Consider the following 108,468-nt stretch of genomic DNA (forward strand, 5'->3'; position numbering starts at 1 on the left):
ATGGGGACACTACATCACCTCACAATAGGCAGGGAGAGCTCGAAATTCAAGCCCCTTGGGTGCTGCCATAGATTTACTTTAGAAGTTCCCATCCAAGAAGGCTTAAGGTCATTTGCCACAGATAAAATTACGTCAAATCACGTTATGTCTACCATAGCTTTGATTGGACTGATCATGTCAACATCATACCTTCAAAATCGTAGCTAGCAAGCTTCATCATCATATGAATCAAGTCGACAATCTACTGGCAAATATTTTTCACGGATTTTCATATGAAGAGAAATAATAGATAAAACATATTGGTGTTCAACGGACATTGGACATAAAACATTACAAAACAAATTGGAAATCACAAATTCAACAATGAGTGGTTTGGAAGGAATCAAAGGCTAACTGCAAGCGTTGCAAAGCAATCATTAGCTTGTAATTCAGTTGAGAGGGTGTGTGGTCTGGGTTTAAGGGTCTCTTTTCCTAGCTTAAAAGGAATATGCAATATCGTGGGCCATAAAAGGTTGAATACACTGGCCATGCTGTCAATCCAGCATGACTTCTGCCGCATTCAAAACAGCCGGAAACTCAGAACTGGAAAATCTCACACTTCAGTGAGTTCAGAACAAGTAGGAATTTTGAGAGAAAAAAAAACAAGCTCCGTTTGGGAAAATACGTGTTGAACAGTCAACTAACTCAGAATTCCAAGTCGGGAACTCAGGCCGAAGTTCACTGACGTCATGAATCAACCTTGTTTTTTGTCCCAGAGTTTCCAGTTGTCTTGAAAGCACCATAAATCCAGAGAATGCCAAATGTTGATGACAACATTTTCCCACAAGGACCATCGCAGCAACTTCTGTTCAAGTTAGCACAGCACAACAAGGGGAGTCCAAAAATGTATTGTATGCTGCTGCATAAGTTATGTAATATGCCAGGGAGAGATGTATACTGTAGCTAAGAAAGTGTAAGTTGTGTTAGTAGACCATGTGCCTCACCCTAATAATTTGGTCCCTTTCCCACTCATAACTTAGCCTACTGTTCTGACTTGGTGGTGCACATGTAGCCTATAGCCTGTTTTAGAGAAGTGTCACCATTGAATACTGTAAGAGCTTTCATTGTCTGCTTATATGCTCCCTTTATTTATCCTACGGTTCTGACTTGGTGTACAGGGAGAACACTAAGAATGGCCCATATTCTGAATTCTGTTGCTGTAAATTTTAAAAGTGAAAAAAGTTGATCATGTCTGTCTTAGGTCTTTCATTAATGTCTTGATTGAAATTACAGATTGCCTCTTATCTGCCCATCATTCCCTTATGCCATAGTTTGTACATCTCAATTGTCAGTAGAAACCACATTTGTTGAAGCAAGTCAGCCATATCAGCTATGTTTTTAAAAAATGAGGCTGAAAGCAATGTTTCGCTCTCAGACAAGGCTCTGCTGATAGCCAGGTGTAGCAGTGGTACGGATTCACTCCATTGTGCTAAAAAGAAAGCTCAACTGTTGGGACAGCTTTATGTCGGCCCTAACAGTTTGTGGGCATCGTTTGTCACAGTTATAGTGCAATTCATGTATTGAATAGTGGCTTTGCTGGCATGTATCTAAAAAAAATGGGGGGTTTGCAAAAATCGCCACTGAGAGGTATATGCTTGTCAGTTGATAATGTAAATCAAGGGTTATGGTTACAACAGTCCCCTTACGAAACTTATTCTCCAATCCATCTCCTCAAATATTCTAAGCCCATTTCATGTCTGGTCCTCAACTTGTGAACTGTCAAAGTGGGCCGAATGAGGACCGATTGGATGAAGCCAAGATCTGCAGATGAAGGATCTGGGGGGGGGGGGGGGGGGGGGGGGGCTCTGTAGGGTTTGGCTTGTTTGGCTCCCGTAGACATTATTGTCAGGCCGGGATAGTTAGATGGCTGTGGTGAAGGCAATCCACAAAAAGAGAACTCCAAGTTAGTCAGACCCTGGAGAGGAAGTTAGAGGTTCTGGACTGTAGTTGCTGAATGGTTGGCAATATAGCTGAGGTAGTACAGGCATACGGACAAGATGTCCACAGTGAACCAACCGTAGATCCCAGGAGAGCTAGCAGAAGCGACGGGGGCAAGGAAAAAAAATACTTCCTTGTAGGAAGAAAACCTGTAACCAGACTCAGCATGTTGTGGGCTGTCCTGATGATGTTGGAGCAGATGTAGGAATGATAGGCTTGCGTGGACAAGTGGCTGAGAAGTTGTACGGTGTAGTCTGGGATGCCGCGTTGGGATGTCAGGGAGACAGCTCTGGTGTGGTTCCGCCAAACTGATCGGTTTTGGTGTGTTTGATGGTGAAATCTATGTCGAGGATGGCGACATTTGACTCGCTAGGATGACAGGAAGGGTTGTAGATAGCACATGAGGATGTAAACTCAGAACATTTCAGGAATATATTTTTTCCTCAAAAAAACCCATTGACTCTACTGTGGAAGAGACTGCAATGGAGATAATCGGACTGCAGCGTCTGGATGCAGGCAGACAGGATGTCGATTGTGATGGGCTGGCAGCAAGGGGCGGAGGGGGGGGGGGTTAGGTGTATTGGAGGACCTTGAGAAGGGAGGCATTCGGGTCAGAGGATGAACATGGAGACCCAGTAAGCAAATTGAGAAAGTTTGGATGGAGGATGTCCGCATGGAGAGGTATGAGCTGGCATGTATAATGAAGGCAGACATAATGACCAAGTCGTTGGAGAAAAAGGCATGTGATAGATGTATAAGGAGGGACTGGGGTTGGTAGGGGTTCTGTATACGGGGTCAAGCACCTGAATCACGATTGAGTTACATTAGCCGGGTAAATGTGCAGCTCTAAGAACGAAGTGATTGGTTAACAGATTGCCAGGCTAAACGTCTTAGGAAACTCATGATACAGAGGGAGTCAGAATGGCCATTGTTAAGGTGTACCACAGAAAGTTGGTCAGAATGGATAAGTATGGTCCATATGCATAGGAGCTTACCCCCCAGAGAGCCCACGGACAGGCAGAACAGCTCTGCCTTATCATTACAATGGAACGGGATCCCTCATTCCCGGAGCTTCTTCTGTAGACTAAAAACAGTCCAGGCTGACAGCACTGGAGGCTCTGATTTGGATGACTCAGAAGTGGATGCGGGAGCAGAGGGGAGGTGTACTGTAGAAGGGCGGGATGGTGGGGGTCGAGCTTTCCCCGCATGAAGAGAAGGGAGGATGGTGAGCTCTGGCGGGCAGGCCGGGGGGGGGGGGGGAAATCAGCCTGGAGGCTGGCCAAAGCATTTTGGTTCTTTGTGAGGCTCGGTGTTGGGGTACTGAGACAACGGACACAGCTGTCTAGTTAGAGGTGGTGTGTCCCCGATAATGGAGAGTCTGGAATTTAGTCTGAAAACATCTCGGAATACAAGGCAGTGAGATCAATCTTCATTGTAATCTAAGTAAGTTATCTAATTTACGATAAAGATCTTTCACACACAGTGTCTTGCATGAGAAGCAAAAAAAGAATGACTGTTTGGTGAGGTTTTAGTAGGATGGTAGTGGTGATTAAGGAGAGTGAGAACAGGTGTTGAGGCTGATTAGCATTTAGTACTTCCGGCACTGACAGAGATGGCCGCCTCGCTTCGCATTCTTAGGAAACTATGCAGTATTTTGTATTTAGTATTTTTTATGTATTATTTCTTACACTGTTACCCCAGGAAATCTTCAATCTTATTACATACAGCTGGGATTAACTATTGGATATAAGAGAAATGTCAATTTACAAACATTATGACCAGGAATACGACTTTCCCGAAGCGGATCCTCTGTTTGGTCCACCACCCAGGACAATGGATCGGATCCCAGCAGGTGACCCAAAACAACGATGCCTCAGAAGGGACAGACAGAGCGATCTTCTGGTCACGCTCCGTAGACGGGCACATCGTCCACCACTCCCGAGTATACTACTCACCAATGTCCAGTCTCTTGACAACAAGGTAGACGAAATCTGAGCAAGGGTTGCCTTCCAGAGAGACATCAGAGATTGTAACATTCTCTGTTTCACGGAAACATGGCTCACTCGGGATACGTTAGAATCGGTACAGCCACCTGGTTTTGTCACGGATAGCGCCGAAAGAAACAAACATCTCTCTGGTAAGAAGAAGGGCGGGGGGTGTATGCCTTATGATTCATGATTTGTGGTGTGATCATAACAACATACAAGAGCTCAAGTCCTTTTGTTCACCTGACCTAGAATACATTACAGTCAAATGCCGACCGCATTGTCTACCAAGAGAATTCTCTTCGATTATAATCACAGTCGTGTAAACAAGGCTCCCTAAGTTTTATCAGCATATCGAATGTGCGACCCGGGCTGGCAAAATTCTGGATCATTGTTACTCTAACTTCCGCGACGCATACAAAGCCCTCCTTTTGGAAAATCTGACCATTTTGTTGCTCCCAGCCTATAGACAAAAACTTAAACAGGAAACGCCCGTGCTCAGGTCTGTTCAACGCTGGTCTGACCAATCTGATTCCACGCTTCAAGATTGCTTCGATCACGTGGACTGGGAAAGGTTCCGGATAGCGTTGAACAACAACATTGATGTATACGCTGATTCGGTGAGCGAGTTTATTAGCAAGTGCATCGGTGATGTTGAACCCACGGCGACTATTAAAGCCTTCTCGAACCAGAAACCGTGGATTGATGGCAGCATTCGTGCAAAACTGAAAGCGCGAACCACTGCTTTTAATCAGGGCAAGGCGGCCAGAAACATGAACGAATACAAACAGTGTAGCTATTCTCTCCGCAAGGCAATCAAACAAGCTAAGCGTCAGTATAGAGGCAAAGTAGAGTTGCAATTCAACGGCTCAGACACGAGAGGTATGTGGCATGGTCTACAGTCAATCACGGACAACAAAAAGAAAACCAACCCAGTCGCAGACCCTGATGTCTTGCTCCCAGAAAAACAAAACAACTTCTTTGTTCGCTTTGAGGACAATACAGTGCCACCGACACGGCCCGCTACCAAAACCTGCGGACTCTCCTTCACCGCAGCCAACTTGAGTAAAACATTTAAACACTCACTGCCGTCATTATGAAGTGCTTCGAGAGACTAGCCAATGATCATATCAACTCCACCCTACCTGACACCCTAGACCCACTACAATTTGCTTACTGCCCCAATAGGTCCACAGACGACGCAATCACAATGACACTGCACACTGCCCTAACCCATCTGGACAAGAGGAATACCTATGTAAGAATGATGTTCATCGACTACAGCTCAGCATTTAACACCATAGTACCCTCCAAACTTGTCATTAAGCTCGAGACCCTGGGTCTCGACACCGCCCTGTGCAACTGGGTCCAGGACTTTCTGACGGGACGCCCCTGGTGGTGAGGGTAGGAAACAACATCTCCACCCCGCGGGACAGTAGTGGAGAAGGTGGAAAGTTCCTCTGCGTACACATCACAGACAAACTGAAATGGTCCACACACACAGACAGCGTTGTGAAGAAGGCGCTACAGTGACTCTTAAACCTCAGGAATGCTGAAGAAATTTGTCTTGTCACCAAAAACACTCACAAACTTTTACAGATGCACAATCGAGAGCATCCTGTCGGGCTGTATCACCACCTGGTACGGCAACTGTTCCGCCCACAACCGTAAGGCTCTCCAGAGGGTAGTGAGGTCTGCACAACCAGTCACCGGGGGCAAACTACCTGCCCTCCAGGACACCTACACCACCCGATGTCACAGGAAGGCCAAAAAGATCATCAAGGACAACAACCACCCGAGCCACTGTCTGTTCACCCCGTTATCATCCAGAAGGAGAGGTCAGTACAGGTGCATCAAAGCTGGGACCGAGAGACTGAAAAACAGCTTCGATCTCAAGGCCATCAGACTGCTGAACAGCCATCACTAACATTGAGTGGCTGCTGCCAACATACTGACTCAAATCTCTAGCAACTTTAATAATAAAAAAATTGGATGTAATAAATGTATCACTAGTCACTTTAAACAATGCCACTTCATATAATGTTTACATACCCTACATTACTCATCTCATATGTATATACTGTATTCTATACCATCTACTGCATCTTGCCTATGCCGTTCGGCCATCGCTCATCCATATATTTACATGTACTTATTCATCCCTTTACACTTATATGTAATAAGGTAGTTGTTGTGAAATTGTTAGATTACTTCTTACATATTACTGCAAGGTCGGAACTAGAAGCACAAGCATTAACATCTGCTAACCATGTGTATGTGACAAATAAAATAACATTTGATTTGATTTAGTAGCAGCTGGAGCTTGTTTGAGGAGCTACGTTCAAGGCAACTAGTTAAGTGTTGCAAATGGCACTGGAGGCTGGTTGGCAATTGCTAGCAGCTGGTGCTTGTTGAGTTGCTAGGGCACTGAGTTGAAGGCAACTAGTTAAGTGTTATACTACATGACCAAAAGTATGTCGACAGCTCCTCAGCTACTCAAACATCTCATTCCAAAATCCTGGACATTAATATGAAGTTGGTCTCTCCTTTTCTGCAATAATAGCCTCCACTCTTCTGGGAAGGCTTCCACTAGATGCTGGAACATTGCTGCGGGGACTTGCTTCCATTCAGCCAGAAGAGCGTTAGTGAGGTAGGGCACTGATATTGGCCAATTAGGCATTGCTCGCAGTCGGCGTTCCAATTCATCCCAAAGGCATTCGATAAGGTTGAGGTAAGGGCTCTGTGCAGGCCAGTCAAATTTTTCCACACTGATCTTGACAAACCATTTCTGTATGGACCTCGCTTTGTGCACGGGACATTGTCATGCTGAAACCAGAAAGGGCCTTCCCCAAACTGTTGCCACAAAGTTGGAAGCACAGAATCGTCTAGAATGTCCTTGTATGCTGTAGCGTTAATATTTCCCTTCACTGGAACTAAGGCGCCTAGCCCGAACCATGAACAACAGTCCCAGATCATTATTCCCCCTTCACCAAACTTTACAGTTGGCACTATGCATTCAGGCAGGTAGCATTCTCCTGGCATCCGCCAAATCCAGGTTCATCCGTCAGACTGCCAGATGGTGAAGTGTGAATCATCACTCCAGAGAACACATTTCTACTGATCCAGTCCAATGGCGGCAAAATTTACATCACTCCAACTGACGCTTGTCCACCTTTACATTTACCGCTAGCCCAGTAATCACTCCTTTCAATGGTACCCTGTTACTAAGAGCAAAGCAAGAAACTGATCTTGCCCCGAGTTGTGTGACACGGAGCGCCCTCTCCCTTTTGGACGGAAGAAACACGCAAATATCGCAAGCCCACTACAGGTTTCCTTCACTGACTCAACTGCACCCACCCTGAAATCACAAATGGACCTGCTAAATGGCAAGGATCCAATTTCTCCCAAAATGTCACTCCTACTGGACCAGATTCTTCTTTATGTCTATCGATGAAAGGCTTAGGCTCCAAGCTCTTCACCACACGTTCCACCTCACATAACTCGGCCTCACTCAATTCCATTTCACCTCCATTACTCAACCTGGTGCACTGCTCACTCTTCTTCGCCCCCCCATCCCTCTTTCTATCACCATCTTCATCAAATTCATCCTCAACCTCTGCATTCCTCATTCTCTTCAATTCCTTCTTCCTCTTTTTCATCTTCCCTTCCTCACAGCTGAAACAGAAGACTGTATCCTGCAGCTTAGGTAGAGGCAGTAAATCCCCAAACTCATAACAGAAGTTCCTGTGGTTCCCGCTTGTCTCTGTAGCCTTTTTCCACACGACCATCCCCACAAAATCTTCTCCCCGTATTGAAACTGTTTTACCAACCCTGCACATCTACTCTGTACTAGTACCCTGTGTACATAGCCAAGTTATCGTTACACATTTTGTATTTATTCCTCATGTTATTATATTTCCATAATTTTTCTCTCTATATTGTTGGGAAGGACTAGTAAATAAGTCTACACCTTTTGTTTACGGAGCATTTGACAAATAAAATGTGATTTGATCTCCCACACACAGAGCTAATTGCAAAAGAGAGAAATAGAAATGGCGTCTTTTTGTAGGCACTAACTCCACCATGGTTTTTTGGACAAAGCCTATGAGGAAAATGAAAAACGTTTTTTTGAGTTTTTGGGATGAACGCCCAAAATAAGGTCTGTGGTAAACACAGGTTTAGGAGATCTTATATGTTTTGTCCTATGAGATAATCTTCATCAGCTAATGTCACTTTTTGTGAATTTTGAAGAATGTATGTAATAATAAAAATACATAAATCATAAGGGCTTCATCATTCATAAAGTTCATGTTAACCAACTGCTATTATCTCGTAGCACAAAATATAAGAGCCTGTGTTAACCTCAGAATTTAGTTGAGGGGTTTATTCCTAAACTCTAATCTTTCCCATTCTTTTTATCCATAGGGATGGCTGGACTAACCAGATGTATTTTTTGAGGAGTTTTAGGACTGCAAAAAGCTCTATAGCCATCTATCTATCTGACCAATACATAAAAAAGAGGCTACTGTCCCTTTAAATCCTCCCCCGTATTATTCCTGGAGTAAGCAGTTTGCCGTTAAAAAAAAAGAGCGAGAAAGAATGAGAAAAACACACTCCCGCTAAAACACACACTGACAAACAAACACAAGTGTAAAAGAAGAGACCGAGTGGATTCGTACAGTCCTCTGGATTTAGTGGTTGGGGGGAAGAAGTTTCTTTCCCCAAAGCCAAACTGTTGTATTAGATTTGCAGACTCACAGAGACGATGCCTTTCTTTTGCCTAGTCTCAAAAACCGCTCAGTGGATTTGATTGCCGCTCAGATTATTTTCTGCAAATTATTCCAACGGAAGGGATTGAGAGATTGAGCCAGAGGATGCTCCCACAGCTCATAAGGATTCTATATGTCTTGTCTTTTTGCTTTTTTCAAGGAGGCTTTATCAGGTAAGAAAGACAGTATTGCATTGCTTGTGGGTTGTCTTTCACTGGGCAACAGAGTGGATTTAAAGCAGTTTTTTTTCTACATTTCATATAATCCCTTACCGAGATTATATCACTATCTATCTGATCATTATGGTTACATTTTACATTGAGTATGCAGAGGAATAAAAGGTTAAGGTAAAATCAATTGATCTTGAGACTAACCGAACATTGATTGCTACCAGACTTTTGTATATTTGGACATTGGCAAACACATTCTAATATATACTATTTGAGCTCTAGATCCTTTGCTTAAAAATGCATTAAAAGTTATCTTGACAGTTTAGTCAAAAATAGAGGCAAGATGTTGACCAGTAACACTCGATTTATAACGGAGGGTAAATAACTAGCAACAAAAGAGACATGCAAACAATGGATTATTCACAGCACTGTCTCCTTATGTGCATGTAACAGGTTTGTGTGATTCTACCTGGCATGTTACCCTTGTATTAACACAATATTATGCAAAATACCTCTATCTCACCCACACCTAAACAGAAGAGAGAGAGAAGATAACCTGTATTGACTTAAACTACCTGTAGAGCATCCATCTGAACTTGTATTATAAATAGTGGATACATGTATATTGTAACCATTATATAACAGTCACCATAACCTGGTAACCTCACCATAAGCTCTACCTTCTAAATATTTAAAATATATATATATATATATATATTATAACAAATGCATTCTTTCGAAAAAATCTGTCCTGATGAGATTTCAGAAATGGAGTGATGAAATGAGTGTGCCTGGCACGTGTACAATGCTGGATTTAATTATCATAGGAAAACAGTGGAATGCTGCTGTCTCATTTCTGTTTAGACAAGGTGTCTGGGTTGACAGACACGAGAGAGACGCTCACTCTATTTCTCTCTCGGTCGCAGTCTCTCTCCCTCTTCCTTTCTGTATATACATTTTTTGCTTCCTATCTTCCTTTCTCACGCTCTCTCGTGGTCAGTCTTTCTCTCTATCTCTATCTCTCCTCTCCTCTATCTCTCTCTCTCTATGTATGTATGTATGTATGTATGTATGTACAGTGCCTTGCGAAAGTATTCGGCCCCCTTGAACTTTGCGACCTTTTGCCACATTTCAGGTTTCAAACATAAAGATATAAAACTGTATTTTTTTGTGAAGAATCAACAACAAGTGGTACACAATCATGAAGTGGAACGACATTTATTGGCTATTTCAAACTTTTTTAACAAATCAAAAACTGGAAAATTGGGCGTGCAAAATTATTCAGCCCCTTTACTTTCAGTGCAGCAAACTCTCTCCAGAAGTTCAGTGAGGATCTCTGAATGATCCAATGTTGACCTAAATGACTAATGATGATAAATACAATCCACCTGTGTGTAATCAAGTCTCCGTATAAATGCACCTGCACTGTGATAGTCTCAGAGGTCCGTTAAAAGCGCAGAGAGCATCATGAAGAACAAGGAACACACCAGGCAGGTCCGAGATACTGTTGTGAAGAAGTTTAAAGCCGGATTTGGATACAAAAAGATTTCCCAAGCTTTAAACATCCCAAGGAGCACTGTGCAAGCGATAATATTGAAATGGAAGGAGTATCAGACCACTGCAAATCTACCAAGACCTGGCCGTCCCTCTAAACTTTCAGCTCATACAAGGAGAAGACTGATCAGAGATACAGCCAAGAGGCCCATGATCACTCTGGATGAACTGCTCCAAAACGGAAATAAAAAAGCCCAACTGCGGTTTGCAACTGCACATGGGGACAAAGATCATACTTTTTTGAGAAATGTCCTTTGGTCTGATGAAACAAAAATATAACTGTTTTGCCATAATGACCATCGTTATGTTTGGATGAAAAAGGGGGAGGCTTGCAGGCCGAAGAACACCATCCCAACCGTGAAGCACGGGGGTGGCAGCCTCATGTTGTGGGTGTGCTTTGCTGCAGGAGGGACTGGTGCACTTCACAAAATAGATGGCATATTGAGGAAGGAAAATTATGTGGATATATTGAAGCAACATCTCAAGACATCAGTCAGGAAGTTAAAGCTTGGTGGCAAATGGGTCTTCCAAATGGACAATGACCCCAAGCATACTTCCAAAGTTGTGGCAAAATGTCTTAAGGACAACAAAGTCAAGGTATTGGAGTGGCCATCATAAAGCCTTGACCTCAATCCTACAGAAAATGTGTGGACAGAACTGAAAACGCATGTGCGAGCAAGGAGGCTAACAAACCTGACTCAGTTACACCAGCTATGTCAAGAGGAATGGTCCAAAATTTACCCAATTTATTGTGGGAAGCTTGTGGAAGGCTACCCAAAACGTTTGACCCAAGTTAAACAATTTAAAGGCAGTGCTTCCAAATACTCATTGAGTGTATGTAAACTTCTGACCGACTCGGAATGTGATGAAAGAAATTAAAGCTGAAATAAGTCATTCTCTCTACTATTATTCTAACTTGTCACATTCTTCAAATACAGTGGTGATCCTAACTGACCTAAGATAGGGAATTTTTTACGAGGATTAAATATCAGGAATTGTGAAAAACTTTAAATGTATGAGTAAATAAATTAGTTTAAGTGTATTTGGCTAAGGTGTATGTAAACTTCTGACATCAACTGTGTGTGTGTGTGTGGATATATATATCTCACTCACTACCAGTCAAATGTTTTAGAACACCTACTAATTCAAGAGTTTCTCTTTATTTTTACTATTTTCTACATTGTAGAATAATAATGAAGACATCAAAATTATGAAATAACACATATGGAATCATGTAGTATCCAAAAAAGTATTAAACAAATCAAAATATATTTTAGATTTGAGTTTCTTCAAATAGCCACCCTTTGCCTTGATGACAGCTTTGCACACTCTTGGCATTCTCTCAACCAGCTTAATGCGGTAGTCAACCGGAATTAATTTCAATTAACAGATGTGCCTTGTTAAAGGTTCATTTGTGGAATTTCTTTCTTAATGCGTTTGAGCCAATCAGTTGTGTTGTGGTAAGGTAGGTGGGGTATACAGAAGACAGCCCTATTTGGTAAAATACCAAGTCCGTACTATGGCAAGAACAGCTCAAAAAAGCAAAGAGAAACGACAGTTCATCATTACTTTAAGATATGAAGGTCAGTCAATTTAAGAAATGTTGAACGTCATCAAGCGCTATGATGAAACTGGCTCCCACAGGAATGGAAGACCCAGAGTTACTTCTGATGCAGAGGATAAGTTCATTAGAGTTATCAGCCTCAGAAAAAGCAGCCCAAATAAATGCTTCACAAAGTTCAAGTAACAGACACACAGATGTATGTTTAATATTTTCAGTTACTCCTTATCCATGCTACATAACCTCTAACCCCTACTGGTAAAATCATTTATAAGGTTTAAGATGCATGTTCATTAATTGTTTATGGTTCATTGAACCATGGGGAACAGTGTTTAAACACTTTACAATGAAGATCTGTGAAGTTATTTGGATTTTTGTGAATTATCTTTGAAAGACAGGGTCCTGAAAAAGGGATGTTTCTTTTTTTGCTGAGTTTACAGGAGTCCATATGTTATTTATTATTTCTGTCACGATCGTCGTAGTGAGGAGACCAAAGCGCAGCGTGATATGAATACATATTTTTAATGAAAGATGAAAAACCACAAAGTACACTAAACAAACAAACTAAATAACAAGACGAACGTGACCGCTATCAAAACTGAGTGCAAACATGCAACATCACATAGACAATAACCCACCAAATACCCAAAGAGGATGGCTGCCTAAATATGGTTCCCAACCAGAGACAACGATAAACAGCTGCCTCTAATTGAGAACCAATCTAGGCAACCATAGACATACATAAACACCTCGATGGTAAACAACCCCAGAAACCTATAAAACCCCTAGACAGTTCAAAAACACATTCATCACCATGTCACACCCTGACCTAACCAACCAAAATATATAAAGAAAACAAAGAATACTCAGGTCAGGGCGTGACAGTACAACCCCCCCCCCCCCCCCCCCCCCCGCCACCCCACAAAGGTGCGGACTCCTGCCGCAAAAACCTAATCTAAAGGGGAGGGTCCGGGTGGGCCTCTTTCACAGCGGTGGCTCGGGTGCGAGACGTGGACCCCGCTCTACCTCAGTCTTGGCCCACTTAGGTGGCGCCTCAGGAGCGGGGACCCTCGCAGCGGGCCCCGGACTGAAGATCATCATAGAGAGCGCCACTGGACGGAAAGGCGCCTCTGGACTGAGGAGCGACGCTGGCAGCTACGGACAGGAGGGAGACTCTGGCGGCTCCGGACAGGAGGGCGACTCCGACATCGCCGGCATGACAGGCGGCTCTGGCAGCTCCTGGCAGGCTGACGGCTCTGGCAGCTCCTGGCTGGCTGACGGCTCTGGCAGCTCCTGGCTGACTGGCGGCTCAGGGCAGACGGGAGACTCTGGCGGCTCAGGGCCGCTCAGGGCCTTTCATTAAAAATATGTATTCATATCACGCTGCGCTTTGGTCTCCTCACTACGACGATCGTGACAGAAATAATAAATAACATATGGACTCATGTAAACTCAGGGCAGACGCGAGACTCTGGCGGCTCAGGGCAGACGGGAGACTCTGGCGGCTCAGGGCAGACGGGAGACTCTGGCGGCTCAGGGCAGACGGGAGAACCTGTAGGGATGAGACGGAGAGACAGCCTGGTGTGGGGGGCTGCCATCGGAGGGATGGTGTGTGGAGGTGGCACCGGATAGTCCGCACCGTGAAGGCGCACAGGAGATCTTGAGCACAGAGCCAGCCCAACCTTCCCTGGTTGAATACTCCCTGTAGCCAGGCCAGTGCGGCGAGGTGGAATAGCCCGCACTGGGCTGTGCTGGCGAACCAGGGACACCATGCGTAAGGCTGGTGCCATGTATGCTGGACCGAGGAGACGCACTGGAGACCAGATGCGTAGAGCCGGCTTCATGGCACCTGGCTCGATGCCCACTCTAGCCCGGCCGATACGAGGAGCTGGAATGTACCGAACCGGGCTATGCACACGCACCGGGGACACAGTGCGCTCCACCGTGTAACACGGTGCCTGCCCGGTTCCTATCTCTCTCCGGTAAGCACAGGAAGTTAGCGCACGTCTCCTACCTGGCTTCGCCACACTCCCTGTGTGCCCCCCCCCAATACATTTTTGGGGCTGCCTCTCGGGCTTCCAGCCACGCCCCCGTGCTGCCTCCTCATACCGGCGCCTCTCTGCTTTCGCTGCCTCCAGCTCTGCTTTGGGGCGGCGATATTCCCCTGGCTGTGCCCAGGGTCCTTCGCCGTCCATAATCTCCTCCCAAGTCCATGAGTCCTGCGTTCTTTGCCGCTGCTGCTGCTAGCCGTTACCACGCTGCTTGGTCCATTGTTGGTGGGTTATTCTGTCACGATCGTCGTAGTGAAGAGACCAAAGCCCAGCATGATGTGAATACATCTTTTTAATGAAAGACGAAAAAACACGAAGTACACTAAACAAACAAAATAACAAGACGAACGTGACCGCTATCAAAACTGAGTGCAAACATGCAACATCACATAGACAATAACCCACCAAATACCCAAAGCAGATGGCTGCCTAAATATGGTTCCCAATCAGAGACAACGATAAATAGCTGCCTCTAATTGAGAACCAATCTAGGCAACCATAGACATACCTAAACACCTAGATGGTAAACAACCCCATAAACATATATAACCCCTAGGCAGTACAAAAACACATTCATCACCCATGTCACACCCTGACCTAACCAACATATATAAAGAAAACAAAGAATACTCAGGTCAGGGCGTGACAATGTCTTTACTATTATTCTACAATTTAGAAAATAGTAAAAAAAATATAAAGAAAAACTCTTGCGCTGTTTCGCTCTCTTTATTTTATTTATTTATTTATATATATATATATATATATATATATATATATATATATATATATATATATATATATATATATATATATATATATATATATATATATCATACCCACCTCTACTCTCCCTCTTCTCTTTTTGCTGTATCTCCCTCCCTGCGTAGCGGAAACTTTTGCAGTGAACGCTTTCCCTATTTCATGCCCTGTCAAACCCAGGTGTGAGCAGGAGAGGGAATTAAGATCTGCATAATCCCACCGCCAGGTTCAACACTCGGTGAACCTTGGGGCTGGAGAGAGCAGCCCTTTAGCCTTGGGGAGCAGTGGAACTGACAACATCACCTCAGAGAAATCAGCCCTCCAACCAGGCAGGGAGAGAGTGAAGGGGAGAGCACAGGGCCTAGAAATGGTTAGACAGAGGACAGAGGGTGTGAAGGTGATGGGAGGAATAGAGAGACGTAGAAAGAGAATGGGGTGTAGAGTAGGATAGAGGTAGACTAGGAAGAGGGGACATCTGGTTTGGTGGACGGGAGGGGGCAAAATATAGCAAGAAATAAGAGGGATGGAGAGGGAATGACACAGTCCCCTGTGGTTATGGGGAAGGAGTGACCTGTGGCTGGGTAACATGTTTGTTTTCTTAGGGACCAACAAGCCAGGACATTGAGCAGGGCTCAGTAAATTACACGCTTTGTAATCAGTCATTGTAGTGGAGACTCTGTGTGTGTAATTTACGTCTGTGTGTGTTCACTACACTGCTAACCCAACGTGTGGATAAAGACAGACACCGGCATCTACAGCCGTAAAATGGCATAGACCCTGCTCCCAGTGCTATTTGGTTAGTGAAGGGACCCAGACTGAGTCAAAGCTGAGCTGGTTGGTGTTCATTATGCATCATAAATGCCTGACCCATCTCATCAAATGCCCCAGGGAGGGACGACAGGGAACACGAACGAGGACTTTCATTTATTAAATATGTACTCAACACTGGATAGTCAACTTCGAGATTGTAGAATTTTCTTCTGAAAATGGGTTAGTGGTCATAAATAAGCAAGGGATTGGATTGAACGTGGTCGAGTGGGTGGAACTAGGGCTGTGGCGGTCATGAAATTTTGTCAGTCAGTGATTGTCATGCAAATAACTTCCGGCCTCACGGTAATTGACCGCCAATTAACATAAGCACTTTTAGCATCTCCGGTTTCCACGTATAGTCTACAAGCCAATGATTCAGGCCTTTGGAACGTCTACATTTTAAAAAGTCGAATAAATCCATTTAATATAGCCTCCTAGGCTTCAGTGGGATCCAGATTGTCATACTGGGATATTCGGTTATACCGGCACTGAACACACGGGTACTATTTTCGAAACCCCGCTAAGCCTTTAATCTGAATGTTAGCAATGCCAACAAGTAACGTAAACTCACTCACTTTTGTACATCGCCTTGGTCCGTACAATTGAACTTATTTTAGCGCCCCAAAAACGTAATACTTCCAGATCAACTGTAATGTCAAATCCATTGTAAAGCACAATTTCTCCCCTTTCCAACAGAATCAATTACATGACCTAAACGCTGCCCGTTTCTGCATGATTCAAGCAGGCAATGAGCCCCGTCGGGTATTTTTAAAAATGGCGGGTGGTGAAGCGGAACTAATGCTTGATAGTGAGAGGGAGACATGTTGTGTGGGAAAATTGCTTTTTTTCACTCGATCTGACCAACTTATCACCTTATCGCCTCTAAAATGTAAATAAAACACTATAAAGAGTTTATATAATGTGTCATTACATACCTATTTGAAGGTTTGTGTCGAATCTGAAACGGGTTTTTAGGGCGGTGCTAAAGTGAAGTAAACAGCGGCTTTGAGAAGGATGATCGCATGTAATGATGACGCAAAAAATGACTAGGTATCCCCCCCTTACTCCCGTCACTGTCCATTTCTTATTTTTAACGATGAGAGAAGTGCTACACCTGGTGGAGAGAGATTGTAAGACAGAAATAGTTGCTTTATGCGTGCTGTACGTTAAGACATGACACGTCAAGATGTAACGGAGGGTCCGTTTTTTCAACTTTTCTCCAATACTATAGTGCCATTACCATGTCGATCAACGCTTGAATAGAAACCTAGTTCACACCCCCGATTTTGAAGTCAACACAGTCTCTACAGTCCCATTTAGTTTTCTTTGTAGCCTCGTTTGAATGTTGCGGTTGCGCACATTTTTACAGAATGGGGTGAGTTTACGTTACATATCAAATGCTATAGAGAATGCTAACGAGCACGAGCAAACATTTTTATACAGTCTCTGACTTAAACTGTTTTCAGGACAGACATGCCAGCTCATAAAGTTATACAAGTCAATAAAAAATGCTACTCACAGTTTGTTGCAAAACAAATATTAGACCGGCAAGTGAAGCTTGATATTGAAGAAGCTAAACACTTAGCTAACTAGCTATTTAATTAGCAAACCAAATTCACAACTGCATAGCATTTTTAGCACCTTTTTAAACAGTTAACTTAAAAGTTATAAGATATCTAGCTGGCAAACATTTAGTTGTGAATTCCATACTGTAACTAGATCACCTGGTGCGTGCTGTACAACAGTGAGTGACTCCCAAGGCTCCGGTCTTTCGTTAGCATCGTATGAACCATCCTGATCTGGCGAGCTCACATTCTGTTTCACTATACGGATACACAATGTGAGCTCACGAGATTGGTTCATAAGAGTCTCTCGTCATTGTGTGCTTGTAAACATAAACCACGTCACTGAGTACTACCGGTAAGCTTCATAATGGAAAAATTATGCGATGGGTGAAATGAAGAACACTATTTTACATATCTCCTAACATGTTGCACAAGTTGACTGCAGGTATTTACTTAAGTACCAACAAATATTCAAATGTATTTAAAAAATATCAAAGAAATTGTTTCTATTGACGGTATTGTAATACCATCCTGTGGCTATTTCCAAATACGGTGCACCACCCAAGCCTAGCTTGTATGACATCAATGGGGTATTTTATTATAATCCCCAACGTCTCAACTTTCAGAACACATTGACTCCTCTTGATTTACAGCATTTCCCTCACTCAGACAAGCGCCAAATCCTATAGTATACACCATCAAAATGAATCCATTATTTATTTTAGGCAGGTCTAAGGAAACATTATGATGAGGAGAAATGGTAGCCTATTTCAGTTGAACAGAATAGCATATTTTGAGTCATCCTGATCTGGCTATGCCATATGTCTGTGGGCTGCATTAGTTCATTTTGCAGGAAGGATGTACTTATTCCTGTGGCATTATTTTATAGTAGGAACAATAGAATTTAACTGAATAAAATAGAAAGGATATTTTCACACAAACGATTTCCAAGGGAGTGTGCACATGTGGCTATTGTGTTGAGCGGTTAGCAAAGAAACAGGTTTTCTGAGTTATTTATGCAACTTTAGTTGTGAGACAAATGTTAGGCTATATGTTTTGATTTCTAATACATTTTAAGGCTGCATGATGCAACTCAAAGTATTATTTGAAAAAAGTTGCAAGAAAGGTAAGCGCTCTACTGTTTCTTGCTCATGCAGAACACATTTCATCAATCTCTCATTCACCATTTGATAAGCACTTGATAATATTCTTACCCATCAGACTATTCTCAAATGAATCTGGTGTTTACATATGGCCTAATAATATGTGTGGAATGGTTACTTTTTATTAAGAATGGCCCACAAAATAGGCTGCACTTGAATAGCAAATGGAGATTGTGTGAGGTTACATTTTCAATATGCCAGGTAGGCTACACCGTTTGTAAAGCAAGTGAATGTGCTTAATTGAATGATTTGAGCAATAAATATAGCAGCACGAGAGAACTGGGATCGTCTTTTTAAAGTGGCCAGTCAAAACTGTTTTCAAACGTGATTGCGGTACTGGGCTAATAAGAACACGTTTCACTAAGCTCTGTAGACTATGGGCTCTCCACCCATGTTCTACGAGTCCTAGGCCTATAGGGTACTGTACTGTGTTATTTGGACACTTAAGTTGTGATACAAACTTTCTCAAAACATATAGGCCTATGGGCTAGAATGCATGATGCATGCGACTGATTTGAAAAAGTAGGCAAAACATTTCTTTAGTAGACTGCACACCCTGGGCATCATTCACAAGTGATACTATTCTCACCCATCAGACTATTGTCAATTTAATTTTGCCTTTACATATACTAAACAATAGATTTGTGAATTTAGTATTGACTTAGAACGGATCAGTGAATTGTAATTAATCGATTGAATAGCTAATGAAGGACACTTTCCCGCAGTTCATTTTCATGACAGCCAGGTAGGCTGCTCCTGTTGTAAAGCGAAGCGATGTGCTTCATATTCGGAAAGTTGCGAAATAGATATAGTAGGCCTAAGCTATAGAAAGCTAATGGGATCCTCTTTTTAATAGTCATCAAAATTCTGTTTTCTCACACGATAGCAAAGCCTATAGAATTGTTGCGCAACATGGGCTTATAGGAACTCTTATTTCATTCTATGCATCAACCAGCTATGAGGCTGGATCTCGGTGTGCAGTATTCCGCTCTCATGAAGTGTTTGATTTGATTTTTGATTTCCTTTGCATTGATGTCAGAGTGATTAGAGGGACAATAGAGCGCTAAGTACTGGCCATTAGCGACTGGTCTTTAGCAAGTTTTGTAGGCTACTAATGATAAAATCACATTTTATTTGTCACATGCGCCGAATACAACAGGACCTTATAGTGAAATTCCCTTAACCAACAATGCAGTTTTAAGAAAAATACAAAAAAATGAAGTAACAAGTTAAAGAGCAGCAGTAAAATAACAATAGCGAGGCTATATACAGGGGCTACCGTTTAGAGTCAATGTGGGGGAGCACCAGTTAATCAAGGTAATATCTACATGTTGGTAGAGTTATTAAAGTGACTATGCATAGATAATAAACAGAGTAGCAGCAGCGTAAAAGAGGGGGGGATGCAAATAGTCTGGGTAACCATTTGATGAAATGTTCAGGAGTCTTATTGCTTGGGGACTCTTGGACCTAGACTTGGCGCTCTGGTACCGCTTGCCGTGCGGTAGCAGAGAGAACAGTCTTTGACTAGGGTGGCTTCCTCTGACACCGCCTGGTATAGAGGTCCTGGATGGCAAGAAGCTTGGCCCCATTGATGTACTGGACCGTACGCACTACCCTTTGTAGTACTTTGTGGTCGGAGGCTGAGCAGTTGTCAAATCAGGCAGTGATGCAACTAGTCAGAATGCTCTCTATGGTGTAGCTGTAGAACCTTTTGAGGATCTGAGGACCCATGCCTAATCTTTTCAGTCTCCTGAGGGGGAATAGGCGTTGTCGTGCCCTCTTCACGACTGTCTTGGTGTGCTTTTACCATGTTAGTTTGTTGGTGATGTGGACACCAAGGAACTTGAAGCTCTCAACCTGCTCCGCTACAGCCCCGTCGATGAGAATGGGGCGTGCTCGGCCCTCCTTTTCCTGTATTCCAAAATCATCTCCTTTGTCTTGATCACTTTGAGGGGGAGGTTGTTGTCCTGCCACCACACGGCCAGGTCTCTGACCTCCTCCCTATAGGCTGTCTCGTCGGTGATCAGGCCTACCACTGTTGTGTCATCGGTCAAACTTGATGATGGCGTTGGAGTCGTGCCTGGCCATGCATTCATGAGTGAACAGGAAGCACAGGAGGGGACTGAGCACTCATCCCTGAGGGGCTCCTGTGTTGAGGATCAGCGTGACGCATGTGTTGTTACCTACCCTTACCACCTGGGGGGGCGGCCTGTCAGCAAGTCTCGGATCCAGTTGCAGGGGGAGGTGTTTAGTCCCTGTGTCCTTTGCTTATTGATGGCTTATTGAGGGCACAATGGTGTTGAACACTGAGCTGTAGTCAATGAATAGCATTCTCACATAGGTGTTCCTTTCTTTTTGTCCAGGTGTGAAAGGGCAGTGTGGAGTGCAATAGAGATTGCATCATCTGTTGGGGTGGTATGCAAATTGGAGTGTGTCTAGGGTTTCTGGGATGATGGTGTTGATATGCCTTTCAAAGCACTTCATGGCTACAGATATGAGTGCTACGGGTCGGTAGACATCAGAGCGCAGTTTTGGAGAAGCCTAGTTACATGGAATTTGACTGTGGTCATGGCTCTTGACTGGCGGTAATACGGTCACTGTAACAGCCCTAGGTGGAATGCATAAGACAACACACAAAGGGATATCTGAGAGAGCCCAGTGATCTTGTTTATGAGGGGAGTCCTGGTTCCAGTTCAGATAATTTGCTCCTATTCTAGGACTTTCCTGTCTTCCCTTAATGGGCCAAGGAGGACTGGGTAGGTTTTAAGATGGAAGATAGCTTGATCATATTGGAATTGGACCAATAGGCAAGTAATAACCCTCATGGGACAGAGATGATTGGTTAGGATTTGGACCAACCATGTAAAATAGTCTGGACATATTGTCAGGACCGCCCAAATGTAAAATGTATGCACACATGACTGTTGGTAGCTTTGGATAAAAGCATCTGCTAAATAGCATCTATTATTCTACGTATCAGTGACATCACATTTTATTTGTCACATACACTTGGTTAGCAGATGTTAATGTGAGTGTAGCGAAATGCTTGTGCTTCTAGTTCCGACAATGCAGTAATAACCAACGAGTAATCTAACCTAACAATTCCACAACAACTACCTTATACACACAAGTGTAAAGGGATAAAGAATATGTACATAAAGATTTATGAATGAGTGATGGTACAGAATGGCATAGGCAAGATGCAGTAGATGGTATTGAGTACAGTATATGAGATGAGTAATGTAGGGTATGTAAACATAAAAGTGGCATTGTTTAAAGTCGCTAGTGATACATGTATTACAAAAAGATGGCAAGATGCATTAGATGGTATTGAGTACAGTATATACATATGAGATGAGTAATGTAGGGTATATAAACATTATATAAAGTGGCATTGTTTAAAGTGGCTAGTGAGACATTTTTTACATCAATTCCCATTATTAAAGTGGCTGGAGTTGAGTCAGTATGTTGGCAGCAGCCACTCAATGTTAGTGGTGGCTGTTTAACAGTCTGATGGCCTTGAGATAGAAGCTGTTTTTCAGTCTCTCGGTCCCTGCTTTTATGCACCTGTACTGACCTCGCCTTCTGGATGATAGCGGGGTGAACAGGCAGTGGCTCGGGTGGTTGTTGTCCTTGATGATCTTTATGGCCTTCCTGTGACATCAGGTGGTGTAGGTGTCCTTGAGGGCAGGTAGTTTTGCCCCCGGTGATGCGTTGTGCAGACCTCCATACCCTCTGGAGAGCCTTACGGTTGTGGGCGGAGCAGTTGCCGTACCAGGTGGTGATACAGCCTGACAGGAGGCTCTCGATTGTGCATCTGTAAAAGTTTGTGAGTGCTTCTGGTGACAAGCTGAATTTCTTCAGCCTCCTGAGGTTGAAGAGGCGCTGCTGCGCCTTCACTACGCTGTCTGTGTGGGTGGACCAATTCAGTTTGTCCGTGATGTGTATGCCGAGGAACTTAAAACTTACTACCCTCTCCATTGCTGTCTCGTCGATGTGGATAGGGGGTTGCTCCCTCTGCTGTTTCCTGAAGTCCACGATCATCTCCTTTGTTTTGTTGACGTTGAGTGTGAGGTTATTTTCCTGACACCACACTCCCGAGGGCCCTCACCCCCTCACCTCCTCCCTGTAAGCCGTCTCGTCGTTGTTGGTAATCAAGCCTACCACTATAGTGTCGTCCGTAAACTTGACATCCACAATGATAGTAGGGAACATGACAACCTGTGTCAAGGAACTGTTCCTTTTCAAATTCACACAACACGCATCAAAACAAACTTGCCTTTGGGGAAGCTTTGGATTCGGGGCATACAACAGACTTTGAAAGAAAGTTAAAAAAGTCCTCCAGAAATGACATGAACTTGCTATTACTGCTTTAATAAAATTCTGACTGCTGTTTTCTCTGGTATGAAAGCATCAACGGAGCAAGACCCGGGGCTAGTCAACAAAAGAGAGAGCCTTGATTTTGAATGAATCACAGTCCTGTTGTTCAAAGAATGTTGGGGTACAGTGGTTCATACAAATGAAGAGAAATATGTCTTAATAATAAAGTGTACGTGGGGACACATTTCTTACATTTGTCTGTTTTTTTGAGACTGAGACGTTGGTATTAGATTCATTGAATCTGAGGAGCATTAATATTTCCAATGTGCTGGAGTATCTTTTCATTATCTTAAATGTATCTGCCGATTTTATGGTAGTTTTTCACAGTCAGAGTAGACTAATGAGATGTTTTGGGGGGTGGGGGGGGCAGATGGGATGCACACGTGGGTTAATGGTAGAAAATGAGGGCGAAGTTAGATGGGATTGTTCTCCTCTGCCCGTCATCTCTGCCTTGAAGGAATGCGCTATCAGGATCCAGTCAAATAATACAAGTAATACTCAAAGAGAATGGATACAAATGAGTGACTGAAAAAGGAGCCAAATCATTTCATATCATTCTTGTTAGAGAACCACCAAAAGCTTTGAATATGGACCCAGCCACATCGAAATGTCACCTCTGTCAACCGTATTGAGACAATGTTTGTCTACGGGACTCATCATACGTGACAGACAATAGGGACGTTGGACAGCATCCGTTCTGTCTTTTTTGGATCAAAATATGCATTGAGTTAAACAAATGCATAACGCATTGTTAATGCATTTCATCCATGGCCAGGCAGCCGGGCACTACCTGGCAGCTTTGGAATAGCAACACCATCAGAATACACTTCTGATTTCAGTCAGACAGAAATGCAAATTTTCCTTTGGATAGACGTACCGTTTTACCATTCATCCTCTGTGCACATAGTTGTCTGAGGCTGTTTACCAGCAGCTTATATGAGCTCAATAGCCCTTGGTCCAGCCACACTCATTTTGTACAGAGCAAACCAACATTTCCCCTACTATCAATATTTGTCTCGTCGCCTGGCAGGCTTTCGGCAGACAGGAAATGAGCACACAAACCCAAGGCATACATTCAAGCATGCATTGCAGCTTCCTCTTTGCCAGAATCCTATCTCAATGGGACTTACCTGATTTACTAAATTTGGAGGTTACAATTTACTGATGGTCTCTCCAGTGTGTTGGTGACAGAGGCTAACACCTTGGGCTGGGAGAGAAGAAACCGATGGTTCTCAGCCCATTTCACCCGGCACCTCGCTTGACCTGAAACATGTCTCTACCATGAGATGGAATGTGCAGAACAACCACCTTTTATACACAACTGAATGATAAGGGATAGGCGTGACGGACAATGGCGAAAGTATGTAGGGTTGAGAGGTACAGTAGCCTGGGATCCACACTGAATCTCACTCTGGCCGTGTTCAAATACCCTTGTGTCCTAAGTAGTAGGCAGTTTTTAAGTATGTGAGGAAAAGATAGTTTTATGTTTTAATAGTATGCAACATTTTGAAAATCGGGGACACTTTAAATGCCCGGATGTCATACTCGTTTTGGCTTTGACAACAGCTGATTAATTCGATATGGGAATGCGCTACTGCAATCAACTATTAGCGAGAAACTACGTAATGACGCATTCTCTCTAAGCAAAAATAGAATTTTAATAGTATGGGACATTTCGAGGATGTTATACTCATTTAAACTTGTCATCTAATAGAATTTGATGCACACTTTTCCACAGTGCATTAGAAGAGGTGGGCTGCGAGGCCCTAGTTCTCTTCAAGTAACCAACCTCAAAACTAGGCTATTTAATTGGGAAAATGGCAGATGCTTCTGCGGTGGTGTTCAAATGTATGCTAAGTAGTTTTTGTTATCCATAAAAAGATCACCAGTATTGCGTCGTAGACCACATCTTTTGAGAAGTTGTTTTTTTTTACACAAAGTGGGTTTCTATTTTCTCACTGAAAAGTGTTTATTGTTATCTTGTCATTCGTCAGAGCTTTTAAACAAAATACTAAACCCTCTTTAGAATTCTGAATGTGTCTGCACCGGGGACATTAATGATGTCATGTTAATCAGGCCTTTTGATCTGATTTTGTTTTAGTTTTGTAGGCTAGGCTACCTATTGAATTATTTAATATATTTTTAGCAGTCATTCTTATCTTGTTCCCAATGATCAGTGCTTTAGTTTATTATGTTGCTATCCAAATAAAATGTTATTTGTCACATACAGGACACATGTTTAGCAGATGTTATTGCGGGTGTAGCGAAATGCTTGTGTTTCTAGTTCCAACAGTGCAGTAATATCTAACTACACACAATCTAAAGTAAAGGAATGGAATTAAGATGTATAAATATTTGAATGAGCAATGTCAGAGCGGCATAGACTAAGATACAGTAGGATAGAATACAGTATATACATATGAGATGAGTAATGCAAAATATGTAAACATTAAAGTGACTAGTGTTCCAATTATTAAAGTGGCCAGTGATTTCAAGTCTATGTATATCGGGCAGCAGCCTCTATTGTGCTAGTGATGGCTATTTAACAGTCTGATGGTCTTGAGATGGAAGCTGTTTTTCAGTCTCTCGGTCTCAGCTTTGATGCACCTGTACTGACCTCGCCTTCTGGATGGTTGCAGGGTGAACAGGCAGTTGCTCAGGTGGTTGTTGTCCTTGATGATCTTTTTGGCTTTGCTGTGACATCTGGTGCTGTAGGTGGCCTGGAAGGCAGGTAGTTTGCCCCCTGTGACGCATTGGGCAGTCCGCACCACCCTCTAAAGAGCCTTGCGGTTGCGGGCGGTGCAGTTGCCATACCAGGCGGTGATGCAGCCTGACAGGATATTCTCAATTGTGTAAAAAATGTAGATTTTCAGGATTTCTTTTTCTCATTTTGTCTGTCATAGTTGAAGTGTACCTATGATGAAAATTGCAGGCCTCTCTCATCTTATTAAGTGGGAGAACTTGCACAATTGGTGGCTGACTAAATACTTTTTTGCCCCACTGTATATTGTAATATATTATTATTATATATTATAATATATTATTCAGTCCATTTGGTTTGCTGGTCAATGTTTTAGGCATTTATGAGCTGCCCTGCCAGCAGTCTTATACTGTGTGGACCATTTCATGGGTGAAGACAACATGAAACCTACCTGGACAACGTCTCAACAGAGGACACTGGTCTCAACAGAGGACCTTCCTACCAGCTGTCATAAACAACAGTGCTATGACATGCCATCCTCTGGAGCAAGTAAGCTATAGAGTACCCAAAAAACAACGCACGAATGGTGTATAGTGTGGGGCATGACTTTGGGCAATGAATAAGGTTTGCATGTTTTTTTATGTCTTATTTTGTTTCTGTTTTTTCTTTGTGACTTTGCATTCGAGCAAGGTGTCAATTTGATGGTTATTAGGCGGGGTTTCTGTACAGCGCTTTGTGACATCTACGGATGTAAAAAGGGCTTTATAAATAAATATGATTGAAATATGATTGATTTGAGTTTCAGGCATGCATAGCCACGCAGTCATGGGTGAACAGGGAGTACAGGAGGAAGCTGAGCACCCAACCTTGTGGGGCCCATGTGTTGAGGATCAGTGAAGTAGAGGTGGTGTTTCCTAGCTTCACCATCTGGGGGTGGCTGTCAGGAAGTACAGGACCCAGTTGTACAGGGCGGGGTTCAGACCCAGGGCCTCGAGCTTAATGATGAACTTGGAGGGTACTATGGTGTTGACTATAGCTCAGCATTCAATGTACAGCATTCTTACATAAGTATTCCTCATGTCCAGATGGGATAGGGCAGTGTACAGTGCAATGGTGATTGCATTGTCTGTGGCTCTATTGGGGCGGTAAGCTAATTGAAGTGGGTCTAGGTTGTCAGGTAAAGTAAGGTGAAATGATCCTTAACTAGCCTCTCAAAGCACTTCATGATGACAGAAGTGAGCTCTATGGGGCAGTAGTGATTTAGTTCAGTTACTTTTGCTTTCTTGGGTACAGGAACAATGGTGGACATCTTGAAGCATGTGGGCACAACAGACTGGGATAGGGAGAGATTGAATATGTCTATAAACATTCCAGCCCAGTCTGTGCATGCTCTGGGGAGTGGCTAGGGATGCCGTCTGGGCCGGCAGCCTTGCGAGGGTTAACACGCTTAAATGTCTTACTCACGTCGGCCATGGAGAAGGAGAGCCCACAGTCCATGGTAGCGGGCCGCATTGGTGGCACTGTGTTATCCTCAAAGCTGACGAATAAGGTGTTTAGCTTGTCCGGAAGCAACATGTCGCTGTCTGCGACGTGGCTGGTTTTCCTTTTGTAGTCCGTAGTTGTCTCGTGTCTGATCCGTTGAATTGCGACTCCACTTTGTCTCTATACTGACGTTTTGCCTGTTTGATTACCTTATGGAGGGTATAACTACACTGTTTGTATTGGTCCATATTCCCAGTCACATTACCATGTTTAAATGCGATGGTTTGAGCTTTCAGTTTTGCGCAAATGCTGCCATCTGTCCACGGTTTCTGGTTAGGGTAAGTTTTAGTAGTCAGTGGGTGCAATATCTCCTATACACTTCCTGATAAAACTCAGTCACCATATCAGTGTACTTGTTTATGTTGTTCTCGGAGGCTGCCCAGAACATATCCCAGTCCGCATGATCAAAACAATCCTGAACCGTGGATTTCGATGGGTCAGACCAGTGTTGAATAGTCCTTACCATGGGTAATTCCTGTTTGAGTTTCTGCCTATAGGAAGGGAGGAACAAAATGGAGTCGTGATCAGATTTGCCGTCGGGAGGGCGGGGGAGGGCCTTTTAAGCATCCTGGAAGTTGGAGTAGCAGTGGTTGTTTGTTTTAGCAGTGCGAGTACTATAGAACACCTTTTCAAATTTGCTTTGTTAAAATCCCAAGCTACAATAAATGCGGCCTCTGTATATATGGTTTCCAGTTTGCATAAAGTCCAGCGTAGTTCTTTGAGGGCCGTTGTTGTATTGGCTTGAGGGGGAATATACACGGCCGTGACTATAACCGAAGAGAATTCTCTTGGGAGGTAATACGGTCGGCATTTGATTGAGGTATTCTAGGTTTGGTGAACAAAAGGACTTGAGTTTCTGAATGTTATCACAATCACATCATGAGTAGTTAATCATGAAACGTACACCCCCGCCCTTCTTCTTCCCGGAGAGATATTTATTCCTGCGATAAACTGAGAACCCAACTGGATGAATGGACTCTGACAGTATATCCCGAGAGAGCCATGTTTCCATGAAACAGAGTATGTTACAATCCCTGATGTCTCTCTGTAAGAGAATCATCGTCAACTTTATTATCCAGACTAAACATTAGCAAGTAATATACTCGGAAGCGGTGGGTGGTGTGCTCGCCTCCTGAGTTGGACTAATAGTCCTCTCCGACTACCTCTTTTCCGCTGGCGGAGTTTTGGAACAGCCTCTGGTAGCTGTTTAATTGCCCTGGGGGGTACGAACAAAGGATCTGGTTCTGGAAAGTTGTATTCCTGGTCGTAATGCTGGTGAGTTACCGCCGCGCTGATATCCAAAAGTTCTTCCGGCTGTATGTAATAACACCAAAAATGTCCTGGGCTAATAATGTAAGAATAACACAAAAAAATGAAATATTGCGAAGTTTCTTAAGAGCTTGAAGCACGGCAGCTCTATCCATCGTTCTACCAGCAGTTCTGAATTCGTGATGCACCCGACTGTCCACGTTGTTCTGTGCAATAGCCTTTTGATTTGAACATTTAAGAAGTTTTGGTGTATGTACTAGGCTATTTTATTTTATTTATATATGTTACAGCACTTTGGTTTCACTAGTAAACATATTGAAATTCAACCAAATTCTCTGTTTCTGTCTTGAGTCTTTTTGAAATAGAATAGATGGGCTACTATGGTAACCAGCCTGAGTTTGTCTATAACTCCACTCCTATTCTATTCAGAGAAATGAATCACATTTGTAAATGAGCTATTATCAGGCTGGTTAAAGCAATGCGTGTCTGTTGAATTTGGAAAAATACATCTGCACTCGGCCCGACCCCACCTACTCAGCCAGTCAAGAGCCGCTACTGCGTTGCAACCATGGCATACTGCATACTTTTTAATAAACTGTCATTTTTAAATAGTGTGCGACAATGAGTAAATAGTATGCAGTACACTAGTATGGGTATTCAGACAAGGCCACAGTCTGTGTCTGGAATGAGGTGTGTTTTGCAGTCACTGTGAAGACTAATCTGACCTGCTATAATTTAGCCAATTCTAAGTGTCCCTCTGTTGAAGCAGGCCCAGACTGACTCAGTGAAGTGAAAATGAGTATTCCGTTTTCAATTTGCAACCCAGGGAAAGGGGCCAATTATGTCATATCTCCTTGTCAAGCATATCACCTCACATGCACTAAATTAGTATTTTTTTCACCCAACTTTTTTCTGGAGAGAGGAAGGCCACTGAATTTTTACCCTATAGTAACCCTTACCCGCTATGTCCCCAGGCTTGTGTGGCAAAGTTGACAAAGTGGAATTTCTCCACTGCCAGCCACCAAACCCAGAGCCACTAAATAAAGCGCCCATCATGGAATGTAACTGATGCGGATGATGGGAGCCCCATGTCTACTTTTAATCTCTCCCTCCTGACAAGTCCCCCTAATGATTAAGTCTGCATCCCAAATGGCATCTATTCCCTATAGCGCACTACTTTAGGTTCTAGTCCAAAGTAGTGCACAGTAAAGGGACTAGGGTGCCATTTCAGACGCAGACTTAGACAGCAGTCGGCTAGAAGTCATCAGTATGCAAAGTCGTCCGCTGGTCTGGGTCGGAGAGAGACGCAGACTTTAAAGTGCATATGTAAGATGACTGGTGTTCCGCTCGCAGTGTTTCCTAAACCCTGCATATGACACAAACTTCAATCAGTACAACCCAATATCAACAGACAGTCACAGCCTCTCCTTGTACTAACATAAGAGTCATTACAACCGTCTCGTATAAACACATACCATTCCATACTGGCCGTGTCCGAATACCAATACTAGCGTACTGCATACTATTTACTCATTGTTGCAAGCTTAGTAAAAGGTATGCAGTATGATACGTCTGCAACACAGTAGTGGCTCCTGATTGGCTGAGTAGGTGGGGCAGGGCCGAGTGCAGTTGGATTTTTCTAAATTCAACATGCTTCACATTAACCAGCCTGATAGTAGCTAATTTATAATTTAAATGAATTACTCTGAGCAGGAATGGAATTATAGGCCTACTCAGGCTGGTTATAGGCAGACTATCACATTTGACCTATATCATAGCCCATCTATCCTATTTAAAAAGGACTTAAGACCGAAACAGATCATTTAGTTCTATTTCAACATATTTATTGATGAAACCAAATACTGCAACATACACTGAGTGCACAAAACATTAGGAACACCTGCTCTTTCCATGACAGCTTTCACCTGGTCAGTCTATCATCCCTTATTTATGGAGAGGAGACAGGTTAAAAATATATTTTTAAGTCTTGAGACAATTGAAACATGGATAGTGTACACTACCGTTCAAAAGTTTGAGGTCACTTAGAAATGTCCTTGTTTTTAAAAGAAAAAAAAACATTTTTGTCCATTAAAATAACATCAAATGGATCAGAAATACAGTGTAAACATCGTTAATGTTGTAAATGACTATTGTAGCTGGAAACGACAGAATTGTATTTTTATGGAATATCTACATAGGCGTACAGAGGCCCATTTATCAGCAACCATCACTCCTGTGTTCCAATGGCACGTTGTGTTAGCTAATCCAACTTTATCATTTTAAAAGGCTAACTGATCATTAGAAAACCCTTTTGCAAATATGTTAGCACAGCTGAAAACTGATTAAAGAAGCAATAAAACTGTCCGCCTTTAGACTAGTTGAGTGTCTGGAGCATCAGCTTTTGTGGGTTCGATTACAGGCTCAAAATGACCAGAAGCAAAGAACTTTCTTCTCAAATTCGTCAGTCTATTCTTGTTCTGAGAAATGAAGGCTATTCCATACAAGAAATTGCCAACGCTGTGTACTACTCCCTTTTTAACAGAACAGCGCAAACTGGCTCTAACCAGAATAGAAAGAGGAGTGGGAGGCCCCCGGTGCACAACTGAGCAAGAGGACAAGTACATTTAGTGAGTCTAGTGTAAGAAACAGACGCCTCACAAGTCCTCAACTGGCAGCTTCATTAAATAGTAGCCGCAACACACCAGTCTCAACATCAACAGTGAAGAGGCAACTCCAGGGTGCTGGCCTTCTAGTCAGTTGCAAAGAAAAATACATATCTCAGACTAGCCAATAAGAAGAAAAGATTAAGATGGGCCAAAGAACACACACTGGACAGAGGAAGATTAGAAAACGTGTTATGGATAGATGAATCTAAGTTGGAGATGTTCGGATCACAAAGAAGAACATTAGTGAGACGCGGAAAAAATGAAAAGATGCAGGAGGAGTGCTTGACGCCATCTGTCAAGCATGGTGTGATGGTCTGGGGATGGTTTGGTGGTGGTAAAGTGGGAGATTTGTTCAGGGTAAAAGGGATCTTGAAGAAGGAAGGCTATCACTCCATTTTGCAACGCGTGCCACACCCTGTGGACGCCGCTTTATTGGAGCCAATTTCCTCCTACATCAGGACAATAACCCAAAGCACAGCTCCAAACTATTGAAGACCTATTTAGGGAAGAAGCAGTCTGCTGGTATTCTGACTATAATAGAGTGGCCAGCACAGTCACCGGATCTCAACCCTATTGAGCTGTTGTGGGAGCAGCTTGACCGTATGGTATGTAAGAAGTGGGAGGTGCTTCAGGAAGCATGGGGTGAAATCTCTTCAGATTACCTCTACAAATTGACAACTAGAATGCCAAAGGTCTGCAAGGCTGTAAATGGAGGATCCTTTGACGAAAGCAAAGTTTGAAGGACACAATTATTATTTCAAACAAAAATCAATATTTATAACCTTGTCTATTTCTTGACTGTTTCCTATTCATTTAGCAACTCATTTCATGTATGTTTTCTTGGAAAACATGGAAACTTCTAAGTGACCCCAAACTTTTGAACGGGAGTGTGTGCGCGCCATTGAGGGTAAATCGGCACGACAAAGGATTTGAGTGGGGTATGGTAGTAGGTGCCAGGCACACTGGTTTGTGTCAAGAACTGCAACATTGCTGTGTTTTTCATGCTCAACAGTTTCCCATGTGTATGAAGAATGGTCCACCACCAAAAGGACATCTAGCCAACTTGACACAACTGTGGTCAACATGGGCCAGCAACCCTATGGAACGCTTTCGACACCTTATAGAGTCCATGTCCTAACAAATTGAGGCTGTTCCGAGGGTGAAAGTAAGGGGTGCAACTCAATATTAGGAAGGTGTTCTTAATGTTTTGTGCACAGTTTATATCAAATAGCCTAGTGCACACACCAAAACCTTTCAAATGTTCAAATCAAAAGGCTATTGCACAGGCTTGATCCATAAATTGTATCATTTAAATAGGTAGCCGAGCCTACAAAACTAAAACAATCAAACAACTAAAACATATGTTAAAATCAAAAGTCCTGATTTAACGTGACATCAATAACACCGCCACCTCCTGAGTCCCTGGTGCTGACACATTCAGAAATAAGCTCTGACGAAGGCCAAGCGGAAAAACAAGAAACACTTCAGTGAGGAAACAGAAATCCACTTCATCTAATAAATCCAAAAATACTTCTGTTTTTCAAAGATAACCTACAATGCAATACTCGTGATCATATTAAGGAGAACAAACTACTTAGCATACATTTGAACACCACCACAGAAGCTTCGGCATCTTCCCAATTAAGCAGCCTAGTTTTCTTGGCTACTTGACGAGAGCTACGGCCAATCACTTGCAGCTTTCCTCTTTCAATGCACTGTAAAAGTGTGCATCGAATTTAATTAGATGAAGAGATGAAAATGTGTGTATCCTGGCATTAAACCATCCTCTATTTTCGAAGTGTCGCACACTATTAAACATCATTTTTTGCCATACTGAGAATGCGCCATGCGTGATTGCGTCGTTTCCCGCTTTTCGTTGATTTCGGTAGGGCATCCCCATGTCTAATTGATAAGCTGTTGTCAAAGCGGAAATGACTGACATCCGGGCATTTAAAATATACATGATTTTTGAAAAGTCGCATACTATTAAACTTCATCTTTACGCACACTCAAACGGCCTACTGTTTCGGACGCAGGTATGAGTATTTACACACGGTCACTGTGTCATATTGAACACAATGGCCAGTCTATAGGCCATACCAGGGGTACTCAAGTACTGTTTGAGAAGGTCAAGTCACAAATGTCCTAGGTGGCAAAGGTCTGGATGGATTTCTGTCATTTTATCAGTGTAGTATTCAAGAATTAACGATATCAAATCAGGCTTTGAAAATCTCTACAAGCATGGTCAAGTTAATAAATATGCTGTGGTTATGTATTAAACCACCCAAAATATCGAAGATACAGTTGTCCTTCTAAACTGAGCTGCAGGACAGAAATGAAACTGCTCAGGGATGTTACCATGAGGCCATTTGGTGATTTTTAAAACCGCTACAGAGTCGTTGTTGTGAAGGGAGAACTGAGGATGAATCAACAACATTTTAGTGACTCCACAATAATGATTTATATGACAGAGTGAAAATAATAATACAAATACACAGAATAAAAATATTTGAAAACATGCACTAAAGTAAAACTGCAAAAACATTTTTGGACCTAAATGCAAAGCCTTATGTTTGGGGCAAATCCAACACAATACATCACTGAGTAACTGTCGGCTTGTTTTCAAGCATGGTGGTGGCTGCATCATTGTATGGGTATGCTTGATATTGGCAAATACTGTGTAGTTTTTCCGGATGAAAATAAACTAGATGGAGCCAAGCACAGGCAAAATCCTAGAGCAAAACCTGCTTTACAACATACACTGGGAGAGGAATTCACCTTTCAGCAGGACAATAACCTGCAAAACAAGGCCAAATCTACAATTGCTTACCAAGAAGCCAGTACATTTTCCTGAGTGGCCAAGTTACAGTTTTGACTTAAATATTCTTGAAAATCTACGGCAAGATTTTGAAAATTGCTGTGTAGCCATGATCCCCAACATCTTGACAGAGCTTGAAGAATTATGAAATAATAGTGCTAATATTGCACAATCCAGGTGTGTAAAGCTGTTAATCCCACTTTGTAACTTGTCGTGGAAATTCTAACCAAAAGGAAGATGGACTGTAGCTTATTCAAACAACTTTATTATAAGATTTGCAAAAATTGAGAAGTTAACAATCATTTCATATCTCAAGAAAATATACTTTAAAAAAAAGTATACTTAAATGTGTACAAAATATATTTTAAGTCTCCTTTCAAGAATGCATGTGCACAAAAATGTGCATATATTACCAGCATCCTTTTCTGCAGTTGAAGTTTTGATTTGTAATATTATATTGTTCCTCATATTTAGCTTATACAGATATTTTGATGTTCATTTTCAAACGGAATAATGTTGTACTTTTTACTTACACAACATATTACACATTTTATTGAAATGTAAATGTAATACAGTAATGCCAATGGGGCACACTTCTCAAGTCTTACTTATAAATAGCATGTTAACACTGGCTGAGAAGATGCCTTGGTCAATCAAGGTAACCTTTACGTAGCTTTAAATGTAGATTTTTGGAAAGCAGACTGAACCAGTCTCAACATCAACAGTGAAGAGGTGACTCCGGGATGCTGGCCTTCTAGGCAGAGTTGCAAAGAAAAAGCCAAATCTCAGACTGGCCAAAAAAAGAAAAGAATAAGATGAGTAAAATAACACAGACACTGGACAGAGGAACTCTGTAAGACTTTGTAGATATTCCATAAAAAAAAACAGCCGTTTCCAACTACAATAGTCATTTACAACATTTACTATGTCTACACTGTATTTCTGATCAAGTTGATGTTATTTTAATGGACAAAAAAAATAGCTTTTCTTTCAAAAACATGGACATTTCTAAGTGACCCCAACTTTTGACCGGGTGTGTTTTTTTTTGGGGGGGGGGGGGGGGGTTGGGACCCGCAGACCGTAATGACCCCATTCTGGATCCGGTCAGCCTTTTGAGTATGGCTGCCCTGCTCTATACCAAACCCTATACTGGTATATTGTCTATGGCTACCTGAGGGAATCCATGGAATCTGTTCTCTCTTGCCCCCAATAATGAAAATAGCCTTTAATTGGCTGAGTAGCACTCCAGCCAATGGCTCCTGAGGCCATTGCTGCAAGTCATTATGTTCACTGCAATTAGGGACATGTAGTGGGCCCATTACAAAGCCCTTCATCATATCATTAAGCCCACACCATATAGCTTGAGAGACTGACTGACTTACCTCTCGACCTCGTCAATGGATTACCAATTTGGCCTCCATTATGTAACGCTTATGCATGTGATTACTCCATAATTACTATCGAAGCTGGTATGTAATGTCCTTTGTTGTATATGGAAACAGCAGGTAAAGCAATGATTCCATTATATATAACTAAACCAAACTCTTACAAATTAGTGCAATTAAGTGAAGTGCAATAACATTGTAGTAATTTATTAGGCAACGGTGTAATGAGTTCTAGCAACAACCAAAATAAAATTCCATATGCTAAGTGTGAGCCTGGTTTGTAATAGTGTGGTTACAGAATTCAATTTGATTTTGAAAGATGTATACTGTAGGTTAGCCGAGGTCTGAAAGCATGGAATTGTGTCAGTGCAGGTAGAATCCTTCCGAGGAGATTTCCTCAGCTAAGATGAAACAGCGTGGGAGCGAATAGGTGGAACGGAGTTGACAGCTAAAGGAATTTGGACCAAATGAGAAGTCATGAGGTCAACATTTCAGTTTAACCTTGCATTGGTCTGTCAAAATAGACGAGAGTATTCTGAATTCAGAAGAACTGTTAAAGGTTGGTCAGGAAATGATTGATGAGACTGCCCTTCTTGCACTGCCTAAATGAACACCTGTCTTGACTAGATGAGCATATTATGCACTTCAGACTTCTACCCGGTACAGCCAGAGGAGGAAAAGAAGGCCTGGTTCCTATCAAGATCTCTTCCTTCAAGGGAGTTTTTCCTTGACACTGCTGCTGTGTCCTCTTAGGTGGTCCGAGCCAGGTTACTGTAAAGCACTTTGTGACAAGTGTTTTTAAACGGGGCTGTATGAATGAGGTTGGATCGCACATAACTACACTTAAATCTAGGTTATTGGCACTGCTTAGTACTGTCTGCTTTTATGTAGGTCTATGACAATGCCTGCCTAAGATCCTTAAGACCATATATTGCAAGTGATTTGCATTATAAAATGCAGTTTAGAGAAAGTGGCAGCAAAGGCAAAGCGGTGTCCATTTAGGAATTCACAGTGTAGCTCGTCTGTATAGGTGATGCTATAAGAGGTAGGATATAGGCTGGTGTTGAGGTCACTCTTATAAGACAGACTTTAAACAAGCACCTCGATAAGACCCCAAATAACAAAACACATCTTTCTGTCCTTCTCTCGCTTACCCCCTCTACCCCACTCACCCATCTCTCTCTCTCTCTTATTAAAAAATACAACAACAACAAAAACATTTTGAAGCCCATGTCACACATGGCTGGCGAAGCAGTCTTGAGAAGGGGGGGGGATTACAACTGTGCTCGTCAGATAACAACACAATGGTAGCGCGTGGCGGACCCCGCTCCTCTCCAAGAGCATGAAATGAGAGCAAGCTGTTGCCGGTGCACATGTGAGACGTTTAATTCCTCACAGCGCCGCATAAATTAGCAGGGCTTCGTGTCAGAGCAGATCTCCGTAACCCTTTGACTTCATCCAGCCTGCTACTGCAAGAGCACATTAAATCCAACAACACTAACCACAACCGTGCCACCGCCGAGTAGCAAAGGCTGACTTGTGCACTGACCTCGCTACTTAAGCTAGCTACTACACAGGAAGTGTGTACTAACTTTATCGACGTTCTGCATCCTCCACTGTACTGGCCGAGACCCTTGGAAGCCTCCTCCAATAATCTGTTGCCATAACAATTGTCATTTATTGATTAGTTCAGTGTCGTTCTCCATTATGCTTTGATACTTGTCCTGTGTTCTGCATTAGTACAGGTTTTAGTAGATGGAGGTGCTTTCTCAAGCATAAAACAGCTGAGTCTATCCGTGGTCATAAGCCCCCTATACTGTGACCTCCGGTCCAGTCCCAGACACCCGACTACACACCATTAATGAGATTGGCTAGCTGTCCTAAAGTGAGGCGCGGTTGGGATTTGTCGTCCAAGTTGTTACAGTATTGGGGGTTCAGGCCTGGGGTTGTCTGCCTCTGGGTCACGTGTAGTATCTTTGTTACACTGCATGGGTTTGAATCTGACCTACTCCTCTCTCTGTCCTTCTTTGTTTTTCTCTATCGCACAACCTTGTCCAATAAATGTAAAAAATACAAAAAGAGTGGGAGTTCACTCCTTTTTTTAAAAGAAGTGATTAGGACGTGTAGCAACATATTCAGTAGACTAACTAACCCAGTGCCGACACACGGGACACAATCTATCAAAATGAAATCGTAATGGGAACACAGTATTTGTGGGTTTGAACATTGAGCGTGTGTCCATACTGTATGTGCACAGAGCAGGGTTGCGTTCATTAGGCCACGCAACAGAAAATGAGTCCTGTTTCAGTCCGTTTTCTTCTGTTTTTGTGCATAATGAACGCAACCCTGCCCAACCTCCCCAGTCTCCTCTCCTGCTAGGTGCTGTGGTACCGGTATACCTGACTGTATTAGGCCCACAGCCTCCTCCACATCGTTATATGACTGGCGCTGTATCTCGTTTATCGGGCAAACATACACCGATTTAAGCTCCTGACTTTCATCCTTGGTTACGTCCCAAATGGCATCCTATTCCCTATATAGTGCACTACTTTTGACCGGAGCTCTATAGGTTGTCCCATAGGGCTCTGGTCAAAAGTAGTGCACTATATAGGGTGCCCTTTCTGACATAACTCTTGTTTTTGCTCTCACCTTGATGCTTGACCACTGGCTCTTCCCATTAATCTGTCTGGCCCCCGTAAAAACCCAGTCACCCACATCATTATGCTGTGGGGACAAGGCCAAATTGCTGACTGCCTATTGGCTGGAGGGTCATTTGCCTTTCAATAAGGGGGAATATCATTGGATCGCTGAATAAACATGTCGTAGACGTTAACTGATGGCACTATGTGGTGAGTACTTTTTTTACTGCAACAATCTCTGGAGATGTCTGTCTACACAAAGTGAATTTGTCTTAAAGATTAAGTTTTTCTTCACATTTTCTTCCGGCAATGTCGGGCACATAACTATTAGTGGTGAAATCTGGAAGAAAGCTGTCTCGGTCATTCCCAACATACAGACTTCTAAAAGTCTCCTGGCCAAACACAAGTTGTAATAGGTCATGAGGAAAACCCACGCACGTACGTACTTACAATGGGGTTAGTTATGTCACTGCCCTGTACTTTACTGCACTTTTCTGTCCTTACTTAAATGGCTAAAATCGAAATGCGTGTCCACATCTCTTTCAGCATGCATCATGCCCAGAGCAACAGAGGAATCAAGTGGACTGTTGCATGGCAATGCTGCAGTGTTTGTGTGTGTCCAACACACTGGAGTTGGTGCCAGGTTGCAAACAGAAGGCACTCCACACAAAAGAGGACTCGTCCTCTGGACTAACATACGAGTGGGCAAGAGCTCTGCTGGAGTTAGACCAGCTAGTGAGTGAGGATTATACTGTTCAGGAGTGGAGCCAAAGTCTTTCCACTCAGTTGGCCGATTCACACTATAGTGCCAACTCGTACCGTACTGGCTCGGATATATAACTTTAATGTAGTCCTTTCCTGCAGTAGCTATGATGTATGTGTAACCAGGAAAGCCAAGTAGAGCTCAATTTGGCCCTTTTGTGTGAATCAGACACACACTGAGTGTACGAAAACTAAGAACACCTTCCTAATATTGAGTTGGCCCATGTTGACTCCAATGCTCCCCACAGTTGTGTCAAGTTGGCTGGATGTCCATTAAGGAATCATAGCTTTCACCTGGTCAGTCTATACTCAGTGCATGAGTCTATTTTGAATTTTGAATTTAACCTTTATTTATTAGGCAAGTCAGGTAAAAACAAATTCTTATTTACAATGACGGCCAAACACTAACCCGTACGACGCTGGGCCAATTGTGCGCCGCCCTACGGGACTCCCAATCACAGCCGGTTGTGATACAGCCTGGAATCAAACCAGGATCTGTGGTGACGCCTCTAACACTGAGATGCTGTTTCTCATTTAGAACTGACTTTTGAATAATGAATAGCTGTTGTTTGTAAAGATTTTTCCTGAAAAAGCAGCTCAATATTTTTTGTGTGAACATGTATTTCTGATAGCCTCAGAGAGTAAAACATGACTTTTGTTCATACTTACAGTGGAGAGGGTTCACATGCCATCTTTTCTGGTGCTGTGCATCTGTCAGGTTTCAGAAGAGGAACCTCCTCCCAGGGTTTGTACACAGTTAAATGCATCATTAACTGCATGGCTGATATGGAAAATCCTTACTTTCTCTTGTGTCTTTCACAAGCATGATTGAAAACCCCAGCCGAGATACACAAACAAACATGGATGCATGCAGGCATGCACGCACGCACGCGCACACACAATCTCTGACAGGCTCAAGTTATTAATTTATTGCCACCGGGGCCCTCTGGTGTAACCTCTAAACTGCTTGCTAACTGTACACTCTATTGCATGATTGTAGCGGGTTTACTAACGCATTAGTTCTACCGTAGTAGCTATGTTGACTTGACTTTAGCTAATATGGTGACAACGACGTAGGCTGTGTGTAGCAGTTAGCGGTTATGATATGGGTTGGCTTGGAAAGTTTTTTTTTGCCTGGTCACAGGCAGCTGATTTATTGTTCACTGAAGTCCACAAGTGAAGAGAAAAGGTGAGAGGAGGAGAGTGCATAGATGCGAGAAGGTATTCTTCAATGATCTGGCTGCTATAGAAGTGAACCGTGTTTGCGTGTGATCAGGGGTGTATTCATTCCTGAAAAAACTTTTCTGAAACTGAAGAAAACGGGGATAAACATACCTGGATTTGTCCAATAGAAACTCGTTTGCAACTGTTGGACTAATGAGTACAACATCGATCAGCTAGATGCAGGTAAGTTTGTGGAAGGCGGTATTGAATGTGTCACTGTCTACCACCTTGATTACTCAAATTTCTCTCTACCTGTAAACTTTAATTCATAGGCTAGGTTGTAGTAACCTCATGATGGGTATAGGGAAAATTTGAGTATCATGTAGTAAGTAGCCTAAACATATCGATGTTACATGGAACTGGGTGAATGTAGTATGAATGACAGTCATCAAATATGCTGTAACAGAAATAAGGCCATGCTCATGAAAACATTTATCCTCCCTCATCTTAAATGGCACCGACCGCCACTGAGTGAGATTAATGAACTGACACCTCCATCCATATTCAAGTGATTACAAGTTCGACTGCTGAGCTGACACCTCCATCCATATTCAAGTGATTACAAGTTCAGCTGCTGAGCTGACACCGCCATCCATATTCAAGTGATTATAAGTTCGACTACTGAGCTGACACCGCCATCCATATTCAAGTGATTATAAGTTCGACTACTGAGCTGACACCGCCATCCATATTCAAGTCATTATAAGTTCGACTACTGAGCTGACACCGCCATCCATATTCAAGTGATTAACGTTTCGACTGCTTAGCTGACACCTCCATCCATATTCAAGTGATTAACGTTTCGACTGCTTAGCTGACACCGCCATCCATATTCAAGTGATTATAAGTTCGACTACTGAGCTGACACCGCCATCCATATTCAAGTGATTATAAGTTCGACTACTGAGCTGACACCGCCATCCATATTCAAGTCATTATAAGTTCGACTACTGAGCTGACACCGCCATCCATATTCAAGTGATTAACGTTTCGACTGCTTAGCTGACACCGCCATCCATATTCAAGTGATTATAAGTTCGACTACTGAGCTGACACCGCCATCCATATTCAAGTCATTAACGTTTCGACTGCTGAGCTGACACCTCCATCCATATTCAAGTGATTAACGTTTCGACTGCTTAGCTGACACCTCCATCCATATTCAAGTGATTAACGTTTCGACTGCTTAGCTGACACCTCCATCCATATTCAAGTGATTATAAGTTCGACTACTGAGCTGACACCTCCATCCATATTCAAGTGATTAACGTTTCGACTGCTTAGCTGACACCTTCATCCATATTCAAGTGATTAACGTTTCGACTGCTGAGCTGACACCTCCATCCATATTCAAGTGATTAACGTTTCAACTGCTTAGCTGACACCTCCATCCATATTCAAGTGATTACAAGTTCAGCTGCTGAGCTGACACCTCCATTCATATTCAAGTGATTAACGTTTCAACTGCTTAGCTGACACCTCCATCCATATTCAAGTGATTACAAGTTCAACTGCTTAGCTGACACCTCCATTCATATTCAAGTGATTACAAGTTCAGCTGCTGAGCTGACACCTCCATCCATATTCAAGTGATTAACGTTTCAACTGCTTAGCTGACACCTCCATCCATATTCAAGTGATTAACGTTTCAACTGCTTAGCTGACACCTCCATCCATATTCAAGTGATTACAAGTTCAGCTGCTGAGCTGACACCTCCATCCATATTCAAGTGATTAACGTTTCAACTGCTTAGCTGACACCTCCATCCATATTCAAGTGATTACAAGTTCAACTGCTTAGCTGACACCTCCATTCATATTCAAGTGATTACAAGTTCAGCTGCTGAGCTGACACCTCCATCCATATTCAAGTGATTAACGTTTCAACTGCTTAGCTGACACCTCCATCCATATTCAAGTGATTAACGTTTCGACTGCTTAGCTGACACCTCCATCCATATTCAAGTGATTACAAGTTCAGCTGCTGAGCTGACACCTCCATCCATATTCAAGTGATTAACGTTTCGACTACTGAGCTGACACCGCCATCCATATTCAAGTGATTAACGTTTCAACTGCTTAGCTGACACCTCCATCCATATTCAAGTGATTAACGTTTCAACTGCTTAGCTGACACCTCCATTCATATTCAAGTGATTACAAGTTTGACTACTGAGCTGACACCTCCATCCATATTCAAGTGATTACAAGTTCAGCTGCTGAGCTGACACCTCCATCCATATTCAAGTGATTAACGTTTCGACTGCTTAGCTGACACCTCCATCCATATTCAAGTGATTATAAGTTCAGCTGCTGAGCTGACACCTCCATCCATATTCAAGTGATTAACGTTTCGACTGCTTAGCTGACACCTCCATTCATATTCAAGTGATTATAAGTTCAGCTGCTGAGCTGACACCTCCATCCATATTCAAGTGATTAACGTTTCGACTGCTTAGCTGACACCTCCATCCATATTCAAGTGATTACAAGTTCAGCTGCTGAGCTGACACCTCCATCCATATTCAAGTGATTAACGTTTCGACTGCTTAGCTGACACCTCCATTCATATTCAAGTGATTATAAGTTCAGCTGCTGAGCTGACACCTCCATCCATATTCAAGTGATTAACGTTTCGACTGCTGAGCTGACACCTCCATCCATATTCAAGTGATTAACGTTTCGACTGCTGAGCTGACACCTCCATCCATATTCAAGTGATTAACGTTTCGACTGCTGAGCTGACACCTCCATCCATATTCAAGTGATTACAAGTTCAGCTGCTGAGCTGACACCTCCATCCATATTCAAGTGATTAACGTTTCGACTGCTTAGCTGACACCTCCATCCATATTTAAGTGATTACAAGTTCAGCTGCTGAGCTGACACCTCCATCCATATTCAAGTGATTAACGTTTCGACTGCTTAGCTGACACCTCCATCCATATTCAAGTGATTAACGTTTCGACTGCTTAGCTGACACCTCCATTCATATTCAAGTGATTATAAGTTCAGCTGCTGAGCTGACACCTCCATCCATATTTAAGTGATTAACGTTTCGACTGCTTAGCTGACACCTCCATCCATATTCAAGTGATTAACGTTTCGACTGCTTAGCTGACACCTCCATCCATATTCAAGTGATTAACGTTTCGACTGCTTAGCTGACACCTCCATCCATATTCAAGTGATTAACGTTTCGACTGCTTAGCTGACACCTCCATTCATATTCAAGTGATTGTAAGTTCAGCTGCTGAGCTGACACCTCCATCCATATTCAAGTGATTACAAGTTTGACTACTGAGCTGACACCTCCATCCATATTCAAGTGATTAACGTTTTGACTGCTGAGCTGACACCTCCATCCATATTCAAGTGATTAACGTTTCGACTGTTGAGCTGACACCTCCATCCATATTCAAGTGATTAACGTTTCGACTGCTTAGCTGACACCTCCATCCATATTCAAGTGATTAACGTTTCGACTGCTTAGCTGACACCTCCATCCATATTCAAGTGATTAACGTTTCGACTGCTTAGCTGACACCTCCATCCATATTCAAGTGATTAACGTTTCGACTGCTTAGCTGACACCTCCATTCATATTCAAGTGATTACAAGTTCGACTGCTGAGCTGACACCTCCATCCATATTCAAGTGATTAACGTTTCAACTGCTTAGCTGACACCTCCATCCATATTCAAGTGATTATAAGTTCAGCTGCTGAGCTGACACCTCCATCCATATTCAAGTGATTGACGTTTCGACTGCTTAGCTGACACCTCCATCCATATTCAAGTGATTACAAGTTCAGCTGCTGAGCTGACACCTCCATCCATATTCAAGTGATTATAAGTTCAGCTGCTGAGCTGACACCTCCATCCATATTCAAGTGATTAACGTTTCGACTGCTTAGCTGACACCTCCATCCATATTCAAGTGATTACAAGTTCAGCTGCTGAGCTGACACCTCCATCCATATTCAAGTTATTAACGTTTCGACTGCTTAGCTGACACCTCCATCCATATTCAAGTGATTACAAGTTCAGCTGCTGAGCTGACACCTCCATCCATATTCAAGTGATTAACGTTTCGACTGCTTAGCTGACACCTCCATCCATATTCAAGTGATTAACGTTTCAACTGCTTAGCTGACACCTCCATTCATATTCAAGTGATTAACGTTTCGACTGCTTAGCTGACACCTCCATCCATATTCAAGTGATTACAAGTTCAGCTGCTGAGCTGACACCTCCATCCATATTCAAGTGATTATAAGTTCAGCTGCTGAGCTGACACCTCCATCCATATTCAAGTGATTAACGTTTCGACTGCTTAGCTGACACCTCCATCCATATTCAAGTGATTACAAGTTCAGCTGCTGAGCTGACACCTCCATCCATATTCAAGTGATTATAAGTTCAGCTGCTGAGCTGACACCTCCATCCATATTCAAGTGATTAACGTTTCGACTGATGAGCTGACACCTCCATTCATATTCATGCTGGCTCAGTGGTAAGTGGAAGACATTTTATCATCTCACTCAAGCAGACTGAATTGTGTCCCATATGGCATCCTATTCCCTATACAATGGAATACTTTTACAAAAGTGTTGCACTAGGGTGCCATTTAAGAAGCACACTGCAGGTTCTGAATATACAGTAAGATACTGTATGTAGACTACTCCCATGAGATTGTGTGTGATTCCGTCTGGTGAGAAATCCCAATGGGATTTGAAACAGAGGTGTCTTGTCAGTGGTGGGAAGGGGGGAAGGGACACACACACACACACCAGCAATTGCGCACACACAACCACTGAGTAACACACACACAGGCACTTCATTATCTAACCCAATTACCAATCCAGTTAGCTCGCATCTAAAATCCAATCGTACTTCTCTCAAATCACTGCATTTCATGGCCTTGACTAGATCAAGAACATGAAGCCCCTGGTTCTCTGATCAGGAAGATTATACTGACTACATTTGAACACACCTTCTTTGCACAAGGCAAGGTTAGTGAAAAGGTTATTGACAGGTGTAAATTACATCAACCCACAGTCAGCAAACATCTGCTGTAAATGTTGTGTGTAAAGAGCAACACACACACAGTGCGCAACCGTAAGCATGTTACCTTAACGAACCAAGATGCGTACATCTCGCCTACTTGCTTAATCAATTATTAAATTATCAGGTCCAATCTAATGCACTGTGTATGAGAAAACAGAATAGTACAGGCGATAATCTAGTAGTATTCTAATTCAAATCCAATTGTATTAGTCACATGCGCCGAATACAACCCTTACACCGATTAAGCTCCTGACTTTCATCCTTGCCTGTGTCCCAAATGGCATCCTATTCCCTATATAGTGCACTACTTTTGACCAGAGTGGTGTGGAGAGTGGGGGAATGCAAATAGTCTGGGTAGCCATTTGACTAGATGTTCAGGAGTCTAATGGCTTGGGGGTATATGCTGTTTAGAAGCCTCTTGGACCTAGACTTGGCGCTCCGGTACCGCTTACCGTGCGGTAGCAGAGAACAGTCTATGACTAGGGTGGCTGGAGTCTATGACAATTTTTAGGGCCTTCCGCCTGATATAGAGGTCCTGGATGGCAGGAAGCTTGACTCCAGTGATGTAGTGGGCTGTTCGTACTACCCTCTGTAGTGCCTTGCAGTCGGAGGCCGAGCAATTGCCATACCAGGCAGTGATGCAACCAGTCAGGATGCTCTCGATAGTGCAGATGTAGAACCTTTTGAGGATCATGCCAAATCTTTTCAGTCTCCTGAGGGGAAATAGGTTTTGTCGTGCCCGCTTCACGACTGTCGACTGGTGTGCTTGGACCATGTTAATTTGTTGGTGATGTGGACACCAAGGAACTTGAAGCTCTCAACCTGCTCCGCTACAGCCCCATCGATGAGAATGGGGGCGTGCTCGGCCCTCCTTTTCCTGTAGTCCACAATAATCTCTGTTGTCTTCATCACGTTAAGGGAGAGGTTGTTGTCCTGGCACCACACGGCCAGGTCTCTGACCTCCTCTCTATAGGCTGTCTCGTTGTTGTCGGGGATCAGGCTGTTGTCATTGGCAAATTTAATGATGATATTGAAGTTGTGCCTGGCCGTACAGTCATGAGTGAACAGGGAGTACAGGAGGGGGCTGAGCACTCACCCCTGAGGGGCCCCTGTGTTGAGGATCAGCGGGGTTGATGTGTTGTTACCTACCCTTACCACCTGGGGGCGGCCCGTCAGGAAGTCCAGGATTCAGTTGCAGAGGGAGGTGTTTAGTCCCAGGGTCCTTAGCTTATTGATGAGCTTTGAGGGCACTATGGTGTTGAACGCTGATGGTAACCCTAATGGTAACCCTAAGCTTTGTCCCAGCCAGAACTGGCCATAGGGCAGGAGCCCATCTCCCATTTCTGTAGTGTGAGGCAGCTTGATGAACAAGTACAGTGCCTTTGGAAACTATTCAGACCCATTGACTTTCTCCATGTTATAGGTTACAGCCTTATTCTAAAATGTATATATTTTTAAATATCATCAATCTACATACAATACCCCATAATGACAAAGCAAAAACTGATTTTTGGAAATGTTTGCTAATTTATAAAAAATCCAAAACTGAAATATCACAATTACATAAGTATTCAGACTCTTTACTCAGTACTTTGCAGCGATTTACAGCCTCGAGTCTTCTTGGGTATGACGCTACAAGCTTGGCACACCTGTATTTTGGGAGTTTCGCCCATTCTTCTCTGCAGATCCCCTAAAGCTGTCAGGTTGGATGGAGACCATCGCTGCACAGCCATTTTCACGTCTCAACAGATGTTCGATTGGGCTCCGGGCTCTGGCTGGGCCCTTGAAGGACAATGAGATATGTCCTGAAGCCACTTGCTGTGGGCTTAGGGTTGTCCTGTTGGAAGGTTAACCTTCGCCCCAGTCTGTGGTCCTGAGCACTCTGGAGCAGGTTTTCATCAAGGCTCTCTCTGTAAATTGCTTCATTCATCTTTGTCTCGATCCTGACTAGTCTCCCAGTTCCTGCCGCTGAAAAACATCCCCACAGCATGATGCTGCCACCATGTTTCAAAGTAGGGATGATGTCAGGTTTCCGCCGGACGTGGCGCTTGGCATTCAGGCCAAAAAGTTAAGTCTTGGTTTCATCAGCCCAGAGAATCTTCTTTCTCATGGTCTGAGAGTCTTTAGGTGCCCTTTGGCAAACTCCAAGCGGGCTGTCATGTGCCTTTTTTTGATGAATGGTTTCCATCTGGCTACTACCATAAACCCTGATTTGGTGGAGTGCTGCAGATATGGTCATCCTTCTGGAAGGTTCTCCCATCTCCACAGAGGAGCTCTGTCAGAGTGACCATCAGGTTCTTGGTCACCTCCCTGACCAAGGCCCTTCTCCCCCGATTGCTCAGTTTGGCCGGGCGGCCAGCTTTTGGTGGTTCCTAACTTCTTCCATTTAAGAACGATGGAAGGCACTGTGTTCTTGGGGACCTTCAATGCTGCAGACATTTTTTGGTACCCTTCCCCAGATCTGTACCTCAATACAATCCTGTCTCTGAGCTCTATGGACAATTCCTTCGACCTCATGGCTTGGTTTTTGCTCTGATACGCACTGTCAACTGTGGGACCTTATATAGACAGGCGTGTGCCTTTCCAAATCATGTCCAATCAATTGAATTTACCATCTAATCAAGTTGTAGACACACCTCAAGGATGATCAATGGAAACAGGATGCACCTGAGCTCAATTTTGAGTCTCATAGCAAAGGGTTTGATTACTTATGTAAATATGGTATTTCTGATTTTAATGCTTAGATTATTATTTTTTTGCTTTGTAATTATGGGGTATTTTGTGTAGATTGCTGTTTATTTATATATATTTTTTCATTTAATCCATTTTATAATAAGGCTGTAACTTAACAAAATGTGTAAAAAGTCAAGGCACTGTACACCCTCTGGACAATCAAAGGGCATTATCCCCAATTAATTTCCTTAATGCTGAGTGCCCATTTTTACAGTCTTTGGTATGACTGGACTGGGGATCGAAACCCCAACCGTACAATCTCAGGGCGGACACTAAGCACAAGATCACTAAGTTAGTATGGAGTATACAGCAGCACCATAAATATACCAGGGTGTGTGTGTGTGTGTGTGTGTGTGTGTGTGTGTGTGATGTCTAGGCTTTGTATTTGACTACTAGTTGACTATAGTGTGTGTCTATTAGGGCTGACCACATTTAGTCGATTGTTTGGTCGATAGGCTGTTGGTCGACCGAGATTTCTTAGTCGAGCAGTAGCAAAAGAAAATACAGTATATCATGATGTACAAGACACCTGTCTGTGTGGCTTGAACCATTGTGGAGTCCGTGGGGATGGCACAGTGTAAGACGTGCTATTGAAATTGTATATGGTTATATTACATAAGAACAATACTAATACTAATACAATGATATGATTTAGTAACATGCGCTTTGTCCCTCTTTGGATTGTGGTTTCTGTCCACGGTTCTGAAACACATCAGTGCACTGTTGAATTTCCGCCTTCTTCCGAGACCATGTTATGTGCATAACAGCAAAGTTAACCAGCATACTGGTGGTAAAAACAATGCCTCAGAGGCAGCAGCAGAAATAGGAGATGGGAAAACAGCCCTTGCCGTATTGTCTAAGAAAAGTGAGAGGGGTAACCCAAACTTAATTAGGTCTATAATCAATTGCCTACCTGTTAAATGTACCTGGCTTTTTAAATCATCAATACAGTTGAAGTGGGAAGTTTACATGCACTTAGCTTGGAGTCATTAAAACTTGTTTTTCAACCACTCCACACATTTTGTTAATACACTATAGTTTTGGCAAGGCGGTTAGGACTTCTAATTTGTGCATGACACAAGTCATTTTTATAACAATTGTTTACTGACAGTGAATTAAGTGAAACAATCTATCACAATTCCTGTGGGTCAGAAGTTGACTGTGCCTTTAAACAGCTTGGAAAATTCCAAAAAATGATGTCATGGCTTTAGAAGCTTCTGATAGGCTAATTGAAATCATTTGAGTCAATTGGAGGTGTACCTGTGGATGTATTTCAAGGCTTACCTTCAAACTCAGTGCCTCTTTGCTTGACATAATGGAAAATCTAAAGAAATCATCCAAGGCCTCAGAAAAACAATTGTAGACCTCCACAAGTCTGGTTCATCCTTGGGAGCAATTTAAAAATGCCTGAAGGTACCACGTTCATCTGTACAAGCAATAGTACACAAGTATAAACACCATGGGACCACTCAACCGTCATAACGCTCAGGAAGGAGACGCGTTCTGTCTCCTAGAGATGAATATACTTTGGTGCGAAAAGTGCAAATCAATCCCAGAACAACAACAAAGGACCTTGTGAAGATGCTGGAGGAAAAGGGTACAAAAGTATCTACAGTGCCTTGCGAAAGTATTCGGCCCCCTTGAACTTTGCGACCTTTTGCCACATTTCAGGCTTCAAACATAAAGATATAAAACTATTTTTTTTTGTGAAGAATCAACAACAAGTGGGACACAATCATGAAGTGGAACGACATTTATTGGATATTTCAAACTTTTTTAACAAATCAAAAACTGAAAAATTGGGCGTGCAAAATTATTCAGCCCCCTTAAGTTAATACTTTGTAGCGCCACCTTTTGCTGCGATTACAGCTGTAAGTCGCTTGGGGTATGTCTCTATCAGTTTTGCACATCGAGAGACTGAAATGTTTTCCCATTCCTCCTTGCAAAACAGCTCGAGCTCAGTGAGGTTGGATGGAGAGCATTTGTGAACAGCAGTTTTCAGTTCTTTCCACAGATTCTCGATTGGATTCAGGTCTGGACTTTGACTTGGCCATTCTAACACCTGGATATGTTTATTTTTGAACCATTCCATTGTAGATTTTGCTTTATGTTTTGGATCATTGTCTTGTTGGAAGACAAATCTCCGTCCCAGTCTCAGGTCTTTTGCAGACTCCATCAGGTTTTCTTCCAGAATGGTCCTGTATTTGGCTCCAACCATCTTCCCTGTCCCTGCTGAAGAAAAGCAGGCCCAAACCATGATGCTGCCACCACCATGTTTGACAGTGGGGATGGTGTGTTCAGGGTGATGAGCTGTGTTGCTTTTACGCCAAACATAACGTTTTGCATTGTTGCCAAAAAGTTCAATTTTGGTTTCATCTGACCAGAGCACCTTCTTCCACATGTTTGGTGTGTCTGCCACAAGCCACCTGGGAAACGTTAAACAACACTTTTTATGGATATCTTTAAGAAATGGCTTTCTTCTTGCTACTCTTCCATAAAGGCCAGATTTGTGCAATATACGACTGATTGTTGTCCTATGGACAGAGTCTCCCACCTAAGCTGTAGATCTCTGCAGTTCATCCAGAGTGATCATGGGCCTCTTGGCTGCATCTCTGATCAGTCTTCTCCTTGTATGAGCTGAAAGTTTAGAGGGACGGCCAGGTCTTGGTAGATTTGCAGTGGTCTGATACTCCTTCCATTTCAATATTATCGCTTGCACAGTGCTCCTTTGGATGTTTAAAGCTTGGGAAATCTTTTTGTATCCAAATCCGGCTTTAAACTTCTTCACAACAGTATCTCGGACCTGCCTGGTGTGTTCCTTGTTCTTCATGATGCTCACTGCGCTTTTAACGGACCTCTGAGACTATCACAGTGCAGGTGCATTTATACGGAGACTTGATTACACACAGGTGGATTGTATTTATCATCATTAGTCATTTAGGTCAACATTGGATCATTCAGAGATCCTCACTGAACTTCTGGAGAGAGTTTGCTGCACTGAAAGTAAAGGGGCTGAATAATTTTGCACGCCCAATTTTTCAGTTTTTGATTTGTTAAAAAAGTTTGAAATATCCAATAAATGTCGTTCCACTTCATGATTGTGTCCCACTTGTTGTTGATTCTTCACAAAAAAATACAGTTTTATATCTTTATGTTTGAAGCCTGAAATGTGGCAAAAGGTCGCAAAGTTCAAGAGGGCCGAATACTTTCGCAAGGCACTGTATATCCACAGTAAAACGAGTCCTATATCAATATAACCTGAAAGGCCGCTAAGCAACAAAGAAGCCACTGCTCCAAAACCGCCATAAAAAAGCCAGACTACGTTTTACAACTGCACATGGGGACAAATATCGTACTTTTTGGAGAAATGTCCTCTCGTTTGATGAAACAAAAATAGAACTGTTTGGCCAAAATGACCATCATTATGTTTGGATGAAAAGGGGGAGGCTTGCAAGCCGAAGAACACCATCCCAACTGTGAAGTACGGGGGTGACAGTATCATGTTGTGGGGGTGCTTTGCTGCAGGAGGGACTGGTGCACTTCACAAAATAGAAGGCATCATGAGGTAGGAAAATGATGTGGATATATTGAAGCAACATCTCAAGACATCAGTCAGGAAGTTAAAGCTTGGTGGCAAATGGGTCTTCCAAATGGACAATGACCCCAAGCATACTTCTAAAGTTGTGGCAAAATGTCTTAAGGACAACAAAGTCAAGGTATTGGTAGAGGCCATTACAAAGCCCTGACCTCAATCCTATAGAAAATTTGTTGGCAGAACTGAAAAAGCGTGTGCGAGCAAGGAGACCTACAAACCTGACTCAGTTACACCAGCTCTGTCAAGAGGAATGGGCCAAAATTCACCCAACTTATTGTGGGAAGCTTGTGGAAGGCTACCCAAAACGTTTGACCCAAGTGAAACAATTTTTAAAGGCAATGCTACCAAATACTCATTGAGTGTATCTAAACTTCTGACCCACTGGGAATGTGATGAAAGAAATTAAATCTGAAATAAATCATTCTCTACTATTATTCTGACATTTCACATTCTTAAAATAAAGTGGTGATCCTAACTGACCTAAGACAGGGAATTTCTGCTAGGATTAAATGTCAGGAATTGTGAAAAACTGAGTTTAAATGTATTTGGCTAAGGTGTATGTAAACTTCTGACTTCAACTGTATATCTACAGAAATAAGACAGAACCTGCTTCTGTTGCCTGTTTGAGTGTTTGTTTAATAGCCTACTGTTTCCGTGAGCTCCAAGCCTCATGCAACAGCATGTCAAGTAAACAATTTCACAAATTCGGACGTTTTGATATTTGCTTTGCTGTAATAAAAGCTTTACACTTATTTTTTTCATTAGAAATGTCTCTCGTATTATTTATGATTAGTGTTTACACTAAATAATATTTATAATAATAGCTCTCCTTTTTCTTGATCTCCTTATTGTTATTAATAAGTAGTGTCATTAGCAGGCTTAGTATAGCAGCCTTGTTTAACCACCATCGAACTGTAGGTCTAAGAGCACATCCTGTTTAGTCTTAATGCTGTAACTTACTTAGGCCTATATTTCAATACATACAAGTCGTTCATGATTGGAAATTCAATTTAGCATTTTATTTTTAAAATAAAGCAAGCCTTGAATAATTAGCTTAAATAATAAATAAACTGCTCCATCTCGGAAACAGTTTTTAATGTTTGCTGTAATAAAGGCTTAGCAAAAAAACTTGACCACAGACTCTAATATTCTTAAACTTGATTTAGTTCCAAACGGTCATAATAATTATATTGTAATCTATATAGCACCTGTTTGGCACACACAATGTGCTTGCACCTTACCTTATTTTGCTTGATCTCCAATATTTTACACAACTAGTCACATTTATTCCACACATCTGACTTTCTCTTTAACTCCTGCGCAACCTGTAAATGTTCCCCCATTTCGAATTTGTCATGACCTCTGCATCCATTTTGCTATTACGTGTTCAGAGTTTGTTATAACCGATTTATTGATGTGATTATGATATGCTATAGGCACTGCCTGTAGGATTAGGCGGCCGTCTATGGCGGCAGATTGACGAGGGTAACATTTTCTAAACAGACCAAGACGCACCTCCAACAACAACAACACATAAAACCTCATATAATTCTGCCCAAAAACAATTACAATTTCTCTCAACCAAAGGCATATGGGCTTTTTGGGTGAGTGCTGATGCCACCCTGTGATAAGCAGTGCCCACTTTGTCAAAGGCGGGGGTGGGGGGGGGGGGGGCAAAATATTCTGCTTGTCCATTCCCAGCGCAGCTCTCCAGGGTGCTGTTGAAGAGACGCACCTCTGCAGCACTCCAACATTCAGTCCCAAATAATATATGGTAGAGTATGTGGCCTAATATATCCCTAACATATATGGTAGAGTATGTGGCCTACAGGCTGGAGATCAAATGTATGATAATGTAACGAGACGGACACCTCAGTAAGCATGGACTGACGCCCTTTCGATGTCTTTTTCTGGTGCTTCCCAGACCGCCCTTGACTTTGTCCAAACATAGGTGTCTAATAAAAAACAAAAATATTTTCAACGGCTGTAAAATACAATGGTTGATCCACTAAAAGTTTTGCAATAATGCTGCAGAACTTAGATGTATTTTGTGGTTTAGTACGGTGCCCTGCGTCACCACTTCATTGCTCCAGACCAGTGCAAGGGGGAGTTGGAGCCCTGATTATGCTTTTGGGTCCTACTGTGTCTCTGATTGGGTGACAAAACTACAAAGCTAAATAGAAACTGATAATTGTGCACAACTTCAGTATTACTTACTAAAACTGTTGTTACACTAAGGTTTTTATTTTATTTTATTTTGTTAGGATTATTTTGCTCTCATTGTAGTACTGTAGGCCACTCCCGACCGGTCACGTTGTACAGCGCCTGAATGACGCAGCAGTCTAAGACACTGCATAGCAGTGCAAGGTGTGTTGCTACAGATGCTGGTTCAATACCCGTGCTGGCCTCGACTGGGAGACCCATGAGATGACTGTAGGTTTTTGGTTTCTCTCCCTCTAAATACAGAAATAAATCATTCTAAATAACAAACTGGCTTCATTTACAAATTAGTAACTGTCTCACCCCATGTTCAAGAATGGCATTTTTCTCACTCATTTTATGTTATTTGAAAACTAAATCTCCAAAATATTGTTGTTTTTTAAACGAAGTGATTTATTATTAATTTAGAATTATATAAAAGCCTGTTGGATATTCTCACAGATTATTAACCCTGTTATTCGCAGGACAATGTATATTTTGGTCATGGCTCCTGAGTGGCGCACAATGGGATTGCCTTGCAGTGCTCAGCTGTATCCACTCAAAGCGTGCGAGGTTCAAGGCACAAGGGCAGGGGGCACGGCATGGGATGCAGAGCCACGCACAGAAGACCAACCTATCCCATAGGGAAGGAAGGAGGGTGGATCTTTATTGATCTTTAAGAATCAGAGATTTGTATTTTGACAATCTCCGTTTAGGTGTTGGTTAGACTACAATTATGGTTTATAACTAGGCAAGTCAGTTAAGAACAAATTCTTATTTACAAGGACAGCCTACTCCTTCCTGCCCATCGGGGATTTGAACCCTGGTCTCGACCGTCACGTTGAACAGCGCCATTTGTTTCCGTTCCATCCTCCATTGTTTTTCTTGGGATAAAAACGTAATATTTATCAAATTAAGTAAGTGGAAAGGTAGATACAAATTATTTGTGGTTACTATAAAGAATGTAAACAAGATGCTGTGTTTTTATTTACAGGAGTGGACAGCTGGTGGCCTTTTGAAAATAGATTTTCAAACACTTGTAGCCCGATTTTCACTGGACAATACTCTTTATAGCCTGGCTACTGTAGGTGTGAACATCCTACCTGCAATGTATTCGATGCTTAAGTACTCTGAAGTGTTACATTTCTAACTCAAAACAGCAGTACAGTATTTCTTCATCAACATCTTTATGCTTTCGTTAAATTAACTAGAAAAAATACATAAATGCAGATGGTTATTTAAACTACATTTTAGTTGCACAGCCACCTACTTCCACGACCACAGGTAAAACCTTGCTGAGATGATCAATGTATTTGTTGCATTGTAGTATCGTCAATTTCTCTAGCCAAAACATCTTGATGGCCTTGACCAGTTCACCTTTGCTTGTAGGTTTGGCAGAGTTACGGATTAATGTTTTCAGTTGATGCATGTTGAGATAAAAAAAATAAACATTTTTAGATATACTGTAGGCCTACCATAGGTGTTGTAGGTCTTTTTATTCATTTTTATTTAAACGTTTTTTTTTTACTACATAAAGGTCTACTTAAGCATAGGGTCCAGCATAACTCTTGATGATTTCTTCCTCAAAGAAATGTTGTGCCATGATACCTGAAAAAGGAGGCAACAGTGAATTATTTTGGAACACATAGCAGTCTGTGCTGTATAGGCTACCATATTTGATGTACCTTTTTTGATTTGTAAATAGCCAAACTTACCAACAAAAATCAAATATGGGCCTGGTCTCTGGCGAGACATTGCCCCCCACACATGGAGTTTGAGGGGATGCTCGGGACTCTGCTTGCTTGACCTTCCTTTTTTTGTAGAAATTTTGAGCAAATTGCTCAAGGGCCACGGTTGATTCTTCTGTGAAGATGACATCATTGAATGACTCGCCAGCTTGGATCCATGCCTGGGCCTGCAGGACGCAAAGTTCTTTGTTTGTCAGACAAATTATTGGGTTGAAACTACAGAACAGTACAAAATGAGAGCACATGGTTAATGTTCTGAAACATTTTCCCAGCTGTTTTGAATGTGACAGAAGTCATGCTGGATTGACAGCATGGCCAATGTATTCAACTTTTCTGGCCCATGATGTTGCATGTGAATGTTTATCTTTTTAAACTTGTAAAAGAGACCCTTAAACCCAGACTTGAACCACATATCCTCTCAACTGGATAGCAAGCTAATGATTGTTTTGCAATGCTTGCAGGCAGTTAGCCACTGATTCCTTCCAAACCACTCATTGTTGATTTTGTGATTTCCCACTTGTTGTGTAATGTTGATGTCAAATGGCCGATGAGCACCAATACGTTGTATCTATCATTTCTCTTCATATGAAAATCGTTGAAAAGGATTTGCCAGTAGATTGTCGATTTGATTCATAACGATGACTGCTTGCTTGCTAAGATTTTGAAAGTATGATGTTGACATTGCTCAGTCCAATCAAAGCTATGGTAGATATAACGTGATTTGACTTCATTTTATCTGTGGCCAATGACCTTGAGCCTTCTTGGATGGGAACTTCTAATGTAAATCTATGGCAGCACCCAAGGGACTTGATTTTCGAGCTCTCCCCGTCAATTTTACGTAACGGGTCACCAATGATTATCATCACACTTCAATTCAAATATTATGGTGACACTATATGGTTTGGTATGGTTTAGAAACTTGGGAACCTAGCTTGAGTTATACCTATCACCTGGTTAGGGCCACATGTTGAAATACTGTATCTTCACTCCTAGAATAAAAACCTCCAGGTTTCCGTCATAACTGTCAATTTATTGGAAGCAAATAAAGAATTACAGTGTGGCATTTTGGAAAAAACGTATCCTGTCCGAATCGTCCTCTGGAATAACAGATATTCTGGAGTAATAATTACATAAACAACATTCTCTAGTAATACTAGTCCCATGTCAATAGGTATTTGGTCATGTGCATGCGATGGATACATGGGCAACGTAAAGAGAGCAAGGGTCGAGGGAATAGGGAATGTTTTTCCTAAACAAATTAGGGATTTCGGTAACAGAACTTTTCATTCAGAAATGGCTGTAATTATGTTGCAACATGGACAGTGCGATAAATACTTATGTTCTGTGGTGGTTGCTGCAGCAGGGAGGAGAGAGAGAAAACAGGTGCTAGTAACAGTCACTCAGTATTTTTTGTATTTATTTTATTTTTACACACTGCAGCAAGTCTGGGCCCGGCACAATCAAATCAATTGCTGGTCGGACTCCCTCTAGTAATTTGTGTGTCTTAATTATTTAATCAAACCATGTGCTTAAAGCATCAGACAAGCTCAGTGAATATAGTGGATTTGATTCAAACGCATGGAGTGTCAATATATGGAAAAATACACATTTAAACAATTTTAACCAGTCGATTGGTGCAACAACAGACGGCGCTTGGTCGACCAAGATTTATTTAGTCGGGGACAGGCCTAGTTTCAATAGAGCTGCCCCTTCCATATCTCCAGCCCTAAACAGACACATCACCCGTTGTACTCCTGCCGTATCTCCAGCCCTAAACAGACACAAAGACCTCTTTCACAGCCTGCACAGTCCCTGTCTCTATCAGAGATAAATGCTAGCAGTGTTGCAGTGAGACTGACAGGAGGCAATCCGTGCTGATATCAGATCTTGGACGTGTGGGAAGGTGTTGAATACAGGGAGGATGGGAGAGACAAGAGATATCTGGAGACTGAGGGCTCAGCAGAGCTGACTGTATACCAGGTGTGTGTCCCAAATAGAAGCCTAATCCCATAGGGCTCTGGTCAAAAGTAGTGCACTGTATAGGGAATAGTATGGTTCAATTTGGGATGCACACCTGCTAGAAGCCCTTAAACCCTGCTGTAGGATCAACAGGGTAGAGTTTTTAGGGTCAACATTTGTATGAGTAATTGCTGTTTTTAAGACAACAAGGAGGAAGTTGACGTGTTGCAGGTGTTAACAGGATTCATCAAGTCCTTCAGGTGCTGAGCAGAACAATGCAATCAGTGCCCTTCACTGTACAGTAGGCCTTCAGGAGCATTAAGTCTAGCAATTTGAAAATAGCTGTTACTAGACTGAAATACTTAAAGGCAGTTCTATAGACCTTACACCAAAGCTTTGACAACATACCTGAGAAAAACAAATATATTGGGCTCATTAATGTGTGGATTTCGCCATATGTAAATCCTTACATTGGGCACAATTAGTGGGTGACATTTTGAGTATGTATGCGCATATTAAACTGGATTCTACCTAATCAGTTAGTTACTTAGACCAATGTTGAAAAGAGACAAAGCTAACGTGATAATTAATAATAGAATAATCAGCTTCTGGGTTTTTGCGAGTCAGCACTCAGTGAGACGGTTGAAAGTGACAGCAGATGTAGCAATTAAGAGTTGAAGAAACACAACGTGATAGAAAGAAAGCTTCTCTCACTTCTAATCGTATAACATCCAGACACCTAGCTGATAGCAGCATCACATTAGAGGGAACAGTCAATATGAATAGTTTGAAGGTTTCAGTGTGAAGAAATATGTAAGTTGCAAGACTGAAACTAGAGGAGTAGATCAGCTAAAACTGGAATGGCGTTATCTGGGTCATCAGACCAGATGTAGCTCTACCCTCAGACCAGATGTAGCTCTACCCTCTGGCCAGATGTAGCTCTACCCTCTGGCCAGATGTAGCTCTACCCTCTGGCCAGATGTAGCTCTACCCTCTGGCCAGATGTAGCTCTACCCTCTGGCCAGATGTAGCTCTACCCTCAGGCCAGATGTAGCTCTACCCTCAGGCCAGATGTAGCTCTACCCTCAGACCAGATGTAGCTCTACCCTCAGGCCAGATGTAGCTCTACCCTCAGACCAGATGTAGCTCTACCCTCTGGCCAGATGTAGCTCTACCCTCTGGCCAGATGTAGCTCTACCCTCTGGCCAGATGTAGCTCTACCCTCAGACCAGATGTAGCTCTACCCTCTGGCCAGATGTAGCTCTACCCTCAGACCAGATGTAGCTCTACCCTCAGGCCAGATGTAGCTCTACCCTCAGGCCAGATGTAGCTCTACCCTCTGGCCAGATGTAGCTCTACCCTCAGGCCAGATGTAGCTCTACCCTCTGGCCAGATGTAGCTCTACCCTCAGACCAGATGTAGCTCTACCTTCAGCAGATGTAGCTGTTCTGAGGGTAGAGCGCATGAGTGTCGGAAGCGGCGATTGATTTCTTAGTGGGTTAGCAGCATAGATTAGTTTAAATCATCAATTATACCCCAGGGCTTGCAATCAGACAGCTAAATGTACAATGTTTCCATAAAGCTAATTTAGCAATTTGTTGCGTTGCGCACTAAACAAATGTATATTTAGTAATTTACAAAATATTTACCATAAACACAGTAGTGAATATTAATAGTTCAGTGATGAGGTGGAGATGGAAGAGAGACCAATAAGAATGAAAAAAAAAGGATATGCTATGTTTGTAGAAATGAGACTGTGTAGATTCCAACCCAGCCACACAACTCACAAGGTCAATTTATGTCCCAGGACTATTTTTACTCTACTGCCTGCTCCTGTGTCTCTTGTTGCTCTGTACAGCATTTTCCCACCCACTCTATACCACCAATTCTCAACTGTACTCTGAAAAACAATTGTTGAAGGATGATAATGAATTCTTGGCGCTCCATGAACCAATGATGAGGCAGCGAAGTGGAGTCAAATGTGATCCTGTGTGTCCTATGTTCTCTTCCTTCAGACTTCAATGGTAAACAGGAAATACAATTCCTCTTTCTTTAGATAGGTGTCTTGAAAATAAAATATATAGTAGGCCTATTAGAACATTTTGGGATGTTCAACACTTCCTGCAATGTTGATTTACATAACGGGTAGAGCTGAAATTTGTATAAAATTGAGGAAATGTAAATGCTCTAAAGTTCTAGATTTAACTTTCTCCCCATGACGGTAACAGCCCAGCAGTGAAACATATTGGAGTCATGTGTCTTACAAAGAGCCTCGGCTGTAAATTGAACCAGGAACTCCCCTATCACCATTTATGACTTAACTTCTTTTTCACAACCCAGTCACGACTCAACAAAAACAAGTTTCTCCTCCCAGGTATATTTCTGTATGTCTGACCTCTTCTTTGATCCTTAATTCAGGCACCTTGGTTGGCAAGTGAGGTAGCGGCAATGATCCCTTCCCTTTGCACTGTGTTCCAGTTTGCTGTCTTGTGGGGTTTCGCCCCCTGCTCACAAAGGATACATATGGCCTTTACATCTGACCCATTCCAGTTTCTCACAATTTCTCGGGCAGAGCATTTTCAGATTCAGAAAACATTTTGCAGCAGTCAAAGTACAGACAGACACGATACATATTCACATGTAAAACACAACAGAGAAAAGCTACAGATATTGACCGAATATTTACAAAAAGGTCGGCATGATAGTGCAAAGGTCTTAAAATGTCTGAGTAATGCTGGGCCTGTATTTGCATGTCAAAGTACTTAGTGCTTCAAGTGCATATCAGTCCGTCTTGTTCATTCAAAGTATTTTGTCCAGCTGTTGATGCGATCCCTTTTGTTGTGTTCGGCTGGGAGTTGCTGAATTCTGCTACTGTATAGAGCACCATCGCTGTTTGCCATGGTGTAGTGGCAGTGAAGACGAATGTGCAGGGGTAAATTGCAATGTTCTCCAAATCCCATTCCCCAATGAAGCTATTGATCAATAGCGAAGGGCTTCTGTTACAGGCCATAGAGCGAGAAGGTCCACATGGGTCATTCAGGACAAAAAAATGACATGTTGATATATTACCATATAAAGGTCAGTGGATATGTAACATGAAATAGGGCTCGTCAACGCTCTGTGTACAAGGTACCATTCATTTGGTTTTAATGTAAAAATATATATATATACAGTGCCTTGCGAAAGTATTCGCCCCCCTTGAACTTTGCGACCTTTTGCCACATTTCAGGCTTCAAACATAAAGATATAAAACTGTATTTTTTTGTGAAGAATCAACAACAAGTGGGACACAATCATGAAGTGGAACAACATTTATTGGATATTTCAAACTTTTTTAACAAATCAAAAACTGAAAAATTGGTCGTGCAAAATTATTCAGCCCCTTTACTTTCAGTGCAGCAAACTCTCTCCAGAAGTTCTGTGAGGATCTCTGAATGATCCAATGTTGACCTAAATGACTAATGATGATAAATACAATCCACCTGTGTGTAATCAAGTCTCCATATAAATGCACCTGCACTGTGATAGTCTCAGAGATCCGTTAAAAGCGCAGAGAGCATCATGAAGAACAAGGAACACACCAGGCAGGTCCGAGATACTGTTGTGAAGAAGTTTAAAGCCGGATTTGGATACAAAAAGATTTCCCAAGCTTTAAACATCCCAAGGAGCACTGTGCAAGCGATAATATTGAAATGGAAGGAGTATCAGACCACTGCAAATCTACCAAGACCTGGCCGTCCCTCTAAACTTTCAGCTCATACAAGGAGAAGACTGATCAGAGATGCAGCCAAGAGGCCCATGATCACTTTGGATGAACTGCAGAGATCTACAGCTGAGGTGGGAGACTCTGTCCATAGGACAACAAGCAGTCGTATATTGCACAAATCTGGCCTTTATGGAAGAGTGGCAAGAAGAAAGCCATTTCTTAAAGATATCCATAAAAATTTAACTTTTTGGCAACAATGCAAAACGTTATGTTTGGCGTAAAAGCAACACAGCTGAACACACCATCCCCACTGTCAAACATGGTGGTGGCAGCATCATGGTTTGGGCCTGCTTTTCTTCAGCAGGGACAGGGAAGATGGTTAAAATTGATGGGAAGATGGATGGAGCCAAATACAGGACCATTCTGGAAGAAAACCTGATGGAGTCTGCAAAAGACCTGAGACTGGGACGGAGATTTGTTTTCCAACAAGACAATGATCCAAAACATAAAGCAAAATCTACAATGGAATGGTTCAAAAATAAACATATCCAGGTGTTAGAATGGCCAAGTCAAAGTCCAGACCTGAATCCAATCGAGAATCTGTGGAAAGAACTGAAAACTGCTGTTCACAAATGCTCTCCATCCAACCTCACTGAGCTCGAGCTGTTTTGCAAGGAGGAATGGGAAAAAATTTCAGTCTCTCGATGTGCAAAACTGATAGAGACATACCCCAAGCGACTTACAGCTGTAATCGCAGCAAAAGGTGGCGCTACAAAGTATTAACTTAAGGGGGCTGAATAATTTTGCACGCCCAATTTTTCAGGTTTTGATTTGTTAAAAAAGTTTGAAATATCCAATAAATGTTGTTCCACTTCATGATTGTGTCCCACTTGTTGTTGATTCTTCACAAAAAAATACAGTTTTATATCTTTATGTTTGAAGCCTGAAATGTGGCAAAAGGTCGCAAAGTTCAAGGGGGCCGAATACTTTCGCAAGGCACTGTATATATTCACATACTTTAAATGTTTTAGCGTGTGATTTGTGTCAGATGAGCAGTCAATTGTGCAACGCATCGTTGTACTTTGCAATGTAACCCAGTTGTTACAAAGGGTGTCTTTTTTTTGCTGATCAAACACGCTAGTGCAAAGACAGATGTACTAGCATGATCTGGTCTGGTTGATGAGGATGATGAATCAGGGTTCTACACTAGCTTTTTCCCCAAGGAGTACATGTGCTCCTAAATGAACAAATGTAGGAGCACACAAAGGAATGCAGGAGCACAATATAAAATGTTTAAGTAACAGAGTTTATTAACAAACAATTTATTCCATACATATTTACAGTGTGTGTCTGTGTGTGTGTGCGCTCATGTACTAAGGGACACACATCTGTGCAACAGCACATATCACCAATCACACATTGACCCAGGCCTACTAGACACAAAGGAGATCAGTTGTCCAGATGCTTTTGTATGTTGGCCGTCTGGCACGCTTAGAGGTCAGCGAGCGGTCCCCGGCAGGAGTGGGATCCAACTCCTCGACAGGCCCCTCCAGGCTGATCCTCATCAGGTCTTCGGTGGTAGAGACCCCAAGGCAGCTTCTTGTCGAATTCTTAATCTGGTTCTACGCAGAGAAGCCTCGCTCACACTGGGTGGCTGAAATGGGCAGCAACAGCATAAGCTGCACCAACTCCAGTATGTTCTTGGGAAAAGATGATATCTTTCAATTTCATTTAAACTCTTAACATTAACTTATCAAAACCAACCATAGAAGGATGCCATACATAACCACTCGGGACTGTTAGTCTACATTGTAATCGTGCCTGTAGGGGTACTTTGTCAACATGGACTCCCACAGGCCACTGTAGGACTTGTCCTTGACATTGTGGCTGCCCAGGATTTTCAGTCCCTGACACTCATAGTGGATTGCAGCCATGTTGCACCCCAATCTGCAGGTTTGAACAGAGCAAGTGAGTTTGCAAATATGCAAACATAACATTGTCTCATATGGCAATGCAGTGTCAAATACATTTTTACCTCTCTAGAGGCTCCTTGAAATGCCTCATCAGGTCTGCCCCGCCATCATCGCCAAAGGTGAGAAGGCTGGCCTGGTCTTCTGGCCATGTGTCAGGGTTTATCACTCTGAAAGTCTCCACTGTGTTCTGGACACCCTCACCCTTCAGCAAACCACCAAACCTGGCTTTGAGATCATCCACCACGCCCATGTTGATGGACGCCTCCATCTGCTGCTTCAGCTGGGGATTGGTGAGGTCTGTGAAGCCTTTCAGATTTCCCTTCAGTTTAATTCCCTTTAGCATCAATAACACGCATGCACACCAACACGCATAAACATTTTTTTTAAAGACTTCTCCACTTCTCTCCCTCCTTATCCTCAAATTCTTCTATTGAGCAACGGATACATTGATTTTCACACTGAGAATCTGTCTTAATCATTGATTTATCTTACATCCTAATAAGCTCTCATCCTAACACATCTGGAATCTCCTCTCATCACCCTGCTACTGAGCAAGCATGGTCTGGATCTTCTCCAGCATGCCTCCTGCCTTTGCCCTAAGCTTGAGTGCTTCCAGTCTGGTCACTGTATTCCTCAACTGTGACATGGCTTGGGGGAGGATCAGGTCATTCCTTTGCAGGGGGAGGCTAAGTGAGAACAGCTCCTCAAACATGTCTGAGAGAAAATGGCAGAATACAAAAGAGGGCATTCTTTATTTCCCGCTTTATCTGTTAAGTAGTGAGTAAATAAACGGTCCCCTGTCAAGTACTTGCACACTGCTCGTAAATCATTTTTCCCGTTCGCACACATCTAATTTTAGGGGCAAATGTACTGCACTCACTGTAGAGTACTGTGATGATGATGATAGTATATATGCCATTCAGCAGACACTTTTATCCAAAGTGACTTAGTCATGCACGCAAAATTGTCATAAATTGGTGGCCTTTGTCTGAGAGAAAAATTGAAAGCTTGAGTAGATTTAAAGGACAATTTCCCAACTAGGGGAAATTAAAAATGCATATTCCAACAGGTGGAAGGGCCTGTTTTGTTCCATCTCCCATTATGCTAATAACACAAAACGCATGGCTGTCTAAATGACTCTGATTTCCCGTGATGCGTGCTAAATCCAAGGAGCGACGGGGCCACTATTCCGAATTGATCTGATCACTGGGCTCACTAATAAAAAGCAATTGGCAGCATATGTTTGTAATTCATGCGCTGAATATGGGCTCGGTCTAATTAAAATGAATCTAATTCGGTGAATTCTACACAGAGGCGCTGCCAATTTGCTTCTTGTAAGGCAAAATAATTCCAACAATGCTTAAGTAACATGAGAGAAGAGAAGCCCGCACTCTGCTCTTGCCAGTATCACTGTTCTTTATTAAGCTTTACGAATTGGCCTTAAGGCCTTCGTCTTTCATTTGCACCCTTATGTAGACATTGTTCCATTCAATGCATCGAATGGGGTTGGAGTGAAGGAAAAATGTACGTGTTACCAAATATAACAATGTGTATTTCATAAATATTCATAAATATTCTAAAAGTGATTTCTAGACGTGTTTAATATAAGAAGAGCAGAGTGCAGGTTTCTTCTTTTTCTCATGTTTTTCAATTGTTACCATGCACCTGCAACAGAGGTCAAATGTGCCAGTTCCTTTTTTGAATGACAGAGTAAAAGTAACATTGAGTAAAATAGTTTGAGACTTGCATTAAGGTAGGTCAAGAGGCGAGGATGTATTATTTAAGACTGTCCATGCTAACCGTGTCGGCTATAGCTTTAATGTGGTGAAAGAAGAAGTATAGAAGTGTGTTTCATAGACTCCTAGGGGTCCAATGATGCCTGTGGAGAGAAGAGTTGGTGCCCTAAACACTGACCCAGACACCCTTCCCCCTTCCTCCAGTTTAAATATATTTAATACAATGCAGTTCAATGCATTGTATTATTGTTCTACAACTCCTGACTTGTCTGTTCTGTTCTTTCACTTTCAGTTGCATCTTCTCATTGTCCCTGCATTGTAGTGAATGTTCACATGATATATTATATAGTGTTGTTAGCTGTCTCTTGCTTTACCTCGGCCATACTGGTTGCCTTACAACTCCCCATGAAGATTATAGCCTCATAAATCCAAGCCTTGAGTTGATGGGAGAAAGAGAAAACAGTGCATTATGTATGAGGGTAGAAGACATGCTACTGTATAAAGCTGTTCAATGGCGCTCCAAATGTCAGAAAACCTTTAGCTAAGTGAGGCTAAGTGAGGCAGAAGGCTGGACTGTCTTGGAAGCATTGTAAGATATTTGGCTGCAAAAGCTCACTGGAGATAAACTCCCCAAATTAGCAGAAGGCTCCAGCCCCATATGACTTGCATAGTCAACAGAAGAACAATGATGGTGAACATGGCCACTTCAAACTCAGAACAAGTTGTGGTACCTAAAATAAACTCCCTACGCCCATGAGCAAAATATTTTACGGTGAGCCTTTAATGACTGACATAAGAAATGTATTAATATTGTATCATCTGTCAAATCAAGAATTGATGAAAGCTTGAAAAGCAACAAAGGGAGGCCTACAAACATGTTTCCAATAGTTACAGGACTGTCAAATGTTGTTGCTGTGCCGACCGTACACTCAATGCTCCTGACACGGCTGACGGAGGTCGACACAGTGCTTCCTTCTCAAACCAGACTGTCAGCATATTACACTGGGTCGACACAATCAACACAAGATGAAGATATACACACTCGTCTCCCTTAATGAAATGGGAAATATTGGTCCTGTGGTTTTCTGACAAAGTTAAATATCACATTCATTCTGAATTAGTACTATGCAGTTGCATCTTTGATGCTAAACAAAAACTGACATTCAAGACGGAGTTGAATACACTTGTCACATGGCATGAATACACTAGTCACATGGCATGAATACACTAGTCACATGGCATGAATACACTAGTCACATGGCATGAATACACTAGTCACATGGCATGAATACACTAGTCACATGGCATGAATACACTAGTCACATGGCATGAATACACTAGTCACATGGCATGAATACACTAGTCACATGGCATGAAGCCATCTTGAGGAAATGACATTCTCGCTATGCGTTCATCGGTCTCGGTTGTTGCTCAAAGAGAGATGTAAAAATTTGAAACCAACGATTCATGCTAAATTTCTGCATGTAAAATTCAGTGACGAAGATGTTTTACGGGATTTTTTTTTTTTTTTCTCACCAAAATGCATTCTGAAAAGCTGTTGAGTTATTATGCAATTCTCCTGTTGTATTTGGTAACAGCACTGTTCAAGGTTTGCCCAATCCCACAGCTTTGAGGTTTCCAATTACATTTGATCTATGGCAGAAATGTTGATTTTCTTCTTCTCCTCTCCAACGGCAGAGCAGTTACAAGTCCCTGTGTCTCTCTTTGTTATTCATTTCAAGAAATATGGCAACAATTTAACCTCTGTTTCAAAACACATTGTTGACCAAATGTTGTTATTTGTCTGAAAGTCAATAATAAACTAACCACATTACAGGACTCTGATACACAGAAAATACAAGCCTTCTGTGAGGAGGGAGGGAGAGAGATAAGGAAATCAGAGTTGATAGATATTCTTGGACACGCTCCGATGTGGATACAGAGATCAGACAAGATGTAGAGAAGGCCTGAAAAGGTAATTCAATGTCCCCAACTTGCATCTCAGTGATTTAGGAAGAGGCCCTCGGTTTTATTTAACAGGCTCCTGCTGCTCTGTTGAGCCATCACCACTGACCTAAAGATGCAAGCAATACAGACTTGATGGAGGCCACAACCTCTGTCAGATAGTTGCACAATTTACATTCAACGTCGGGTCATTTTTTTACCCTTGACGACGCAGGACAGTGTAGGCAAGACTCAGATTAGAAATGCGTTAGGGTTGATGGAGAGTTGGTGTATTGTAAAGCCTAAGGGGATGCATAGGAATCCCACAGCTTTCAAGGGCACATGGGTAAAGATTCAAGATTCACATGAGAGAGGGCTGCAGACCATTACAAACAGGAGCGAAGAACTGCTGAACTGTTGTGGACTGAAGGAAGCCTATATAATGTTGGGAAGGATCCAAACTCGAGGACCACTCTCTTTTATTTTTTATGTCTTTGAAAGTTAGCTTATTATAATAGCAGTCAGTATATACCGGGTGGGTTGGACGGTCCAAATAAATATATTCTCAGTCCCGAAGTCAAAATTCTAACTGCTTATTAAAGTAACAGCTTTAAAAACAATAACATTTCAATTGTATTTGTCACATGCTTTGTAAACAACAGGTGTAGACTATCAGTGAAATGCTTACTTATGGGAGCTTCCCAAGAATGCAGAGAGAGAAAATAGAGAAATAATAGAAATAGATAGAAAAATAGAAATATAATAGATTCACAATGAGTACCGATAACTTTTCTTTATACACGGGGTGCCAGCACCGAGGAGACATCTCAAACTGAACTGTCCTCAGTGCTTATTAGTATTACCAGGCACATAATGAGTCACCTAAAGACAGCTCCACGATTCTAGGCTGAAATTCACTCATTCTCTCAAAAGTATGTCTTGCCTAATAGCTTTGTTTCCAGAGCATTGCCTCGCTGATACAGTATATGAGAGGGAAGTAGGTTGGCTTATGGTCTCGGCTCACTCCGTCTTGAGCGAGAATGTGAATAAAAGAAGTTTCCCCAACTCCCCTGAACCCTTTTGCGGCTTAACTGACATGGGCGTCATAAAATGGACACCCTATGGAGATTTGTTCGGTTTTCACGTAATTGTCCTCAGTCACCTTCCCGCCGGCCTGTCACAATCACCCAGAAATCCATGCCAACACCTTCGCAATTGTATTTAAGGAGACCAGTTTCTCATGTGTCAATATTTCTTGAAGTCTGAAGAGAACTGTCACAGCTATTTAGTTTTTTAACGCTCGAGGCAAGATCGAGTCGCAAATTTGCAGCTCAGAGGAAATCGCTATTTCAAACTTGTCAAGAAAATCAGATTGCTTTTGTCTTTGGAAATTTAATTTGGAGCTTGGTCTCACAGCAGATAGGAATGAAACATATATTTACTGGATAGAATTCTATTCAGGTTACCCATACAACGTTGTGTGTGTGTGTGTGTGTGTGTGTGTGTGTGTGTGTGTGTGTGTGTCTCTCTGTGGCCATAACCGAGAGTAAAAGAGATGGAAGGTGCATCAATGCAGTAGCATCAACTGTAAACTTCATTCAACAGCAGATGAACCAAAGACTAGGGGGAATTCAGAAACTTTCCCGCAGTGAGAGAGACTGAGATGTAGCTCAGTAGAATCCTCAGGGGTATATAGTTGATGATTGATTTTCAATGGAGGGTGGAGAAAGTGAACGTTAGTCAGACATCCAAGGAGACCCCAAATCAAAGGTTTTACTCTCATCTGTCATTAAAAATGCATGTTTTTTTGTGCAGGCATCATCTTATTAAACACATCACAGCAAAGTTTGAGTGAGGGATTTGTGATACTATTCAAGGCTTTTAAACAATTTTATTTCCTGTTTAAATGTAGTCATCAGAAACACCAGAGCATCCCAATCATGTAAAAAAAATGACAATCATTTCTATGTAGCTAAGTTTGCTACCCGGTTTTATCAGATTTGGGGGCTCTTCCAGGATTGAATGGAGTCAGTGTTGTGGCTTTTCGAGGTGTTGGGTTTCATTATTTTTCTCATACGCAACTCTATACACATCAAATGCGCCAGTGCTTCTGAAATGGAGGTGGTGGTTTGTTGAACCATGATATGTTGATATGTAACCTTGCCTGAGACCTGAACTTGTGTGCTAGTTTCTCAAACAAATGCCTTGGCTTTAGCTCATTAGGCTAACATAGTCTTGGCACGTAGGAGACCGGGGTTCGAACAAGAGTGTATGGGACTCAGCAGATGAGTACAGTTCAGAAACCTTGTGATCTGTCTGGAACCTTCACCACCCAGGCTACACAGGGCACCAGGCTACACAGGGCACCAGGCTACACAGGGCACCAGGCTACACAGGGCACCAGGCTACACTGGGCACCAGGTTACACTGGGCAGATGGCACACAGAGCAGAGAGGGAGCCTCTTCACAGCCCAGGTTACACAGGGCAGAGAGGGAGCCTATTCACAGCCCAGGTTACACATTGCACCAGGTTACACTGGGCACCAGGTCACACATAGACCCTCTTCACAGCCCAGGTTACACATGGCACCAGGTTACACTGGGCACCAGGTTACACAGAGCAGAGAGGGAGCCTCTTCACAGCCCAGGTTACACATTGCACCAGGTTATACTAGGTACCATGTTACACTGGGCAGAGAGGGAGCCTCTTCACAGCCCAGGTTACACAGGGCACCAGGTTACACAGAGCAGAGAGGGAGCCCCTTCACAGCCCAGGTTACACAGGGCACCAGGTTACACAGAGCAGAGGGGGAGCCTCTTCACAACCCAGGTTACACTGGGCACCAGGTTACACAGCGCACCAGGTTACATAGGGCAGACAGCACACAGGGAGCCTGGGGGAGGGGCCTGGGGTGGGATAGCCTTCCATAGTTCACAGGAGAGATCCATCACACAAGCCAGGGCCCGTGGGCTCCGGAACTGCTCTCTCCCCCTCTCTCTCTATCGCTCTCTTTCTCTCCTTGGCCTGTTGGGCCTGTCAGTGGCAGACTGAGCCATGCTGGAGCTGGAATCAAAGCCTTCCTCCCCTGGAGTGACATTCACAGCATTTCAATTGAGCCATCAATCTGTCAAGCCCCACTGCTGCTAAGCCAGGCTGGATTACACACTGAAAGGGGGAGTGCAGGGGTTGGATGTGGATGTACCTTTCCCCTTTCACCACCTCACTGTAGTTAGGGTCTATTGAACACTATGTACTGAACATCATGTGACAAACGATGGGTTTTCGGAGGCGGCCGTGTAAAAGTTTTTTTTCTCTCATTATGTATTCCACTGATGCCAATTTGAAGTTTCTCTAACTCTTGCTTCTCTCTCCCCCTCTTTATGTGTTTCTTTTTGTTCTTCTTCAGACCGGGCTCCTGTAAGGAGGAGATAAAGTCCTCTAGTAGGACAGTCCCCTCCTCGCAGTCCCCGTCTGACTTCCTGGACAAGCTCATGGGGAAAAGGTCTGGCTATGACGCCCGCATCAGACCCAACTTCAAAGGTACCGTAAGTATGTTCAGAAGTGGGCCACAGCTCCCATAAAAAACACTGAAACGTCACGGAATGAATGCAAGCGGACAGCCACTGTTTTTAATACGCTAAATAGGACTTGCCTGTAGAATAGGATATATATTGCCTGTATATAGGAAGCATAGAACTGCTTACTTAAAGTTTGAATTCTATCCATAAATGCACCCAGATTTCTAAAACATTTTGATTACTGAATGCTATAATGTCATTATTTTAATAGCTGTAATCATATTTTTTCGAAGCCATTTTAGCTGTCACGCTAGCTGCTCAGCCAGAAATATTCACAAATCATGGGAATCCGTTGTGCTGTGCAGACACGGTCTCCCTCCGAGGCACGTGTTGCTAGGCAACGCCCTGCACTTGCCTGGGCAGGCCTGCTCCCTCCATGGCTAAACCCAGTGTAAGAACCGTGCTAACAAACGTTTGTGCTATGAAACTAAATACAACTTCTTTGCTAGATTCATGATAGTGTTAGACAAAGCAAGGAAAGTGAACTCATTTGCCCATGCTAACGTTCAATCAAACCGTAACTGAATGCCTCAATGCTGGTCTGCCTACTTTCTATAGCAAACCATTTCATGAACGGGGTGGTGTAAATCAAATTTGTCACATACACATGGTTAGCAGATGTTAATGGTCACAGACACATGGTTAGCAGATGTTAATGCGAGTGTAGCGAAATGCTTGTGCTTCTAGTTCCGACAGTGCAGTAATATCTAGCAAGTAATCTAACAATTCCCCAACAACTACCTAATAGAAACAAATCTAAAGTGGTGAATGAGAATATGTACATATAAATATATGGACGAGCGATGGCCGAGCGGCATAGGCAAGGTGCAATAGATGGTAGAAAATACAGTATACAAATGATATGAATAATGTAAGATATGTAAACATTATTCAAGTGGAATTATTTAAAGTAGCATGACTAGTGATCCATTTATTAAAGTGGCCAGTGATTGGGTCTCAGTATAGGCAGCAGCCTCTCTGAGTTAGTGATTGTTGTTTAGCATTCTGATGGCCTTGAGATAGAAGCTGTTTTTCAGTCTCCTGGTCCCAGCTTTGATTCACCTGTACTGACCTTGTCTTCTGGATGGTAGCGGTGTGAACAAGCAGTGACTCAGGTGGTTATTGTCCTTGATGATCTTTTTGGCCTTCCTGTGACATTGGGTGCTGTAGGTGTGCTGTAGGTGTCCAGTGATGCGTTGTGCAGACCGTACCAAGGCTCTTGAGCCTTGCGTGCAGTTGCCGTACCAGGCTGTGATACAGCCCGACAGGATGCTCTCGATTGTGCATCTGTAGAAGTTTGTCAGGGTTTTGGGTGACAAGACAAATTTCTTCAGCCTCCTGAGGTTGAAGAGGCGCTGTTGCGCCTTCTTCACCACACTGTCTGTGTCCCTTCGATGTGGATAGAGGGGTGCTCCCTCTGCTGTTTCCTGAAGTCCCCCGGATGTGGGGACAACAGACAGGGATAGGGAGCGATTGAATTGTCCGTAAACACACCAGCCAGCTGGTCTGCGCATGCTCAGAGGATGCGGTTAGGGATAGTGTACATAATAAACTGGCCACTGAGTGGCTATTTCATACTTGCTCCACATCAGAGAGTTAACAGAAAGACACTCACCACTTCCTGTACATACAATAACCCTCAGTGTCATTCAAAGATTTCAAAATGATCTCTAACAAACTTTTACACAGCAGGTCAAACAGTTGAAAGGATTCTTCCATATAAGGAGTGATGGATTGTCTTTTTATCATTTCTTCAGGTCCGCCTGTGAATGTCACCTGCAATATTTTCATCAACAGCTTTGGGTCCATCACGGAAACTACTATGGTGAGTCAACTGACCAACTTGAATTTCCACAGTGAATTAACATCCTGGAATAAGAAACTGTTTTAAGCTAATCATTTAATGTGTTGCTGACTGCTGCCATCTTCAACGGGTCTCAGAGAGACAAACCTGTATAAAGAAAGGTGAAATAAAAAATTTAAATGAATATGCGCTTTATACAAAATACCATAATTATCCAGGTAGCATGATAACCCTAAGGCAGTCTCATTGCTTTGTAATCATGAATGACCGTGATAAGGAGCATATTTGAGCAGGTATACACTAGCTAAATCCCTGAATTGAAGAAAGAGAAATCTAAATGATCTCCTCCAGCTAATACAATACCCTGTTAATTCCTACCCTTTGGCCTGCTCAGTATTGGATCAATTCCCTCACCTCTCTCCCTTTATTTCCTGGAGTCTATCAGAGCAACCTTCAGAGACCAGTGGGTCAGTGATGTTCTGATAATGAACTGTCCACTCTGCAATTAAAATGAAAAATTGGGTGGAAAAAAAGAGTGAAATGGGAAGAAGTGCAAAAGAATCTCTCCCTGTAAGCCTGTCCAATACAAGAGGGAAAGTGCTTGGTCAGTAGATTGTAGTTGTTAAAGGCTCTTTTGGCACAGAGGGCTGGACCCCAGGTTAGGTCAGTGTGGACAGAGGACACTAGTGATGTCACTGGACGATGTGGTAAAGGCCTAGTGTTTATTGTGATAAATGTGTTGTGCTGCCCTTAGTTTATTTGTGGTACCTCATGGGAACAGAGACAGACCGTTATGAACTGCCGGAGGAGACAGACACAGCTGAGTCTTTCAATACCATGAGCATTTACTTAAATGATTCACTTGAATAACTCCTGTGACTAAATGAGGACGTGAACTTTTTGTGGAATTAACCACATTTCAAAAGTAGTCATTCATTGATTTTGCTTCCCACAAAGCATATTTTTGTCATTTCAACAGGCACTGAACAGAATTTAGATCACCCAGAATCTGGTACTTCATTCTGCACTAAATATTCTAGGTTATTGTCTGTGATTTCCCCCTTTACAAATGGACAAAATGTCAATTACTCCTGCATGACTCCTAATTCCTTTAGCGTAACCCTAAACTACATAGATTCACACTACTTTCCAAAGTATAAATACACCCTACTTTTCAAAGAACTAATTAAAATGTTGCATTGTCTTGGCTATAATTAACAACAGTAAAGGTTATTCATTGAATCAGACTTCCTACTTTACATCAGAGACAGACGATCATGAACCGAACAAGCTAATTGAAGAATTGAATCCTGGCAATGGTATCACTTCATTAATTGCCTCCTATAGTGTGTGACAAGGCATGACACACTGTCTCAAACTACTATGTCTCAATCTCGATTCATCTTCTACAATTCCTGACGTCCTACCTCCTTGCCTCCTTCTCAACCGCATTCCAGGAGAAGTTTCAAATCCATACCCTCTGACCTTTTTTCCAGTGTGTTTTTGAGGAGGTGGCGAAGAAAGAGAATGCGAGGAATCGAGGAAAGATTAATTGAGAAAGTGACGATTACTAAATGTATTGGTCAATCCACAGGACTACAGGCTCAATGTGTTCCTACGGCAAAAGTGGAACGATCCCCGCTTGGCTTACCAGGAGTACCCAGACGACTCCTTGGACCTGGATCCTTCCATGTTGGACTCCATCTGGAAGCCTGACCTTTTCTTCGCTAACGAGAAGGGGGCTAACTTTCACGAGGTCACCACCGACAACAAACTGCTGCGGATCTTCCAAGATGGGAGTGTACTGTATAGCATCAGGTGAGCAGAAACAATTATGTCTGTGTCCACAGGGGGAGCAAGTGAGTTATTCAAGATGCTTCTGTCTATGGCCACAGGGGGACCGAGTGAGTTATTCATCACATTAACTTTGATACCAATATATTAGTCCCACAATCAAAACCAAACACTGCTGTGAGTTGATCTATCTCTCCTTCATCAACATTCATGACCCCATGAAAGGAATTGAAAAACATGCAGTTAGGCATACCATATTGGTTACAATGGCAGATTTATTCGCTAACAATCACACAGTAGTCCAAAAGGCATTTTAGTAGCTACCTCTCTGAAACCGAGGACACAAAGAAACTTCGGAGGCTCATTCGTCAGTGTATTTGTGGGGGATATTTTTGAGCCTGGAATTTCACGTCATCGCAGCACGATAGCGATGGGGCTCCTGCTGCGAGCAGCATAGCGCTGGTGCCTCTCGTCTGTCCTCTGGGCAATGCATTACAGCAGGTAATTACACGGCTTCTCTTAACTCAAACTCCTTAATAGTTACTTCCCTTCCCCGCGGCTCCTCGAAGGCTCAATGCATCAGCGCCTCAATAAATAAAGGGAAGGATGTGTCTACCAATTAGTTTGCTATTGTAACCAAATGGCATTGTAACTCACGGCATCCTTTGCAATTTGCCTTTTTTGATAACGCTCACAATTCATGCCATAATGTATAGTACAGAGTTCATCTTGGGATAGGTCGTAAAACTGTCCACCGTCAAAGCATTAGGTGAGTTTTAATCAAATGTCTGCCCTGTGAAGCACCTTTGGTGACCTTTGCAGCTGTCCTCTGTCTTCATTTCTCTCTGTATGTTATAATTCTCTTCTTTTACGCTCTCCTTTGCCCTTTACCTTTAACCTAAAGCTGCCCTTCTCTCTTTCTATCTCAGGCTGACTCTCATCCTGTCCTGCCCTATGGACTTAAAGAATTTCCCCATGGATATTCAGACCTGTACCATGCAGCTTGAAAGCTGTGAGTCTCCCTCTATCTCCTTCCTCTTCCTCGTTTTCATCTCCTCCTCCTCCCCTTTTCACACTGGCTATTAGCTTATAGATGGAGCAATTTTAGTTGTGAAAATCTTAATCTTATCATCACAAAGGGGTGACATTGATTGAGGTTATATTCAATGCCTGAATGTGACCGGCTAGGTTTTGAGTTGCTGCTTTTATCAAACATCCTCTGATGACGGTTACGCATGCATAAAATAAAAGATGGACTTTCTGACACCGACTTGTGTAGTGCAATAACAAATGACACGCTTTTTATTTAACTAGGCAAGTCAGTTAAGAACAAATTCTTATTTTCAATGACGGCCTAGGAACAGGTTAACTGCCTTGTTCAGGGGCAGAACAACACATTTTTACCTTGTCGGCTCAATGATTCGATCTTGCAACCTTTCGGTTACAAGTCCAACGCTCTAACCACTAGGCTACCTGCCACACCTTTGACAGTGATATCCTTTAAGGGTAATGAAATTAATGTGCAGTGTATCAAACGTAGGAATCTCTTCATAAAAAAATATAAATAGAACAAAGTCAGTGGATAAATCCTGGATATAGCAGGTCCTTCCTTATTACCTAGATAAAGGTCAAGAAAAAAAGTCAATTCGCTACCCCCTTGCCCCCAGCACTGATGGCATCTGCCCCTCCACAAATCTAATTTCCAGGATATCAATAATGAAACCTTCATTTTATGTTCCCTTTTATTATATGACCCACCCCTGGCGCCCTCCACAAGGCCAGACAAAATAACTTAAGTCTAGTTAATATTCCTATTGCTTTGCCCCTCTGTTTCAATTGGAAGAGTTTTACGAGTTTAAGAACTTGCTTGGAGCAAAAACACAGACTATATCAAACATTATGAACACCTTCCTAATATTGAGTTGCACTTCCCCCCTTTTGCCCTCAGAACAGCCTTTAGGGTGTACCACAGTATGAGTCATAATACCCATAAAACCTAGTGGTCAAACAGGGAAATGGTTCCAATCGTTTTTCCATTGGAACCATTTCCCTGTTTGACCACTAGGTTTTATGGCTATTATGAAACCTCCACTGTTGGGTTCTATATGTCGGGGTATGGACACTACTAGGTGTCCATGCCGGATCCTGGCCCGTGTTGACTCCAATCCTTCCCACGGTTGTATCAAGTTGGCTGGATGTCCTTTGGGTGGTGGACCATTCTTGATACACATGGGAAACTGTTGAGTGTGGAAGAACCCAGCAGCGTTGTAGTTCTTGACACAAACCATTGTGCCTGGCACCTACTACCGTACCCTGTTCAAAGCCACTTAAATATATTGTCTTGCCCTTTCACCTTCTGAATGGCACACATACACAGTCCGTGTCTCAATTGTCTCAAGGCTTAAAAATCCTTCTTTAACCTGTCTCCTCCCCTTCATCTACACTGATTGAAGTGGATTTAACAAGTGACAACAATAAGGGATCATAGCTTTCACCTGGATTCACCTGGCCAGTCTTTTGTATACTCAGTGTATTTCAATGCCAAATATGATAAAGATGAATAAATATATTTGTGGGAATCAATATGCAGATGCATATACAGATGTAGGATCTTAATTTGACCTATATTGTCACAGCAAAATAATCCTGCAGCAATAGGATTTGAACGTTTAGTTCATAATGTTGCTTGATCGTGGATAGGCTATTAGTTGGCCACAATCAGGCTACATGAAAAGTGCTAAACTGTTAATATATCCATGTTGGTTTTCTGTGAATTTATGCAAATTATGAAGCTCATCTGCATTTCCTGTGGTGCAGGAAAATTCTCAGCAACAAAAGAATGATCAAATTAAAATCCTACATCTGTGAGGTTCACTATTCTCAGCATTGCCCTACCGAGTAACCCTATACCACTGTCGTCGTCATCGTTCCCTCCGTTGTCTGCAGTTAAACCCTCCTAAAGTGTGGAGATCAAGTGAGGAGAGATCTTGTCCAACAGCAGAGAACGTGCCAGCCAGCAGGTTTACTACCTGACAGGGCCATTACAGGAGTCCTAATCCTTTCTGATTAAAGGAAGCCCTCCTCTCCGTGGCTCTAAACGGGCCGGCCAGCTCTGTTTTGACAAGTGTTACTACACCGCCCAAGGGTGTGATCACCTTGTCTGCCCGGGAGGACAGGGCGAGGACACAGTTGCAGGTTTAACTGCCACGCGATGTGCCAACTGCCAACGCTGCCACATTGAGAGAGAGCGAGGAGGGAAGGGAGGGGGAGGGAAAGAGGGAGTGGTCTGAGGATTCCAGTGCTGTTTGTTAGCTGTAATCTTGATGCCTTGAGCTCTAGTAAACATTTACATTTTTAATGTTTGCCTTATTCTGACAGATCATGTAGCTATTTCATATTTCAAACAATCTTTTAAACCATGATGTGTTCTTGTGACCCAATTTGGTATCATTAAGCTAGTAAGTAAATGGATAAAGTGTAAATCCACAGGACAGAGTTAGACTGGACTAATTCAGAGCACCATCTAAATGTGTTTCTTACAGGGACAAGGCCCATAAACATCAAAAAGAGACCAGACCACATCAATACGAAACCATATTCTCTGCTAGGTAACCTTGTTAAACACATCCAGACAGTCCAGAGAACATTTCATCACCATTATGAAGACCTTGATATTCTCCTTGCTCGTTAATGAAGGTTGTGTGAATGACTCAGAACTCAATAGGGGAGAAATACGTGTGTTTTAGTGGTGGCGTTGTTTTCAATCTGCTGGTAAGGATATCTTCAATAATTGATGTCTTTGTTATTCAGGCCCCAAGGGGCCCCAGATGGACATCAGTAGTATTATTCAGATGTGTGAAGTATTCCACGGCAGCCTACTGTCCTTTGTCTGAGGCCAGGCACTTCTAATCAACTCCTGTATACTGTGCTCTAATGGGCGGCAGAGGGTGGGGTGTGTGTGTGCAAAGCAATTACAGTCTCGTCTTGAGTGGTTACGTACGGGTGCTTGGTCGAGTGTGATGTATGTTTGCTTACACTGTAACCTCGCCAAACTGACAGGCTTTGTGGGTCTTCAGCGGCGCAAACACGTGTAAGCGAATGCGAGGGCAACCCTACATCCATTAAGCCATTAGCTCCCGCTGTCGGGGAGGCATGCACCTCACGTTCACCCTTCGCATTCAACCTTCAAGCAACCGGTCTGCCACTTTGGAAGCTGTGGCGTATGACCTTTATCATGACAAACAGGCGGAGAGGGAGATGTGAACAGAATGGCAGCTGGACTGAGGGACATCACCCTGTATATCCCACACCTCTCCCTCTCCCACCCTAACTCTTTACACCCTGGTCTATCTCTCCCTTTCTCAACTCTATCCCTCTCTCCATATGTCTATCATTTAAGCTTGGGCGGTATACCGTATACCAGGTTATTTGTAAATGGCCACAGGATGGTTTTTCAATACAATTTGAAACTTTCTTTGAAGTTTTTCAATACATTGTAGCTACTTTTTAAGTAAATACCTGCAGTCAACTTGTGCAATGCGTTAGGAGATAAAGCAGGTTATTACATATTATTTTACATTATGAAGCTTATAGTTCCCCAGAACAGCCAGTCACGTGTAAATAGCACAAAGGGAGAAAGCCGGAGCAGGTGAGTCCAGCCGAGTCGCGTTTCATATTGAATGTTTTTGGTTTCAATCGAGTGATAAGGGACGTGCAACTAGAGATTTCCGTCTGAAATACGTTAGTGCAACACATTCGGCAGAAAATTGGTTAATTTTCATGAACAGAAGTGGAACGCTATTCAGCTGATGCATGGCCATGGCTATTTCTAATGTTTATCATGGTTTCTTGAAGTTCATCTTGAATTTTACCAGAGAAAAGTAGGTTGGCTATACCAAGAAAAGTACCAGAGAAAAGTAGCTACACATCAGTCAAAGCACTGTCTGCTGATAGAATGCCCATTCTTGAATTCTCATGAGTGGAGAGGTGCAACTGAAGCACAAAATGTGTGTGATGCCCAGCAGAAATGACAAAAATAAGCATTTTAGATCTGCCTTTACAAAACGCAGAATAAGATTTCTTACGCATATTATCTTTTTTTCCTGCGTGAAAAATTCAGTTTAACTTCCCTTACGAAAAAAGATTGCAGTCAGAGTGCAGTATAACCGAGGTGCAATACAGTATAACTGCAGTTAAAGTGCACTATGCTGCAAATACTGCTTAAAAAGAAATAAAAAAATGTACTACGGTAATTTTGCAGTGTAACTGCAGTTACAGTGCAGTATAACTGCAGTTATAAACTGGGTGGTTCGAGCCCTGAATGCTGATTTGGCTGACAGCCATGGTATATCAGACCGTGGCATACCACAGGCATGAGATAACATTTATTTTTACTCCACTTATTACATTGGTAACCAGTTTATAATAGCAATAAGGCACCTCGGAGGTTTGTGGTATATGGCCATCATGGTTAAGGGCTGTATCCAGGCACTCCGCGTTGCGTTGTGCATAAGAACATCCCTTAGCTGTGGTACAGTGCCTTGCGAAAGTATTCGGCCCCCTTGAACTTTGCAACCTTTTGCCACATTTCAGGCTTCAAACATAAAGATATAAAACTGTATCTTTTTGTGAACAATCAACAACAAGTGGGACACAATCATGAAGTGGAAAGACATTTATTGGATATTTCAAACTTTTTTAACAAATCAAAAACTGAAAAATTGGGCGTGCAAAATTATTCAGCCCCCTTAAGTTAATACTTTGTAGCGCCACCTTTTGCTGCGATTACAGCTGTAAGTCGCTTGGGGTATGTCTCTATCAGTTTTGCACATCGAGAGACTGACATTTTTTCCCATTCCTCCTTGCAAAACAACTCGAGCTCTGTGAGGTTGGATGGAGAGCATTTGTGAACAGCAGTTTTCAGTTCTTTCCACAGATTCTCGATTGGATTCAGGTCTGGACTTTGACTTGGCCATTCTAACACCTGGATATGTTTGTTTTTGAACCATTCCATTGTAGATTTTGCTTTATGTTTTGGATCATTGTCTTGTTGGAAGACAAATCTCCGTCCCAGTCTCAGGTCTTTTGCAGACTCCATCAGATTTTCTTCCAGAATGGTCCTGTATTTGGCTCCATCCATCTTCCCATCAATTTTAACCATCTTCCCTGTCCCTGCTGAAGAAAAGCAGGCCCAAACCATGATGCTGCCACCACCATGTTTGACAGTGGGGATGGTGTGTTCAGCTGTGTTGCTTTTACGCCAAACATAACGTTTTGCATTGTTGCCAAAAAGTTCAATTTTGGTTTCATCTGACCAGAGCACCTTCTTCCACGTTTGGTGTGTCTCCCAGGTGGCTTGTGGCAAACTTTTAACGACACTTTTTATGGATATCTTTAAGAAATGGCTTTCTTCTTGCCACTCTTCCATAAAGGCCAGATTTGTGCAATATACGACTGATTGTTGTCCTATGGACAGAGTCTCACTCATCCAGAGTGATCATGGGCCTCTTGGCTGCATCTGTGATCAGTCTTCTCCTTGTATGAGCTGAAAGTTTAGAGGGACGGCCAGGTCTTGGTAGATTTGCAGTGGTCTGATACTCCTTCCATTTCAATATTATCGCTTGCACAGTGCTCCTTGGGATGTTTAAAGCTTGGAAAATCTTTTTGTATCCAAATCCGGGTTAAAACTTCTCCACAACAGTATCTCGGACCTGCCTGGTGTGTTCCTTGTTCTTCATGATGCTCTCTGCGCTTTTAACGGACCTCTGAGACTATCACAGTGCAGGTGCATTTATACGGAGACTTGATTACACACAGGTGGATTGTATTTATCATCATTAGTCATTTAGGTCAACATTGGATCATTCAGAGATCCTCACTGAACTTCTGGAGAGAGTTTGCTGCACTGAAAGTAAAGGGGCTGAATAATTTTGCACGCCCAATTTTTCAGTTTTTGATTTGTTAAAAAAGTTTGAAATATCCAATAAATGTCGTTCCACTTCATGATTGTGTCCCACTTGTTGTTGATTCTTCACAAAAAAATACAGTTTTATATCTTTATGTTTGAAGCCTGAAATGTGGCAAAAGGTCGCAAAGTTCAAGGGGGCCGAATACTTTCGCAAGGCACTGTATATTGGCCATATACCCCCCCCCCCCCCCCCCTGTGCCTTATTGCTTAATTATATTGCAGTACCACTGCAGTTATTCTGCAATTACTGTGTCCAAAATACCACAGTCGACTGCAGTTGCTGCACTTTTTTTGTAAGGGTTGCTAGTTATCTAAGTAAGATACTGAATTAATAAGGTGACGAGGCATCATAATGTCTTAGCTTTCTGCCGTGTCAAAGAAGTCAAAGCCCTTTGGATGAGTTATCTGTACAGCTGCCAATGCTATCTTTTTGATTTCCTTGCATTTTTCTCCTCTGCCTGTCTGCTCCTCTCCGTCTGCTCTTTTCCCGTCTTCTCAGAGCAGAGCAGGCAGGCCCCTTGCCCTAGCGACTCTGGACAGACACAGTGTGTACACATGCTGCATCAGAGCAGACAAGCATGGATCAAAACATTGTTCATTTGCGTAATGTCTCATTCACATTCGCTTGTAAATGTCTAAACTTACCAAAAGTGACATTCGGTAGCTCCTACATATATTTATAACTTTATGAGCTGGATTGCCTGTCTTTGCCATTTGTTATTTTCGTGTGTGTTTGTTAGCATATTTAGCTAGCAGACTCAATGGAAATTTGCTGTTACTTGTGCTACTTTTGTTAGCATTCTGGAAACAGATTCCCAATGGTCGTTTTTTTGCATTTGTTTGGCGCCCCCTGGTGTATTAAGCATGTAATATTGTAAATCCCAGAATGAAGATACAAAAATCTGGAAACCGCCCAACACATATCTTGCCCTTTGCACCTCTGTTTCTCAATCTCTCCCACCCCTCCTCCCCCCACTGTCTCATTCTCTGTAGTTGGGTATACCATGAATGATCTGATCTTCGAGTGGTTGGCCGAGAACCCGGTGCAGGTGGCTGATGATCTGACGCTCCCACAGTTTGTGCTGAAAGATGAGCAGGATCTAGGCTACTGCACCAAGCACTACAACACAGGTGGGACCTTGGTGGAACTTCACTTCCATTGTTCTTCTGGTAGAAACATAAATTACAGTATAGAGGTTTGGGGATTGAATCCAAGTTTAAGAAAAGTTCAGAGCATAAAGACAGTGCTTTCTGCTCACTTAGTTTAACTGAGAAAATATATATATAATTAAGTGCTCTATGGAGTAGCAACAACTTCCTTATCAACATGGACCAGTGGCAACTTTTCCAACCTACACATTTGAACTACTTAAATTCTTCTGAATATGCCAAGAAGACTGACACACATACTTGCCATTTCTATTGTTTCCGGTGGCAGGTAAATTCACCTGCATCGAGGTTAAGTTCCACCTGGAGAGACAGATGGGCTATTACCTGATCCAGATGTACATCCCCAGCCTGCTCATTGTCATCCTGTCCTGGGTCTCCTTCTGGATCAACATGGATGCTGCCCCGGCTAGAGTGGGCCTAGGCATCACCACCGTGCTCACTATGACCACCCAGAGCTCTGGGTCCCGGGCCTCTCTACCCAAGGTCAGCAGAGATAATGGTCTACCAACCTCAGGGATGTAGTGTTAAAAAGTAAGGCAAGTAAGCGGGATGATGGACGGCGAGTATAGTAAGTGCTAGCGCACGTAAACACTATACACCAGATGCGTCACTGTCAACGCAGGGCTTGTAGGAACCGCTAGATTTGGTGGGTATGTATCAGAATCTTTCAAATTGTTTCAGTCCAATCAAATGACTCCTCTCCCAATGCTGATTGGCTATTTCAGGTGTCACTTTAGTAGGCTGGTTCAAAGTAGGACATGCCAATTTTCGAAGTATGAAACTAAGATCAATTTGATGTTACACCTGGTTATCGTCACCTGACAGATCAACAGAACGCAATGTAGCGGTCCAGTTCATAACCAATACTTCCAGCATCTGCAATGCTTGCCATGACACACATGTGGAAGTACCTGGATAAGTAACTGCTGCCTCACGCTAGGCCTCTAGGTTTGACGGGTTAAGAAAATATCACAATAGCTAGGTTAGACTGAATAAGGAAATATCACAATAGCTAGGTTAGACTGAATAAGAAAATATCACAATAGCTAGGTTAGACTGAATAAGGAAATATCACAATAACTAGGCCATGTCTAGACAGGTAGCTGGCAGACTATTGAATTTCCAATTTGAGTTTGATCTGTTTTGACCTTGGCGTGTTCATGAATAGAGCGGAGTTGACTTTACCTGGGTCTTACTGTGACCTCTCAAGGATGATGTCTGCCTGTATCTTATTGACTCCCATTGGAATTCTGAGCCATTCTGAGGACATGGCTCCATAGTCTGCCTGGTTGAGGGATGGGTTGAAAGTCACACCTCCGTCATTATGCGCACCAACACCTCAATTGATTGGCTATTGATGACCCGGCGACATTGTGTACCCCTTCCCTGCGTCTCCAGGTGTCCTACGTGAAGGCCATTGACATCTGGATGGCCGTGTGCTTGCTGTTCGTGTTCGCCGCACTGCTCGAGTACGCAGCAGTCAACTTTGTCTCACGGCAACACAAGGAGTTCATCAGACTGAGGAAGAAGCAGCGGCGGCAGAGAATAGTGAGTGTAAACCACCACACATACACCTACCTGTCATCTCCTATCACACTGACTTATGCCCCATGTTATAGTGCGCCTATGTTTATTCAGAGACTGACAACGGCAACACACTACAGCTGGCCGTCACATTACATGAGAAAGATCAGCTCGTTTCAGGCTCAGCTCATTTCCATGGTGAGCACTAACTTGCATAGAGGTTTGTGTGCTCCCTGCTCCCCCCGGCACACCATTCCCCTGCTGGGTTAACAGGCTGTTTTCCAGCCTCACATCACTGGAACTCTGGGAAAGTAATACAGGGGGTTTTAAAGAATGAATGAGAGCTTACGACTTAAATTGCTGATCTGAAGTATTACTTTCCAGGCAAACAACCAATCCACCATGTACCCACTTGTAGAGAGTGTAGAGCGGTAGTGCTACTGAGAGCATATGATCAAATGGAAGACCCTTTAGCGAAACAGAATTAAATCTCAAGAGCAGAGACAAGAGTCCGAAAGAATCACATTAAGCTGTGCTCCAAAATGGCTGGGCTGCTTTCCCAGACTTGTAGTAAAGCCTCCACTGTCCAGGGCAGACAAATCCCACAGATTTAATGGACTGTCTACTGGACCCAAATCAATAACAGGGGAGAAAATGATTGTCCACGAGAGCAAGAAGTAACTCCTCCCATAGCGGCTATATCGGTCCGTTAACACAGGACTAGTAAAGGGCCAGTACATTACTTTTGTGAGGAAATATTAATATTGTTTTTTAATTCCTATTTTTCAGGGGGGTGTTTCAGCACCCCTACTTCCCCATGACTCCTCCTCTCCACCTCAGTTGGGCAATTACTCCCGTCGAGAAATTTGGCTTCTGAGTTATCCATCTAGGATGGTATTGAGGCAAAGCCTTGGTCTGATTGAGCACACCTGTCTACTGCCACCGACTGACCAGGGTTCATCAATACCTATTGTACCTCCATGGTCTTCAGCTTTGAAAAACCAGAGAGAGCAGTTAGACCCTGAGTTCCAAGCACCCATGTACCTCTACTGTATACACTACAGCTTACATCATACAGGAATTAAAATGTGTTATATTGTAGGGTGTTTGCCGAGCCAACAATTGTAGGGTGTTTGCCGAGCCTACTCTAGTTCCTTAAGGATATTTTCCTCAGCCTCCTGAGCCACAGTAATTCCTTTGGTAACAGCTATGGATGATGAATTGTACTTTCAACGTTTTCCTTGAGTACTTCTGACTTAAAGACTAAATAGCATAGCTTGTTTTCCGTTTAGTTCCACATCACCATGTTTGATACATTTTATGTCCACTTCTTTTATCACACGTTTTGGCTCAAAGCTAGTGCTTTAGCTGAATTTGGAATGAAGCAGAGAAGATTTCCTGCACTCAGCAAAAAGCAGATTAGCATTTCTGTGGAATTAAGTTTGAGGAACTAAGCGACTCTTTCTCTCGGGACCCTTGTAATATAATAAAAGCTGAGCAAATAAGTACACAGTCCAATGTGCAACTGGTTTCTGACTGGTATTGAGAGAATAGCATGGTTTCAAATGGCATTATTCCAATCTGTGTCCTTGCTCCTTTCCCTACGGAGGCCATGGCCTTGGCCAATCAACCGGGGAGTGTAGAGTCACTAAGGAAAGTGAACGACCTGCCTAGCAACAGCACTACCAGCACCAGCTACCACGGGAACCTGAATCAGCACTGCAGCGCCTGTGCCAGGGTAAAACCAACCCGTGTCACCCCAAACTGAATGTCTTCCGCCACTTCTGATCCCCAAACTGAATGTAGTCTGCTCCACCATGTGTCGGCCTAAAACAAGCCCCTTCTCACTCTCCTTCCCCTGGTTTGGCTCCTGACCTTCACTCCGTCCTAATTATAAACATTTATTTGAAGTCCGATGCCTTTATGTCTGCGGCTCCAGGTGTGTTCTCTCCCTCGTCTGTCATCACTTTGTGGGGGGGGGGGGGGGGGTTTCACAGTGCCTTCAGAAAGTATACATACCCCTTGAAATATACTTACCTGTTTGATTTCAAAGTGGCGACAACTACTTGCTGCTCTGACCCCCAGGCCAAAGTCGATAATGTAAAACGTTGGTGTGAATTTCTAGCAGTCGGTTAAAAGGAAAGTCACCAGAAGTGCAACTCCATTTTTAACACCAACTTTTCCACATACACTCAGTTTACACTGGCAATAGGGCAGTTCGGGAAAATACCCGGTGGGCTGGTCCATCTTTAGGACGCAGAGCGGGCGCAGCCCATGGGCATGCAAATGTTATGATTTTTGCTCAGAATGATCACCATTTGGCTAATTGACTGCAGTCCAATTAACCAGACGCTGGCCCAAAATGGACCGACCCAGGGCCGGTGTTTCAGAAATGCCTTGACCAATTTCTGGTCCTTGTCCACCCCTGCTCTGCAGAGTCAGGACACTGCATGCTGTTGATCCCAGTGGTGAGAACGGCACTCCTCTTCAACAAATCACAAAGTGTGTACCAAAGCTACCTGACTGGGGCCATGAGCACGGGCCAATGACGATGAGTACCTATTATCTTTAGTGAAACGCATCATTAGACCTCAGCACATGACGTACTGTAGTTTAGGTGGAAGTAGAAGAGATAATTAAGTGCAAGAAGATCTCCTCATCCTTCTGTTGTAAGGTGTAATTTGTCATTGTGCAACAGATAAATGGTTAGTTTCTACCAAGTTCACTTACAGCCAAGGAACAAGGCAGGCAAGTTGGAGAGGGAAGCCAATGCTCATTATTGAAGAAAGGAACATGGCGGAGCTGAAGTTGGGCAATAAATGGGGGACATATTGGTAACTGCCCTTCACTAAGGGCATCAAGGGTCAGGGAGAGAGACAGTCGGGGGGGGGGGGGGGGGGGGGGTCAATTGACTCACTGCCTTCACACTGACTATTAATCACCCAATTTAGATCCTACATCTCCACTTTCCCCCTGCCAAATGGCATCTCTCAAGGTGTCAAAGGACTGTCAGCGTTAAGCTACATGTCTATTAATATTCTCCACAAAGAAAGGGAACAGGGCGTCTCACTCTGCGTGGAAAGGGTGCCATCCATCACAAGGTAATGCCCATTGTGAGTTTTTTGTCGGACCCCGACTTTTCACTCAGGCACCTTGAGAGATCATTAAAAAAAGTGTCCTTAGCCTACAAAGAGAAATGGAGGTAATTTTTGTTATACTGATAATTAAAACGTCCCCTTCGCTTTAATGACGCTGTTGACACTCCAGAAAGGCAGATGATTGAACAAAAGCGATCTTAGGTCGCTGGCTTGATTAATTAATCAATCAATCAATCAAATGTATTTATAAAGCCCATCTCTCATAAAGAATCCATCACACGAGGCAAAAGTACAACACTTTAGACTGGAAATACATCTCCCTTTAAGTTATATTTTCAGGCATGCTTGATGTTTTTTTATTTTTATATCGTGCCCTCACCCTATAGCCCTTTTGCTACGATACACCCCAAATGCCTGCGTCGTTGAATTATCCACTGGGAAGAAATATGAGCTAATGCCAGTTGACAGTGTGAAGCCAATCTGTGTTTTCCTTTTGATCCCCCAGGAAGAGGAACTGGCGAGAGACAGCCGTGGATTTTACTTCCGCGGCTACGGACTGGGTCACTGCCTACAGACCAAGGACGGAACAACTGTGGAGGGGGCAACAGTCTTCACCCCGCCACCCCCAGCGGTGTCCACTGTTTATGATGGCGAAGTGGTCCGCCAGCGCTTCGTGGACCGGGCCAAGCGCATCGACACGATATCCAGGGCCGTCTTCCCTCTGAGCTTCCTCTTCTTCAACATTTTCTACTGGATCACCTACAAAGTGCTGCGACACGAAGACATCCATGCAAACTTGTAAAACACTCTCTGCTCTAATCCCCACAACTTATTCATTGTTTCATGCTACATTTCAGTTTTTCTTCTTTCAACCAAAACTGCCTGCAAGATATACATTAAAAAAGGAGGATTAAGTGTTTCAGAGGCATATGCTTCATAACCATTGATCCTAAAAACTCTGCTCAGGTAGGTCTTCAGGATCTCAGAGCGAGAGCATGTGAGCAGAGAACGAAGTGAAGATATGGATTCAAACTGGTGTTAGATTGCTGTTTGTTTTTTGCATTCTCTTTTATCTTACTCCTCTTGTTTTGACTGGATTACAGCAGATGCTACAGGCGCTAGACTAGAGACATAACAATGCTAGTCTTTGAACTTCTGCCTGAACTCTGAAGTCGTTGTCTTTGCCTTTAGCCATATTCCAAAGTGAATATTGATTGTAGCTGGGTGGATAATGCTGACTTGAATTTTAACACTCAATGCATCTTTGAATGAATGTTTTTAAAAAATAACAATTAAAAAAAGGCTTTTTTACAACTTTAGATTGCCAAACAAATGAGGGCGGGATTGGGGTCTTTGATATTCTGGATATTTAAATGGGGTGGGGATATGTTGTTTTAACTACATATGACAAGATTATATATGTATCACACACAAATGTATAAACTGTAGATAAACAGAGTTGTTCATCGATTGCACACCTCACAAATGTGTATTTCCTTTTGTCTAACATTTGAATAAATGGGATATTCTGCCAGGAAATCGCAATTGCTTTTGCTCCTCTGTCGCTAAATGTATTGTTGGCGGAAGATCGAAATTGCTTGCATCACAGAAGAGCAGAGCTGTAATACACAGAAGATTCAAGACTGACTTTTAAAACAGTCAGGAAATTCCCCAACAGATTTACAGCATCACAGACAATTGCTTTCTGTTATAGTCTTCCATTATAAACTGGGTGGTTGGAGACCTGAATGCTGATTTTGCCGAAAGCCATGGTACAGTATATCAGACAATACCACAGGTATGACAAAAAATACATTTTTACTGTTCTAATTGCATTGGTAAGCAAGTTTATAATAGCAATAAGGCACCTCGGGGCGTTGTGGTACAGTATATGGGCAATATACCATGGCAAAGGGCTGTAATCCTAAAACCAGCCCCTTAGCCGTGGTCAATTCGTCATATACTACACCCCCTCAGGCAGAATTACTTAATTAGAGTACACCAACAGTGGGCCAAATTCCATTAGGCAAGTGCAAAAAGTGTTGCCACTATTTCATGAAATTTTACAACTTTGCCTCCCAGCAATTTTTTATTTTTTTTTATTTTATTTCACCTTTATTTAACCAGGTAGGCTAGTTGAGAACAAGTTCTCATTTGCAACTGCGACCTGGCCAAGATAAAGCATAGCAGTGTGAACAGACAACACAGAGTTACACATGGAGTAAACAATTAACAAGTCAATAATACAGTAGAAAAAAGGAGAGTCTATATACATTGTGTGCAAAAGGCATGAGGAGGTAGGCGAATAATTACAATTTTGCAGATTAACACGAGTGATAAATGATCAGATGGTCATGTACAGGTAGAGATATTGGTGTGCAAAAGAGCAGAAAATAAAATAAATAAAAACAGTATGGGGATGAGGTAGGTAAAAATGGGTGGGCTATTTACCGATAGACTATGTACAGCTGCAGCGATCGGTTAGCTGCTCAGATAGCAGTTTGTTTGAAGTTGGTGAGGGAGATAAAAGTCTCCAACTTCAGCGATTTTTGCAATTCGTTCCAGTCACAGGCAGCAGAGAACTGGAAGGAAAGGCGGCCAAATTAGGTGTTGGCTTTAGGGATGATCAGGGAGATACACCTGCTGGAGCGCGTGTTACGGGTGGGTGTTGCCATCGTGACCAGTGAACTGAGATAAGGCGGAGCTTTACCTAGCATGGACTTGTAGATGACCTGGAGCCAGTGGACATCAACAGTTTTTGAAGGCTTTTCCCCGGGGCATTAATTGTCACTAGCAGAAACATGCATCACCCCTATACTTTTTTCTATTAGAAGCATCACTGCCAGAATCCTTGAGTGAAACTGAAAAGCTCCCATTCATTTTCCTGTCCCTAGTGAGGCTATGGACGTGTGGAGACGTGGAAAGAAAGAGTGCATTGCCAGCAAGGGAGGATAAATTATTTTTTAAATGGGAAATCAGAGGGTGTTTTGTCAACTAATGAGTTTAAAAAGGACTTGCCGTTCACCGCTAATGACAATGAATCCAGACCAGCAACTTCAGCTCACTGTCCTTTGTCTGAGACGAGGCATTCCTAATCAACTCTTGTTTGCTGTGCTCCCATGGGCGGGTGAGTGCGGGGGTGTGTGTGGATGTGGGGGTGTAGGTAGGAGGTTGTGGACACTTGATGAATCGATGCATACAGACAGACCTATTGTCAAAAACCAGCACGTAAACCAATCAGACTGAAAGGGAGTGGGATCTCCTCATTACTTGGGGGACAGTTGCATACAATCTCCATACAATCAGATTTTGAAGGGGCTATTTTTCCTCTGATGGAGCTTGTCATTATGATTCTGAAATTACATGTATACTCTTCCACATGCCCAATGCAGAGTTAACCCAAGGTGGCCTAGAAGGCCCATAATAAAACACTGTCCTCACTATGACAAGTTACTGACGAGAGCTCGATTCCTGTTGTCTCAAATCAAGTTTGCTGATGACCCCCTTTTCCCGACATGAATACATGAAAAGAAACATCGGAAATGGGGGAAGGTGAGGCACATTGCCTCAGAGAGTTGAAGGGTTTCTGGACATGAGAACGGATATAGTGGGTTGACACATTCGCTTAAACCCTGCATACTCGCCTCTGACAGCTTAAGTAGATTTTTGAAAAGGAAATCTGAGGGCAATAGGCAAATGTCAAAAAGATTGGATTTTGTAATCAACAGCGAGGGTCTTCTTCACAGCGATCACAACCCAAGGGGGAGAGACTGCAACAGGAAAAGTTCCAGAAATGGAGACTGCTGTAATTTACTTTAACAACCATTACAGCAATAATGTATCCATTTATTTGAATTATGGCTCTGTATAACATGAGATGGCATTGTCTCATTTTGTGGAGAAAAATTGTGCTTTTGTGTCAGTTTAAGAGGCTTTTCTAAATCTGCAATCCATGACTGACACACACAAAATAGGCCCTGTGCTTTCTGGCGCATCACTCCCACTAGGCTCCATCCTGCTCCCACCTGCTCCATCCCCACCTCCTGAAGGGAACATTTATCCTCAGGGTCTCTTTACTCGGGGAAATGGGGGAAGATTGAAGGGTAGTGGGGCTCTAATGGATTCCAATAAAGTGGAATCTCACGGATGCCCCTGTAAGACGACTCCGCGGACCTTCCTCTTGACAAGCAACCGGGATTCATAAGCTAACTGTCATTACGCACTTAATCCCCGGGAACGTGAGGACTTTTACAAACGCCGCTCTCGCTCTCTTGCACTCTCTGTGAGAGTAGCATGATTGATCTTGGCGAGGTGGCCCCCAGGTTTTCTCCTGATGGGCATCATAGGTAAAGGCGGAACCACAGAGCCCTCTAACGTTCTAATCAATAAACTAATTTTCCATCGGAACGATGGCTTCAAATGAGAATATTAAATATTTATTCACTCACTCGACCGTGAGCCACTTGACGATGCCGCGTCATTCACAACAGGTGACATCAGTCGACTTCGATGACTTCTGTAGCGAGGCGTGTTTTTGTGTCTAAGAAAGGGAATTTGGCCCAACCAGGCACTGGAGAAAGGGATGTGATCTGTGTGTTTGTTCCATTTCTTCATGGCAGGCTTTATCATTTTCTGGTTGTCCATGAGCATTCAACAACACAAGTGAACAAAGGACAGACGTGTTGGTTTGATGGATGCGTTGGTCCGCTATGTCAAGGGCATTGCCTTTGCCTCCCACTTGGGGATAATCAACATGCTTTTGCCACTTCCTCGGAGTAGAATGTCAATGGAAGCCACGGGTAAAAACTGATGTGTAAGCCACCATGGAGCATCCTAGGACTGTTGTAATCAATACTATTGTCCTTTTGGATGAAAGCCTTTTCTGTCTTTCAGTACCATTTCTCACTCACAAGCATAGAAACACATGAATATAACAATAATTAATTACATTTGTAAAACACTTTTCTCAAAGTGCATAAAATAACAAATAAAAACCAAATAGAATGGTTGTTGGCACAACTAGACGGGGGAACTGACACCAAGGAACCCAGCTGACGCTATATGGGACAAGGACAACAAGGAACCCAGCTGACGCTGCAAGAGACACAGATACCAAGGAACCCAGCTGAGACTTCAAGGGACAAGGATACCAAGGAACCCAGCTGACGCTACAAGGGACAAGGATACCAAGGAACCCAGCTGACGCTACAAGGGACAAGGATACCAAGGAACCCAGCTGACGCTACAAGGGACAAGGATACCAAGGAACACAGCTATCAACAGCAAATATGCACTTATCGACCCACTACCTTCCTCGGACTCGCACACTGTAAAATATGATAGAGTGTTTGTACAGAGGGAATTGCTCCAAGCAGGGTTTTTAATGTAGACCTTGAAAACGTCACCAGGCACTTCAAATATAGATATCCGTGCATGGCCTCCAACTGCTCTTAAACGCAAATAAAACTAAATGCATGCTATTCAACCGATCATTGCCCGCACCTGCCCGCCCATCCAGCATCACTACTCTGGAAGGCACACAACTACAAATACCTCACATTAAGCATCTCCAATCAAAAATAAAATCTAGAATTGGCTTCTTATTGCGCAACAAAGCTTCCTTCACTCATGCTGCCAAACATACCCTCGTAAAACTGACCATCCTACCGATCCTTGACTTCGGCGATATCATCTATAAAATAGCCTCCAACACTCTACTCAGCAAACTGGATGTAGTCTATCACAGTGCCATCCGTTTTGTCACCAAAGCCCCATATACTACCCACCACTGCGACCTGTACGCTCTCGTTGGCTGGCCCTCGCTTCATACTCGTCGCCAAACCCACTGGCTACAGGTTATCTACAAGTCTCTACTAGGTAAAACCCCGCCTTATCTCAGCTCACTGGTCACTAGCAGCACCCACTCGTAGCACACGCTCCAGCAGGTATATCTCACTGGTCACCCCCAAAGCCAATTCCTCCTTTGGTCGCCTTTCCTTCCAGTTCTCTGCTGCCACTGACTGGAACAAACTGCAAAAATCACTGAAGCTGGAGATTCCCATCTCCCTCACTAGCTTTAAGAACCAGCTGTCAGAGCAGCTCACAGATCACTGCACCTGTTCATATACCATCTGTATACAGCCCATCTATTTACCTCATTCCCATACTGTATTTATTAATTTTGCTCCTTTTGCACCACAGTATCTCTGTATGTAAAAAAATATGCACATCCATATTTTGCACATCTACCATTCCAGTGTTTAATTGCCATATTGTAATTACTTCGCCACCATGGCCTATTTATTGCCTTAACTCCCTTATTTGACCTTATTTGCACTCACTGTATATAGACTTTTTTTTCTTTTTTTTCTACTGTATTATTGACTGTATGTTTTGTTCATTCCATGAGTAACTGTGTTGTTGTATGTGTCGAACTGCTATGCTTTATCTTGGCCAGGTCGCAGTTGCAAATGAGAACTTGTTCTCAACTAGCCTACCTGGATAAATAAAGGTGAAATAAAAATAAAAATAAAAATGGTGAATACACTGGTGAATAATGGTGAATAATTTCATATGTGGTCACTTCAATAGCTCCCTTTACGTAGGGGCCAGGAGAGAGGAGTGATCCTATTTAGCAGTTCCTCTCCCTTAGAATTCTCCTGACAACCTTATAAAGGCTCATGTCAAGGTCTGTCTCCCCCACAATGTCACATCTACATTAAACAAAATACTCGGGCCTCTCCTGTAGGAAAACCACTGAAAATGCTGTGCAGAGAAACACGGTGCAAACACACAATCCTCTGCACAACAACACAACTAAAAAAGCACCATCAATACCATTGGCCCAGAAAAGCCAAGAAAAGCCAAGGTGCACCAAGGTTAACCAGCTAGAGATTCTACATCAGCTGTAATCACATAAAAGGAGACACGTCCATACACAAACATGGTTTATTTTTTATTTTCTCATTTCTGTTGTCTGAGGTGCCAGTAAGTCTGTTAAGTCCACTGGGAGCAACAGCAGAGATGCCACAACACACAACCATTACAGAGATAGAAACTCAATTTCGAGACTCTGTATACTGCAGGTTTCCTCCAGATTTTCAGTAAACAGAGGAAAACATTTCCCCGGTATCCTGCAGCTCATCTGTCAATCTCAACACCAAGGTTAAAAGCCCCCATAATTGATGGTGCCTTAGGGTCACAGAGAGATAATATTTGTAACCAGATAATATTTGTAACCAGGCTCCCTGTCCCTGTGGCAGAGGTTTCAAACATTCCGCTAGATTTACGGCTGAAGCCCTTCTGAACACACCCCTCCCCCACCTTTCTGAGTGAGAAGACAAGGATACAGTCCAGTGTGTGATCAGTCCTCCGAGTGAGAAGACAAGGATACAGTGCAGTGTGTGATCAGTCCTCCGAGTGAGAAGACAAGGATACAGTCCAGTGTGTGATCAGTCTTCCGAGTGAGAAGACAAGGATACAGTCCAGAGTGTGATCAGTCCTCCGAGTGAGAAGACAAGGATACAGTCCAGAGTGTGATCAGTCCTCCGAGTGAGAAGACAAGGATACAGTCCAGTGTGTGATCAGTCCTCAGAGTGAGAAGACAAGGATACAGTCCAGTGTGTGATCAGTCCTCCGAGTGAGAAGACAAGGATACATACAGTCCAGAGTGTGACGAGTCCTCAGAGTGGGAAGAAAATCCATTTAAAAAAGCATTTAAGTGCTCCTTTTCACTAATCCCCCTCACTGCTTCTGCATTTCTTTAATTCAGTAATCTGAGAGAAATTCATTTTCAGCCTATATGCTTCACGGTTTATGTGGAATGATTATGTGCATGTGTTCCCACTACCCTTCTCCTCTTTGTCTGAGAACATGACAGAAAGAGAAATAGCACTTTGGCAAATCCTCCAATGTTGCGGAAAAGAATCACCGAAATGACTGCCAAGTCTCCTACCCAAATAGTTTTAACTTGCATGATTAAAGTCAGGGAGAGCACTCTAGTCACATAGACAAGACGTAACATAGTAAGCTTAAATCCGTGACACTGAAATTAGTATGATATGTTACGTTTGGTATGGTTACATAAGACTGATGGTTACTTAAGGCAAAAACAAAAATAGGGTGGTTGGTCGGTCGGTCGGTGTGGATGGGTGGGCGTATAGTGTGAACCCAAAGGTAGCGAGTTCGAATCTCATCACAGACAACTTTAGCATTTTTGCCAATTAACAACTACTTACTTCTTTTTAGCTACTTTGCAACTACTTAGCAGGTTAGCTAACCTTTCCCCTAACCATAACTTCAACCCTTTAACCTAAACATTTGACAGTTTAGTCATTTAGCAGATGCTCACCTAGCTAGAATTCGTAACATATCATACATTTTGCAAATTCTTAACATATAGTATGTTTTGCAAATTCATAACATATTGTACTTTTTGCAAATTCGTAACATAAGATTTTGCACATTTGTAACATATAAGAATTGTAATTTGTAACATATCATATGAAATGGATGATGGATGATCCACAAATTAATACATACTACTGTATATGAAATGTAACATTACAATACTAAATGGAGTGTCTCGGATTTATGTACAGAATTAAACCGTTTTCAGTATAATTTAAAATACGGTCGGAGAGTAGGTGTAGTTGTAGCTCATGGTATGGACAACAAGACCTACATAATGTAAAAACTCTTCACATAACAAAGCAGAAACTGTGATTCTATGTAGAAAACACATCTAGCATGTTGCGTAATTTCACAATACTATCAAGAACTAAACTAAATACTAAATAAATAAAAACATTTAAACACACCTGAATGACCAGCTATAGCCAATTTATTTCACAGGTGGGCGATTCCATGCCAGCATAGGTGGGAATTATTGTTGGCATGTTCTGGCAGTTCTCACATAGAAACTTTATTGAGAGGAAGGATGTTTGGCGTGCTTTTTACATTTGTGTCAAACCATTTTTGAGAAGTTCATGATGAAAGTGACAATTTTATGCCCTTTTTAGACAAATACAGTTGAAGTCGGACGTTTACATACACCTTAGCCAAATACATTTAAACTCGGTTTTTCACTAATCCTGACATTTATTCCCAGTAAAAATACCCTGTTTTAGGACAGATAGGATCACCGCTTTATTTTAAGAATGTGAAGTGTCAGAAAAATAATAGAGAGAAAAATGTATTTCATATTTTATTTCTATCATCACATTCCCAGTGGACAGAAGTTTACATACTCAATTCGTATTTGGTAGCATTGCCTTTAAATTGTTTCACTTGGGTCAAACGTTTTAGGTAGCCTTCCACAGGCTTCCCACAATAAATTGGGTGAATTTTTGCCCATTCCTTCTGACAGAGCTGTTGTAACTGAGTCAGGTTTGTAGGCCTCCTTGCTCACACACGCTTTTTCAGTTCTGCCCACAAACGTTCTATAGAATTGAGGTCAGGGCTTTGTGATGGCCACTCCAATACCTGGACTTTGTTGTCCTTAAGACATTTTGCTACAACTTTGGAAGTATGCTTGGGGTCATTGTCCATTTGGAAGACCCATTTGCGATCAAACTTTAACTTCCTGACTGATGTCTTGAGATGTTGCTTCAATATATCCACATACTTTTCCTCCCTCATGATGCCATCTATTTTGTGAAGTGCACCAGTCCCTCCTGCAGCAAAGCATCCCCACAACATGATGTTGCCACCCCTGTGCTTCACGGTTGGGATGGTGTTCTTCGGCTTGCAAGCATCCCCATTTTTCTTCCAAACATTACGATGGTCATTATGGCCAAAAAGTTCTGTTTTTGTTTCATCACACCAGAGGACATTTCTCCAAAAAGTATGATATTTGTCCCCATGTGCAGTTGCAAACCATTGTCTGGCTTTTTAATGCTGGTTTTGGAGCAGTGGTTTCCTCCGGAGTGGCCTTTCAGGTTATGTCAATATAGAACTTGTTTTATTGTGGATATAGATACTTTTGTACCTGTTCCCTCCAGAATGTTCACATTGTCCTTTGCTGTTGTTCTGGGATTGATTTGCACTTTTCGCACCAAAGTACGTTCATCTCTAGGAGACAGAACGCGTCTCCTTCCTGAGCGGTATGACGGCTGCTTGGTCCCATGGTATTTATATTTGCGTACTATTGTTTGTACAGATGAACGTGGTACTTTCAGGCTTTTGGATGAGGCCTTGACTGATTTATTTTGATTTTCCCATGATGTCAAGCAAAGAGGCACTGAGTCTGGAGGTAGGCCTTGAAATACATCCACAGGTACACCTCCAATTGACTCAAATGATGTCAATTAGCCTATCAGAAGCTTCTAAAGCCATGACATCATTTTCTGCAATTTTCCAAACTGTTTAAAGGCACAGTCAACTTAGTGAATGTAAACTTCTGACCCACTGGAATTGTGATACAGTGAAATAATCTGTCTGTAAACAGTTGTTGGGAAAATGGCTTGTGTCATGCACCAAGTAGATGTCCTAACCAACTTGCCCAAACTATAGTTTGTTAACAAGACATTTGTGAAGTGGTTGAAAAACAAGTTTTAATGACTCCAAGCTAAGTGTATGTACATTTCTGACTTCAACTGCCTGCTGTAAAACCTTATGATCCATGACAATCCCTGAACAATCTGAGCTACCAAAAACATTTTACGCCTTCGCTGGTGTGGAATTGCCCAGGTCACAAAGTACAAAGGCATGCCATATCAGGACTTTAATTTCTTAATCTCACCTCAAACTCAATTAGATTCACAGCAGATCTCCCCTCTCTCCAAACTTCCCTCCCATGGATCTGAAAAGAGCAGAAGTGGAACAAACTGATGTGTTATTACAAAAGAGAGGTTCTTTCTCTCTCTTTTTTAATATCATATCTCTGGAGGTCTGTCCACGCTGACCCGTGCAGACACGAAACGGACCGTCTCTCTGGAATTCCTCCCTCCCCTCCTCCTTCCCTCAACCGCATCTCCTTTCGGTTCCCTCTCTCCTCTCAGTCTCTCCATCTGTCCAGGCGCTATATTATTAACTGAGCTGATTTAAGCAGCCTGCAGGTAGGAGGCTAGACCTGGGGACTTTGACAGCTATGAAAGGAGAAGAAGAGATGGGCAGGAACGGTGCATATGCTGCTGCCTCTGCCTGACTGTCTCTCTACAGTGTCTCCAACTCAGCTCTCATCCACCTCCACTCTTAGGTCTAACCCCTATCTCCAAGAGGATTTCTTCTCCTCCCCCCGTTTTTTCTACCCATCTGACATCACTCACACTGGTGTAAATGCCCAGGAGAATGGGCGAGTGAGACAGCCCCGCACCGGTTTCCACCGTGCTCTGACACTGATTCAGTGCTGTAGGTTTGGCCCGGGAGAGAAGCAAGAGAACGGGGAAATAATTATTTCCATCCCTGGGAGGTGTGTGTGTGTGTGGGGGGGCATCTCTGTTCCTGATGCTCAGATACACAGCGGAGGGTTAAGGTAACACAGCTACACGCCTCCTTGCCTCCCCGCAGAGGAAATATGGAGGAAAGCCACTAACCCCCCTTCCTCTTGCTCCCCTGTCAATACCACACCACTGAGTGATGACCATTACAGTGTGGCTGTCTGTCTCACCATTCCATACGTCGGTCACTCTGAAGGTACATGTCTGTGCTTTGAATCCAATTGATCACTTTTTCACTGCGATTCCCTTTATTGGGGGAGGATTAATGAGACATACCCATCAGAGTTTGTCAGACTTGACAGGGACATTGGCAATCCTTTACACTTTGACAGTTGGGCTCTTTTAAAATGTAACTTTAAAAAACACTGTGTTAAGAAATACTTTGTAAAAGCCATAGAGAAGACAGATAGGGAAATGACATCTAAATGTAGTCTTCAAACCCCTAATTCATCAAGCAAAGGACAGTATCTTCAATCTCTTATCAGTGAAAGGTATGATTGTCTGACTATCTGATTCCTCAGGCTTTTCTTTTAGGCGGCCATGCACTGTAAATGCTTTGGTATGCCTTTCAAAAGAAGTTGCTTTGCATTAACATACAAGCATCTTTCAAGAAACAGGGACGTATTCAATAAAGGCATGCATCAGAAAACATTCTAAAACGTTTTGTAACAGAAGCATTTGTAATTGGACAAGTCCGGGTCCTGGTGAGTCCCTGTGTGTTTCAGTCAGTTTTCCACTGTTTGGTGCATAATGAACACAGCCAAGGTGTCATCCCAGTGGCCTGGACCTCACCAGGGCAACAACGGCAGAGGCCTGTAATGAATCAAAAGGTAACTTCCTCCATGCTAATTAGCAAGGGGGTGGGGAGGTAAAAGTCCCTCTGCTAAATATCATGTGGATCCCTCGGAATGCCACAGTGCATTATAATGAGCGTCTTAAGGTTAGCCTGTCCGTTCTCGTCATCCTCATGCTTGTTTCCAAGGACAGGTGATAGGCGAGGCAATAGGGAAGAGATCCTCTCACACTGGGTTTAGTCTCAAGGTATTTCTTTACTCTTTGCCGCATTTGATGTTTATTCATTTTATTGTACCTTTATTTAACTAGGCAAGTCAGTTAAGAACAAATTCTTATTTTCAATTGCGGCCTAAGAACAGTGGGTTAACTGCCTGTTCAGGGGTATTTAATCAATACAATTAACAAAGGTCAATTTACAAAATGTCGCCAAAACACAGTGGAAACTACTTTATAACACCGTTTTTATTTGTTTGAGATAGGATTCTGAATAAGTTTAACTGGGAAGGCGACAAACACATTCATCTAGGTAAGATACAGTCAAATGAGTGTTTTCTCACCCAAATACTGCATCTAGAGAGCTGATCTTAAATTGTGCCTTGGACTAACTTTGGGTAATTCTGGGTTATTTTAGGTAAAAGAGTCAAACTTAGAGGGGTATTTTTCTTACCACTTTGTCCTGGAATTAGAAGACTACCTTCTGTCTGGGCGAGCCAAACCATTTCTCACTTTCTACACTGTCTGCTCTTGTCAGCAACAAAACTATAATAATACTGCTGCAAGGTCAAGGTGTTGGAGGGGAACAAAGCTCCTGGACTCCTTTTGGAGTTAATGGTTTGTTTTGATTTATTTTTCAATTTTTTTCATTTGAACTGCTGCTTTGTTTTTCTGTTAAAGGAAGTTTGGAAAGTTCCCTGCCAACTACGAGTTGGTGGTTTTCTTTTTGAGTGTCAAACTAATTGTCAAAGAGCATTGATAAGATCCTCTTTCCTTCATATACACTGCAGCTATTTATACACTACATAACCAAAAGTATGTTGACACCTGCTCGTCGAACATCTCATTCCAAAATCATGGGCATTAATATGGAATTGGTCCCCCTTTGCTGCTATAACAGCCTCCACTCTTCTGGGAAGGCTTTCCATTCGATGTTGGAAAATTGCTGCGGGGTCTTGCTTCCATTCAGCCACAAGAGCGTTAGTGAGGTTGGGCACTGATGTTGGGCGATTAGGCCTGGCTCACAGTCGGCGTTCCAATTCCTCTCAAAGGTGTTCGATGGGGTTGAGGTCAGGGCTCTGTGCAGGGTTAGGGTTAACCATGAAAAACACTTACAGACCATTATTCTTACTCCACCAAACTTTACAGTTGGCACTATGCATTGGTGCAGGTAGCATTCTCCTGGCAGCCGCCAAACCAAGATTCATCCATCGGACTACCAGATGGTGAAGCATTATTCATCACTCCAAAAAAGTGTTTCCACTGCTCCAGAGTCCAATGGCAGCCAGCTTGTGTGCGGCCATGGAAACCCATTTTATGAATCTCCCGACTAACAGTTATTGTGCTGAAGTTGCTTCCAGAGGCAGTTTGGAACTCGGTAGTGAGTGTTGCAACCAAGGACAGACAGATTTTTTTTATTTTACCCACTTTTCTCTCATCGCTACAACTCCCGTACGGGCTCGGGAGAGACAAAGGTCGAATGCCATGCATCCTCCGAAACACAACCCAACCAAGCTGCACTGCTTCTTAACACAGCGCGCCTCCAACCCGGAAGCCAGCCGCACCAATGTGTCGGAGGAAACACCGTGCACCTGGCTACCTTGGTTAGCGCGCACTGCGCCCGGCCCGCCACAGGAGTCACTGGTGCGCGATGAGACAAGGATATCCCTACCGGCCAAACCCTCCCTAACCCGGACAACGCTAGGCCAATTGTGGGTCGCCCCACGGACCTCCCAGGACCTCCACCAGTCTCTGGTGGCACAGCTAGCGCTGCGATGCAGTGCCCTAGACCACTGCACCACCCGGGAGGCTGACAGACAGATTTTTACGCGCTACGCACTTCAGTGGTCCCATTCTGTGAGCTGATCAGCCCATCTCTAGCAGCGCAGAAATTTGACGAACTGACTTGTTGTAAAAATGGCAGCCTATGACAGTGCCATATTAAAAGTCACTGAGCTCTTCAGTAAGGCCATTCTACTGTCAATGTTTGTCTATGGAGATTGCATGGTTGTGTGCTCAATTTTATACACCAGTCAGCAATGGGTGTGACTGAAATAGCCGAATCCACTCATTTGAAGGGGTGTCCACATCCTTTTGTATATGTAGTGTATGTCTCCCAAGAAGAGATTTGAGTCAAAGCGGATGCAAGAGCTGGAAATATAAAATGTCTTCTTATTGTTTAACATTATGGGGAAATGTGCTCCATAAATGAATTATTATTAACAATTTAACGTACATTTTTTCTAATCAAGCCTTTGCTTCTTTTATGTGTGGTTACCAAAATAATGATGTTTGTCTAGACCAGAACAACTTCCCAGATACACAGCAACATCTTGTTGCCTTGGAAACAAGGGCCTGCTGAGAAGCTGGGAGCAAGTAATTCTGTGGGAGGAGGAGGGCAACCTAACCCATATGAGCTGTGGGGTGAGGAGGGGGGAGGAGAAGATGCGACTAGAACCATGCTGAATAGAACTCTCGGACCATTTATTCACCCCTCCCCCCTCCCCCCATCTCCTCTCCACATGCACACACCCCTAGATGACCCCAACTCCCGACATCATCATCACCATCAACAACATTTGTCTCCCCATCTCTCTTTATTAACTGCGTTGAAGGGGAGAAGCCTTGCTTCACAGCTCCTCGTGTGTGGAGTGTTTGGGTGGAGGTGAAGGAGTGTTGTAGGGGCGGACTGGCCCACCAATTGGTGGTGCAAGAGGCTCAGGAGGGCAAGGCTCTAGAGGTGCTCCTACGCTCCATTATTTACTGTCTGCCCTCTGCTTTGAGCACTGAATGCTGCTGGTTGCCCATCCAGTCCAGTCATCCCCCGCTACACACCACCGCAATGTGTCAACTTAACTACTGGAAATAAAAAGTGCTGTACAAACTCAAATTTGTCTGGGGCCTTGCCATTGCTCATAATCTAAACAAATAAACGTGTTGCAGATACAGAAAATGGGTCCATGAATGCTATTTGTCAAGCACTCAACCCTGCTCTCGAGTTGGAAAAGTTATCACTTTTTCCCTGCATCACCTATATTTTCATTTTGGATGAGCATGGGCTACAAAATGCAAGTGTGACACACATAAAACTCTTCTCTACATTCAAGGACGTATTCTAGTACTTGAACTTAAAGTCATTTAATAATTGATGAATATGTTTTTATGTATTCATAGACAACAATAACAAGAGGTACCTAAGAGCATTGTTTGATTGAATCAATCGTTGATAGGGCTTGAAGCTGCAGCCTTTGAATTTTCATTCATGAGAAACGTGGAGAAAATGGATTATCTGCTTTAGCTACCTGGCTCATTGATGGAGCAAAAACCTGTGGGCTACATATTGTTTGATATATTTTCCTGTTCATTTTCTCGCAGGGAAAGAGTTACTTACTGGTTTACTGGTGGTTGCAAATATGAAACTGGTATTGTTTGTTTCATACTGCTGAAAATCCCCTGAGCATGTTTGACGCTTTACACAAAACTCATAAAAGATGAGCCACTCTCACTTCGAACAATTGATTAGGAGCATATTTTATTTTCCCCTCTAAGGACAGAGAAGAAATTGTGTATTACAACATCAGATCTTGTTCTGTTTTCGGAAAAGTTTTTCATACTGTACAAAACCCTTGGGAAATAATATTTTACCACTCAAAGACAAGGTGTAACATGGACGAGGCAGTGTTCAACATCATACAGCATCCCCATTTTGCTGACAGTAACAGAGACTGAACAGGCAATGGGAGGTATTTAACAAAAGGCAAGAGGGATTACTAGGGACTAGGCACTACTTGGATTAGTTTCTCTAATTTCCCCCCACAAAATGTGCATTCCTATTATAACACCTTCATGCACATGAGAAATATATTATTTTTGACTGGATTGAAAACTCATTTTAATAAAATGTTGCCTTTGCCACATGATTCCCACGTCGCCATGCTTGCCAGTCAAGTGCAACAAGAGGCGATGATGGGTTGAACCTTCCCGTTTTAGCATGATGTAAATTTCAGACCAGACAATGTCTGGATGCCACAAGAATGAAAATCTAGGTTGCCTTCCCTGCTCAGACATTGCATGCATCAGCCAATGGTTGCATACCACGCCGTCGACTCGACTAGATTGCTATAACATATGTGGTTAGCTGATAAGTAAAAATAACTATCCAGGCGTTGTAGGATTTGGTATGTGTCAGCAACGCCTGGGAAGAGGAACACTTTTTTTATTTCACATTTATTTAACCAGGTAGGCCAGTTGAGAACAAGTTCTCATTTACAACTGCGACCTGGCCAAGATAAAGCAAAGCAGTGCGACACAAACAACAACACACATGGAATAAACAAACATAGTCAATAATACAATAGAGAAAGTCTATATACAGTGTGTGCAAATGAGGTAGGATAAGGGGGGTGAGGCATTAAATAGGCCATAGTGGTGAAATTATTACAGTATGGCAAATTAAACACTGGGGTGATATATGTGTAGAAGATGAGTGTGCAAGTAGTGGTACTGGGGTGCAAAGGAGCAAAATAAATGACAATATGGTGATGAGGTAGTTGGATGGGCTATTTACAGATTGGCTATGTACAGGTGCAGTGATCTGTGAGCTGCTCTGACAGCTGGTGCTTAAAGCTAGTGAGGGAGATATGAGTCTCTGAACATTGATATGAACACTCATATCTCTGATATGAGTCTATGAACACGCTCCAAAACCTTCTGATGTCAGCCATGGGGACATATTGGTCACGTTACCCTGCTCAGATGTTGCATGCATCAACCAATGGTTGAGTGCCACGTCATCGACTGACAGATTGCTATAGCATAGGATGTGGTTAGCTGATACGTTAAATACCTTTCCAGGCATTGTAGGATCTGGCATGCGTCAGCGATGCCTGGGCAGAGGAACACTCCCACTGCTTCCATGGGATCCTCTGAACATAGAATCAAGGATATTAACTTGTCTAGTTTCCATAGTGATCCTTATTGTATATGGATATACCCAGTGCTATATAGCTAGGTCTATAGACATACACTGTATATGGATATACCCAGTGCTATATAGCTAGGTCTATAGACATACACTGTATATGGATATACCCAGTGCTATATAGCTAGGTCTATAGACATACACTGTATATGGATATACCCAGTGCCATTTAACTAGGTCTATAGACATACACTGTATATGGATATACCCAGTGCTATATAGCTAGGTCTATAGACATACACTGTATATGGATATACCCAGTGCTATATAGCTAGGTCTATAGACATACACTGTATATGGATATACCCAGTGCTATATAGCTAGGTCTATAGACATACACTGTATATGGATATACCCAGTGCTATATAGCTAGGTCTATAGACATACACTGTATATGGATATACCCAGTGCTATATAGCTAGGTCTATAGACATACACTGTATATGGATATACCCAGTGCCATTTAACTAGGTCTATAGACATACACTGTATATGGATATACCCAGTGCTATATAGCTAGGTCTATAGACATACACTGTATATGGATATACCCAGTGCCATTTAACTAGGTCTATAGACATACACTGTATATGGATATACCCAGTGCTATATAGCTAGGTCTATAGACATACACTGTATATGGATATACCCAGTGCTATATAGCTAGGTCTATAGACATACACTGTATATGGATATACCCAGTGCTATTTAACTAGGTCTATAGACATACACTGTATATGGATATGCCCAGTGCTATATAGCTAGGTCTATAGACATACACTGTATATGGATATACCCAGTGCTATATAGCTAGGTCTATAGACATACACTGTATATGGATATACCCAGTGCTATATAGCTAGGTCTATAGACATACACTGTATATGGATATACCCAGTGCTATATAGCTAGGTCTATAGACATACACTGTATATAGATATACCCAGTGCTATATAGCTAGGTCTATAGACATACACTGTATATGGATATACCCAGTGCTATATAGCTAGGTCTATAGACATACACTGTATATGGATATACCCAGTGCTATATAGCTAGGTCTATAGACATACACTGTATATGGATATACCCAGTGCTATATAGCTAGGTCTATAGACATACACTGTATATGGATATACCCAGTGCTATATAGCTAGGTCTATAGACATACACTGTATATGGATATACCCAGTGCCATTTAGCTAGGTCTATAGACATACACTGTATATGGATATACCCAGTGCCATTTAACTAGGTCTATAGACATACACTGTATATGGATATACCCAGTGCTATATAGCTAGGTCTATAGACATACACTGTATATGGATATACCCAGTGCTATATAGCTAGGTCTATAGACATACACTGTATATGGATATACCCAGTGCTATATAGCTAGGTCTATAGACATACACTGTATATGGATATACCCAGTGCCATTTAACTAGGTCTATAGACATACACTGTATATGGATATACCCAGTGCTATATAGCTAGGTCTATAGACATACACTGTATATGGATATACCCAGTGCTATATAGCTAGGTCTATAGACATACACTGTATATGGATATACCCAGTGCTATATAGCTAGGTCTATAGACATACACTGTATATGGATATACCCAGTGCTATATAGCTAGGTCTATAGACATACACTGTATATGGATATACCCAGTGCCATTTAACTAGGTCTATAGACATACACTGTATATGGATATACCCAGTGCTATATAGCTAGGTCTATAGACATACACTGTATATGGATATACCCAGTGCTATATAGCTAGGTCTATAGACATACACTGTATATGGATATACCCAGTGCTATATAGCTAGGTCTATAGACATACACTGTATATGGATATACCCAGTGCTATATAGCTAGGTCTATAGACATACACTGTATATGGATATACCCAGTGCCATTTAACTAGGTCTATAGACATACACTGTATATGGATATACCCAGTGCCATTTAACTAGGTCTATAGACATACACTGTATATGGATATACCCAGTGCTATATAGCTAGGTCTATAGACATACACTGTATATGGATATACCCAGTGCTATATAGCTAGGTCTATAGACATACACTGTATATGGATATACCCAGTGCCATTTAACTAGGTCTATAGACATACACTGTATATGGATATACCCAGTGCTATATAGCTAGGTCTATAGACATACAATGTATATGGATATACCCAGTGCTATATAGCTAGGTCTATAGACATACACTGTATATGGATATACCCAGTGCCATTTAACTAGGTCTATAGACATACACTGTATATGGATATACCCAGTGCCATTTAGCTAGGTCTATAGACATACAGTGTATATGGATATACCCAGTGCTATATAGCTAGGTCTATAGACATACACTGTATATGGATATACCCAGTGCTATATAGCTAGGTCTATAGACATACAGTGTATATGGCTGTGGATATATTTGTTGATAATCATTTATTGTGTTCTATAGTAAATAATGCTATGGTAAAAAGGAAACAACTTATGTACTCGCTCCTTCTCCACTAGCTTATCAAGTTAACAACCAGTGTGTTGATTTCAAAGGCGATTGCAACAGACAATTCCCTAATTTAAAAAGGTATTTTAACCAAACTGATAGGATTGAGATCCCATGTGTTCTCTTCCAAAACCCTTGCCTTTGGCTCATCTTACCGTCCTAAGTGACTAGATGAAATCATTTGATAACCCGATCGTCTTATCAGATTTGTTTTCTCGCCAAATAGAGCCATATTGCACATTGTGTTTAGTTTAGGAAGTAGATAAGATTTAGAAGAACCGTGTTTGTGAATCGTGACATATTTTCTACCTCAGAGGAAGGAGAATAAGAAATGCTGCACAATACTAGGAAATCTATTTGCTGGTTGATAGTTGGTGAAACAGTGCAGTCATAATGCCAGGAAAATCTCTGCACATTTTACAGCATCAATGGCTCAATGCAAAACAGCACAAATTATTTTATATTATTTGTGATTTAAATCTTTCTGATTTGATACTGCCGTACAAACCAAGATGTACCCTACGATCACAAGACGCAGGCCTCCTAATTGTCCCTAGAATTTCAAAGCAAACAGCTGGAGGCAGGGCTTTCTCCTATAGAGCTCCATTTTTATGGAATGGTCTGCCTACCCATGTGAGAGACGCAGACTCAGTCTCAACCTTTAAGTCTTTACTGAAGACTCATCTCTTCAGTGGGTCATATGATTGAGTATAGTCTGGCCCAGGAGTGTGAAGGTGAACGGAAAAGCTCTGGAGCAACGAATCGCCCTTGCTGTCTCTGCCTGGCCGGTTCCCCTCTTTCCACTGGGATTCTCTGCCTCTAACCCTATTACAGGGGCTGAGTCACTGGCTTGCTGGTGCTCTTCCATGCCGTCCCTAGGAGGGATGCGTCACTTGAGTGGGTTGAGTCACTGACGTGAGCTTCCTGTCTGGCGGAGATCTTTGTGGGCTATACTCTCTTTCTCTTTTTTGTGGGCTATACTCCCTCTAGTGGTGTGGGGGCTGTGCTTTGGCAAAGTGGGTGGGGTTATATCCTTCCTGTTTGGCCCTGTCTGGGGGTATCATCGGATGGAGCCACAGTGTCTCCTGACCCCTCCTGTCTCAGCCTCCAGTATTTATGCTGCAGTAGTTTATGTGTCGGGGGACTAGGGTCAGTTTGTTATATCTGGAGTACTTCTCCTGTCTTATCCGGTGTCCTGTGTGAATTTAAGTAAGCTCTCTCTAATTCTCTCTCTCGGAGGACCTGAGCCCTAGGACCATGCCTCAGGACTACCTGGCATGATGACTCCTTGCTGTCCCCAGTCCACCTGGCCGTGCTGCTGCTCCAGTTTCAACTGTTCCGCCTGCGGCTATGGAATCCTGACCTGTTCACCGGATGTGCTACCTGTCCCAGACCTGCTGTTTTCAACTCTCTAGAGACAGCAGGAATGGTAGAGATACTTTTAATGATCGGCTATGAAAATCCAACTGACATTTACTCCTGAGGTGCTGACTTGCTGCACCCTCGACAACTACTGTGATTATTATTATTTGACCATGCTGGTCATTTATGAACATTTGAACATCTTGGCCATCTTCTGTTATAATCTCCACCCGGCACAGCCAGTAGAGGACTGGCCACCCCTCATAGCCTGGTTACTCTCTAGGTTTCTTCCTGGGTTTTGGCCTTTCTAGGGAGTTTTTCCTAGCCACCGTGCTTCTACACCTGCATTGCTTGCTGTTTGGGGTTTTAGGCTGGGTTTCTGTACAGCACTTTGAGATATCAGCTGATGTACAAAGGGCTATATAAATACATTTGATTTGACTTATTTTAAACCACAAACAAATGTGGTATACAAAATCCTAAATCAAATCCAATACTGTATCGTTGGAACAAACCTGGCAACACAGAGCCAGTAAAATGACTTTCCTTTATGATTCTTATACAAATCAGGAAACCTAAAGCTTCGGTTTTTCCTCGGGAGTTTCAAGTGCCTTGGAGCTCGGTGTGTAAACTAGGCTTAATGTCTCATCCAGCCTTTGGGGGCCACCACTGTTTTTATCTCAGAATGATAAGGTCATTTCTGTACTCTCTCACGCAACATGTGCTATGAACCGTAAAAAAAAAGGCATTTTATCCTAGTAAAAATCTCTTACTTTGTGCCATATGGC

At 42.6% G+C, this 108,468-nt stretch overlaps 1 protein-coding gene across 1 annotated transcript; it reads left to right on the plus strand.

Moving 5' to 3' along the window:
* The first annotated feature begins 8,537 nt into the window (after positions 1–8,537).
* Positions 8,538–87,893, plus strand: glra4a (glycine receptor, alpha 4a). The gene is made up of 9 exons (XM_021561503.2): positions 8,538–8,904; positions 69,820–69,953; positions 71,749–71,816; positions 73,390–73,613; positions 74,519–74,601; positions 81,550–81,687; positions 81,995–82,209; positions 83,125–83,274; positions 86,854–87,893. Exons 1-9 carry the CDS (start codon positions 8,837–8,839, stop codon positions 87,148–87,150), a joined length of 1,377 nt encoding a protein of 458 aa, XP_021417178.1. The 5' UTR covers positions 8,538–8,836; the 3' UTR covers positions 87,151–87,893.
* Positions 87,894–108,468: the final 20,575 nt, after the last annotated feature.

The sequence above is a fragment of the Oncorhynchus mykiss genome, chromosome 14, assembly GCF_013265735.2.
Source record: "Oncorhynchus mykiss isolate Arlee chromosome 14, USDA_OmykA_1.1, whole genome shotgun sequence".
Taxonomy (NCBI): Eukaryota; Metazoa; Chordata; class Actinopteri; order Salmoniformes; family Salmonidae; genus Oncorhynchus; species Oncorhynchus mykiss.

Excerpts from the sequence above, each read along its gene's own strand:
- glra4a (XM_021561503.2), top strand. The coding sequence starts at position 8,837 with ATGCTCCCACAGCTCATAAGGATTCTATATGTCTTGTCTTTTTGCTTT. Across the intron at positions 74,602-81,549 it reads TACCATGCAGCTTGAAAGCT|TTGGGTATACCATGAATGAT; the intron begins GTGAGTCTCCCT and ends CATTCTCTGTAG. Across the intron at positions 81,688-81,994 it reads CACCAAGCACTACAACACAG|GTAAATTCACCTGCATCGAG; the intron begins GTGGGACCTTGG and ends TTCCGGTGGCAG.